The sequence below is a fragment of the Topomyia yanbarensis genome, chromosome 3 (genome assembly GCF_030247195.1).
Source record: "Topomyia yanbarensis strain Yona2022 chromosome 3, ASM3024719v1, whole genome shotgun sequence".
Classification (NCBI taxonomy): Eukaryota; Metazoa; Arthropoda; class Insecta; order Diptera; family Culicidae; genus Topomyia; species Topomyia yanbarensis.
The window spans coordinates 12,314,948-12,447,535 of NC_080672.1; the positions used below are offsets into that span (position 1 = coordinate 12,314,948).

General features: G+C 39.1%; 4 protein-coding genes across 4 annotated transcripts in view; all 4 read left to right on the forward strand.

The window, feature by feature from the left end:
• The window catches only part of LOC131689139 (uncharacterized protein DDB_G0271670), a 25,007-nt gene extending 21,732 nt beyond the window's left edge, over positions 1-3,275 (forward strand). The window contains exons 2-7 of the mRNA XM_058974007.1: positions 1-449; positions 639-755; positions 884-1,180; positions 1,237-1,390; positions 1,795-2,133; positions 2,228-3,275. The exon at positions 1-449 is cut by the window's left edge and continues 147 nt beyond it. Of these exons, the coding sequence (XP_058829990.1) occupies positions 429-449; positions 639-755; positions 884-1,180; positions 1,237-1,390; positions 1,795-2,133; positions 2,228-2,808 (1,509 nt within the window). The 5' untranslated portion in view covers positions 1-428 and the 3' untranslated portion in view covers positions 2,809-3,275. The remainder of the gene's footprint in view (positions 450-638; positions 756-883; positions 1,181-1,236; positions 1,391-1,794; positions 2,134-2,227) is intronic.
• Positions 3,276-26,016: 22,741 nt separating this feature from the next.
• LOC131694232 (serine/threonine-protein kinase BRSK2) lies at positions 26,017-99,236 on the forward strand. The gene is made up of 14 exons (XM_058982757.1): positions 26,017-26,778; positions 26,886-26,980; positions 27,218-27,303; positions 27,736-27,876; positions 56,994-57,144; positions 57,218-57,433; positions 64,897-65,096; positions 65,162-65,499; positions 65,558-65,728; positions 65,794-65,949; positions 66,010-66,176; positions 66,243-66,602; positions 96,314-96,447; positions 96,513-99,236. The coding sequence occupies exons 1-14, from the start codon at positions 26,676-26,678 to the stop codon at positions 96,586-96,588; spliced, it is 2,394 nt and encodes a 797-aa protein (XP_058838740.1). The 5' UTR covers positions 26,017-26,675; the 3' UTR covers positions 96,589-99,236.
• On the forward strand, positions 81,518-82,681 carry LOC131694233 (uncharacterized). The gene is made up of 2 exons (XM_058982758.1): positions 81,518-82,121; positions 82,228-82,681. The coding sequence occupies exons 1-2, from the start codon at positions 81,552-81,554 to the stop codon at positions 82,486-82,488; spliced, it is 831 nt and encodes a 276-aa protein (XP_058838741.1). The 5' UTR covers positions 81,518-81,551; the 3' UTR covers positions 82,489-82,681.
• A 149-nt stretch (positions 99,237-99,385) lies between the features above and the next one.
• On the forward strand, positions 99,386-118,754 carry LOC131694235 (mutS protein homolog 4-like). The gene is made up of 6 exons (XM_058982759.1): positions 99,386-99,498; positions 99,564-99,768; positions 99,824-100,420; positions 116,816-117,125; positions 117,180-117,634; positions 117,689-118,754. The coding sequence occupies exons 1-6, from the start codon at positions 99,386-99,388 to the stop codon at positions 118,745-118,747; spliced, it is 2,739 nt and encodes a 912-aa protein (XP_058838742.1). The 3' UTR covers positions 118,748-118,754.
• Positions 118,755-132,588: the final 13,834 nt, after the last annotated feature.

Here is a 132,588-nt window from a genome sequence, read left to right on the forward strand (position 1 = left end):
CTGAAGCCCCCCTACCTAGCGCGTAGCACCAATTGTTACCACAGCAGTTATCCTCGGTGAAGGAGGAGGGAGAGAGAGAGAAACGTTTTATAAATGACCAGCTCCGTTGTTGTTCGTTTCGTGCCTGCTGATGCTGGGTCGTTGGGAAGCAGTACCACCGGGTGGATCATCCGGCAGGATCCAGAACCACTCCAGCTGCTGATGATGCAAGGGTGGCGTAGAAAGTATGTTTGCCATCCCGTGGCTTATCCCACCCGGGTACAATAATAGTCCTCGTCGTTGTTATTGTTATTGATGTTTGTTTTTCGTGCTATATTTGTGGGGAGCTTTGGAAGCATATATACAAAAATCAAAGAGATACATAGGCAGAGGGAGCACCGGAAGCTTTTCTCCATTCGGTGGTAGCACAGCGAAGAGAACAACGCGCCATGGGTAATGGAATGAATAAGGTAATGATCTCTTTATTGCACGTCAGGGTCTACTTTTTTGAAGGCTGGGAGTTATATTTTTAGATAATGCTTTTGTTTGTATTTCAATGTGATAAAGCAATGATAGTATAATACAATGAAGGGGATATTAAGAAGTTCAACTAAATGTATTTTTTATGGATTTCGTTCACCTCCTTTTGAAACTTTTAGGTGATGCCGGGTTTGTACATCGGTAATTATCGGGACTCAAAAGACTATCAACAATTGGATCGTTTCCAAATCACGCACATTGTCTCAATACATGATAGTCCACGGCGTTTCCATCCGGTAAGTGTCTTTTTGCTTCGATGGAGACGCTAGGTCGCTAATAACTTGTACATATCTGTTAACAAATTGTTTTTGGCTTACTTGGATGGTTGAAGTGTTCATTTTTTTCAATTTTTCCTTCTCTACAGGACAAACACTACCTCTGTGTGATGGCCGCCGATACACCGGATCAGAACTTGTCGCAGTACTTTTCCGTGTGCAATGACTTTATCCACGCCGCCCGCCTCAAAGACGGAAACGTGCTGATCCACTGTCTGGCCGGGATGTCACGCTCGGTCACGGTCGCCGTTGCCTACATCATGACCGTCACGCCGCTGAGCTGGAAGGAAGCGCTGAAGGTGGTGCGCGCTGGCCGCGCCATTGCCAATCCGAACCTCGGCTTTCAGAATCAGCTGCAGGAGTTTGAAACTAGCAAGTTGTTGGAAGTAAGATCGTCGCTTTTCTATCGTGTAATGATATCGTAACAGTTGTATGTTTGTAGGAACGAATTCGCCTCAAAGAACGCTTCCCGAGCCTAGCTTTGGAAGATAATGATAAAGAGCAATGTTTTGTAGCTTTAGACAATTTTGAAGTTTTGTTAGAAAATAAAGGAGTTTGCGAGGGCCAGTGCAAGTTCGGCAAAGATTGTCCAACAGGTGAGCGTATCTACCAGCAACCGCCTACTGTAGTCGATGTGAATACAACATTTCACTGATAGCAAGCTTATGCCTAACATTATATGTGTAAATATTCCATCGTAGCTACCGTTGCTAGGGAATTGTTGTTTGGCTTGTCGCTCATCACTTCATTGGTTTTTCTTTTACCTTTTCACTTTACAGCTACGCTCATAATCAATTCATACAAACGCCACCATCTCTCCAATAAACAAGACACTTTCACCCCCAAAAGGCAATTGCTTGATCACACACAGTCGAACGCGAGGAAATCATTCATGTAAACACGTAGCACCATCTTAGCTCTCTCATTCACTGTTTGAAACATAAATGTAGCCGCAAAGTGGGACGCATTTTGAATCAGTTAGTTGTACGACTATGTACAGGAATCTGCCGCTCGGAATCGCGTGGTCTCCGCCGGAAGGCAACCCCACCGTCACCGAGAAAGCAATACAACCTATCCTCGTCACCGTCGACCTCATCGCAGCTGTCGGTGCGAAGTGCTGCCTCAGCGACAGCCCAATCCTGCCCGTCGTCGCCCCGGAATTCGAAAGCCATCGGAACCGGGAGCGGTAGTGCCGCCGGTCAACGGAACAATCCACGGGCAGCCGGTGACTATGCTGCTGAGATTGATGTGGGTGAGCTAAGTGAACTGCGACGCAGTTCCAGCATCGTCAGTTCCTACCGACCGCGGAGCGTTCCTGCCGGGCTGTACTCGTACACGGGTGAGTTGAAGAATTTGAAATTGAAATAAATTTTTCGTGAATTTTTTGTCCCTTGAAACAAAATAAATTACTTACACCTCCATCCATCCCGCAGGTTCGGCCCCTCCTTCCATCCACGGTTCACGGGTCGATCTGGCGAGTAGTGTTAAGAACACCGGTTCCGCCATCTATCTCGGCACCGGTAGTCCCTCCGGAGCTGCATCGCCCGCAGTTAACCGTCGCGTTAGTTTAAGGTCAACACCAAAATCCACACCAAGGTCCACACCGGACTCATCGCCGAAGCCTTCGCCAAAGAAAACCGCACAGCCGAAGGCGACCAAGTCGCAAAGCAACGCCACACTCACTATAACAAAAACAACTGCTACTGTAACGACAACAACAACAACAACAACCAGTACTACTACTACTACTACCAATACAACTACTACAAGTAGTAAAAGTAACAATGCATCACCAGCCAAGATACCTGTCAGCTCTAAATCTACAGCCTCTAAATCAGACGCCTCTTCCACCGCAAGTTCTTCTAAAGGCACAAATGTCATCATCAGCACCACCAGCAGCAGCACCAAATCATTCGCTAAGGCGTCTCCATCAAAGCAATCCTTGAATATGGTAGATAAAGGTAGCAGCGGAAGTAGTAACAAAAACAAAATGACGACCAGTAGTAAATCTTGAATTGGGAACTAATGCTTGTTGAAAACAGATCATATTATAGAAAAAAGAATCACGCACTATCACACGCTCACACACACAGACACAGATTCACTTTTAAAGTGGAAAATATCAAATAAGCAAAAAAATCAAATGTCGATATTTTGTCGGAATAAGGAAAGATAATATTGTACCTATACATATATTTACCACATCGCATATGAACCATAAAAGTAGCGGATAGGACATTTGGAAGATTGCAACGCAACGCAAAGCGAACGTGCAAAGTTAGCAGAACAATAAAAAAAACAAACAAACAAGTTGAGATATCAGCAGGTGGTCTATAGTTTGATAGCTAATAGTCGAGGCGGGCGAAGTATTCCACAACTATATTAAGCAATTTTGTGAAGTGTTTATTTTATATGAAAAACAAAAGTGCAAAAAGAGAAATAAAATTATTATGGCTTCTACCGAGTGAACGGGAAAATAAATTCGTTTTTTATTTTAGTGAGTGGGTTGCACTTGTACTGATAAGTTTTATTATTGGAACCATTAAGGGCGCGACACCCCTGAGAATAAAAAGGGCCAAACAGTTCAAAGTTTTGTGAAGCCCATAGTAAGAACGACTTCCAGAGATAATACGCCTTCTGATCTCCCGGCTGGTGTTATTGTTCGCAGTCACAAATGAACCTAGATAGATGAACTCGTCAACCACCTCGAACTCGTCGTTGTCGATTGTAATACTACTGCCCACCCGAGCAAACGAAAAGCCCATAATACCCCCATGCTCATGGGGTTTGTCATGGGTGTTTGAAATGGGTTCAACCCATGAAAACACCATCACCATGGTCCGGTAGATCCCATATAAAATACCATATGTTGGTGTATTTATGGGTTATTGAGACCATTTTATGGTGTCTTGATGGTTGTGAATTTTGGCACGAACCATGTTTAAGGTCTTTTCAAGGGACTATGTGGTGTTTGAACCCATGAGTATTTGCTCGGGCAAGCGTTCCCTATCGCGATCGGTTCCGCCAGCCAGCATGTACTTCGTCTTAGACACATTTATCTTCAGTTCTACTCGTGCTGCTTCGCGCTTCAGTCGAACTGTCCGGACCTCGTGAAAATCATGCCCCGCATGTTGAACCCCGCTCTTCGCATTACACCTTCCAGCGCTATATTGAACAGCAGGCAGGACAAACCATCGCCTTGTCTTAGTTTCCTGCGTGTTTCAAACGGACCCGAGAGGCCGCCCAAAATTTTGACACAACACCCTACACCATCCATCGTAGCCTTAATCAGTCTTGTCAGCTTCCCAGGGACGCCGTTCTCGTCCATCATTTTCCATAGCTGTACACGGTCCACCGTGTCATATGCGGCTTTAAAGTCGATGAACAGGTGATGTGTCGGGACCTGGTATTCACGGCATTTTTGGAAAGTAAAAGAAGTAAAGATTTGGTCGTTTGTTGATCTGCCGTTGATGAAACCGGCCTGATAACTCCCGACAAATCCATTTACCAGTGGTGATAGGCGCCGGAACAGAATCAGGGATAGCACTTTGTAAGCGGCATTTGTCACTGTGACCGCTCTGTAGTTTTCACAGTCCAATTTGTCGCCTTTCTTGTATATCAGGGTGATGACCCCTTCCTTCCACTCCTCCGGTAGCTGTTCTCTGTCCCAGATTCTTTCGATTGTTCGGTGCATGCTTCCTGTCAGTTTCTCCGGACCTACCTTGAAGAGTTCCGCTCCTAGACCATCCTTACCAACTGCCTTGTTGTTCTTGAGCTGTTAAATAGCCTCGTTAACCCCATTCATAGTGGGCGCCGGTACATCCCCGTCGGCTACGACACTGACATAATCGTCTTCCTCAAACGCCCGATTGTCCACCTTCGCACCATTCAGATGTTCATTGTAGTACTGCCTCCACCTTTCGACCACCTCACGTTCGTCCGTCAAGATACCACCTTCCTTGTCTCTACACATTTCGGCCCGCGGAACAAAACCGTTGCGAGAGTCATTCAGCTTCCTGAAGAACGGTCGCGTTTCTTGCGAGGGATACAGCAGCTCCATCTCCTCTCTCTCTCAGACTCTTCCAGGCGGGCCTTTTTGTTCTGAAAAAGACGAGTTTGCTGTTTTCGCTTCCGTCGACTTTCTGACGAGTGACGAGTTCGTCCAATATCTCTTGGCACTCGCCATCGAACCAATCGTTCCGTCGACTCCTCTGTACGTATCCCAGGACGCTCTCCGCCGTGCTGCTTATGGCCGTTTTAGTCCTGGTCCAGCAGTCCTCAAAGGGAACATCGATGAGCTCCTCCTCCGGTGGCAGCGCTGCTTCAAGATGCTGCGCGTACGTTGTCGCGACGTTGGTTTCCCTCAGTCGGTCCAGGTTATACCGCGGCGGGCGCCGGTATCTTACACTGTTCGCTACGGATAGTTTTGGACGCAGTTTAACCATCACCAGATAGTGGTCCGAGTCGATTTAGCGCTCCGATAGGTCCGATAATGTCCGAGAAGTGCCGTCCATCATTCAGAACATGATTAATTTGCGTCTCTGTTTGTTGTGGTGATCTCCAGGTGTATCGGTGCAGGAGGCGGTGCTGGAAGAAGGTGCTCATCATGGTCATGTTCTTGGAGGTGGCGAAATCGATTAGTCTTAGGCCGTTCTCGTTCATCTGCTGGTGGGTACTGAACCTTCCAATTACCGGTCTCTATTCCACCTCATGGCCAACCTGAGCATTAAGGTCGCCGATTGCGATCTTGACATCATGTCTTTTTGCTGATGTTGAAGAACCAGTCCTTGATCCTTAACATGTATATTCTGTCGCTGACCGGCTACCATCCGATCACACGCTTTTGCATCTCCCCCACCACCATAAAAGCTGTTCCCAGCTCGTGTGTATTGCCGCAGCTCTGGTAGATGGTGTGGTTCCCGCGAAAGACCCGCACCGTACACCCCTTCCAACACACCTCCTTCGGCGCCACAATGTCGAACTTGCGGTCTTTCACTATATCGGCAAGTATGCGAGTGCTTCCGTTTCCAGTTTCCAGTCTCTTGTCCGTTTCCGTTGCGTACGTCTGTGTCAATTTTGTCCATCCGAAATTTCTTGTTGAAATTCTTGAGCATACTATTTTTATGGGCGGTTAGCTAGGCCTGCGCCAACCTTGCAGTAACGCTGAAGGATCACGGGAGGAGGGAGAATTGGGCTAAGCGCTTATTTAAAGGCGGCGCTGGCTCGCCTTGTCAGGGCTGCTTTAGGGCATGTGGTATTTAAGCCTAGAACGTGTAGGGCCCACTACCTCGTCCTACCACACCCGCAGTCAACCCCCGCTACTGGTTCGCGTCGCGAATCACAACTAGTTGCTATCGCGACTAAGCGTTATCCACCACCTATGACCCGCCCGGTTGCTTGCAGCTCAGCTTCCCACATAGCGTTCCTCCACCAACACGGGGCCCCATACTATTACCATTTTTACCGATTTAAAATTAACTCAACTTTGCATGGAATAAAATTATTTCACGTGGTGCACTTGGTCACAAAATTGGAAATGGATCTTATTTTGGGGAGATAGAGAAATTTGTATCAATTTGTCACAGGGGGGATGGGGAGTCAATTTTGGGCAATTTTTGCGTCACGTAATTTATGAATTGTCCCAATTTATGAGAAATCCCTTACTGGTTTTACTCCTTGTTTCACGTGTCGTCAACGGACAAATCTACAAGGACGAATGCCTCCAAATGTGATTGAGGTCTCACAAACCGATTCAGTTTGTCGAGATCGGATGTGCGTATGTCATTTAAACTCGCATTTACGCAAACTTAGTTTCAAATGGAAGGTATAACGCTCTTTCCGACTTTCGATTGCGGAAGTACGGGTTGCAGAGTTCCCATATAAACTGGTACCACCATGATGGCCAACAGATGCAATACGTCTGAAAATGTCTTGATGCCCCGGGAAATTTGCCGAATTCCTAAGCTAATGTCCCATCTATTTCTCAGCGAATTCTTTACCGATTGTCACAAACTTGATTTCAAACAAAACGGTATCACACTCCCGTTAACTGGTATTCTACTTTATTCAGATCTGACTTTTGGTTCCGGAGTTATAGGTTGGTTAATACGGTCGCGCAGGAATTGCCCATATAAACCGTAATACCTCAAAGGTTAAAAATTTACTGAAGAGGACATCAAATTACTTCGATTTGCAAATCACCAATCAAAGATTCATTGAAGTTATTATCCACTATCGACAATTCCGGAAATCCCGGGCTCCGGGCATATACCAGAATTAAAGTCACTTCGGTTATTCGTTGATGACTGAACTGATTTGTTGCACCTCTCATCAACTTTCCTCCCCCTCCCCACATTGACCACCATAAAAGGTTCCGGCAGTCACGGGAAAAATGGGTAATTACGTAGTTCATGAAGTTCGTGGATGGTGAGCCATTGTATATAGATGATCTATGAATGTAATAGACATTTCCGCAATTATATTGAACATAACCAGTAGAGTGGCTAGAATATGACATTTTTCAGCACAGCACTTTTTGAGTTCTTCTTGTGGTCACAAATGCCTGTGCAAAGTTTGGGAACGGTCGGTTGCTTCCCGGGTTTGCGCATTGGGTTCAAAGTTTGCATGGGATTTTATATGGGGAAATCAATTATTTTGCTTTTACGTCAATAAAGATCGCTATTTCATACAATATGAAAAACCAGCTTAATAAAACTGTAGTTCAAACCTTGGTTAACAACTTTGTCGAAGACGGTAACTAGCTACGAGTTTTCAAAAAATAGTTATAACGATTTTAAAACTTATAGTTAAATCCAAATGCAGAAATTCATTATTTCTTTCAACACTGTCAGTAAACAACGACACCGATACTTTGAATGAAATGTTCAGAATGAATCGCTAAATAACATAGACGTAGTCAGAAAATGAAAAGAAGAGGGGGTGTGGCTTGTGTACTCCCCAGTCCCTTTTTAGATTGTTTTGTATAAGACAATGAATCATTACGTCCTCGTAAATGTCAACGACTGAACTTTCTTAATATTTTGATAGACCCAAATATAAATCATACTACAATAGCTAGTTTCCCCATATAAAATCCCATGCAAACTTTGAACGCAATGCGCAAACCCGGGAAGCACCCAATCGCTACCAAATTTTGCACAGGCATTTGGGACCACAAAAGGAACTCAAAAAGTGCTATGCCCGCTAGTTTAAATCATTTTGAAGTTTTCCCATACAACCGCGAGCCACTCTAATAACCAGTCATGGAATCATATTTTGGAGAAAGGGTAAAAGTACAATTGTACCATTAGGTGGATAAAAACAGGTATTTCATTACGAAATCTGTTCCTGAACACTCTCAACTAGCATCTCAATTCTTGACATTTTGAAACAGTATGTGAAGTAGAGATGGGCGAAACAGTTCACTTCGAAGAACCATTCCCGACTGAACAGTTCTGTAAAAAGAACTAGTTCAGATGAACCGTTCTTCCGTTCAGCTGATATTTTACTTGTATCTAGCGAATGTCTCTCAAAACATTCGATTCTTGGAGAGGAACCAAACAGATGGTGCCCAAACTATTATACCCCTGTATGCTTAACAAGTTCATCAAGGGTAGCGATTTCTTCATGATGTATAACTAGAGAAATAGAGAATGTGATGAGTCGTTCTTCGCCGCTTCCATTCAGGGAGAGGACAGAGAGCGGTTTGTGGGACGGCAAGTCGGTTCATTTTCATTCGTTCGCCTAAAAATCGGTCCGAGAAATTCGCCAAACGGCTTTGGGTCAGGTTCAGTTCATTCGCTTTGAAGAGAATTGAGAACTACCGTTCTTTTAAAAAGAACTTCCGTTCGCTCATTCTCTTCGAAGAACCAGTTCACTTGAACCGTTCGCGAACGAATGGCCCATCTCTAATGTGAAGACAAATGATCAGTGTTAAGTCAGGCTGGACAAAGCCGCAAAATCTTAAAAAATGAGATATTGATAGCACTTCAGCCTACATTCTACTTTTCCAAGATTTAAAATGTTATATTAAACAAGAATTATGGCAAAAATTAATTTCAAATTACGTAGCGTAGAGTGCTGCAGTCTTAACCCGGTCCGACTTAACACCGACCAAATGTCTAACGGGAATATCAGAATAATAAGTTAGAATGTACCACGCATAATTGACCCCTTTCACAAGTCTAATTAACCCCTGGGAATGAATTCATATATGTGGTCTTGGCAACACCGTTTGTAGATGGCACATTTTACTGTGACGTTTTGAAAGACGGGCTTGTAGTTGTGATATATTTCATGTGCTGTATTGCAACCGAGAGTGTAGATATGAGGTTTGGCATTGGAAAAAGTTGCTAACTACAGTCGACTTGGAAAAACATCACAACGCAAAACATTACATCTACAAAATATTAGAATAACTTTGGTATATTATATGTGACATTTTGACTTAAGATTAAATTAACATGTAAAGAGTTTTTATTTTTGTTATTGCCCCCATTTTGTCAACCAAAGATACACCAAAGGGGCTGATAAAAACGAGTTCTCGGTGTTTTAATATTATTATTATTGTTTATTAGGGCTTTAATTCATAGATCATTCGCTCGTGAAATAAAGATAAGTTTCCATTAATAGATGTTACATTTCATTTTGTTCGAGCTTTGTGGTGATTTTCACTTGGCGGTGGGGTCAGCTGATGTCTGGGTTGTTTTGGGCCGCGGGAAACCTCTCCAGAGCCCCATCATTGTAGGAGGAAGAGTTCCTTCTCTGGAAACGGGTCGTTGGATAGGACGTCTAGTGTTGGTCCCGTCAGTTCGTACTGACGCCGCAGGTCCTCCAGTTCTCGGCAGTTGCACATCAGGTGTAGGCCGGGTGTTGCAGGAGGACATTCTTGAGTTTGAGGTTAGAAAGCAAAGACGCAGAGTTTTGCTTGCACTCAAATGGCATTTTATTTCCAAAAGGAACACATTTCGCATAGTCTTGAGAAAAAGGATCAACAGCAATTTTCATAATTTCCTTTAAGAAGAAATTACGGAGTCATTACCCGCTGCATGCGGTAAACGAACAAGAAAATATTTCGCTGAACTGTTCATTCAGTAAATTCTCCAAGTAATTTTAGTCTGTATATTGAAGATTCCTGTCATAATATGGGATAAGAACAAAGACCACACATCAAGAAGACAGAGTTGCCAGTTCAGTTCAGAATCTGAAGAAAGTAACAGAAATACCTATTTCGGATTGAGGTGGTACTTTCTATATCTATTATTATAGTGAGCGCCCTATCTTCGTACAATAGACAAAACTTTAATTTCTTATTTACTATTTTGATTTCTGTTTAGCGTTCCGGAATTTCTTCTCAAAGAGATTTATGACCGTAGACTTTGCTACCTTTTTCCTAAGTTATGTGAAATTTGCTTCTTTTGAAAATAAAGTATGATGTGAGAACAAGAAAAACCTTGCAGCTATCTCGTTCGATGAACAGAAGGCTTCGAATTTATCCAAAACGTTAACAAACTTGAACCTAAATATCAAAGAAATATTTTTCTATCCATCATCTGTAAAAGAAAGACTCTGAAAGACTCTGACTGGTTCAATTTTTGACTTTTAGCTCCACCAGGCTCTACTGATTTCTTTATGGCCCTTAGTAATTGTGCAAATTTTGTTACCGATCGGATGTGCCTACGGACCCTCCAAAAATATCAAAGTTTATATAGAAATTAGTATGGAAAATCTGTTGAAATTGTAAATAAATTCTTAAAAAATCACCTCATCAATCAATTCATGAGAACACTATATATTTCTAAAGGTATTCTTCTACTGAATACATTCGTGGAACATTGTAGGTTTGTAAAAGTTCGCTGAGAAAAGTTATTAACTAAAGATGCAGCATAACTTCAAAACAAGTGAATTTTATTATTAATCATAGCAACCCTCCTTGAATTGCTGCATCTGCCATAGACGAGCATAGTGGCAAGCCTAGTTTACACTTGTATAACGATGGAGCTATTCAAACAGGGTTGCTATGGCACAAATCAGTTTTTCAACTTTTGTGAAAATTGTCTCATAGTTTCAATACATTACTGTGATAATTTTGAGATGTTTTTCGTAATGTAGTTTTGAAACAGCATTATGCATTAAAGGGTTAACTATATTTTACACTATACATGTTGTATTTAATTATTGCAATAAGTATAGGAATGTATTATTTATGTATAAGATAACTGGAAACAGTGTAACTAGTGTCTGACAGAATCAATTTTTATAGTAAGATCCACAGTCTGTGCATTTTAAGAGTCAATTACAGAGGAATGCGCTACACTGCATAAGAAGACTAGTTCTGGAGAAAATTTTCAAAATAACCTTAGTAACCTTGCGAGCCTTATGTCTTTGGCATATTTGTTAGTTTCTATTCTTCTAAACATCTGTGAAACGAGATATTTCGAACAATACGCCGAGCAAAAATGGGCCGAACCACTATAGGTATCTTCACTGTTTGGCGTTATTAAATGCCTTGTAACAACAACATTGGCTCAACAAATAACGCTACAGTAGCATCAATCATTCGGTGTGTACAAACAAAATATCGCGTCCCCATCGCAATATGTGCGTTCCAATGTCTTCAAAATAACATCCGCATCAATTATGAGGTACCGACTCATTTAAACATCCAACGACGCATTGACAAGCCCCATTGTGTCGGCACCCTTTCTGTCAGTCGTCGTCGTCTTCGAAAGTATGAATCATCCTTTTCCGTTGCTCTGGATAGCAAATTCGACACTGCACACCCTTCACATAAATCATCGTCCTGTCCATGCTGACAACATTCGCCACTATTCACCAACACACATGTACGATCATGATGATGATGATGATGAGGTGCTCACGCATTACGAGGATGACTGTAAAGTGCATGCGCCGTAACATGACAGCTCTTGAATGAATCGAGGGTTCTCACTCTCGCAGTTTCGCGCGCGTGTCACAACAGCTCTTAGCAGGCGGGTGAATATTTTATGCTCACACTAATACTGTAATGTTTGGATTCTCCTATAGGCTATTTATGTATAAACATTGACATTATGGTGGAGGCACCTCATTCCAGTTGGTATGAGAATTCTTACACTGAATCATAAAACATCGCTGGAATCCAATGGTTGGAGCAACTTCCTCGTTTAATTTAGATTGGTACATCATTGAATGGGATGATTATATTATTCAATTCTAACGACCTATATAAATAACTCAATTTACCAGTGCATTGCTTGCGCTTTGGAAGCATGTCGCTTTGTCTGCCCAAAATTCCTGAGGTGGTTCCGACGAGACACGAATCGCTATCTACAAGATCCTCGTTCTTCTTTTTTTAACCTAAAGATTTATTTGAAACGGCTCCATGCGTTAGCACAACTGAGCCGTGGGTCTTTCAATTTTTTACAATAAGTAAAAATAAAAATATTAAAATGCTAAGAATGTCGGTCTTCCAGATCTTGTTGACGCAGCTTGCTGCTGCGCGTTGAGATTCTTTTCCTTGGCGGTGAAGCCGCTTGGGGGGTCATTCAGTCTGCCTTCTTTCGCGTTCTCGTTCTCGTCCATGTCATCATCGGTACTGCTTTGTTGCTGTTCACGATCAGAGGTTCTTATTTGTTTCTTGTTCTTACGGGACGCTGTTGTAAATCCGTCTTCACCGGTATTTGCTTCTTTATTGGCGATGCTAGTCGTTGGTTTGGGAGCGGTTGTCGTGGTCGTTGTACCTGCATTATTGGTTAATTGGATCGTTGTTTTTGGTTTATCTGAAGGTGTCGGTGGCTGTTTGTTAAATTTGGCTGTAGTAGATGAGTTTTGACTAGTTGCTTCGGCGCATGTTTTTCCGTAGTGGGCTGTATGGTTACAGAATTGGCATGTTGGTGTCTGCCCGGGATATGTGATTAGCGTTGTTTGCTGAGATTTGTGAGTTTTGCATTCGATAGTCATGTAAGAAGGTATTGGTTTAGTCACTCGCATCCTCACAATACGAACACCGTTGGGAATGTAAAAAATTTCTCCAGGTGTCATTCGTAATAGATTCTACTTCTCCATATTGCGACATGATGATGTAATGTAATCTTCCTTAGTGCGCGGGGCCAAATCATGGATAAGCACGTCCACCATGTCGTTTTCCATATGCACCGGGATCTTGATGCTGGTGTTATTAAACTCGACCTCGTGTTGCATGTTGTTCTTTTCAATGAAGTTTTCTGCCTGTGCTAAACTTCTAAACGTGATAAAAACACAGTTTTTAACGTGATGTAGCTGAATGTACGTAACTTCAGCGAGATTTCATTTGGCAAACTCATTTCACTCCGCAGCCGGAGGAAACAATACATTGTTTGTGCACTGATATGATATGGACTGCTCGTGCAATTGTGCGGGACGATTTTTAGCTTCTGCTCAGGGTGAGATGTGAAGACAAACCAAGATCCTTGTACATTCAATTATTTTTATTTTGTAGCACCGTGTTATTTGTCCCCACCTATCTCACGGAGCAAGCAATCTAAAACGGCTTTCACTGGTGCAACCCTTACAAAAAGCCACTGTCACGATTGATCAAAGTGAAATCGATCGACTGATGTGCTTCGTCGGAGTATCACGGGCTTTGTCGAGTCATTTTGAATCTCAGGTAAGATTAAGGCGCGATGCGCTTTCTTGTCGATTGTTGCTTTGGAAGCTGTGTTAAATAAATAAATAAATAAATATTGAAAATAAAATGAAAATTCAACTAACACAGGCAGAAAACGCTGTCCCAAAATTTTCACTGGAGTTGGGTATCAATCTTCTTCTCTTATCTTTGATCGCGTTGATATTGTGGAACGAAACTTTTAGACTGAAGGTTTAAGCACAATGAATTGGTATATAGTCCTTGTTTTGACGTGAGTCTTTGTTTTTTCCTTTTTCAAGGATTTTAGGAAACGTGTCCACTGGAAAACAGACAGAGAAAGAATGATCGGCACACTGAGAATGAAGAAACGGTGAAAATCTATCTTTTTATTGGAAGCACTGAGAAAAAGTATGTCCTCAAGCAGGAATCGAACCTGCGATCTCCCATGGGTGCGTTAAGTATTCCACCATCGAGGAACTGTGATGATGGTATCACATATTCCCGACAGCAGATCGTTCCCTCTCCCACTTTTTTTTCTTTTCTCAGTGCTTTAAAAAAAGGTGAATTTTCACCGTTTCTTTATTTGCACCGTCCCGGTCATTCTTTCTCTGTCTGTTTTCCAGTGGATACGTTTCTAAAAATGAATAGGGCTGATAAAAATGCGTCAAAAAGAAAGTACATGAGAGCAAGGAATTCGAAGGTAAAAACATAACACGCCTCACCAAGAATGTATATTAATAGAAATGATATCGAGGTTGTCGATGAGTTCGTATACTTGGGATCACTGGTGACCACCGATGATCACACCAGCAGGGAAATTCAGAGATGTATTCTAGCAGGTACTTTGGGCTCGGTTTTCTGCCGACCAAAGTACGCTACGGTACGAGGGAAACCAGCTACAAAATGTTCATTGGACCTGTTGGCTTGTGGAGATGGCGTATCGTTCACACTGTATAATATACGCAGCTGCGATGAGTTGGCACGTCGTCAAAATGGCGGACGACAACCCGGTAAAAATGGTTCCCAAAACTAGTCTGACTGGCACAAGTAGGCACAGCGAGCAAGGTGGGTCCATCAAGATGAATGGATTCTGTGGAGTCTTTTTGTTCTGTGAAAACTGATTGGTACAGTAAGTAACAAGAGAGTTGTGCCAAGGTCTCGGCGTTGTACAAAAACCCACTTCAACAAAATAACAACAATCTAATGGCGTTTTCGTTTTTTCTTGGTGCTACACCGGTGTAGTGCAAAGAAAGAGATAGACTGATTACACCCAAGTTTGAATGAGTGTAGCACCGACTACACCGGTGTAGTGCACTGTCAAAAACGAATATGCCATAATATTTACTTCAGGGCCAACTTAGGTACTACGTCAATATAGTTATTCAGGAACAAATTGAAAGTCGGATTTTTGTGAAATAACAAATTTTTTGCCTTTCTCATATAGAAAGGTTATGCAATCACTCTGAAAAACGTCAACCTAATCCCGGCCCGGAGGGCCGAGTGTCATATCCCATTCGACTCAGTTCGTCGAGATCGGAAAAAGTCTGTATGTGTGTGTGTATGTATGTATGTGTGTGTGTGTATGTGTGTGTGTATGTATGTGCGTATGTGTCAAATAATGTCACTCATTTTTCTCAGAGATGGCTGGACCGATTTGCCCAAACTTAGTCTCAAATGAAAGGTGCAACCTTCCCATGGGCTGCTATTGAATTTTGGATCGATCGGAATTCTGGTTCCGGAATTACGGGTTTCAGAGTGCGGCCACACAGAAATTTCTCATATAAACTATAGGAAAAATTAAAAATAGAATTTTTATTTTTGATGTTAAATGTGTTCAAGGTGCATGAAACGTCGAGATTTGATGCAAACTCGAAAAAAAATTTGACGACGATTCACTTTTTTGGATTTTGGCACATTTTTGCCTTTCTCATATAGAAAGGTTATGCAATCACTCTGAAAAACGTCAACCTAATCCTAATTTTTTTTTCGACTCTCATAAGGTTTCTGGATTTTAACAGGGGCGTAGTTGATTGTTTACGGAGAGGGGTTACACCCCCCCCCCCTCTACTGTTCACTTCCCTCCTTTAAAAATCTCCTTAAATCACCCCTCAGACCACCACCCCATCCACCCCTCATACCCCTCCCTTTCAACCCCATCATCTTTAAACCACCACTATATCACAAAGCATGCCAATTTAAGCTCGGGAGTCGTTCGTTCATGGGACTTTCGCCCTCCTCACATACCCAGCCCCGCATGACAAAATGAGTTAGCAAGCAGATAACATTGATCTAATGCTGATTAGGCTAATGGAGTATTATATTTTTTGATTTCAAGTGTTTCACCGTCAACACGTAGCTCATCAAGTTCGTGGCTGGCATACCATTGTGTATAAGTGCAAAGTGTATTAAGAATGTAATGGACATTTCCACAATTATGTTGAACATAAAGAGCCTCCGTGCCATAGTTTAGAGAAATGAGAAAGGCACAATTGCACAGCTAGGTGGATTAAAACAGGTTTTTTGTTTATTTGTGGCTTTAACCTTTTTAGGTCGCCAGGTAAAAAAATTAATTACATTTCATTTCAAGTTACTGGAATTTGGGTTGGATTTATATTTGGTATGACTCTTCTTAGTGGCGGGAGCCAGCTGATCTGGATGGGCCGCGGTAGTCCCTCCCATCACCCGGTCCGGGAGTGGCGAGGGGCCCGCGGTTGTGGATGGGTAGTCTGTTGGTTGCATTCCGCTGTTGAAGGTGTTGTCGGTGGTTGATGGCTTTTACGTGGGGGGCCACGGGGAACCCTCCCATCACCCAGTTCGAGTGTGACGAGTGGCCCGCTGTCTTCTTATTATACTTCCTGGAACAAGTCGGCGTCCTTTAGGAAGGACAGTAGGACCTCCTCCTTTACTGGGTCGTTGCAGAGAATGTCCCTCAGGGATGGTGGAAGGTCGTGCTGTCTCCGGAGATCAGCAAGCTCGAGGCAGTTTACCAGTAGATGTTCCACTGTCTTTCTGGTGTTGCATGTCTCGCATGTTGGTGGGTCTGCTCTGGAGATGGTGTCAGGGTCAGGCTTGCGAACTGCTAACATTTATTTTGGCTGGCACCTAAGACAACACAGTCACAGCCAGCGGCGAGCCCAGCTGCCGAGCGCTGCTATAGCCGTTCAGTGTCTGAATGAGTGCTGTGTGTTACCGTGAGAGGTATGACACACGCAAACGAATTAGGGTACAGTCATTTCGTAGCACTCATGTACAGAAGCCGAAGGTTTGGTTGTTTCTGAGTGGCGATGTACAGTAATGTGCTCAGAGGGTAAAGTTAGGTGCTTCGGGAATGTTACGAGTTCGATATGTTGTGACAGCAGCATATCTGAACTGTTTTGCTATCCATAACCGTGATGTCATAACATTTTTCTCCCGACAGCTGGGAGGGAATGTATTGGGCAATATAGAAAGAGGAAGTGTGCCAAAATAGAGTGGGAGAATGGTCAGCTATTATTTATTTTTTGTTGGCGATGCACAATTTGATTGTTTAAGAAGATTGAAAATAATCTAAGATTATTTTCTTAACCGATATGTGTCCAACAAAAAACTCCTTCAACAGGCCGACGAGGGTACCCGGGTACCCACAAATTGAAATGCTCATAACTATGGCTTTCTTTAACCGATTTGGACACTTTTACATGTTTTGGATTGAGGAACTCGTCCACTTTTTTATTCAGTAAAATTTAACCGGATGAATGAACCTGGTTCTTGGTAATCCGGATTTTCCGGAGTAATGTTCTAGTGCTAGAGTATGATTTGTAAATTTTGATAATGTCCTAGCAATAGGAGTATCAAAACTCTTCAAATTGTCTCGGAAGTCTGTTATTTATTGTTAGAGGACCATATAGCAATTTGACCTCAGAATCGCCACACACTGCTCCACGGGAACCTGCTCCGGAATGTCCGTTCCACGGTCAAATCACCAAATGGTTCCAAATCCACGGGATACAGCATACAGAAGCAATTCCATGAATTTTGATACCCATATTGCCAGCATTCCATTGAAATTCACAAATAGTATCCCAGAACTGGAACATGCTTCCGGGGGGAGAGAGGGGGCGTCCATTTTGGGCAATTTTTGCCTTTTGTAATTTATGAATCGTCTCCAAGTCGTGTGAATTTGAGGAATGATTTAAATTTTCATCTACTTTGTTCACAGCTGAGCAATGTTGCTGTAATCTTTTCGCACTATTTTGTATAAATTACAGTTAAGGGTTTCTATTTATTTTTCTATCGTATGATTGCTCTGTTTCTTATATTGAGATGAGAGTTAAATCAGTTATACACATGGAGTGGTGAACCCATTCTCAGTATATTCTCATCTAAACTTTACCCATTTGAAACCGTTGCTTATCATCTTTGTTTCACTTATTATCTCAAATGGGGTGCGCGTTCAAGTTACCATTTCGCTTAAACACATCTATTCGATAATTAACAAGCCACTTTTGTTACTTATATCTTTCTTATGAAATAAGTAAAGGGATGAATACCAATCTATATGAATTCCTGATCGTTAATTGATACGAAAATTGTTTCGTGTAAGTTGACTAGATTGGCTAGCATTATGTTACGTGCTATGTTATTTCTATTCAATTTCCACAAACATTGCCATTGTATGTTGGGGTAAGGGGTTCAGCATGAAGAAAAAATACTTTTTGCAAAAGTTTTTTAGCACTTTTCGTGAAGCGAATTGATCAAAACTTTTGTAATATCGACAAACGACGCGGTGATGAAGCTTTTTGTAGAACGTCTCTGGAAAAAACATGATTTGCGTTTTTACTTTCCATTCAAAAACTACTTAAGCGATTTCTTTCAAACACATTCTAGGTAAAAAATACCTAAACCCTACGTTGAGTTTTTAAGCTATTTTTTGATTAAGGGGGTGTTTAATCATAAAAAGGCGGAATTTTTCGTCAAAAATAGAAATTTTTATTTAAAACTAGCTAATACCCATCGCGCGTTGCTGCAACTTTCAACGAAATAGGAGGAAAACACAATTTGTTCCGAAGCGTCATCTGGCGCGCAGACAATCCCCATTCAATAGCACACAAACACACTCCACAACAAATGCCTATGTATGATTTTTTATGGCGCTTGTTATTGCTATTGAAATGATACATAATAATGTACAAAAGTTTTGATCAATTCGCTTCACGCAAAGTTCTAAAAAAATCGCAAAAAGTGTTTTTTCACGCTGAAACCCTTACCCCTTTATCATAATTAACTCCAGGCTTTTTTATCGTTAGGTGAAATCAATTTCTTTAATTGTAGCAGTCCAGTTACGGTACCCCAATTGTTGTTTATAGCTGTGATCTTCCACTTCTTCAGCTCCATTTTGAGGGCACTCGATGAGAATCCACAGAATTGTTCTGGTCCGATAAAATTAGTGGAAGACCCTCAATTTCCTGGAATCCAGTATAGATTGACATGATTTTTCTCCGCCAGTTGTCGGAGTGCAAGGATGGACTCCCATATTAGTTTTGAGCGACATGTAGGAGCCCTTAGGGCATTTAGTGCTGCTTGACTATCTGAGAAATTGCAGATATTTGAATACTGGTATCTTCTCTTGGAAATTTGGGTACCATTACCACAAAGATAAAAAATCATTGACAAAAGACGTTGATCCCATCTTTAGAGATACAAAAATATTATTGCGTTGAGACCAGCAGTGAAAAACGTGTTTCTAATAGATAAAATCTCCCAATTTCATGCATATCGATATCTGGAGAAGACTGAAATTCATTTCAGTACTAGAATATTATTTTTTTATTATTCAAAACATGATAAAATCATGAGAGATCACGGAGTGTTCATTTTAAACGCAAGATGTTTTTAGTAATCCAATAAGGATGTAACCTTTTTTACGATGAAAAAGTGAGAAAAATTTGAATTCCAAAGGTGATAAAGATTGATAAAGCAATGATTTTATTATATCTAAGGTATAGTTTTTTGATAGTACATTTTTCGTAGTAAAAAAACAAAGGAAGGTTTATAAAACTTATTGGTAATTGGTAGAGCCACAGATAACAGACGCTTAGGCTAGAATAAAATTTCTTCAAAAACCTGTGTAAAGATACGCTAAAGTACGAGAATAACTAATTACGAACAATTGTGGAAAAATGAAGATCGGTTACCTAATTTTATGGCAATCGTAATCATGTAAAAAATATTTAGGAGAAAAAACATTTCGAGAAAATCCAGTTTAATGTTTCAAGTAATCGCTGCTCATGGTAAGCGAAATGCGAAAATCTTTTGTCGGACCTCCATGAAATTTTTAAAAAATATTCTCGGTGTACTTTCAAATTGATTTTTTTTTCAATTCAATCAATATAAAAAAGATATGTAACATAGTTCCGAACTCTTTCACCACTGGGTTAGTTTATTTATATAATGTCGTGCAAGTTACAAGTCGAAACTAACTACCGTGTGATGTAACAGTCCTTGCTGATGTTTAAAAGTTATTTTGAAAATTTTACTGATTGAACATTTTCGGAAAAATTCGTGGTGAAATTTAACGTTACTTTCGGCATTTTAATCCATTCGAAGATAATTGAAAGATCCCATCTCACTATTAGATACAATAAAGCGGTTCTTGGTAGGTGCACTTGCAAATAAATCGTAAAGTTTTAAAATCAAATTTTCTCTCCCTCCCCCTTTTAATATATCAGTAATCACATGATTGAACACCCATAAACATTCGGTAATCTGGTCTTAGCAACATCCAAAGTAACACTGATAAGCCAAGTGAACAGGTTACTAAAGTACTGTTTTGCTTACATGAGCTCCAGAGACAGAAAGCGAAAATAAAAGAAACGAAAATTTCCGCAGCACAGCGAAGCGATGATGTAGCATGTGTGTGTTATTATTTGGTGAGCGCCGATAGGCAAAACTAATCCCAAAGCATAGCGTAAACTAAACTGTCGGGCTCATTGGTGACAGCATGGGAAAAGAGTAGCTGTTTACCACAACGGGTCTATCTCGGACTCGGGAGAAAAAGACAGCTTACAGAACAGAACGAACATAACATTCCCGAATGGAAATGTTATGAGATCCATGACATTTCCAGTCACTGCTGTTGCAGTACTGGGCAGTCGGCAGCTGCCGCCAGTTGCGTTGTATGATTGTCTGCTCATTCGTGTCGTTCTCCGGTACATTTCGCAAGCCTGGTCAGGGTTCACATTTCACAGATTTTTCTGTAATGTTACAGATTTTTTTACAATTTTTGATCACAGATTCTTTTTTACAGATCACAGATTTTTGGTATTTTGATAAAAATTTCACAGATTTTCACAGATTTTTGGAAATATTGTAATTTTTCACAGATTTTTTGGAAATTTATCACAGATTTTTTTGCTATTTTATTCATCACAGATGGTAAAAAGATTTTTTTGATCGAAACACAGATTTCAATGTGGCATCCCTGGATGGTGTGCGTGTGGGTTGTTTTGGTGTGACCGACTCTTAGGCGTGATAGTATTATTTGTTCAGTTCTGGAGCTCCGGTCAGTCCACTCGGTGGTGTCGCCCTTGATTTTTTGGGTGTGACCCCAAGAAGATCTCCAGTGCCTGGTGAAGTGGGTGGCTACTTGGTTGGTGAAAGACTTTGTTATGTCAGCAGCTGGTGTTTCTGGGTGTTGCATTAGCGCGCTGGATCGTCCCAGTGCTGCCAGACGGTTTGCTGTTTCGTTTCCTTGGATGCCACAGTGGGCGGGTACCCAGCAGATGGTGACTCCCGCGTCGCAGTGGTTTTCTATTGCCTGGATGAAAGGGTGGCGGCAGTTGCCGGATTGGAGGGCGGTGATGACTGCAAGTGAGTTGAGAAAACCACCGTCGGTTGGTTGGACGGGTTGGTGATTAGGCTCCACGCGATCGCTGCTGCTTCGGCAGAGAAAATGGAGCAGGTGGCTGGTAACTGTAGCGATGTATTTGTTGCTGGTTCTGGACCTGATATACCGATGCCAACTCCAGTGGCTGTCTTGGAGCCGTCGGTGTAGAGATGGTAGTGGTTTTTGTACTTGCTGTTGGTGTTATCGTGGAACCTGGCTCTGGCAGCGACGGGTGGGAGGTCTGCCAGTTGAAGGCTGGTATCAATTGCTGGTATGTTGGTGTTATACCACGGCTTATTTCTCGCAGAGTGGAGCCGGGCCAGCTGGGGAAGTTCTTTGCCGGTGTAGAGTTGGTGGAGTTCTTTAGCTAGGTCAAGAAGCATGCAGTCTTGGCCGGATGTTTTCTCTAGATAACCAAGGGCTCGACGAAAGATGACAATGGCGGTTTGTCAGCGGAAGGGAAGCTGACCGGCTTCCACACATGCCGCGTTGGCAGGGGTGCTGGGCAGGTGGTTGGATGCTATCCTTATGGAGCGGTTATATGTTGGGGCCAGGGTGGTGATGAGGTTGTTACGGCGGAGTGCGCTGGCTTCGATACCGTAATATATTCTGCTCCATATTAGTGCTTTGCTGACGTTAATCGCTGTAGATCTATTCCACTTGGGGTGGCCGTTGCTGATCGTTCGTATCAGTCTTAACCGACTTTCGCAGTCACTTTTTACATTGCGAAAGTGGGGGAGGAACGTTAGTTTGTTGTCGAACGTGACGCCAAGGATCCTGGGTTCCTTCGCGTAGGGTATGATGGTGCCGGAAAGAAATACGGGGGTCCCGGTTGGTCGGTGGGAGCCATTGCAGCAGTGCGTAATAGAGCATTTGGTGGGTGAGAGAGTGAATCCAACGGAGGTAGCCCATTTTTTCGATGGCGTTGGCCGCTGCTTGTGCTTTTCGTCGAGTAAGTAAGATACTTCTGCCGGCGACGACGATGACTATGACATCTGCGAACACGTAGATGTAGATGTTTTTGGGAAGTTTTTGGAAGACTGAGTTCATGCTTATGAGGAAAAGCGTCACTGCAAGGACAGAGCCCTGGGGGACCCCGTTGGCTTCTGTGAAGATGTTTGATGTTGTGCCACCGATGCAGACACGGAAAGTCCGGTCCTGCAGGTAATTTTGTAGAAATGCCCCCATATTTCCGGTGATCCCCTAGTCGGCCAGTTGCCTCAGAACGCCGCCCCTCCAGACGGTGTTGAATGCCTTGGCGATGTCAATGGTGAGTATGTCGACGTGCAGTCCGTCTTTAACCGCTCGATGGATGGTTTCCGTGAGCGCCGTCAGGTGGGATCCAGTGCCTGTACCCTGTCTAAAGGCAAATTGTCGGTGATCTAACAGGCTATTTTCCTCTAGGAGGGTAGTCAATCTACGGTTAGCGAGTCGTTCGAACGTTTTTCCGATGCAGGACAGGATGCTGGTTGGCCGGAAGTCAGTGGCTGCTCGATGGCTGGTGCTCTGCTTCGGGATGGGTACTATCAGGGCCTCCTTCCACTCCTGTGGCAAGGTGCCGTTGTTCCACAGGCGGTTGAAGATGTTGAGGAGGCATCTCTTGCCGATAGGCGGGAGGAACCGCAGGAGCGTATAGCTGATGCCGTTGGGTCCGGGGGATTTACCTTTGCCAGCGGCAATGGCAGCGGAGAGTTCCTGTTCCGGTTGTTTCCGGTGGGAAATTGGACCGGCGGGGTTTGGAGCTTTGTCCTTTTGCTGAGGAAGGAGGGCGGAGTCGGCTGATAAAGATGAAAAATATTGACCGAGATTATCGGCTATTGCTCGGGGGTCAGATATTGGTGCTCCGTCAACTTCGAGTGTGAGGCCGCGCTGCCTCCTCTTGCCATTTAAGGCGTTCACCTTTCTTCACAGTTCGGTGGTGCTGCTGTCCGGGGATATCTCATCCAGGATTGTTTGCCAGCTGGTGGTTTTTGCTTTGACGATGGCGATTCTAGCGGCGTTTCTTTTTTGCCGGAACAGATTGGCTTTGGCTTCTCTACTTGGGTCGTGAGGTGTGATTTTTTGAAGAGAGCGGAGGGCCTTTCTTCGCTCCTTTATGGCTGTGGCGACATCGGTGCACCACCAGTGGACAGCTCTGCCCGGTGGGGACCCGCTGGTTCTCGGAATGCTGGATTCGGCTGCAGCGTTGATGATATCGGTGAGCTCGCTGGGGGTGTAGGATGTTTGGGGGTCTATATGGTCTGTGATGAGTTCCTCAAAACTGTGCCCAATCAGCCTCTTTGTAAATCCATTGACGTCTGCGGGTGGTGGTGGGCGGGCCTGCCCTGTGGGTGACTAGTATTGGGTGGTGATCACTGCTGCAGACGTCTGGTAGACCTGACCAGAGGCAGTCTGGGGCCAGTGTGTTGGAACATATAGTCAAATCGATTGGGGATGATGTGGTGCCCCTCGTGAAGGATGGACTGCCGTCGTTTAGTAGGTTGGCTCCGTGGGATTCGATGATCTTCAGTACTTCGTTGCCTCGGCAGTTGGGGCGGCGTGAGCCCCAGGCGGGGTGCTGGGCGTTAAAATCTCCCAGGATGATGTATGGTGTTGGGAGTTGGCGGATGAGCTCGTCAAGGTGTTTGCCGGGATCTTGTACGTCCTGCGGTATGTAGATGGACACAAGGAGGGGGGACCTTGATCCGTTTAGCGATCGCCAGTAGAGGTGTGTTGAGTGTGATGTTCTCTTCTGGGATGTCTGACCGGATGGCCAGTCCGATGGTCTGGTAGATGTTTCCGCTAGTTCGGAGTTTCCAGGAATATTGGCCCCCGAACCATGGGGCGATGTCGGTGCCGTCGGCGATGTACGTCTCTTGGATGGCAAGAGCGATGGGGTTGTGGCGCGCGATTAGTACGTGAATGTTGCCAAGGTTCTGTCGCAGCCCGTTGGTGTTCCACTGTAGGGCCAGCGAGCTACGATTGCGGGAGTTGAATTCTTTGGAGCCTGGTTCATGCTCCGTAGGTGTGCTGGGTCGGGAGTCACTGTGGTTGTCGCTGTCGTTATTCCTCGGATCCGTTTCGCCGTGCTGGGTTGGCGGTTCGGCGAGGTGGGGTGGGCCATTGTGGTGGTATCTGGTGTTGTCGTTGGTCGGACTACCATCCTGCCCTTCCAGTGACCACGGAGGGTATGGCAAGGGGTCCGCTGGTGGGGTTTGGTTTGAAGTGACCAGTGTTTCCCAGTCTGAGTAGTCCGGGGTATTAAGGGGGACTCGAAGGGTTTCCTAGGAAAGGGTCTGAGCGGTATATTTGCGGATACTGGCAATAGGGGAAGCCGGTCCCCCTGCATCTGTTGCCGTCCGGGATTCATCTAAAGTGGTTACTGTTTCAACGGACGGGGCTAGTGCATGGGGAAGGCTTTTTCCCTAATTGCAGCAGTATTGATTTGCTCGGGGTAATCCGTTCTTGTACATTGGTGTACTGCTGGGTGCCAGGAACAGCTGGCTGTTGGACGGGGTGGGCGGGATGGTGAGTTGTAGTTGGCTGGCAGGGGGTACCACTGACCTCCTGTGCCGAAGGTGGGCAGTTCAGCGAGTTCTTTGGTTTGAGGTTTACGTTCAGATATATATTGTTTTGTTCCGTCACATCCGTCGTTCTGATCACGAACACTCTTTATCTTCTACAGGCACCAAAGCAATGTGAATTCAAATGTTTCACATGCTCTTAACGTTTATCGCGAATAATGAAACTTGATAATCACTAATAAATTATTAAAATATGTTGAATAGCATATGCCGCCTCCAAATATTGCCGCTCCCTGCCCCCTTCGCCCCCCCGTTGCGCCGCCACTGAGCACCAATCCTTAATCATTTTAGACTTCAAACTGTAAATTTCGTTTATTTCAGGGTAATTAATACCCTGATCACACGTAGTAAATAGGCGATCTGAATTACTGAATTAAGACACATCTAGCAGAATTATTCCGGAAGAAAAAAAGAATACGATCTAATGTTAACCTCTTCAAAATATATGAAACTAGTTAATACCCATCGCGCGTTGCTGCGACTTTCAACGAAATAGGAGGAAAACACACACACACACACACACACAGAAAAACACAGAATTACTTAAATTGTTCCTGAAAGTAGAAAAAATGGGTAAATTTTTGATTACCAAATCCAGATCATTTAGAAGTAGCCTGCGAATATTGCAGTAAAATCATGTGAAAACAAAGTAGTAGTACTAACAAAACAAGCTGAAATCAGTGAAAACAAATGTGTTCGTCAGACAGAAGCACTCTCATAAAATAACGATAGTCTTCCGTAAGACGCATGCTTCCCACTCAAGAGGATGTAAATATTTGCACTTGCCGCCTACTGTGCAATCACTCACACTTGCCCTGACTTCATCCGAGAAACCGCCTTAAACCGCGAGTAACTCACTCTCCGGTTGTAGTTTACAAAACTCTCCCTCTCTCTCTGTTAACAAACATAGAACAGGGGATGGGTGAATATTTTTACATCGCACGCACACCAACCAACAACCTTCGCATCCTTGCTGGTGGGTGGCAGGGTGGTTCGTTCGCTGTGAGAGAGCGGTAATACACAAACATGAAACATGGAAGGAAAGTCCTCTCCCCGAAGTCACTTTCGTGAGGATTGTTTTTTTTTAACATGGAAAATGTCACTACTGGCTACTCTGTTTCTGCTTACGGTATGTGTGTGTGTGTGAGTGTGGAAATCGCCATTGAAACGATTCTGTCTGCGCTAATCCTTCGCGAGGATCCCATCGTGGTAGTCGTCGTCGGGCTTTGTCGAACTCGGTCGAACGGAAAAAATTCGAGCTACTTTGATTGGATAGGGTTGAAAAGTGTGCTTCTGAAAGTGGTGAAATTTGGCATTTTAGTGCATGTTCTGGATAAAACCACCGAAGCGAATAAGGGCAGAAAGTGCACGAAATAGGAAACACAAGGAAAGTTCTGCCCTTTGCCGAATTCACTGCTGGGCTGCTCGGGTTCGGCTCTCGGCGCTCCGACATTGCTCCTCGCGTATACATAGAAATATTGATTTTTCAAGTAAGGTGGAGAATTCAAGGCATTGAATTCGTCTGTTTCTGATGGTTTTAAAGTGGAAAACAAGCTGAAACATGATTTATTTTCTGCACGAGGCTGTAAACTCCAGGCTCCCGGTGTGATTGGTCATGAAGAAAAAAGTGGCATTGTGATATCTCGTCAGTTTTGATACCTTTCTTTACCCAGGAAGTACTAATTGTACTGATTGTGTGTGGTTTCTTAATCATCGTAAAAAAGTGGTGTCTCTTATTGGTGGTTTTGTGCAAAAAAAAAATCCTTCATCGAAGCTTCGCCTAAATATTATTAAAAGGCCGTCGCCAGATCTCCAAACCTCGTCCAAAAATGAGCAGAGAAGTGCAGAAGGAAAACAGCACCCCATCAACCGAGGCCCATCAGTACGTGGGGCCTTACCGTCTAGAGCGAACACTGGGGAAAGGTCAAACCGGTAAGAGGATCGTGCTTCAATAGTCCTCTCGAATCTACATTGAACACAAAGCAGTGGTTGCACCGAAGGTCAACATCTCACATCGTGATTATTTCTTCCATTTGCAGGCCTTGTGAAACTGGGAGTGCATTGTGTCACCGCGAAAAAGGTGGCAATTAAAATTATCAATCGAGAAAAGCTTAGTGAATCAGTGCTGATGAAAGTAATTATCCGAATCACTTCAGAAAACGAAATGAAACATCGTCAATCTAATTTACTTATTATCCTTTCTGTCTTTTTTTTCTCATCCTTTTCTATCTTCTCATGTAACACCCTTGCGCTAATGCGGGAATTCCCATATAATAACAACAACATCTATTGCTATACATCACCATAAATCCAACGTCAACGACTGACATACAAAACGAAACGGAAAAAAAACTCGTTCACCAACTGCCAGGTGGAAAGGGAAATAGCTATAATGAAACTAATTGACCACCCACACGTCCTTGGCCTGACGGATGTTTATGAAAATCGGAAATATTTGTAAGTTTCAACTTCCTTAACATGCCGGCCTACTAAGCATGGTTTATTAGCTCATTTTTTTCGGTTTCCATTTGCTGTCGAACTTGTGTGAGCGGGAGAGAAAGTGATGTGTTTTGCCTAAGCCTACCTCGATCGGTCCTAGTATGCACAGTGAAGGCAAATGTGAAAGGCTAGCGAAAGCACGAGAAATTAAATATTGAAAACTAATCAATAATGCAGCACAAAACAAGTGTCCCTTTCTCCGTGCACCCTTCTCCCCGATGGTTTGTCGCTAAATTTCCTACTTTTGTCCGCTTGTGTAACATGCATATAACATAACCGACCATGAGGAGTGGATAAACAAAGTTCGGTGTTTGTGAACAGCTAAGCTAGGAAGAGTGTGTCGTGTTTTTGTGTGTGAATGAATCAACTAAGAATAGCTCATTCCCGCAGATATCTGGTGCTGGAGCACGTTTCCGGTGGGGAGCTGTTCGACTATCTGGTGAAAAAAGGGCGTCTCACCCCAAAGGAGGCTCGCAAGTTTTTTCGGCAAATCATCTCCGCGCTGGATTTCTGTCATTCGCATTCAATTTGGTGAGTAGCGGCCGTTGAGCGGGGAAGGGAAGTGTTTGTTGGTACATATATTGATGGCTTATTTCAGCACCTATAATTTGTAAACATTCTTATTCATGGATTTATTCCAACGCTTGAAACGATACGGTAACATAAAAGCTTAAGATTATTATGTATATGAGACGGAGCTTAAGTGAAACTCTAGAAATAAGGTGGAATCATAGACGGCTACAGGAAGGGGTACGGGGGACTGAGACCCTCCCGCTTATCCAATAAGACGGCACCAAGTAAAAATAGTATTCGTATGTCAGCCCAATCATGTATTCATGGTTTCTTAAGTGCTACGCAGAGCGAAATTTGCCTCCCAAAATTTATTTATATTTTGTCCAGTCTGTTTTCATCTGCTGACTGAATAAAAGCCACTAGCGTACAAAGTGAACAACAACTAACAATCGCTCGATCTAGTGAGCATTGTTTCAAGAACATAAAGATCTCTTTACTCTTTATGCCGACCGGCAGAGCTCCTGCCAAAGCATGGCTTGCTTTCTGTTGCAAGTGAGGCTACGATGTCACTTTGAATCATTTCAAATTGGGTCTGACGCTAGGTCAGTGACGGAGCATTTTCTTTGATCCCTTATTCTTACCACGCTAAGTGAATTTGACGAAAAAGCTGTGGCCCGATGTAAAAAAGTATTGTTTTCCATACTAATGTATATACACACATACGCAATCACTCCTAAAATTTATAATCGTTTAGGACCACAGAAGAGCTCAAAACGTGCTGTGCTGGAAAATTGTATAGGACGAGCCAGTCTAATGTACATGTGAATCGAAACGCGATACCCGAAACAAACATTCTTAACATTTAGATAACAAAACATACACAAAAAGTATTTTTAATGAAAATCGTGCTCCATCAAAAGTATAATCTTCTATAATTCAGATAATTGTTCATAAATTGTCAAGAAAAATGATTATTTCGTGAAATCTCTTTAGATCGTGACCAAATTCTTGAAATCATGAATAACGATCCTCATATTCATGACATCATTTCTTTTTGTATTAGTATTGGCATCATGATTATCAATGTATCACCTACCATCCATCAACCATCTCAACGTATTATGATGAGGCGAATGCACGATTTAAGTAATGTTGCTTGCAGTAACATGTCTTTTATGAACATGATTCCAGGTCTTAGTCATAATTCAATTCTCTATTCTATTCTAACCCTTACACAGCCAGTATTGAAAAGCATCCTGGAAAACACTGCAGTTATTCTGTAGTATTTTTCTTGTCAAATTTAATATTTTTCATATGTCGCAAATATTAAAACGAACAGGCCTACTGTGCAGAGTTGGGTTTGAAGATGTTTCAAAATTAGACGGCAATTAAATTATTCATTTAATGAATAATTTAATTAACGAATTGTTTTGAATCTTAAAGCAGGAAGAAACGAGGACAACCGTACCGACCGTTTCAATTTAAAAGGGATATAATAAAGTAATCTTTGGGAGTGACTTGGCTAAGAAGGTTAATGTCACTCCTTTGGTCCTTTGGGGTGGGGGATGGGGAAAAGGTATTTAAACCTTACCGTGGCTAATAAGCCTAGGTTAAAGCGCCTTTACTCGCTACAAGCCTTTTTACCATTACACGTTCAATACCTTTGTTAATACTTTCTAGTATTGACGAAAATATTGAACGTCGCTAAAGATCACTCTGCAAATAGGAAGGCAGACATTGAAGTGTCAAGCTGGTCAACTTCAAAACGAATGCCGATGGCAAAGTCGAGGGTTCTGTTGGTAGAGCAAAGCCGCAGTGGCTCAATGTAAGTGGGTGGTTTGTTGGAAGTGTTAAATAGGCACACATTGAAATGGACTCAAAGAAGCTATTTCAGTGGATGAAAGAATTCTCCTGCACTTGACGGAAGTTGTAATTATTTAAATTTGTGAACACTATTTCAATGAAACGAAATAGTTTTGATGGAAGTACCCTGGAAATATATTAGAAGTTTAAGGATAGGTGAGAAAAATGTCTGTTCGATCAAATATTAATGTTGCACTGACATCACAGTAGAGCACTCACTAATTTCACAACTAAGAATTAGTTAGTTGTGAAATTAGTGAGTGCTCTACTGTGATGTCAGTGCAACATTAATATTTGATCGAACAGACATTTTTCTCATACAACAGTATACGGGTAATTCATTGCAATACTAGTGGGAATGTTAGTTGTAAACCCGCTCAAAAATATACGGGAAACCCATGAGATCCTCACTGGTATTATAGATATTAGATCCTTTACATAGGTAATGAATGTAGGTTAAGTATCTGAGTTGATTAACGCAACATTAACTCTCCGGAAGTCGCGCGAATGGCACAGCGAACGAGCAGCCGCTGGTGCGCAAAGATGATTTCGCTAGATTTTCAGAGCAGTGTGTACTCAGTGCACTAGCGCGACTTCCGGAAGGTTAAACAAACAAAACACACAGTCCTCGCCTATGCGGCTTTTTAAACAAAATGAAAACAACAAAGCATAATAATAATAAATTGAGCCGATCTCACCAAATTTCGCTGGATAGGGGAACATGGGGAGACTTGACCAGGTTTTCAGCTAAAACTGCATAAATCTCTAAAAAAGCCTTCAACCCCCCAAAAATCATTTAGATATAATGCGTAAAGTTATTGCGCGTCTTCATGATTTTTTGCAGAATTTTTAATTTAATTTTTGAAAAGTTACAAAAGTTTTTCTGTGATCGTTTTTTCTGGTCAAGTCTCCCCATTGCGGGGAGACTTGACCAAGGCGTGGGGAGACTTGACCAAGAGAATAACAAAAAATAATGACTTAAAACATACTGTAATTATTTTTTCCCCTATTGTCGAGATCCTTAGGTAGCAGTAAAAAATATAAAAGAGTTGCATTTGATAAATTTTGATTTTTTTAAATGCATTTTTTTAAGGATTAACTGTACTGCTTGCATTGCATGTTCACACGTCACGAAATCAGTCCTACTATTGCCAGCTTTGCTTACAAATTTTAAAATATAAAGACTAACATTAACAGTAGATACCAAAGCATAATAAATATTAGGAATTTTGTATCTTTCTTCAGCTGATCGCCACTTGGTCAAGTCTCCCCATAAAATCTTGGTCAAGTCTCCCCAACATAAATTATTGCGTTCAATTTCATGCGAATTCTAGTAATAACTATTCCAATGTTCCAGTTTATGTAAAATCATTTCACTGCTTCAAGGATTAAGGTGGTATATTAGTCCTTTAATAGTAATTAGTAGTCGAGTAGATATGTCCATACAAAGTTTGATAAAAAATTACATCATTTAATGCAAATTTATTAATCACGTAATATTTTCTGCAAGGAAAGGATTTTTTACTCCAAACTTTCAAAATTACCTTAAGGGATCGAAACAAGTATAAAAATATTTTTGAAAAAAAATTAAGAATCGAATAGAAGACGCCATAGCCGAAAATAGAATTTTGCGCTTGGTCAAGTCTCCCCATGTTCCCCTACTCCACAGCAGGCACTAGTAGGACCAGTGACGATTTCCTCCGTGTATTCTACTATAAGAGTCAACCAGAAATGCAGTTCAAATGCAGGGTCCGCGTAACTGAATGCACCGAGACTTTCCACCTTCACACTGCGGCTTTCCCAATGTCATTAACAGGTGTAACTCCTTCGTTGAGTTGGCTCTTCTTTGTGATGGACTCGTTGTTTTCAAGCACTTCCCGATTGACGAGCACGTTAATATTTTCTAGATTTTTTCACATGTACAGGAATATCTTTGTTAATGTCAACAAATCTTCGATAATTAGCTTTGGTTCATATTTGACACTTGACATCCTTGCCAACCACATCAGAAGTTCATTAGTTCACCGTTCGCTAATTGGGTCCTTATCCAGGAACTTTAGTTTTCCTTTTGCACTGGCGACAGAATCAACGGCTGCGATTTTCCGTTTTACAACTGCACCGATTCTTCACCGTGTACACTAACTTTAAACAATAAACACTTGTTCTAGGGCACAAAATGAAGGCTGAATGGAAATGTAATTTCGCACACCGAAATTTAACGCGAGAAAAAATTTCCGTCCGCACTCAGCCATAGCCTGCTTAGATCTTCCTGCTTGCCTAGGTCTTAGTCATAATTGTAGTAGTTTTTTGTTGCGTTATCGTGTTATTATATTCTTGAGTATAGATTTTCACACAGTGTTGCCACGTTACAAGTGAAGTGAATCCTTAAAGTGTAGCTGATCGGTACTTTTGTTAAAAATTTGCAAGCATGAAGGTGGCACGTGGTTCATATACTATTGATCAGGAACCAGCTTACGGTACAAATTAGGAATAATAAAATTAGTTTATGTGAAAATCATGGGCAGAGCTAGATGAACTATGATCCAGATTGAGGTTGTGAAAATGATTGGAGATATCTTCTAAACTCGCGAATCAAGAATCAGTTCACGAAACAATAATGGATGTTAAATAGTTCACGAGAAAATCTGGAGAAAATTTAGGAGAGGATACAAAAAATATTAAGAGCCTCTCCTTGTTTACTTTCTCTTTCGATTATTACGATGTCACTATACCATCATTCAATTAACTTTCCAGTACATATCGGAAGCCAATGAATTTTACTAGAATTTTAAGCTAAAAGTAGAGTATTAAATGTTGAAACGACCGAGAAATGAATGAGAATTTTTCATTGTTACTTACGTCCTATTCTAAATTTTCTCTAGAAATATTTGGATCACGCACATAATTGCATACTCTACGAACTATACAATGAAGATGGAAACATATTTTATGATTTTGTGACTGGGAATGCCTCCATGAATAATAATCCAAATTTTGTGAAACTGTTCACGGGCAATTATCAACCTCCTTTCATGCATTTGTGAACTATTTCACCACCATAGAAGCCAGATGATAAATAAAGTTGAATTAATTTTGAATAAAGAAAAATAATCACTCAAGCTTCCTTTTTAGCAAATGCGAATTGCCGGGTCTTTCGTTTGACTCCTTCCATCAAGTTTTGAACAGCCTCCTTGGTCACTTTCCTCGCCGTAGAACGCAAGCTGGCCTTGAACTGCATCTCTCTGACAACTGTCCTTTGCGTCTTCTTGAGGTTCCGCTTGACGATTGCCCAATGTTTTACTATTGGGCGGATCTCTGACGTGTTGGGAGGGTTCACTCCATAACTTTTTTTTCCGTAATAGCAAGATGCTAAATACGGCCCAACAGAACGGTACAATTGTGTTGCTGAAGGCAAGTCAACAGACATTTTTGCAGGCCCTCCTGCACATCAATTTCGTACCTGATGATGCCGGTTGTGATGTAAATGTCGACCTTCCATCCACAACAACAGATGGCTTGCCACACGAGATATTACTTTATAAACTTCGATAGCTTAATCTGTTTGAATCTCTGCCACCTTTCCTCTTCCAGTCGGTATAGAATATTCCTGTCCATGAAGCTGTCTAAGCTTTGACGTAGGTTTCGTCATCCTGTACCACGCAATCAAATTTCGTCAGAATGTACAGTTTTGTCCATCGTCATCGTTACCTTTTTAATAAATCGACAGTCAGGCTCAGGGTTTTTGGCTTTTTAGTTCGATGTAGGGTTATAGACACTCTCAGCATCTTTGCGACATCGCAGAAGCAGATGTTCCGCCACTCTTTTCGTCGTTTTGCGACTCCGGCTTTCAATTTCCACCCGATCCAGTCTTTCTGGATGTCGAACGTTTTCCGAATACTTGTATTATTTCAGTGACAGTTGATTTGGCCACATTCAACAATTCCGCCAACTTGACGTGTAAGTAGTTTGTATTTTCGGGATGCGCTAGCAAAATTGGCATATTTATAACTGAAGAGTAAATGTCAAAATCCAACAGAAGGCATGTTTTAGGTGTTTAAAATGTGTGTGTGTGTGTGTGGGGGGGGGGGGGGAGGGGGGGCTGCAGGTTTTCCAATGCAGAATGAAAAAAATGCGTCAAGTTGAAATTGATTTTTGATTGTAACACTCTTTATTTAACCCTTTATTCTTGCCATCATGAATTCCCAAGTAACATTTTCAAAGCCTCTAAATCTTATTTGAGTTTTATAGAAGTCTTATAACAGCAGCACATGTACCACATGGCTTTATTAGGGTGCTGAATATACCCGATAAGATTAAGTTTACCGGGTGTTTTGAAGCAGTTTTCAGTACTTTCTTCAGCCTAAAAATAAAGCTGATATTTTATCTGTGCTGCAAGGTTCTAAAAAAACTTTAAGAGAGCCTTTGAGATCATAGTAAAACCTCAATACAAGACAGCAATAAGAAGGTATTTTTTAAGCATTACCAGTAGTGTACGATATAATCATTTTGTGTTAGAAAAAACTGCATAGTTTCATGCAAAACTTTTAGTGCTTTTAAATTGCTACATTGAGACGTTAATAAATCTGGTGGTTTTAAAAGGATGGTTAAAACGAACCTGATCAAAATTCCTAACATTGAATTTTTTCCGCCGTCCGCTGCCAAATGAAAAAATCGAGAGTATGTACCGACCCATTCCATTTCTAAAGCCAATCCGAAATCTACACAGAATCTCGTGCAAATAATGCACATCAAATTTCTACCAAAACTGAAAATGAAAGTGTCCGATAAATTGATTTTTCAGAGGGAGATTACTCTCTGGAAAAAGTATACAACGCGCTTAAAATATATAGTTTATTACTGATCTTTAACCGTAGGCAGTTTCACTTAATGTATAGCAAATTGTTAGGGATATTAAACAGTCTTTTATCAAACTACAACCGTAAGATTCTAGGTGAAAAATCAATATACCTTGCTAGAGAGTAGTGTTTTTGTTAAAGTTTGTTAAGATCTGTCAAACTATCGTTCACACAAAATGGCTGTTACTCTGAGACAGTGCTGTCATAAAACTAGTTACCTATCAGTCAGAGTAATAGATTTTCTATTGAGCCTAATGGACTGTGGGTATGTTTTTAACGGGTACTATTAAAGTAATATCATCTTTAGAAAGCACTTAAGCGGAGTTAAAGGTTTTAAATGCTTCATGTGTTCCATAATGCAATGAAATCGTATAGACCATGTTTGAATTGCATTTTCTTTCACAATTCGAATGCAGAAATTCCTTAGATTATTTTACAAAACATTGCTAGAAAAAATGTTTTAAGATGCTCAGAGCATTTTTTAACTGATCCATGTGTTTTGGGGTTCGGGGTGATATATAATGCTAACCTACATTATTTATATATTTTATTTATATTATAATTTTCATTTATTTCAACGGCGCGTTATATTTTTTCGATCTATCCACTTGATATTTACCATAAATATTGATCCGCATGTTAACAGGAGCATTGAATCCATCATTTTTCATTTTCGTGTTAGTTTTCCACTCGATAAATATTTATAACATTGGTACGTATTGAGTTTTGTCAAGTTATTTTATATAGCAAACCGGCAATTTTGCAGAGGAAAAAGAATAAATATATAACTTATTTAACACACTAGATATTCACATAAAACTGTTTTATGGCGGGTACAACACATTTCAGATTGCTCCAGGGTTTTAAAAATGGTTTTATCGAGATCTCTAGGACATCGTACGGTATTGTGCATTAAAACCAATAGGCATTCATGAAAATAGACTGAAACGCGTTTATAGAATGGGCCCACCTGCACTAGTAATGGTTTTAACAGACTCCTGAAGAGGTATTCTGAACATTCTAGTCTTGTTAATGGCTTTATTGTTAAAGCTTTAATAACTGCGTTAAGTTTATAATAAAACTAAATTTGTTACTTGGGTTACTTTAACGAAAAACGAAATTTTTAGGAATTCGACTTAGTATTCGCGAGGTGAAAAATTGCCAAAGGTTTGAAATGGAATAGGCTTACTGAAGTCACCGTTTCCAGTTCTTATCACTTATTTTTATTGGGTGATCCATTAAAAGTACTATCTTTGAAAATGAGCCACGTAGGCTGCGAAACTATATCTTTCCGTTCTTATTTTATTGGAAATTATCAGTAGTCTTTATTTAATTATTCTCAAAATTGTACATATTTCGTCATATGTGAACTTAAATGTTCGTTGATTTGATAGCATTGTAAGGGAATTTGTATCCGCCGGGTCATGCGAATTGAGCTGACATTTCTTTGGACTGACAAACTAATTTCTATGTTTGTTCAGTGTTTATTTGACCAACTAGGAAACTAATCCACAGGGTATTAAATGTGCACGAGGAAAACGCATGATCTTGGCTGAGTGTGGTGATGACTTCAATCGTGTATGAGGATTGAACATTGACAATTCGCGAGAAGGATCGAAAACCAGTTACCAACTTCCGTCAGCCATATCAGATCGAAGAACGAATCCTTTATTGTTACGTTCACTGGTTTACTTTTAGTTCATTAAATCATGTTTATTATATATAATTTTCTTATTGTATTGAGGTGTTTCATATGCTTTTGAGTAGTACAAGCAGTGCTGCGAAATTTAAAAATCAGTTACTTATTTCTGCTTGTATTTACCGAAAGCAACATTCAGATTCACCGCCTCCCTCATTCAGTAACTTTCCAACTAACTGAACTTTCTTGTAGAATCAAATGCTTGAGTGCAGAGGAAATATAAATTCCTTCATCAACCAAAGCATTCATTTGTTATTATGTGAACAGCTTGCGGGCAGAAGTTGGCATTTTGTACATTTTCCAGCATAAGTGAACTGCGCTAGCATAGAAACAAAATTCAGTTTGCTTCTGAAACCGAACATGTCCGAACTTGAATGCGCTGTACTGGGAGAACGAATGACGAGGGAAACGAACCAAACATTTCATTCATCGCCGCGAATGGCATGAATTGAATTTCGTTTCTCTTCAAGTTCACGCAGGGATGTCATTTTTTAAGCTTTGAGTACAAGCACTATATTATTAACTGCCATGTCAACTATATTTCATTATGAGTACAATAATATTGAAGCTTGATTTTTGTGTTAAAATGCGACAAAACCTAGTTTCTTCTTTATTTTTGTGTCCTTTGCATTTTATGCTTTTGGGACATTATTGTTTTAATTAGTTTCCCGCTTCAATGTCGTAAGAAGCGACAAAAACCGAACTCTTAATATTTCATTTTCTGCATCTTTTAGACTACCTAATTTTTTGTACAAAATTAATTCTTCCTATCAATTAGTGATAAACCCACTTGTTTCTCTTTCGTTTAGTTAAAATTAATGCTTATTTTGCATCCTCATCTATTTGAAGCTCCTAATGAGTCTCCTGGTGGCCAGGCGCCCAGAGACACTTAAATTTTTGAATTTCGCGCGAATTCTAGTAAAATTTCGAATCCCTATCTTTAACAATTTCCCTTATTCCATGAAACTTATCGAGTGCGCAGTAGTATATATGGCCTCTAGCAAAAGCAAGTGTTGGACTAACATACTTTCTGTTTCCTGCTACGATCTGCGCTTGGGCATGGCCGGTGCCGGCGTCGATCAGTGGAGTGGGATTCAAATGATGGTCATGTCCCTAATACCCATTTCGAGGTTTACTATATCCTTTGGTATCCTCTAGCTGCTGTGCAATAAGTGCTGATGATGAAATGTGTAGGGTTGCGATCGAGTATGGCTAGAGGAGCACAAATTAATATTCAGTATGAACGTACAGCAATTTATGTAGAAAGGAACAGCTTCCACAGCATTGATTCAAGAACCGTATACAAATAAAGGCAACTTCTATGTTGTAAAGCCACTTAACCCGTCTTAGTAGCTTTCAACAAATGTTGACAAAGCCACGTAAAAAATACCACGTGCATGTATACTAGAGTGACAGGAAAAAAATGACCCCTATCGGCCCACCTCCGAGTCGATTCCTAGTCCCACCAGGAGTACTTGCACCAAATTTGAAGCAAATTGGACAAGTCTAACTACCGGACCAACGTGCCTGAAGTTTGTATGGGATTTTTCAACAATTTACATGGAGAATACCCACTAGCGCGCATTTTCGCCGCTAGGTGGCACTGTATGCATCGTATTATCACTGTAAGTGAAAATAAGAAAGATAATTTAATTGTCTACAACTTTGTCGAAGACTGCTAGTAAATCCGGCTTTGCTAAAAGAAGTTATTAAACTTTTAACGAAGTGATGTCTGAGTCAGTTTTGCATGGAGCCTAACAGTGCATGGTTGTGTATCAGTACTCGATTCACACGACTTAAACATTTTTGTAAATGTTCGGAAGAATTATAGTAAATAATACGGGTCATGCTTTGATTGGAAAATTTTAGTTCCACATGTTATCGCATAGACGGCGCCAACACTAACTTTTCAACGAAGAGAGATAGAAACTTGGTATCTTCTACAAAGTTGTAGAACAGGCATTTTTGAGTATTTCTTCCGAACATCTTGATACTCTATCTCTCTTCTATGAAAAGTTAGTGGTGGCGCCTTCTATGCGGTCACAGATGGAACTAAAATTTTCTAATAAAACATAACTCGTATTATTTACTACAATTCTTGTAAGCATACTATTCAGCTAAATCTAACCCTTATTTCACAAAAATGTATAGTTCGCGGGACTCGAGTACTGATACACAACCATGCACTGTTAGGCCCCATGCAAAACTGACTCAGACATCACTTCGTTAAAAGTTTAATAACTTCTTTTAACAAAGCCAGATTTACTAGCAGTCTTCGATAAAGTCGTGGACCATTAAATTATCTTTCTTATTTTTACTTACAGTGATAATGCGATGCATACAGTGCCACCTAGCGACGAAAATACGAACTGGTGAGTTTTCTCCATGTAAATTGTTGAAAAATCCCATACAAACTTCAGGCACGTTGGTCCGGTAGTTAGACTTGTCCGATTTGCTTCAAATTTGGTGCAAGTACTCCTGGTGGGACTAGGAATCGACTCAGGGGTGGGCCGATTGAGTTTTCAAAAATTCATCATTTTTCTGGGCAGTCTAATGTATACTTGCGAAGAGATCTCCCAGTTAACAAGGTATCTCAAAGAGGAGCAACTGGGGTCAAATCCTGGCCAAAATGTACCCTTTTGCCTTTCTTATATAAATAAAGGCTATGCATTGACATTTTCAGATCTCGACGAACTGAATCGAATGGTATATGATACTCGACCCCCGGGCTTCGGTTAAAAAGTCGATTTTAACAGTGATTGCATAGTAGACTGGTTCAATTTTTGACTTTTAGTTCCACCAGGCTCTACTGATTTCTTTTATGGCCCTTAGTAATTGTGCAAATTTTGGTACCGATGGGTTGTGTCTACGGACCCTCCAAAAATTTGAAAGTTTGTATGGAAATTAGTATGGAAAATCGGTTAAAATTTAAAATAAATTCTTAAAAAATCATCTTATCAATCAATTAATGAGTACACTATATATTTCTAAAGGTATCCTTCTACTGAACACATTCGTGCAACATTGTAAGTTTGTGAAAATTTGCTGGGAAAAGTTATGAACTAAAGAAGAGGCATGACTTCAAAACAAATGGATTTTATTATTAATCATAGCAGCCCTGTTTGATACACACAATAAATATGAACTTTATCATTGACACAATTTAACAAACCGCAATCCACGATATGACGAAATATTGTTCCGAAAATGAAATAAATGTTCCGTTCGATTTTATATGAAAAATGTAATTTCTATGAGTGACATTGAATTACTCTAATAATTCAATTTTTTTTTTGGTCTTTTGACTTAAGTGCCAATACCTTATTTAGGACTGGTGGTATCCAACAGGGAAAAACGATCGGAAATAGTGAGTGAAGCTAAGCAATCATGTGAAAAAAATTCCACCAGGCAGGGTACGATCACTGTCGCCAGTGGGATAACCATATGTTATTTCTGGGATGTCACCATACCCAGGGATAGCATAAGGGTTAGTGCATTGTGCCGGAGTCTCAAAGGTTGCGAGTTCGAGTCTCGCCTCTGGGGGGAATTTTTTTTCACATGATTGCTTAGCTTCACTCTCCATTTCCGATTGTTTTTCCCCGTTGGATACCACCAGTCATAAAATTACTGTTCTAACCATTTAGAACCGTTACCATATCTGGTGTAAAGGTCCGTGATTTATGAAATTTAACGTCATGTAAAATTTAAAAAAAAAAACTATGTTATTTTCGATGCTCGTATATGATATGGTCAGAAGACGTAAATTAACTCGACTTTTTTGGGTATGTATTGCCTAAAACCTTTGTATTTCCTTTTCTATTTTGCTATCATATCAACAATACTTTGCGGAAGTACAGAATGTGATTAATAAAAATAATTAAGCCATAAAAACTATTTTTGATTTTTATAAGGAGAATTAATTCAACCAACCGTGGAATACTTCTCGCACAAATTTCCTAATCGCTTTATTTTGGCTCTGCGACATATTTCGGAGAATGATTTCCTCATTCGTCCTTATCTTAGCTTTCTTTCAAGCCACACAAAATTCTCCGGCTCAAACCGAATTTGTGTGCGCTTGCTCCGAATCCACAACCTTCTAAATTCCAATATGAAGATTTTTATTTTCTTCCGAACACTAACAAGTCTCAATTTTACATTTGGATTACTACTTGTAATGAACTTAAGCAGTTCCTCTGTCTTTTTACCAGCGATAAGCAAATTTGCCAACTCACTTCGACTAATATCCCTTTTGACAACAGTTTTATTTTAAACGAATAAAATCAGAAAACATTTTTTGACAGTCGTTCCACTTATGCAAAGCTTGCTGCGATCAGGTGGCGTTTTTTCATAATACAACGATATGTGTGTAAATGCGTTAATGCGTTGAACCTGCAAAACAACAAAATTTAAATCTAAATAGCAAAATTTAAAAAAAATATCGTGCTCGCCAATTTTCGCTCAAATATACTAAAAGGAATGATCTTTCATGTGGTTAAAACAGTATTCAACTTTCAGTGCCGACATTAGCGATAATGAGCCTTGAAATAGGCTATTTTTTAGACGAAAAGTGTCCATAACTTTTGAAAGAAAAAAGTTAGACCTTCGGTGTTCAAGAAAACAAAATACTCGGCTTGAAGTTTTCTATAAGCTATTCAAAGGTTGTTTTAACAAAAAGTAAAAGATATGATAGTTATACTAAAGAAACGTTTTTTTCAGGAACACCTTAATACATTGTTTTAAATTTCTTATATAACAAAAACTAAAAGCGATAGATTCAACAAATTTCTTCAAAATAAGTTTCTTTACAACATTGTGGAAGACAGTGGAGCTCTATCTTTCATCAGTAAAAAATTTATTTTCGTGTTTTAGAAAAATTAGAACCACCCTAATAACTATCCCAACAAAAAGAAGCATCTTCTGATGTACACAAATTCATCCTAAGACATGATACGGCTAAATTATACAGGTTTGTCAGAAAGTTAAAATTCCTCCTAAATTGGCGATCTGGACCACTGTGCAATGTGTGGCACAATCAGGCACACTTCTGACAACTAAAAAACTGCCAACAAAGTGTGGTTGAACAATCATAGCAACCATTGCTTTTGTTTTACTGAACACCATGGCACATTGCGGCACAAGCTACCACGCTGTTTGTTTGTGAGCACAATTAGATTTGTGCTAAGCGACTCACCCCTTGGCCAAAGTCGTAAAGTTCTTTTCACACATTTGCGGAAACTGTTTGGCATCAAATTTCGTTGTAAATCGTCGAGGTCAGTACCTAAACCACTATGTATCATTCCGTGGACGCATCATTATTTTACTCTCACAACAAAATGGGGAAGCGATTCGGTTGTCATAATTTTACGAGAAAATGCCCATGAATCAGCACTACCTGCAAACCTACTCAGGGGCTGTCGTCAGTGACGACATTTTCCATTCGTTGTCAATTTTATGTGAATATCTCTTTACTGGCGTATTGGCTAGCGTTTTCAAGCAAAACTACTCTGAACATACTTCTTAATGTTAGTGTATGCTTGAAAACGCAAAACATGTCAATATTCACCCTAAACTGGCCTCTGTAGAGTAGATGACAGTTTTGGTTGGGGAATGAAAAAGCACCAATTTAAAATGAAGACGTACGGTTTGGTTATAAAAATCCCACCAACTTGAACTTTGAAAGTGAATGATTGGGGAGACCTTGAATTTGAATCATGGTTGGGATGGATTGAGCAGAAAGTTTGCATTTAACGGACCACTTCAAAATAAACTGTGAATATTTACTTACTGCATATAACGATTTTTTTCACCGTATATACGGCGCTGACGGCATTCAAATCACTTCAATACCTAAAATAGAGCATAGAAAATATTTTAGAATGAATACAAAATTAATTATTTCATTATTAGCAAAGGTATCCTGTCCAGAAAACTAAAGGCCTAGTATAGATTGCAATGCCATAGTATTACCTGACGCCGCAATTTTCTGGGCAGTTTATCTAAGCCCCTACCAAATAAATAGTACTCAACTCACCTTGATCCCTTTGTGACACCCAAAGAAAGCTCTTCAAGTCAGCAGAATCCATCAAAAAGGCCCTTGAATCGGAATTTCCTGTCCGAAAGTTCTATGAAAGTAACCTTTTGTTTACATTCATATCGGCAACACTATGGAATTTGTCAAAGTTAGCGCGCACTGTGTGCATTTTGTTGTAATGTGGTCAGAATTCAATATTGAATCCTTTGAGACATAAATTTCGAAACATTATTAACTTTATACATGGACCAATGCATCGACAGTACATTTTGTCATGAAAAAACAATTTTGAAGCGTATTTTTTTCGATTTACGTTCAACTAATGAATGAAACATGCTGACATATTTGACCATTCATGGTTGTTCGTTTGTTACAGTGTGGAAACACGTTTCATAAAAATTATATCCCATGGCCATCTACCCATAGTTTCACTTATTTGTTGACACACTTTCATCGCTGTCAAACGGTTTATCTAGTGAGCTAATTGAAAAGGGATTATATCAAATTTATGGAACTGATGCGGCAAAACATGAACAAATGCATTTGCCGGTATTTCTGGTTCTAGTAAAACTCTATATTCAATGGTGAATAAAGATACCAAAAGTAGTATATAATTGAAACATGAGACATGAGGCAGACATCATTTGTCTCTAAAGAACATTTGCAATGTAGCCAATCGTTTTTTGGAGTGCCTAAATTTGTAATAGAATATTTTTTTACATTCAGTCTAATAACTGATTGCAACCGTCGTAAGGTAATAATGATCGCATCCGGCGATGGTTTGTGAAAAATATATTACAGTCTTCGGTAGAAGTGTGATGAAGAGTTAAGTTACTTATTGAAGAGAAAAAGCAAGTTATTCAACTACCAACGTATATACGCCAACGAACGACAAACCCGATGATATGAAAGGGAGTTCAACAAACGTGTAGACATGACGTACAAAGAGTACATAAAACATGGCGTGAAGCTAATCGGCGGGGTGGAAAATGCAAAGGTCGGTAGGGAAGAATTTTTTCGCCTAGTTATTGGTGATGAGAGTCTCCCCAGAACTACCGACGACAGCGTAAACGTCAATATTGCAGCAGTCAGAAAAATGGCTATGTGTAATACTTAGTACAACAAAATATTCGGAAACGCATTTGTAGACATCCAAATGGTTATTTCGTTGATGTCGTCGATGTTAGTATCTTCCAAAAATTGTCGATTCTGACCATGATGTGCTGGGAGAGAACTATTTACATGCTTGGTCAAACAATGACTGTTGAATCAGGATGCTTCTAAAGAATATGTTGAAAAGTTCAACGAACGAATAATTGAGCTACTAATAAGAGATAAACTAAACACAGCAAGGTATCAGGTTCACGAGGCGGTCTACTACAGTCACAAAGTGTTAAAAATACAAAAGGGCATCTGTGGAACGGCTGGATCAACGTTGAATGACCAATAGCGACAAACGAGAAAATCCAGACTGTGAGTCGAATGCTTGCAGCGGCTACACAGGCAACTTATACATTCAAGTGAGAGCCGGTGTAAAATTTTATCGATGTAAGAAGGGGTACTTCGAGAAAAAATTTCGAAGTACGAGGTAAGCTTTTGCTGGAAAGATTTGCAAAAATTTTACGGGACTATTTTCAGCACAAAAAAGAAAAGTTCTGTGGGATCAGATAGGATCAGGATGAGAAATCTGTTATCAAATTAAACAAAGACAACTGCCAGCGGTTGTCATAGAATGGGCAATCAAATAGAGAATGAAAACACAGAAAAAGGATTGTTGATGAAAAACAGTTTATGAATCTACCCTCGCTAGAAGAAGTTGAAAATATTGCGATAACATGTTTGACAATAAAATGATATCAGTTTATAAGGTGTCAAATGAGTAGAACGTAGAGATAAGCATTGCGTTACAAAAGAAACGAAATCACATCTGATCATAAGCCAATTTTTAACTAGATTGCTAGCTTGATTAGGGTCGTTATTATAGTTTTACAAATATCTTTTATAACAATAAATGGTTACAATTTTTTTTAAATTACTAGATATATGACGGTGAAAAAACGTTTATAAAAATTAGGTAGCCAAATGATAATTTGAATACAACAGAGGCTGTATAAAACTTACCTCCTCTCTACAGCAAAGAGTGTTTCATCAGAATATTTTTTTACTGTACACTCGATGGCGAATTCTACAAAAAAATCCTTATCGACGCACTAAAATCACCAGACCTTTTATTTTTTAGATATTTCCTCTTCTTCAAAAAAAACTTTGCTGTCGGTTGTAATATTCTAGTCAAAGCACTGACTGGACATTGTAAACTCAAATATCACAAGTTTCCTACTCAGCGTGCTGAGTATTATTTGTGTGACAGTGAATTCGATTGCGGAACTTCAAATCTTTTGATATGTAATTGCTCTACAGTAACGCAATTACTAGTAAGGATATGCTAGGAAGCTAGTAAGGATATGCTATAGTTCCTAACCCAGTGTGGCAAAGAGCTATAGGCTTTGTCAGTAGGGTTAATTATTCCTCCGGGAATGAAGAATTCATGCTGTTTACTGTTTTGTGTTGATTGTATTGTGTTGTCATTTTCCATTCCCCTTCCTTTTGTCTCCTTTCACTTCTTATTAGGAATCTTATAAGGGGACAAGGCTGGGCACAAATCTTCGAATAACATGGGGTGCGTACCAATCGAGTCAATACATACTGATTCCAATTTTACGATCAGTAATAAAATAAAGATTGTCTCATCCAAAAGGGCAGAGTCCTGCTGTTTCTTTGCGTGTACCTGTCGAACCATCTATTCTGTGTACCGTTACCTTGCCTTGTATAAATCCGAAAAATCTAATATAAAACTAATAGCACTATCATAATAAAGAAGCCACAAGATGCTTTGACCAGTTCCAGTTACGCAGTACTCAAATTATAGGATATAATCTTATTTTTGCACACCGAGTTTGTTGTTCAGCATGTTGTGAACGTTAGTGAAAAACGACTTTTTCAAAAGAAACGCTAGATTTTTGTTTGGCTTGTATTGTCAACGCAATCAAAGTAACCAACAGTGTTCCTGGAATATTTTCACTTTCAACACATTATTTTCCATTGAAGTGGTCCCTTAAAAATGAAAATTCGTATGACTGTTCCTGATTCCTGAAATAGTATTTATAAACCGAAAAGAAAAAAAAAACCGATAACAACCACAAGTGCTAGATTTCTTCGGTCAATATTCTATGTTTATCCTTCATTACCTTTCATCTACTGCATAATTTGTCTGGACTGGTAGAAAGACTTTTTACGGCATCAGATAAAATATTTCCTCTCGACACATATTCCAGTGGAGTTCAATGCTGCCGGTACCTGACTGTGGCCATGATAAGAAACAAGCAAAAAGTTATCCAATTTCAGCATGAAACTGAAACTGAGTTTTTGCCTACCTGACCGGCGGAGGTGTGTATTTAAATAGTAGGCCAAGCAGGCAGAATATCCTTTAAAAGAGAGAGTGACATTTTTGGGGTTGGTTTATGTCATGAGCTCTTTCTGTAATGTAGTGAGAAGATGTTCGATCCTTTCTTGAAACGCTTGAGTGACCGAATCGTTTCTGACAGTACCGAATTCTTATTACATTAAAAGGGGAAGGGGTATTTTCATGACCAGTTTCGTGTTTTTCGTCGCCCTTTCTGGCCGTCGGTTTTCTTGTGAGTTAAATTTTCGTGCGTGTGTCGATTCAAACATACATACATACACGCAGCTTGCTCGTGTAGTCTCTGCGGAGCCTTTCATGGTAAAAGCATATTCAGGCGGTCGAAGGACGGGCACCACGATTAACAGTGGACTAGGACTGTGTTCAAACCCAATTCGTGACGAGAGGTCATTATACGATGCAGGCGCATTTTGAGTTGGATCATGGAGATGATGAGAGTAATCACTTAAAAATGTTATACTAATTTTAAAATAGCGCTGCATTATACATATATGTATGAATGTCGCAAACCGAGTCGTTCCATTGTGGGAAAACGATTGCTAATAAGGGAATAGCTAAATGTCTTCATAAGAAAACTATTCAAACGAAAAGTGCAAAGCCATAGTTCAAAAACTTCATGTGCACAAAGAGATGGTATTGAGGTTTGTTTTCGAGGCAAAACTTTTGCGAAGCATCGTGAATTAGCATCTATGTAGTTTATTTTAATTGGAGACAAGAAAACATTGAATTTGCGCGATAAGTATCACTCGCATGAAAAGCGGCTTGACTGTATAAGAAATGGTATCTGCCGCTGAAAACATACAAACAGCAGAGTCTAACAGTGTTCGCTATATATTCCTTTCCAGGCCACAAGACTACACGCAAAGGCTGTAGTAAAACTTATGTTGATTGGCCCACCGAAAAAGTTCTGTATGTTTGTGGCTATTAATTTTCACATCTGCCTGGCAGTAACGCACTCCCTCGTGGCCTAGCATTGAAACTTTATAGAAGATATAAGTTTCAAGTACTGGCATATCCAAATATATAGAACAATTTTTTAGAAGCATGTGAACGAATCTCTGAAAGATGTGTTTGAAGTTGACTAGATTATAAACCTTAATACTATAGACCAGGCATTGTATTTATCGCTCATATGAGTAAATGCGCCCGGATAGTTTGCTACAGCGACAATAAAAACTCACATTTTCACACGAAAAGTTATTGGCACTCACACAACTTCTCCGGATAAATACAACGTGTTATTTCTCCGGATAAATAAAACAGCCGGAGAATGAGTGCATGAGTTGATCATGGTATCCTTCTTGCGTTCGCTGCTTCGTTGTCGTTATTCCAAAACACGAAAAAACAAGTCTATCATACTTCTTTGCCGCTTTTCTTTGCAATTAAGTGTATTTTTCGAAGTTTTAATTGATTTCCACGAAATTAAAATTTTATCACCTTCTCCGATGAGAAGGAAAAAGTCAAATAAATTTTATCCGGAAAATCATTCTCACGCTATTTGTGGAGACGGAGAATTTTGCGACTCATCTTATCTCGGAAAAGTTGGGCATCGGATAAGCTACTTCTCGCGTGAGTGAGAGAGAATTACAATGCCTGCTATAGACTATTAATATGAAATTTAACAGCTACAATCGCAAATATTTTGCTCAATGTATTGCGGTAACTTAACGGAGCCGTGGGTCTATTAAATAATTAAAAATAAAAATCAATAAAAAATATTATCGAGTGTCCTTCGGGCCTCGTCCACGTCTATTGCGCGGGGAGACCTTCTTTCACGGTGGGGAAACATTTGTCTGCTCGCCTAGTGCATCTTGTGGGTATATTGCTGTCAATGTGATCCTCTTGTGTCTTGATGTTCACGATTAGATGCCACTCCTGTTTTCTACAACCCTTATGGGTCACGAGCGTACAGCCGTTGTCATTGGTATTAGCTTCCTCGACGATGGTGCTAGCAGTTGATCCTGAAGCAGTGGATGCTGATTTTACAGTTGTCATTATGACCTGAACAGCTGCCACAAAATTGGCAACGGTTTGTGGTTCTGGTGATGGAATTGAAGACTATCTTTTGTATTGGTTTGCACACAGCCTCCCATTGTAGCAATAAAGTTCATTGTGGGAAATGCGGTGGTTGTATATGATTCCTCTGGCAGGGTAAATAAGAAATTTTCAAACTTAAGTTATCTTTCGCTGTAATACTAAGAAAATCATTCCAAAGATTATATTTAAAAAAATAGTCGCTCTCAATTATTTATAACTTTTAGCGTGTGGGTAAGAATAGATCGGTAGCAGCTCGGCAACGCACATTGTACCGTATCCCATCTAATCAAAATGCTTAAAGAGTATCAGAACGACGGGAAACTAAGCACTGCATGGTTATTAAACCGATTTAAATGTCAATCCAACATTTCGATGCGTGTAGTCACATTCACAAGGGCATTTTTAAAATTCTTTCTTGGGATTTTACAAATCTTTGTCCTCATGGCAGATTAACAATTTTCGACAGGGCGGAGTGTAGAGCAAAAACAACATTATTGGTTCTGTACCAGTCTAACCGGGCAGAGTGAAACATGCCAAATCTGGCCAAAAAGTGTTGAGCTTTCCTTTCGAGACCTCATGAAGTCACTTTTGATTTTCTGGTTGGTTGGCGGTGTAACTCCACACTTTATAGCAAACGATTCATTGTTGTTGTTAATAATAAATTGAAACTTAAAGATTTGGCATGTTTCACTCTGCCCGGTTAGACTGGTACAGAACCAATAATGTTGTTTTTGCTCTACACTCCGCCCTGTCGAAAATTGTTAATCTGCCATGAGGACAAAGATTTGTAAAATCCCAAGAAAGAATTTTAAAAATGCCCTTGTGAATGTGACTACACGCATCAACCCCAGCTTTACCTTAGATTTGATTAAATGAGTTTCTGCAGAGGCCCGGAGGGCCGAGTGTCATACACCATTCGATTCAGTTCGTCGAGATCGGCAAATGTCTGTGTGTGTATGTATGTGTATGTGTGTGTCATTTAAACTCACACAATTTTCTCAGAGATGGCCGAACCGATTTTCACAAACTTAATTTCAAATGAAAGGTATAATGCTCCGATAAGCTGCTATTGAATTTTTAGTTGATCCGACTTCCGGTTCCGGAGTTATGGGTTGAAGAGTGCGGTCACACAGCAAATTCCCATATAAACTGGTACCACTATGATGTTCAAATGATGTAAAACATATTAAAATTGATGTAACATACTCTAGTTTGCGGGTCTGGATCACTAATGATCAATAGGGTGGGACAAAAAATAGATTCCAGCTCCGAGCAACTTTTTGGGTACCATTTGGGTCCTAGAACATCTGTGCAAATTCTTAGCTTGGTCCCTGAAACTATATTTTTGCGCCCACTGTTTAAAGTTTACATGGGATTTTATATTGGAAAATTAACTTTCACAAAATAATTCCTCCAGGGGTCGCCCATTGCTTCCTAAAAATATACCGTTATATGGCTTTTGTTGGAAATTTAACACAGAAACAAAGTCTCGAAAACTACGAAACGATCTGACGCCTGAGAAAAAAGTTATTAAGTTGAAACCAATTGATGCTCTAACGATTGATAAAATATTCATTTTTTCTAGCACCACTGTTGTTGATTGTTCAATTATATGCAATTTTGTTTTGATCTTCTCTTAATGTGTTTAAATCATTTTTCTATACTGTTTGGCCACTTTGCAAGAGATTTGAGGGATAAATTGAGTTTTCTTTTGTACATAATAAGAGAAAATTAAAGATTTTGTATATAATTCGACCGTCAGCAGCAGTGATGCTATGAAAAGTAAAATTTTCATTAATCTTCAGGGCATCAATCGGTTTTTGCTTAATAACTTTTTCCACAAGCATCAGATCGTTTTGTGGTCTTCTAGACTTTGTTTCCTTGACAAATTTTCTATAAAAATTAGACATCTATTGTTTTTTTAGGAGGTAACGGGTGACTCTTGGAAGAATTAATTTGCAAAAGACGTTTTCCCCATACGAAATCCCATGTAAACTCTCAAACCAAGTCTCAAATGGAAGGCAAAATATGCAGTTGAGTATTGCGTCGCCGCCCCTACCCCCCCCCCCCGCCTTGCCCTTACACCACCTTCCTTCATCACTCCCCCCCCCCCCGCCAGCATTTCCTTCATCCACCCCGTATACCGAAATAACTCTACTAACTAACTCTACTAACCCCCCATTCCCTACACGTTCAAACCCATTCCACCAACCTTTCCAAATTATAATCACATGAAGATAACATTGAACTCATGCTGATTAAGCTAATTAAATATTATTCTTTTGCCTTTCTCATATAGAAAGGTTATGCAATTGCTCCAAAAACCGACTTTCTAATCGAGACCCGGAGGGCCCAGTCTTATATAACATTCGACTCAGTTCGCCGAGATCGCAAAATATCTGTGTGTATGTATGTGTGTATGTATGTATGTATGTATGTATGTGTGTATGTAGGTATGTATGTATGCATGCATGTTTTTTTTTGGAGAGCAGTAAAAAAAATTCAGGAAAATCTTGAGTGAGGAAAAATGTACAAAAACCCCAATGTCTCAGGGAACGGGTTTGGGCTGCCATCACCCGACCCGCAAAAAACCACTGCTCTTGCCCAAAACCTGATTCCTCCCCGGCACTACCTTACGGCATTACTTCGGAGAGGGGTTTTTATGTGTATAGCACACACTCTAATTCAACTACATACTAGTTCGTTTCTTTCGAAGGGTTACAGCCCCACTCCTCTACACACCACCAATTCTCTACCATCCACAGAGACTAGCAAGTTCTGCATGGCAGTCGGAAAGCTGGCTGTGAGTCGAGGCTTAGTACTCCTCCCCTACGGGTACAGTCTGAGCGGCAAACTTCTGACTGTCTAATTCACCGAGCCCTTCGGCTCGCTTGTGCCGGTTAGCACCGCAACTCCCTTCTCGCACCATTCAACGCCGTTTACTCTTTGAGCACCAGACTTGTTCGCGAACTACTCGGTCTAGTCTCCGATGATGGACCTAGCCTACTCCGACGGAGAATTCCCCGGCGAGAGAAGTTCTCCCGAAACCGAGCCAACCAACCAGATGTCGAGGTCAATTCGGCGATTCCGGTTGAGCAGAGCGTCTGGTTCGCTGATGCCCCGACGTTCTGCGATTGGTGGTATTTCGTCGCGGTCTACTCAGTCTAGTCCCCGGCGGTGGATCTAGCTTACGCCGACGGAGAGTTCCCCGGAGAAGGAGGCTCCCCCGGTACCGATTCTTCTTTTGTTTTAGCACCACAATTTCATGAGCCCTTTGGCTTCCTCTCGTTCCGTTTCGCTCTACTTTCCCGATGAGCCGTTCAGCTCCCGCCCTCACTTATTCGCGAGCTACTCAGTCTAGTCCCCAACAATGGATCTAGCCTATTCTCCTGCAACCGAGCGGTAGATTTCTCCTGATTCCGATGTTCGTTTTTGTGAGCCATTTAGCTCTCCGCTTCGTCCCGATCTACTCGATCTAGTCCCCGGCGGTGGATCTAGCCTACTCAACGGGCCATACAGTAGGTGCTGAGGTCTATCCGGCGATTCCGGTTGGGGCATTGCTTCCGGTTCACCAGCGCCCCAACGACCCACTGCTAGCTCTGCGACGCGGTCTACTCGGTCTAATCCCCGGCGGTGGATCTAGCCTACTCACGAGCTACCCGGTAGGATGTCGAGGTCGGTTCAGCGATTCCGGTGAAGCTTGACGTCCGGTTCCCAGGCGCCCCGACGACCCAACTCGGTGCTACGTCACGTACTACTTAACTAGTCCCCGGCGGTGGACCTAGTCTACACAGTTGGAGGGTTCCCGAGCGGCGGAATTTCTCTCGAGACCCGATTTGCGGCTTCTTGCTGGTCTCTTCGCCACTTCCTCTGCAGCTCGGAGAGTATGCTCGAGACCACTCTGTTGACAGCGTCCCAGGTATGTTCGTCACGGCACATCTCTTCGACGATATTGTCCACTGTCATACCAGGTATACATCTACGAACTTCTAGGGCATTCGAAAACCACGTCTTCCGGTGTCTCCTGCACAGTCGCACACTCCGGGCAAAGGGGTGACGAAGCATGTCCAAACCGATGCAAGTACTTCCGGAAGCATCCGTGTCCGGACAAAAACTGCGTCAAATGGAAGTTCACCTCTCCATGCTTCCTATGTACCCAGGCCGATACATTAGGGATGAGTCTGTAGGTCCACTTACCTTTCTCCGCGTTGTCCCACTCCTGTTGCCATTTAGCCAACGAGTCCGCTCGAACCAGTCTCCTAGCGTTACGTGCATTTCTCCGCTGATAGCATTCCACGTCCTCCGCCAGGGTAATGCAGATGGGGATCATCCCGGCGATAACGCATACTGCCTCCGACGATATTGTTCTGTAGGCACTCGCGACTCGTACGGCTATCAGTCGGAATGTCCTGTTTAGCTTTTCACGGTTCCGCTTGGTTTTCAGCGCAGCACTCCAGGCAGGAACCACCAGTAAGCTGGACGCCGTTTGCTGCGTGGTTCCAGTTTTCGCGGCATTGTGGCGTCACAAGCCGCCACAATCCTTCTTGTTAAGTCAGCCGCATCCACGTTCTCGGTCCCGCCGTTCGGCCGAAGTGCCTCAACAAAGAGGTCTTTGTTGAAGGCTTTCGTCTTCCACTTTCGTTCGCCGGTCACCCTTCTCTGTACTGTCGCGGGGTTCCGTTGACCGATACGGTAGCGAACATCCTGGTGGTCACTATACGTATACGTTTCGCACACTCTCCAATTCATGTTCGCCGTCAATGAAGGACTACAGAATGTGACGTCGATGATAGACTTCCTCCCGTCTCTCCGAAATGTGCTAACAGAGCCTTCATTGCACAATCGTATGTCTAACTTCGCTAGAGCTTCCTGCAGGATACACCCTCTTGTGTTGGTTACTCTACTGCCGTGTATGTATGTATGTGTCGTATTTTTTGGCCTCCATTTTGTTTTTTTTTTATTCGCACCGCAAGACCATACGTGTTAACGGTTCAAAGATCGAATACTGAATGCCTGTGCAAACACGCTCGCGATTGCGTCAGCCCAAATGGCGAGGGGAACTCTCTCACTTTCTCTTTACCAGAATTGCTCTCATTCACTCTTCGTTGCTCTCGCAGTCTATACCCAGTAAACGAAATGGCGGACAGCCAGGTTAAACTAGATGCTGGCGATCGGTAGACTATTGAAACGTTGTGCTAGGCTATCCGCCGTAACTTGCCATTTACTGTAAAAGTAGTGTGGGTAGATGTAGGCTAACGAAGCTCTCATCCGTTCGTGCTTTTCTGTCTCTCTTTTTTTTATTTGCTTTTTTTTCCTTGTTTCCGGTCGTTGTACAAACATCGCATTATTTACACTGTTATTTGAATGCATTAACTAAAGAGTTTTATTATTTTTTCCGATCTAAGGTGTAAGAATCTTTCCGAACAAAACTTATATCCTACAATTCCCGGTCGCTGCGCAAGCTTCCCGTTTTATCTACACTGTTATTTAAACTCAAAATTAAGAAGTTATCTTTGTTCCATTACTGTTTTTGTACTTCGGTGTGGGAAACGTTTAGTATTGAACTTATCAGAGCTTAAAAAAATTGACATCGCTGCATGAACTTGAAAGAAAACAAAATTCAATTCATGCCCGCAGCGATGAATGAAATTTTTGGTTCGTTTCCATCGTCATTCGTTCTCCCTACGCAGCGCTTTCAGGTACGGACATGTTCGGTTTCAGAAGCAAAGTGAATTTTATTTCTATGCTAGCTCTGAGAGGGATTATTGATCAAAAGTGCACCAAATATAGATTACGCAGTTCAATAATGCTCGAAATTGTAGAAGATACTAACTTCTGCCTTCAAATTGTCGACATAATAACAAATGAATGCTTTGGTTGGTGAATGAATTTATATTTCCTCTGCACTCAAGCATTCGATTCTGCATGAAATTTCAGTCAATTGGAAAGTGCATGAATGAGGGATGCGTTGAATCTGAATGTCGGTTTCGGTAAATGTAAGCAGAAATATGTAAATGATTTTGAAATTTCGTAACACTGGAACTTATATCCTACTGTATGTATGTATGTATGTATGTGTGTATGTATGTATGTATGTATGTATGTATGTATGTGTGTGTATGTGCGGATTTGTTAACAAAATGTCCACATCGGTTTCTCGGAGATGGCTGAACCGATTTTTACAAACTAAGATTCAAATGAAAGGTATAATATTCCCATAGGTTGCTATTGAATTTCAGTTTTCAACCGACATCTTGTTCCGGATTACGAGTTGATGAGTATGGTTACAAAACAAAATTTATTGATTTGTCCACATCGGTTTCTCGGAATTTTCTGAACCGATTTTGACAAACTTGATTTTAAATGAAAGGTCCATCAGCTGCTGTTGAATTTTGTGTGGATCCGAATTCTGGTTCCTGAATTACAGGGTGATACGTACGATCACGCAGCAAATCCCAATTCTAACGAATTCTACGATGAATGTAAAAAAGTGAAATTTTTTCCAAAATGTAAACACAACTGTTGAATTTGTAGATCTAGGTCACCAACAGTCATTCAAAGTCTCTGTGGCCACACTGGCCACCATCGACGGATCCGGAAGCATCCAAATCCAGAATAACGGTTATATTGGTTTCTCGAAAATGGCTAGACCGATTTGATCAACTTAGTCTCAAATGAAAGGTGTTGCGTCCCCGGAAACTGATATTGAATTCCATCTCCATCCGACTTCCGGCTCCGGAGTTACGGGTTGTGGAGTGCGATCACATAGAAAACTCCGATTCAAACCGATACCGCGATGAAGGCAAAAAGGTGTTCTTATATATACTTACCAAGTGTAATAAGAATGAAAGACATTTCCATAATGTTATATTGTACGAACCAGCTATTAAATCATAGTTTGGAAAAATGAGAAAGGCACAATTGCACCTCTAGGTGGATTACAACAGGTATTTGATAACACATACTACATGGGATAGTGAATCGCTCAAATTAGCATAGGACAATATCAGTGCAAGAAATCTCAAAAGTTAAACCAATTTAATGGAAAAGCGGAAATAGAAATACAAACGAATTATTGCTAATGCTCCGTTTATAACATATATAAATTCTTCAATGAATGCATTGCGTAGGGAAAACTGAATTTTCCTAAAGGGATTATACATGTTGTGCTGAGTCAAAAAATTCGAAAAACAAATTTTCGAATGGATTTGAATTTCATACTCAATAGCGTTTACTCAAATTCCCAACGCGGCTGAGAACTAAGCACTGAAATTTCAGTTCTTGATATCTTGCTACCTCTGAAATACATGTATCGCTTCAACTCCGACGTATCGGTGGTTTATTCCACCTTTTTCAAGAAATCTAAAATTAATTGCATTTTTTATATAATTTTCGGTTTTAGTTTCATTTTGCGTTAGGGAGAGTTTACTGTGTGGTAGACTTACAGAGGCTATTTCGTTTTGTTGTTAAGTGTGTGTGTGTGTGTGTATCTCTAACATCAAATCGTCTTGGTAAAAATGTAATGGCGTCTGAAAAATGTGTAAGTGTGTCGAAAAAGTATATTACACAAATGAGACAAATGAATAATAAATAAACGGATTATTACAAATTTTAACAACTGTTGAAAGCTATGATCTCCTTCAAAGTCTTCTGTTAACATTTCCCTCTACAGTAAGATCGTTTTCGAAGCATTTGATATTTGAATAAACCCTCCTTGCAGTAAGCATATCCTTGGATCAATAAGTCATTAAACGTGATCACCAACTCCAGCACTACCGTGGAAAAACAGAAATATCCATCCTAATATCGATTATATAAAATTTCTAAACTATTTGAGATGTTTCAACTTTCTTATGGATCATTTACTTATCGCTTCAAATTCAAGCCATTGCTTTTATATTCATTTCACCTAGAGGCTCGATAGGGCACGGGACACCTCCTTATATCACGGAACATCTACTCTCACTAGTTCTAGGAGACTTCCACTTCCACGATACGGCATGGAGTTGTCTCCACGATAGTAGCAGATCTACAAACTTTAATTCAAAATATTTGCGACAACTTTAATATAGCGTCATGAGGCTATTTTGAGGCCCCGTTTATACTATCATCGTACCCATTTTAACCACATTGGTTCAAATGTTAGCGCAATAATTGGGGCACTCGATTGGAGTTATCGTTGTGCTCAAACATGAGCATTTCGCCATTTTCAATTAATATAATGTTATTATATTTGTTATTGAGAATCAAGCAAAGCTGTCGATGCCAATTTATACGAATTCCGTCGATTGTAGGCCGAGTAATTAATGAAATAGTGAGGCACTCTCACTAATAGGACCACACTATCATTTGAATGGGGAAAACGACATGGATCCGTATACCACTAGTGTTGTATTTATTGCTATGCACGATATCGCTACAGTTGGTTTGCATGTGGAAGGTAATCCCTGGTCTCCACCAGTCTATCGTCATTTCAATTACTATCGGTCTATGACTGGAAATAATCATAGCCTTCTGTGGTCTCACACGAAGCATAGATTGGAAGAGCTACGCGACCGCTATATCAGAAACAATCGCATTCGCCTCCAAACAAATGCATCGTGCCGTATAAAGAAACCGATTGAATGAACAATCTTTCATGTAGTAAGCCTTGAAATGATATCTCTCTACAATATCTATTGAATGACTGCCAAAAACAAAACTGGGTTAACTCCATTCATAACGATGTTTTGCATGTTGAGTTTACTTCGTCGAATATCATGTAGCAATTTTGTCGATATGAATGAAATCAATGTTCCAACGAATTTCCAATTAACATTTCCAACGAGCGTAGTTGAAAACAAAAACCAGCTGTCAATATTCACGCCTTGTCGAACATCGCACCGCTTTCGTGCCTGGTAGCTGTTTGGAGATGCACATTACGAAGGCGATTAAATCCAATTACAGTTTATCATCGTAAATGTTGAACGAGTTCCAAAAAATAACACGAAACGGCAAACGACAGTAAACTCAATTCCACTGAATCGAACCAAGTCGTTGAGAGAGAGAAATTAGAGATCAATTGAAATATAAATCCAACTCGATGAAAATTCAATTTTCTAATCCTAACAGACCAGATCGGATATCCGGGTTGATTATAGCATTTTCCTTTGCTTCTTCCTAACATTTCAGCCATCGCGATCTGAAACCGGAGAACCTGCTGCTGGACGACAAGAACAATATTAAAATTGCGGACTTTGGGATGGCCTCGCTGCAGCCGGCCGGATCGATGCTGGAAACATCCTGTGGCTCACCGCACTATGCCTGCCCGGAAGTGATTCGGGTGAGTTTGCTTTGTATTTGCTTGCTCATTTGCGGCATTCGTATAATAAATGAATAACCGGAACCATTTGTAGGGCGAGAAATATGACGGTCGGCGGGCGGATGTGTGGTCCTGTGGGGTAATTCTGTACGCGTTGCTGGTCGGGGCGTTACCCTTCGACGACGACAACCTGCGGCAGCTGCTCGAGAAGGTGAAACGGGGCGTGTTTCATATCCCGCACTTTGTGCCACCGGACTGCCAGAGCCTGCTCAAGGGTATGATCGAGGTGAATCCGGATAAGCGGCTTTCGGTGAGTGTTGGATTGCGTTTACGCAATTAAAACTTGCATAAGCATATATTTGAGTGGGTTTGTTAGATCCGAAACCGAACACGTCGATTAAAACAAATCTTTATCAGTTTCATGTAACAGACTGTTGCTTCGATGATGGTTGATATGTATTTTAAAGTTACTACTTTGTTATCTTCTGGATAATAAACCTACTCTTATATTTTCGAGTTCAGGGGATAGCTAATGTAAACTAGAATGACCCTTCTTCCTGATCCTATCCTGCCTGGTAAAATACAATTGGCTTAAATTCAAAGCTTTATATTTGAATGAACTAAAGTAGACAGTTCGAGTCATTGTAATAAACGAAAGATTTAATTGCAATTTTGAGTTGAGAATCCTGCTTGTCTTTATCAACATTGAAAGAAAGATGATTGAAAAAGAAAAAAAAGCTCTTCGAGTTTTGGATCCATGTTAGTTATCTTTTGGGGTAGATTCATTTCATCAGAATTTATAGATGCAGAGTTTGGCTTGTCCTCAAATTTTATTTCCAAATCGAACACACTTCGCATAATCTTAGAAAAAAGAACAAAATCATGTTTCATAATTTTCTTTAAGAAGAAACATATCAAGAAGACAGAGTTGCCAGTTCAGTTCAGAATCTGGAGACATTAACAGGATATTTCATTTTGCTGCATTACCCAGCATCTTTCAAAAGAGTCTTAATTTCGTTCAAATTTTATCTACTCTTCTCTCTATCTCCATGCTCCTAAAATATCATTGGTGCCCATAAAACGGTGGAATCTGGAATTATGGTTTTTACGCTTAAAGGTGGGACTTTCCTAGCATTCAGGTTCTTCTGAGCACATATTTAAAATAAGACAATCCATTTTTTTACAAATAAAAATGTTTTTGGAATAAAGCTTCTTAACCAATAGGCCCCGTGCGAATCTAGAAACTTTGATAAAAATTTAATAACTTTCTCTGGCGATTTTAGATTGAGATGTAGTTTTCTACAATGTTGTACACAATGAAATTGTCCATCAGATTCTCGCTTTTGTTAATATTGGAATGTCTAAAGTACTATCTAGGGGCAAAAATATGAATCAGTTTCATTGAAAAACCTAAGTTTTCAAACAAAAAAACTTTAAAATAGAAAGTTGTTCTGGAGCCCCGACAGAATTTTAATTTTACTTTCAAGCTATTTGTGCAGCGTACTGAGTCATCTTTCCCGTTTTCTTTATCTTCCACTTGATAATTGCCCAATACATATCGATAAGGCGGAACTGCGGGCTGTTGGTTAATTAATATCCTTGTGGGAAAAATCCACTTAATTGACACGGTACCACTTTAGCCCTCCCGACTGAAGTGGAAGCTAGTCAAATCTAGCCAAAATTTCATTGCCCTTTTCCAGGCACTCTTGCTTATACAGTTTCGAGTCCACCGATTTGTTGGGGTTAAAAAGCTTGGTTTTGAGTCCGCAGCTGCAAATTACTTGCCAGATCATCAGTTTCTGGGCAAATTTTTACTGATTGTATCAAGACGAAACTTTCACCGCTGAAATACCTGTATTTTTCAAGTAAATCCCTGTAAGAACTTTCCAAATCCAGCCACTAGAGGTGCTGCTACAGAAGTAATAATATGTCCGAATTCTAAGTGCAACAGGTTTTAACATTTGATGTACTTGGTCCTTAATAGAATGAAGAACAAAATGATATATTTTTGATGGGTTTAGCCTAGTGCAAAGGCATGTTTCACCTATTTCAGATTGAAATATAATCATCACTAAAAAAAGCTTTAACGCTGATTTTTTTGTAAAAACCTTTCTATATGAGAAAGGCAAAATACTTACTTAAAGCCTACCTAACAACAAACTAAACAAAAAAAAAACTGACATAAATACAACGGGAGATAACGCATTTCACTTAGGAGTAGATTTGGAAGAATTCACTGAATCATGAAAAATTAAAATGTCGATATTTATAAAATGTTTGAGTAAAAACAATTTGAAATATTTACGATAATCGGATGAAAACCCAATTTTCAACATGTCGATGTCCCGACCCCGCACATAGGGTTAGAAATTTTTCATACGAGATTTTTCTAACCCGAAGAGGCGAATGACCTTAAGGTTAAAACCTCTATAATCGAAATAAAAAACATGTCGATGAAGCAAGTGATGTCGAGAATTTCTCTTCAATTCACTTTTCACGAATTTTTTATACCTTCAAACTTCAAATGGCGATATCTCATTGGAGTAGTTTTAAGTTCATTGGAAAAAAAATAATGTTTATGCTAAACTGGATATTTAAGCTTTATGTGCAGAAATTTCGTTGCACATAAGAAAACGCAACTGAGAAATTCAATGTTATATCAACGATTTATCCTTATACGACTTACAATTTTAGGAGATGGCCTCCCATGGTTCACTTATCATGAATTTAACTGGGAATTTGATGTAATTTAAAGATATACATGCCTCATTCTGCGTATTTTGCGCTAATATTGAATATCTATGTGCTTGAAAATACCCTTATGGAGTTTCCTAAATAACTTCATATTGTTAAAAACTAAGTTTAGTTCTGGAAGCCATTGCTACTATCAGATGTGATTGGTTACTAAAATTGACGTGTATATTAACCTTTTAACGATCACCGCCTCGGTTATTTTCGTGAAGACAACTGACTCAAGGGTTTGTGAAGAATCCAGCCCCAGATTTTCACAAGTAAATCCCATTTCGGTAATTACCCCATCAATCTCTACTTACATGGCGGGTGGATAGATACGATACTTCTTCTTAAGAAGCTCCCAGCGAGCAATCTGGTTTGCCAGTTTAAGTTTGATAAAAAATACTCTAAGATTTTTTTGCCGGATCTTAGTGATATCGGTTATGGCCGAGTAATTCTTAGTCAGCCACACGAACTATCGATGATGTTAAATGATTGAGTCTGAGGAGATGTCAGTCGTTTAAGATGCTTTCCCAGCAGTCGGCATTATATCATGTGGGTGTGGCAACCCGTTTCCTAGACAAACTGGCACGATTGATCAAAGCAACAATGGATCGAGTGGTGTGCTACGTCCGAGTATAAGGAATACTAACGGAAACCTTTTGAATCTTGCAAAGGGTAAGGTCGCTCTTGTCTGCTTTGGAAGATGTGATTAGAAGAGCGCGGTTTGACACGAGCGGCACGATTATCCGGATGTCTGTTCAGTTTTTTGATTGCACCGATGACGTAGATAGTGTAGCACGTAGCTTTGAGAAGTTGTTGGTTACATATATTCAAATGAAGGTTGACGATTGAAGCGCATGGGACTCGATATAAATGTGTTCAAGATAAAATACATAAGAACAAGGAGTTCTAAGGAAGAAACATTATGCCGCCCTCCGAGAATATCGATAGATGGCGACGATCGAGAGCTCCATTAGTTCGTGTATTTGGGCTGACTGCACACCTAGAAAAAATAGTGTAAATTTACGTCTCCTGACCCTGACATATACGAGCATCAAAAATGATTTAGTTTTACGCTTGTTTTTAATTTTACATGACGTTTAATTTCGTAAATCATGTAATTTTACTCCACATACAGCGTTTGTTCTGAATGGTAGGAAGTGTAATTTATGTCATGGACTATACCCTTAGTGCTCTCAAGCGGAAAGTGTTGCGAACGATTTATGGTGGGGTGTAGTGTGGGGAAAGTGTTGCGAACGATTTATGGTTGTTTACCATATATTAGTCAGGGTCATTTCAGGCGGTGGTCAGCTATCTTCGTCCGCGTCCCTTATCACCAATTTTTATACAGTGATTCATCAGCAGTGCTATCTTTGAAACTGAACCATCTTGGTTATGCAACTCATTTTTTTCGGTCTTTTTTAAATGCAAATAATTAAGCAATCTTCATTTCGTTATATTCACATATTTTGTCGTATGTAATTTTAAATGTACTTTCATTTGATGGCACTGTAAGGGAACACGTATCCACCGGTTGATGCCAATCGAGTTGACATTTCTTTCGACTGCACAAACTAATTTATTTGTTTGTTTAGTGTTTATTTGACCAACTAGGAAACGAATACACTGGGTCTTAAATGCGGGTGGGAAATACGCATGGTCTTGTCTGAGTGAATGACTTTTGAATTATGCATGAGGGTGGAGAATTGACAATTCGCAAGATCAATTCAAATCCAATTACCAATTTGCGGCAATCATTTCAGCACGAGGAACAAATGTTTTATGGTCATATTTAATGCTTTACTTTTGGTCCATTAACTCATCAGTCAATTATACTGAGCTAAAAATAAGTCCGTACTATTTGGAAACGGGGGGGGGGGGGGGGTGTTTGATTCGTGCATGCTGTTAATATCGTTTAGGAACGCAGCATTTGTATTTTTTCTGTTTCGCGTCTTCATTGTAATATCGGAACGTTTAACTCGAACGAGGTGGAAAATTTCAAGTTACAGGATCTCAATATGCTTGTGATTATGCCAATAAGGACCATTTATAAATTCTGCCACGCTATTAGGAGGAAGAGATATGAATAATTGTGACATAAATGGTAGGGGAGCACGTCATGTGCTTTGACGCAATCGGCCGTTTTACGCACGATTGCGCCATGTATATATTAAATTCCAAAGAACATGAACACTTTTGCTAGTAGCGGCATAAAAGTGCTACTACAAAATGAAGGAAAAACTAGAATGATTTGATTCGTATTAGACCAAGGGGAACAATAACGTGGTAATATGACAGAGAGTTAGTTAGTATTGGGTAATCTTTGCGTGACATAATTTTTGAATGTTCCACCATACCACTTTTAAACTCATTGTTTACGGTCCATTTTACATTGTCGACAATACTCCCGACAGCCGGCTGTCCGGAGTTCAAGCTGTTTTCGATTAAACAATCTCAATAAACGATTAGCCAGAGTTTAAACGCCTTGAAGATTTACGTATCCTACAGTCAATAAACTATTCAAACATGCACGAAAATATAGTCTCAGTCACATCGCTTGCTTGAAGCGAATCCTGACTAACAACCCACCCACTACCCAATCCGTGGTACTTATGGGGGTGTCACTGAGTCGGGGCCTTCCGTTAAGTAAGTACCACATCAACACTTCCTTTCTCATCCCAAGTTACGGTAAAGATGGTCGTGGCCCGCAATGGTGGCTCTCAGGCGAAACTCTCGCTTGGACTGGATCAATTGTTATTCCCAAACAATGCTCTTCAAGTAGTCTGGCTGGAAATGAGAGTCATTAGTCTGTAATCTACGAAGTATACCGTGCTTACGCAACGCAACGCAACGCATATATTTGTCAGGATCATTTCAATCGACCACGAGATCTGTCAATAGCTCTCTTTCCAGAAGGATTCGAAACGATTTTCTTCGGATTGTGCTTTTGGCAGGTCTCGTGGTCGATTGGAATGACACTGACAAATAAATAATATGAAAAAGACAAAAAGGTAAACACAGACATTATCTTTTGTTTATCCTTAAATAGAACCTTGGCTTGAACCAAAAATCACTTGCTAACAAAGTGGACATATTGAAAGGCGAGTTCGAACGAAACGACAAACGAGACCAAACTATGTATAGAAGCAAAAACGAAAGGAAACCAAACGAAAGATTTCTCATCATCAGTTTACTCGTTGTATTCTGGAGATTCAAGCCAGTAACATTAGAGTAGAATGGGGTCAAATAGGTATAGGGCAGCATCTTTGCTATGATATTGCAGAGGTCTCTCATGTTGCATGAATTAGATACACGGTAGAGAACATCGTTGACGACTTTCATTTTAGCTGTTACCGTGGATCAACTGTATTAATTATTAATTCGTTTAAGTTATCGCGTGTTGTTCTGTGAAAACGCATTGTCTTTCGTCCTCAGTACAGTACATTTAATCAATGTAAAAATTAATGCTGAACACAAGTATTGTGTTGGTTTTTTGATATTTTAATTTTTGAAAACAATACAGACATCAACATGAAACATGCGCTTGGGGGCACGATAGGCACGTTTGGGATAGGACACTACTGTAATGTAAATTTGATTTTTTTAACGCCAAAACGAAGTGAAGCGGACATAAAGAACGCAGTTGCCTCTGTACAAGATGGCGCCAGTATTCGATCAGCTTCTAAACCATTCCGTTTGAAACATTGCGTGCTCGTGTGAAAAAAAAGTGCTCGTCATCAGTCATGAGTTAACAATACAGTGAAGATTCGTTTTTATCAGCTCCTTGGTGAATTTAAGGTTGATAAAACGGGGACATTGATAAAATCGGGACATATATTTTTCTTTCTTTTCAAGAAACTGAAGCTCTTAAAATATTCTACCTTAGTCCCTAGATCTAGTCTCTAGTTTTTTTGCATATTTCGGAGTTCTAAGTTAAGCAAAATATGCCCAAGAAAGGATTTACTCGAATTCAGCTTGGTTTGTCTGCTAGAACCCATCAAACTACCAACTATCAATTTTCATATGAAGCTGGAAAAATCGGGTCAAAAAGCTGATGAAATCGGTGGTAGATAAAATCGGGGGCTGATAAAATAGTAACGGAATCCAAAAAAAGGCTCCGAAGCGCAAACGCGATCGTCGCACAGCTAAGCAACCACGATAGCCGGAATGCTCAACTTCAATTCCACACTCTGGCGATGACGAAGACATCGAAGAAGTCATTTGCAAGTACAAAACCAGACGCAGCTGCTGAAAAACATGTTTTTTAAATCTTTTAAATTGCATTTATTGTTTGTGTTATTAATTTTTAAATTATTTGCAGTATTCATACCCTTCAAAAAGCGTTGAACCCTCGATCTATCGTACCCCCACATTTTAACAATATCGAAAAAAGTACCTTCGCCTTATTGGATTTAGCTTGAAAATATTGAGTCATGCAAAAAATAATTATTGCCAAAACGTTGTATGCCAAAATGATGTATAACCTTTCCAACGAGTACTTGTTTGTCAAAATCAGTGCAAAACTGTTATTGCACGAGCTCGCAAAAAAACTGACCTACTTGAACCCACTCTACTCTACTAATGTTGTTTTTGCTTGAAACTAAGCTGAGTCAGGCAGCAACCTCAACTGGTGTCAAAATGTATGAACTGATAGCGTTTAGGGTTGCAACCTGACTCAGTTTCGGAGTCACGCAAAACCGGCATAATGATGTACCATACCAATGAGCCGTGACATAACATCCGGAAGCAATCATACGTCAAAAGACCGGAAATAATTATTGTGTCACAAAGGCGTTATAATGTCCGAGATCTCATAATGCCCACTGATATTGGGATGTTATAATGCTGGGGTATTGCATCATATTGTCCGGGATTATACGCTGCACTGATATTAAACTCTGCTCTTCTCAACTATGATGAGGTGATACTTACTCGATTATAAAGCAGAAATCCCCGAATAACTCAAATTACTATCCACTTACGAACGAATACAAACTAGAATAACCACTAACAAAACTTCATTTCTTCAACTCCTAGCTGTCAGAAATCAATAAACACCCCTGGGTAACCGCTGGCGGTAAAGGGGAACTGGAACTTGAGCTGCCCATGATGGAGGTCGTCCAAACGCACGTGATTCCGAACGCTACCGCTGTTGATACGGACGTCCTGAATGCAATATGTTCACTAGGTTGTTTCAAGGAAAAAGAAAAACTGATACAGGAACTTCTTAGTCCAAAGTATGTGTTCTTAGACCTCCAAATCAAGTTTACATTTCTATTGACACCCATTTCTAACTTCACAGTCACAACACGGAGAAGGTTATCTATTTCCTACTACTGGATCGGAAACGACGACGACCCGCGGTAGAAGACGATGAAGATGTGCTCAGACCTCGGAACGATATTATCGAAATAGCAGATCCTCCGAGGAAACGGCTCGACACCATCCGGATCAACGGTAGTAGTAGTCTTTCGTATGGCCAGATTAGTGAAGGTTCTCCGCTGACTTCGCGAAGGCAAACGTTCAACAATGGCCGCAGCCACAGTAGCACCAGACGCTCACCATCATCCGTTCCGCTGTCACGGAGCTCATATCAAAGTCCGACCCGTGGTGTGCCCATCAACTCGAGTCAACCACTTTGTATGGATTCAGAAAAGAATTGATAGATTATGTTAATTGAATTATTTTCTTTATTTAGCTCAACTACATCCTCCATCCTCGCCCAATTCCGTAGTGAATAGACATGCCAACTATGCCAGCCGAGATCGCAAGTCACAGCTAATCGATCCTTCTTCGCCGGTTCACCATCGGGCTAACTCAGGACCGGCTATCACCGTAGGGCTTTTCTCGGAAACTGATTCCAACAACAGTAAATTTTTTTATTGCTCTTACCATTGACCGATTAAAGTGATTGAATTTGTTTTTTTTTTTCAGTGACATCCTCTATCAACGCTATCCCTGGATCTCCGATCCTCGGTGGTCCACAGCTGGCGGGCGTCACGACCGGTAGTCAACTATGGAAAACAAGGCTGACAAATATCAAAAACAGTTTTCTAGGCAGTCCTAAATTCCATCGAAGGAAATTGCAAAGTAAGAATTGCACTATTGGATTAACCCCTGAATTGTTGATATATAATTTCGCCGTTTTAGTTTCAACCGAAGAAGTGCACCTTACTCCGGAATCGTCGCCTGAGTTGACGAAAAAGTCTTGGTTCGGAAATCTAATGACGACGGAAAAGGACGAAACCTTCACCGTATTGGTCAAGGGAAAGCCTCTAGCGACGGTGAAAGCTCATCTCATTCACGCTTTTTTGTCGGTAAGCCCCTCAAAACTATAGCAGTTCACTTTGTTAGAGTCCTGTATTACCTCTTCCAACCCACAGATGACCGAACTGTCGCACAGCGTCCTCTCGCCGATGTCGTTCCGGGTGGAATATAAACGGAACGGAACAGGTCCGACGATGTTCCAGCGGCACGTTCGGATACAGGTTGACATCAACACGATCTGCAAGCAGGGCGATGTGAACGATATGCTGTTCGCCATCACGTTCACGCTGATATCCGGTAATATTCGACGCTTCCGGCGCATCTGTGAGCACATTCAGGCGCAGGTTTGCTCGAAACGCTACCCGGCCCTAACGAGTCCGACGAATCAACTCAACAACAAGGTTTCCACGACATCCGTTGCCGAGAGCATATCGTGCGGGTCGGATTCGAGTGATCGGGTTAACTACAATAAGCACGTAAGTAGGCGGGGCTGGGGTTTGGAATTTTATCAGCACTGGCGGCTCCAGTGGGAGGCGTGAGGGGGCACGCACCTCTCTATTCAACTAGAAAGTGTTCCAGTAGAAATGTGTGTGTGTATACTAGGGTATCGTGTTTTCAGCACAATTTGGAGTCAATTAGTTATGACCCAAGGTAGTGAATTACGTTTGAAATTTGCAAAGGAATTTATATGTGTGGGGTTAGGTTACACCAACTCTCGACAGCAAACTCGAATTTTGTGGAAGGAATGGGTCGATCTGTCCCACACGTGATAGATCTGATCTAGAGTAAATCCTAGCAAGATAGATTTAATTATAGTTATTCCTAATAAAGCTGATCTGATTTGCGGGCAATTTACCAATTTCTGCACTTAATCCAAATCTATACTGCACTTACTCGTTTCTCGAATTAGGAACTGATACTGGTTTAGCCGTAGCCGAGATAAATGTGAGCAGACAGCTTCCGTTCGTTCTTATAATTTCTGTTCTGACGTTTCTCGCATGTCAGTGTCGCCAACCGGTGCTGCGCCGCGTTCAGCAGCGTGACTGCGATCGGCAGCGTTGCCGACACGAGGAGGTCTGTCTATACAATATGAAAAAAAACGATTTTTTAATATTTTTAATTCTAGAGACCATAGTTTTTACTGCAGTATGCATCTAATTAATCAGAGGTTCAGGTTTTGCCCAATAACTTTGCCGAATTAAGCATTGTGCTAAAATGTCTCTGAACAAAGCTGTAGCTGTTCAAATTAAATAGCAATCATTTATTTTAACGACACTGCTGGTGTATCATTGATAGCCAGACTTGAAACTGAAAAAACTTCAAAGTTTTTTGCTTTAACGAAGTGTTATGTTCGGATAAATGATTCAAAAGCATAAACTCAATTTTATAGACGTAGTTAGAAGACGAAAAGGGTTGACGGTTGAGTATGTAGGGGGTGGTTGTATTATACATGTAAACAGGTTCGGACTGTTCAGGTGAACACATTTGCTCGATCCCATATGCGTAATTCGCGATCTAACGCTTGATGTCGACCGCCAGACGGCACGAGAGTGCAATGATGATATTTTTATTTTCACCTGTCAAAACACATTGAAAATTTGGAATTTTATAAACTCAATCAATATTTTAATTAAATGTTACTTCTTCTAAAGAAAAGTAATATTGATGAATAATAATAATATGAAAAATATCTAGAAGGTAAATTCTTCTTACATCAATAAGAATTCGTTCTTCCGGGTTCAGTTTATATTAAAATGAAATTAAGAAATTGATATTTCGATAGAAAACACGAAAGTGGGCGAAAATCACTGGATTAAAGAGTGCAATTGTTGACAGTCTAGTTTATCCACTGATAAATCCAATTTCTAGGTAAACATTTTCCGTATCTAAAACAACCAAGTTAACCTCAACAATACTAAAATAATTCCGGGTCTCAATAATTCGCAATAAAATATCGAGTTCGACTAAATGTTTTGGTGTCAATCGAAAGAACGAGTGTTTTCTTATCACCTGTAAATAAACTTTTTGTGAACCTATGTAATGTTTATCTTAAAACAATTAAATTAGAACAACCATCCTACATAATCAATACAAGAAAATACTTTCATCATTTGACTGGTACCAATAATGAAATCTAGTTGGCGCGTCGAACGGATAAGTTTCACGTTTGAGAACCAATAGGAAAGAAGAATTGCATCAAAACCTGTCTCCTCGGCGAGAGATTTCCGATTTCACCAAGAAATTTACCAGAATCTCAATCTAACAACACTATTTGTTTCAGTTGATCGAACAATTTCAAAAAGATCATCCAATCAAATCAAAATATCATACGTTTTAGAATAATTCACCTGAACATACAACAACTAGGTAATATTTTATACGAAACTCTAATTCTATGTGTATTACCTCCTCCCCCCTATTCCTGCTTCATCGACCCTTTAATGTTCTAACTACGTCTATGAAATTGAGCAAATGCTTTTGTATAATTGATCTGAACATACAAATTCGACAAAACTAAAATACTACTGTGTTGTTGCACTATGAAACAGCCCTCTGACAACCCTATACCATCATATGGAGTTTGACAGTGACCTACATATGGTCAAGGCTTCTGTCTGTCACGTTACATTTTTACGCATATTTCATAAGATAAGTCAGCAAAAACAATAAAACCATATTCTATCACAAATGCACATTATTAAAGTCACTAAACCGCTCATTTTTTCTACAGAAAGTTTTTTCTATCATGAACCGCTTTCACTTTATTGTCATTTTGATACGTCTGTCACGTTACACAATTTTCGCAGTTAGTTTGGAGGTTGACCGACTAAATAGAAAAAGTCTGTTCCGTTGGCCCCCAAATTTGCATGAAAACAGTTTTAAGTTGAAGCTTAGAAAGCAAAGAAGAGTTTGAAATATAGTTTTCCTGAAGAAAAACTTTGTGTTCTATTTTATGGAGTATTCTCAATGATCTGTCACGTTACAACCAGAATCTGTCACGTTACAGTTCTGCATTTTCATTGAAGCAGGAATATCAAGACAATCGTAGACAAATCATCCTTAATCTAGGAACTGAGCACAACGGGAAATTTCATGTTTATTTTGAAAAACATATTGGTTTTGATGAACAAACGTAAAAAACTTTTGAAAAGGTCGTAATTTCACGAAGTAACATATTATGTCGAAAGAAAATTCAAAATAACTTGAAAACATCTGCATTTTGAAGGATAATTTTTTCGTGAGCATTTTGAAATACATTCTTTAACAAATTATTTAAAGAAAAAAAATTAAATAAAAATTCAAAATTTAAAGAATTATTGAAATATGTTAAAACTTTTTATTGTTATTTTCTCTACGATGCAATTATATTTTAAAGTTTTTTTTATTTGCAATTAAATTTTAAACGTGTTATGTTTTTTGCGTTTGGTATTTGTGAGTAATTTATTAAAAGGGCGTATTTTTACTACTAGATATTTTGGTTGAAAAAACAAATCGAAATATTTCGAAAAAAAATTCTTAAGAGCATTTTGCTTCGAAATTATATTTAGTATTAATATTGTATAAGAAAATTATTTTTATGACTGGCAAATACTACGAAATTTAGAAGAATACTTGAAGTTAAAAATGTTTTCTTACTAATAACTTCCTAATAGTGCAATTTTAGTTTCATCAGTTTACAGGCTTTCGTTAACAAAAAAACATTGTTTTTCTGTAAATGTATTTTTTTGTTTTTTAACAAAATATTTGTATTTTTAACATTTCTTTGCTTTCTTTTTGAAAAAAATTACCAAAAAATATTCACACAGAACAATTAATTCCCTAGAACTCGCTATCATATAGTTTTGCTAAATGGCAATTTTCGAAAAATATATATTGAAAGTAGTGCATTCAAGATCTCATACGCCCTTTTTAAATATTACTCTTGAATAAAAATTGTTTGTTTAATATTGAAAAATACTTAGTCTCCCATATACATGAAACGTAAAAGGTTTCATCAGAATCAAAGATGGTCACCAATATTGACGCAATTGAATCAAACTTGATAGAATTGCTTTACTGCAAAAAAATCTGTCACGTTACATAAGACAAACTGTTTTTTCTTAAAAATTGATAAAACTTCAAAGTTTTCACAATACAGTTTCAAAAAGTGGACTCAAAGTAGTAAGAAAAAATGCAGGTTAGACATTGTATGCATGCTGTTGGTGTGGTCCACAAAACTTTTTTGAATTTTTGATCTGTCACGTTACAATTTATTTGGTTTCCATTACTTCACAACTGAAAATAAGCAATAATCCATATTCATCAAAAATTTTCAAGCAATATCATCAAATTTAAATTAGACTACGATAGAAAAATGTGGTTGCAAGCAAAAAGTTGAATATGTGGATTTTGTTCACCTTTTTATCTCCTTACGGTCTTTTAGTCACTTTCAGGTCATGCAAGTAGCATCAAAAAACTTTCATAAATGACACAAATGAATTTTTTTCTGGAATCACCCATTCATATTTTTTAATATTAGAGGTTATATACATATGTAAAACAAACAGTTTGAGGCAAAATTTGATAAAAAATGATTTTTCCTGTGGTTTCAATTTTCGGAGCCTTGACCATATATGGGGCGTTATAGCTATAAAGCCCCAAGCAAAGAATTATGTTCAGCACTATACACGATATTCAAGCATTCCACACGACGTTTTGCATCTTGTGGGATGATTTAACACCGTATTATTCAGAAAAACAACATTTAGTAACTAATTACAGCTTTTAATCATTCGATTCAAAGTTAATGTTTTGATTTTCATGGCAGTGATGCTGTCTGTACAGAGACGTCGTCCTTGACAGGGGGCTGTTATGAAATCTAACTTCCATTGGTACACTGACAGTGTTGTAAAAACTGAGATTTTGCATTCAATTTGTTCCATTGGATTTTGAACAATTTTAACCTTTTGTCAGGAACATACTAGCACCATACTTCCTTTGGCAAAGTTGTTAGGCATATCCTGAATTATGCATATACGCTACAGTTTACATTATTCAGTTAAATCTGGGGTCTCTAGTAATGAACTTTGAAAGTGAAAGCAAGGAAAAGCATTGTTTGAAATAAATCCAATAAGATTAAATAAACGGAGAACCGCATATTGGTGATTAACAGAGGTTAAAATATTCGCTCATTGTTACGACAAGCAGTTTATTGCACAGCCTTTTCATCTTTAGTAGGCACGGACCCAACTTTTCACCTTTCAAGAAATTGCGATAATTTGCTGACAATGCAGTATGGAAGCGTGATAATTTCGCAGCTTCGAACCTCGTGATAAATTAAGTTCAAGAAAAACTATTAATATATTACATTGTAGAATTTATTTCCCAACATTATAGCAGTATTTTCATTCTAAGGATTTGTATCTACTCATTTTTGTGAATTTTTGCAATACCATTAGTTATTTGGCAGTTTTACATTAGGCGCGTAAATATCATCTCATATTATACCGCGAAAAGATGAGATCCAATGCTGTCTTGTCGAGAAAAGTTGGAGATCAAACAATGTTACATCGTGTGTTTGCTTTTTTATTGCTGGTCGAAGTAGGTGAAATATTGCCTTATTCTGTTCACGAATGCGAAAATTGCCTTTGGAATATAAATTGAAAATACTGTTATATAACTTCGTTCGTACTATACACTCAGGGTATCAAGATGATGTAGTATTTGCCAATGACGCTTGAATATATAGAGGCAATAAAATTTGTTTGACCGTCTGTAAACTTGCATAGATTAAAGAAACATACATTTGATTTAAGTTTCTAAATCTTGTTATAAAGAAGTTATAACGAGAGAATATCTGAATGCAGGGCCATCGAGAGGGAAGGGGGGGGGGGGTTGCTGAGACGGGATGTTTCCCCCGTGCCCGCAGTTATACATAGCCTACACATACACAGCCAATATTCCCTTCATTCAATCGTTGGCAAATTTGAAACATACAGTAACTACAAGCTTCATTTTTCGGATCCGGAACCAAACAAGACACAATCTAAGTCAATATAATATTTTTAACACTAGTCCTACTCCAAACTTTGGACAATAATAAAATGTTCATAGGAGGAAAAATCACGATCGATGAATTTTGACGTCCTACTTAGTCGACGCCTACTTCTCCAATCTTATATAGAGGGCCCGGATTTTGATCATAAACTATAATTCAAAAAAATAGTATTTCGATAAAAACAAATCGATAAACAATTATTTAAAAATTCAAACAAACGTTGTTAAGCACTCGCACTCGGCTAGAGCTCCATACTGTGTATACAAGAGTGTATATTTACTGCGCAAAACGCTGAAGTTCAAATTCTAAAAAAACCTTCAGGCATTTTGATATTTTGGGTCTTATCAAAAATACAAAAAATCATGCAGGACTGAAGTGATTTTCTTTAAATTCATGTTGTCAAGATGAAAATTCAAATTGTTTACCTAGTAGGAAAGCAAAAATTCCGAATTTTTGATTTCTCGCTTGAAAAATATTTTAAAGATTAAACATTTTAGCATAGCTCCAGATTTGGTTGACTGATTAGCCATTCAAACAATCAAATTGTTTGGTTGAATTTGTTGAACTTGATGATAGATATTCACCTAGTAGTTCAGAAGATAGAAAATATAAAATCAACATAAAAAGGCCGTTTATGGCGATAATCTAGGCTAAAAATTGACATGTCGTGCTAACCAAAACAGGTATGGATCTTTTTATTCAACGATTTTCATATCATCACAGCTGCTGAATGTTCGTTTGCGCAGGTTCCCGGACAAAAGATGTATCTGGCCACAGTACGTGGTGGTGTCCTAGCAAATTCTAGTTTGTTTTCGCCAATTAATTCGTCCGAAAACTGAAGTTCTGGCAAAAAATTGCAGATATGCACTCAAAATTTAGCTTTTCCAGGATAAATTTACTACATTTCTTTCAGCGAAGACTGCATATCAAGAAAACTGGCAAATCTGTGCAGAATCTGGAGACAGTAACAGCAACGCCACTTGCGGGTAAAAGTAGTACTTCCCATAGTGATGCACACACACATATAGAGTACTTTACAATCTGTATCTGTATTAGTGTGTTCAACGGTTTGTTTTCCTCCACCTGTCATAGATGGAGGAAAACAAATTGAAAATAGCCTTTTGGTCGGATTATTTTCATGATGGAATGTGACCAACCGGAATTGGACGTCTCTCGAATAAATTTTACAGCGACATAGAGTATTGCAACACCTTTATATATACTTTAGGAGAGCTAATTCAAATGTTTAAATTGGTTCACAGTTTTATATATGACAGATGGAGGAAAACAAAGCCCCAAGTAGTGTGAGTGAAATCTTTTGCATAGAACTCTATACATTTCTACATTAAGCTTCCTACCTTCTTCCAATAGAGGCGCTGTAACCTCTGTCGCTTCTCGGTTGTATGGGGGAAGGAAAGAGATATCAGTCTTCTTAACCGTTATGTATCCGACGCAGTAAACCTTTTTAAGTTTCAATTAATGAAATTCCTATGTTCCATAGCTGGAAATTGAAACTTTGTGACGTCTTAGAACTTCACTAAGTCAAGCTTTTGGGTTAATAATATTGTTGATATGGTAATGCGGGGAGTCAGGAGGGGCACCTGAATTTTTTTACTCCGTAACAGGCCGACGTCCCGAATAGAAATAAATCGTAGACTGTATAGTGAATATTATACATCTCCCATTCCAGTAATAATAATCATAAATCGTATGATTCGCTTACCATACAACTATTGTGAAATATTAATAAAACTATCATACATAACGATTTGCAGATCATACGAGTTGAAGTTATGATTACCGGAATAGAAAGCGAATGATATTTTGAAATTCATTTTAGAATCGTACAGAATATAATCATTATACAAGATATAATCATTATACATCTTATAATTGTTTTAGCATTCGACTATATGAGAACTAGTTAAGAACAATATAATAAACAATTCATTTATAGTATGTGTAATAAATATGCTATGTTATGAATAACTAAGTAGAATTCACTTTAGAATTTAAAAAACTAATGGTTTTAAAAATGTGATACAGATAGTTTTCTATTGTAATAATTTAAAAGATAACAATGATTAAAAATATTAGATATATCATTTATTTACATATGAATTCGCCAAATTACTTCCTTACAATGTAGTCATTTTTCTATCAATGTATTTGATTCAGTCGGCCAGAAGAGCATAGTGTAATTTACTTAAATAAGATTTGTGTTCTAATTGTATTTTAATATATTTTTGAATAGATTCATCGACCTGTATTAAATAGTTCTGATTTTCAATCTCAGCTATTTGAATATAGTTATTGAACGTTTTATCTTCGATAACTGGTTTAAAAAGAAAATAAGTATTGTTATCGTCATCTTTTAAAATCTGCTCTATTTGGCCAAATATTGTACTATTATCATACTGCGCAGAAAAGTAGCAATCGTTATGAGCATTTCTCTTATGCTTAGCGCTCGATACAGCTTTATAAGCTGGACAAAATAAAAATCCATTGATCTTAAATTTACTCGTGGTTTTAAATTCTCTGTTGTAATTATATCTGTTGATTATTGTATCATCTAATATATATAACTTGTTCCTTACCACTGTGTCTACGTGTTGACTAGATTTAACTTTTCGACAATAATTTGAGGCTTTTGATTGAATTAAACGTGTAGAAGCACTGTGTGAAGCATGGGACAAAATATACCTATTTGTTATTTGAACTAAAGGTTCGTTGGGACCTTTGATGTATTTTTTAAGAATTCCGTTCATGTCCTCAAAGACAAATAGTGAAAATGTCCATAACGGGCCATAATCTCTGGCACAATCTACCAAATGTGTCAGAAGGTGAACATTGTACGTCATTTCGTGGATTCCGTACAATCTCTCAAAATTTTTGACAAATTCCTCGAGATCTTTGTCACACTGAGCAAATGTTTCAGTAGTAATATCCCTGCCTAGCAATTTAATCACAGTTGACACTAACACTAAGTAATGATCATAATATTCCTGAGGAAGGTATTGTTCTAGACAAACCCTGCTATAGTGGATGAGCCACTGGAGCCATTCGTTAGCTTTCCAAGACGCCCTGTCGCTTATTTTTCTAGCTTTCCTTGAAGCTTCAGTAAAGTACGTTATTGATGTCAACATTTCATCGATATACGCTGTTTTGCTTTTAATGTAGCTAGCACTGCTCGGTGTTTCTAACCACACACGACAAAGTTGGCGTTCCACACCAAGAAGAATACAGTGCATATAATCCACCGGACAATTTCGTATGACGTCAAATCCCGGGAATCGTATAAGAGGTGTAATTCCTTTTATCCCAATTACAGGATTCCCTGTAGAACTGCTGAGAGCCATAGCGTGTAATGTCTCTTGCTGATTTCTTCTACGAATTTCTTGTTTGAAACCATACCTTATTTGCTTTCTAACTATATCGCCTGGATGATGACAGAAGCCACAGGCGTTGTACCCGTTGAATTGTTTTATATTCTGTATCTTACATCTTGCCTTTGTATCAACGCAGCACGCAATGACTTGCACAGTAATGATGATATCTTTACCAATAGACAAACCATTAGTAAAGGCCTTATTCAAGTCAACACAGAAGGGTTTTAGAAAAGTATCAAAATCTGGTTCCGAACCATTAAGCCATAAACCAGCAATCACCACATTTTTTCTTAAAAACCTTAAATTGGGCGGAAGTTCATTAATGCACAAAATTATAGGCCATAATGATTTCTTTACGTTTGAGTTAAAGATTTTGACACCATCTGTGTTGAAGATCAATGTGATTGAATTTGCTGTGCATTTCTCTTTACAGACTCTCGCATTTAGAATGTCTGTTACATGCGATTTTCCTTTCATTTCAGCCAGATACGTAACAATATGATGCCAGTTGTTTTTATGATATCTTTCAGGATTGTTATATAATCAAATGCAATAAAAAATGTTCTTTGGTTGCTACTGCATACAGAACATTCTAATATTGTTTCCCCCATGAAAAACCCGCATTTATCACAAGTGTAATGCCGAGTATATGATTTCATTGTAAAAAATCTGCTGAATTTGGTGAATGTTTCTGGGAGTGACGGATATCCTACTATAACATTTATTAGTTTTAGGATGTCCGAAAGCGCAGCGTTTGATATGTTATGGCGCACAAACACATTCATTATCATGAACATCACTTCAACCTTAGTTAAAGTTAGGTATGGATGTAATAATTCGTCCATGGAAGCAAACTGGAAATATTCATAAAGCTTATTTGCCATCCCTAAATACAAGACGATTTAGTTTACCATATTTTCATCAGTCCTATCTTCATCACTGTCACCATTGTTTTCACTATCGTTATCTACCTCAGAAAAAACGTCGATTTCCGAATAACAATCATCACTTTCTGAGTCATAATTTTCCTCCAATTCATTGAGTAACTAAAATAGATAGACAATGGTATTATTAGTTCTTATTTTCTAGAGTATTATACAGCTGGACGTCGTCGATTAGACTAAAGAAACTCACTCGTGCATCAGAGCAAATGTTTGCCAATTTAAGATCATTTTCATTGCTCCAGGACTTTTCACCTTCATCGTTGTTAGAGACTTGGTTGGACGTAGAGGTATGCTGATCAATAGTTATTACATTAGAATGATTCCCCAAATAATCCGGATTGCAGAGATCCAACATCCTCTAGAAATATTTGAAAACCAATAACCAATGTTTTATTGCCAATTGTTTAAAAACCCCTTTCAATGGTAGCGAGAAACGTTTCAAAAACAATTATAACTTCTATCATTCAATTCGTTTTAAGGTCACTATATAATTTAGGAATCATAATATGAATATATAGAAGATGCTAATAATAAATAGCACTGTGAACAATGTACTGATATGAAACTTACCAATTTATGAGTGGAACTGTGGTTCATGAATTCATCTTGCAAAAACCCCTTGTTGACTACATTATATCCTATTAGTTCCTTTTTGTTAGACGCAGGATCAAGCGAAGAATCAACAGTTGGTTCTGGCGCGTATTTAGGAGTAAGCTCCGATCTATTTGTAACTGGTGTTTCTAAATTCTCCGTATCCTTTAGAAGGTTAACCATAGATTGTTTTATTTGCTTCTAAAGAAAATAAATGATAATAAAGGAATACGTTACAAGAGGATAGAATTGTCACAATTATATCTCACCTTTCGAATTTTTCGAATACCACGACGATTTTTTTCTTGGTGATATAAATAACTCATCCTGGAATTCCGCATTTTCGTAAATTCTACTTTTCACAACAATAAAATTCTATAAAATTTTGCAAAAACATGCTTGGAGCTAGTGTCGGGGTTGCCAAATAAAAATCTGTATTTTAGTAAATAAAAATCATTTCACCATCGCTACTGCCTAAAATTGGAAAAGAACATCTGAAAATCTGTGTCGAGAATTTGAAAAAAATATTTATTTAATTTCGGAATATTTTCAAAAATTTGTTAATTTAACCCTCAAAAAGGCAACCGGGTCTCAGAGGCCCGGCACGTTACAATTTTTTAGTTAGAACAAAATGTGTATGCAGTATAAGCTTGGGCATGGAAATTTTGATAAGTAGCTTTGAAATCTATAACAAAAATAAAAAATTGTGAAATTTTCATCTATGGAGTGAAGCGCAGCTATGTTTGAATTTTTTACATGCACAAAAAGGCAAGCCGGGCCTGGCAGGCCCGGTGTGCATGCAATATTTACTAGGAATACCACAGGTTTTATACATTAATATTTATCTGAAAAAAACATTTTGATGAGTTCATCTTCATATTAGTAGGAATTTTTTTCATGTTTTGATTGATTTTATCTTTTTACCTTTTCTTATAAGAAAAAAATCTTAAAAGTTTGAGCGAATTATATACATTTCTTATATAAGAAATGTAAAAATAGCATACGATAATGACGTGTGTTATATTTTTTGGGTAAATACTTTTATTTCATCCACTGTGGTCTACTTGACAATTATTTGGATACAACATAACCTAACTCTGTCGTTATTGTCTATTTTTGTTGTCTATTCTTTGTGTTATAGTTGTCGTAATTATTCAAATTGTAGGATCTAAAAGCAACAAACAAATGAAATGGCTATAAGACTATATGCCCATGTTTTCAATCGTCTCAAAGAATCTGAAATAATGAAAGAAATTCGAGCAAATTCAACAGCAGACGATTCCGAAACTGATTTGCAAAGCGAGGAAGAAGATGTGAATGATATTGCTTCCGACGATGAATCCGATCTGCAGAAGAAAAATCTGAATATGTACTCCGGTTATGCATCAGAAGAAATTAATAGCAACCCAGAAACATTTATTGGTCGTGTTCAAACAAAATGGAGATCAGAACCAATCGACAGTTGACGTGATCTTCCGAGTACTCACCTTTTGGAAAAAAATTGACCTTTTTACATCCATCGCCTTATACGCTGAAATCGGGATTTGCTGCATGTTCGTACTCACCTTCCTGTAATTCCGGAACCGGAAGTCGGATCAATTAGAAATTCAACAGCAGCCAATGGTAATCCTGTACCTTTCATTTGAAACCAAGCTTGTAAAAATCGGTAAAGAATTCGCTGAGAAATAGGTATGACATTATCTTAGGAACTTGGTGAGTTCCCCCGGGGCATCAAGAACCGCCATAGCTGGCCAATGTGGTCGAAGTGCCTTCGGTGGGTCATTAATGATCTAGACATGCAAAGCCAAGTAATGTTGCACATATTTTAATATATATTGCATCGTTTGGACATCATGGTGGTATCAGTTTCTATGGAAATTTGCTGTGTGATTGTACTCTTTAACACGTAACTCCAGAACCGAAAGTCGGATCAATAAAAAAATCAATAGCGACCCATATGCAAGCTTTACCTTTCATTTGAGACTAAATTTGTACAAATCGGTTCAACCACCTCTGAGAAAAATCATACATACATACATACATACACACATACACACACATACAGACATTTTACGATCTCGACGAGCTGAGTCGAATAGTATAAGAGATTTGGCCTTGCGGGTCTCGGTTAAAAAGGCGAAATTTCGACCGATTGCATAACCTTTCTATATGAGAACGGCAAAAAGGGGCTTGAATTTAGACGGGCCTGAGAGGCCCGGCTTGCCCTTTAATGTTAGGATTTTAGCTTGCCTTCACAAGGGTTAACCAACAATGCAAAAATTTGTGCAATTTAATAAATCTGTGACATTACAGAAAAATCTTTGATTGTAGCAACCCTGGCTCGAGCGTTATCTATTGCATGGGTATGTTCAACACATTACGGTTACCCTAGAAATTTATATAAAAGATACCATCGATAATATAACGATTCCCCATACGCTTTGGATTGTTCCCAGAGTCATTTATTAATAGTAGCTTTCTAACAGGGTACTTGTGATGCTCCTTTGAACCGCTATTAATGTGTGTGATGCGGCAGAGATACCTTACGTATACCAATACATCTGGTATCATCGTACCATATATGTAGCATTACGTGAATGGTTGGGAAAGGCCTGGATAAAAATACACACTCACACAGCTCCAAAAATGTAGTAGTGTAAGTGACAAGTTGAAACCTAGCTAAGATTTTTGAAAACGCAGCGGTCAACTGCCATTCAATTTTTGCTTCTTGAGTTCGTCGGTTGTTTTACCAAAAAACTCTGAACATGGCGGGAAAACGTAGAAAATCTCCGAAAATTTTGGATCAAAATGCACGTAAGTAAATTTTTTTCATGTGCTAACTAAATAATTATATATTAAAATAACTGTTGTTTTCTTTTCCAGCAGATCGCGATTCGCTCGAAAAAAAATACAAAACGCGTCATACGACTGTACTGATTGATTCAGCAAATCGGCTGAATCGTGCGGAATTGCAAACTACGGTAAGTTTTTCATGTTCTGGTACAAAAGAGCAGCGTAAATCATACGTTTAGATATCAGCCTACTATCGGTAAAAATTTATTACTAACCGTTCCCTGTGCAACTATTGATGTTCAGATCTAATCATAAGTTGTATAATAACAAAAGTGATGCAGATTTCAATGCGTTTCTGCAAAAGCATACGCCCTTGCCGGTCTAATGGAAAATTTTATTAAACGTAAATAAACAGCAGAGCTTTCTCCAGTAAAGCTCAGCCGGAATTCTGACCGGCTCACGTGCGGCAACCGATTCTGATTAGAATCGGTTGTGTCATTGGAGCTAACTAGAATCAGTCAGAAATACGGCTCATTTCCGGCAGCTGTTACTGCGTTGTAGTACAGTTCAGAGTATGTGTAATGAAAGTGAAGACAATTGATTATCGGTCAGTGTTATTCCAAACGAACATAAGATCTCTCAAAATGAATGTGAATTTGACTCGTTTGGAATGATACTTACAAATAATCTTCTTTACGCTCTCCTTAACTACAATCACCCAGTAAGTATAGCCGGAAAATGAACAGGAATTCTGACTGATTCTAGTTAGTATTCCGGCTCCAGTGACAGCTGTTTTTGACAGGACTATCGTCACTCTCCTTATATACACGCATAGTACCCTCTAAGAACGGTTGGTTTCAAAATCGTCCAATGAAGGACGTTCGTTGGACCAATTTGGACAACGTCCAAATAACCGTTCAACGAACGTCCATCGTTGGACCCGTGTTGAACGATTTTGAAACAATTTTTTGGACGTCTCAGTGGGTAGTAATAGTAATGAAGCACTTTTTTTTGAAAAGGGCCAATAAATAAAATAAAGTGAATCGAGCAAAATGTCTTTGATTTTTTGTTAATCTATTTAGATTTGCTATTTAAAAACGAAAGCGAAGTTTGGCACAATTTAAATGTATGAACCAAAGAACTTCCTATTTCAATGTACAGTTAACACCACGTTTATTTTTTTTTGAAAAACAGTTGCAAAAACTTCTCGATGGTTCCCAACTGGATGCAGCCGGATTGAACTTTGTATCTGTCGAAGATGCGGTTGATGGGAACACGCCCGATTTTGAGTCCCAAGATCCTTTGGATTCTAAGGATGAAGAAAACTCTGATGTGCTATTCGAGGAAACTCCTCCGATGTCACCAATGAACCTAAGTTTGCATAACACAAGCACTGTATTAACCGCAATGTGTGATATTACCAGCGAATCCACCGTCTTGCAGCTGTCACATACTCCGCTCCTTCAAACAGCTAATGGAATGAATCAGGAAGACAATTCCGAGGATGGTCCGGTAGCGTTACTGACCTCCGTTCTAAAACCATCAAAAAAGGCAGAATCCGATTTTCAGTTGTCAGGAAATCTTCGGCATTCACAGCTCTCTCGAACGGGACAAGAAGATGATCCCGTGGATGATCCAAATGCATCGTCGAAGCCGTCGACTTCTGCTCAAATGCCATCAATGGAAGTGAAATCCAAATCTCAACTTGTAGTAAATTCGACGTTCCTTCAAATGGATAATAGAACGGACCAGGAAGATGATTCCGAGGATGATCCGGTAGCTTCACCAACGCCATTAACTTCTACTCAAAAAGCATCAGAGGAATCGCAATTCGATCCGCAGTTCCCAGTAAAATTATCGTTGCTTCAAACGGCTGATGTAACAGGAGGAGATGATAAGGCTGTAGTGTCCGCCATGTCGTTGATCAGGTCTCTACAACCATCAAACTCCGATTCATCATTTCCGGAACATTCATCAGATATAGAAAAATTACGGCCAGTAGAACAGTCGGCGTCCGTTTACCTGTTAGAATTGAATCCGGAAACTACTGTTGAGCAGGAACCTAATTGGAAAGCGAAGTTTGAAAAAACCGAAGCAGAAAATCGTAGCCTCGTCGAGAAACTCAAAAAACTCCGAAAAAGGAACAATATGTTGGAACAACAAAAGCTGGCTTCGGACGATCTTGCTTTGCGATACTCCAAAAAACTGCTCGCCATCGAAGATAAACAAAAAATACCAATGGTAAGAACATTTTATGAGAAAACCAAATTAATGAATTCTTTTACATATTTTCGCAATAACACCCAAGAAATATAATTTGAAATAAATTACAATTTATATTTTATAGGCTCGATTTACGGTGACACCTGAATTCAATATAACGATACAGCAGCTGGAAGAAATCAACGGTCGTTGCCAAACTGACAGCATGTTCGTTGGATTGCTATGCATTCAACTGATTGGGGTTGAGAGGTTGAAGGGTATGAGCGTGACCGGGCAGCCATCCCATCGGTTCATCAACGCTAAAAATGATAACGGATCTCCAATCTATAAGGCGACGGAGAAGATAGATCCGTCTGTAGTTGAATTTATTTGTGGTAAGTTTTAATCTCAATTAAAATACTTGGATAAGAAAATGATAAAACTATTGTTTTACCCACAGATAAGGTTGCTGAGCGAACCGCTATCCGGGTTGGGCCCGAAAATGCGGCCACTATACGAAAGCATTCAGACGCGAAAACCGTCAATCGCTTTATTGCTAGCAAGATATCCAACCTAAAGAAAAATAATAAGAACCAGTGAACCACGGGAATTGGAAGTTTCTATTTTTTTAATCTCATTCAAAATGAAATGTTATGAAGAATAGCTTTTTTCGTTATGAACAGAAATATCAAAATAAAAGAAAATAAGAGTGAAATTGTATAATTAATTAAAAAACAAGAAATATATCCCAATAATATAATCATTTTAGGATAATATCGTATATTATCAAAGCTAGTAGCATACCATAACATCAATCGTAGTTCTTTCGATTAACCATACGCTGTATCGTTGATACCAGAAAGCGACGATTTCGATTATCGTACAGTTTACAGTTTATTATACACTGAACAATTAATCTACGAAAATCGATGTAAAACAAACCATTTCATTTATCTTTTCTTATGCCATTTGATTGTACTGTCAATCATTATTCAAACAAAACATGACGATAAACTAACGATTCCTTGAATCGTTGCTTGAAAAAAATATTTGAGTAAAAAGGTATTTTTGAATGGTAATGATACTTAACGACCCCTTCAGTGTATCGTCGAATTTCAGAAAATGATAAATGGTATTGTCATTATGATTCTATGTATCGTTGGCATATAATATGGTTTTATGTTAACGTTAATAATCATTGAATAATTCTTCATAATAACAGCTATGATTTCTAGTATCGTAGTTGTATAATACCGTTCTATTCGGGGTGTGTACCCGGGTACCCACAAAACTGAAATGCCAATAACTAAGGTAATTTCCAACCGATTTTGATGCTTTTAGGTGTTTTGGATTCCGCTTTTGGACTTGGTAAAAATGAATCGGGTTACTTCATTCGGTTCCCGGGAATCCGGATTTCCGGAAGCAGCTTCCAGTACTGGGATACTATTTGTGAACTTCAATGGAATACTAGCAATATGGGTATCAAAATTTTTGAAATTGCATCAGTAGCCTGTATCTCGTGGTTTTGAAATCATTTGGTGATTTGACCCCGGAACGGACATTCCGGAGCAGGTTCCCTTGGGGCCGTGAGTGGCCACTCCATTCCAAATCCATTTTTTAATTGCCATAGGGTCCCGCAATAATAAATAACAGACTGTTAAAGGTGTTTTTTTGTTGGACACATAACAGTTAATATGTAGTCTTCGCTTTCAGGCTCACAAAGGTCCTTTCATGTTCTGGTCAAATTTGGCAAGTTGCCACTACTGCTGGGAGGTACTACAATGGTACAGCGACAATAAGGTGGATTTCGTACATAAGGATTTCAGTGCACCCAACTCACCACAATTCTGCTCAATCGAAAAGTATTGGAAAATTGTTCAGCGAAAGTTATGCCTCTTCTGCCCAACCTCACCTTTTGGTGGGTTATGGGGAATTCGTTGTAGAATATTCATAACACGATTGTATGTTGTTTTGTCACTACTACGTAAATCTCTTCGCAATATTCCCCTTAATCATATAAATACACTGTTAGCTTGTTGTAATTATGATGTTAAATAAATTCGACGCTAAAAGTTAAAAATTTGAGGAAGACGAGAAAAAAAACTATTTTGGATATGCTAGTATAATTTAATTAAATTATCTCACATTTTAGGATTCTTTTCAGAAAATAAAAAAAATATTGACAAGTCGTTAATTAGTAGCATTCCACCGCAGCAGTGAAATTTTGTTGTGAACTTATTGGAAAATACAGTTATTAGCACAACTATCGTTACTCGTTAAATGAAGATGTTTGATATTTTTGAGGAAATGCAAAATCCGTAATTTGAGTGAATTAGCGGTATGAATTTCAATTGTCTCATTACAAAAACAATCTACTATAGCTTTTTCAATCAAAACAAAAATTTGAGCTGTAGAGGGTTAAAAAAACTATGCGACGATTCAGTACGTTGCACAATTGGATCTAGGTGGGCAATAAATGGTCGTATTTTGTTCCACAACTTCTGGTTTTAATCATTTTTCTACTGTTTCTGTCATTTAATTTGGTTCTGTTTTATATATTTCATGTTTTTTTTGCTTTTTCCTTCTTACGCTGGATTTTCTCTTTTTCTGTTATCTCCATTTCTACATTTTTCTATTTGACACATTTTCTCTATTCATCATTTTTGAATAATTTTTCTATTCTATTGTTTTTGTCATCTTCTTAAGAATTTACAATTTGTTTCAATGTTTTTGGTATCGCTAAGTATCGGAACTATGTTTCGTTTATTTTGTCCGTTTTTTAACTTATTTTACATGTATTTCGCTTTTTCAATTATTTATTCAATTTTATTTCATTTCTACTGCACTGTCATGTTCTTAGTTTTTTTTGACATTGAAAATGTCTTACTGCACTATCTGGGGCAGGGTGTCATTCTAAAATCTAAAATCAAACGATGTCACGTTTTTGCGTCACTATTTTGAACGCTAATAACTTTCTTATTTATGAACGGATTTCCGTCTGGTTATCACTAAACAATTCAGAATTAACTGAAATTATGTTTTATTGCTATAGTGTTTTTGTATTTCAATAGTACACTATTGAAAAACAAGCAAAAATGAACAGATCTCGAAAACGTGAAAACTCTCATACATCAGTCAATCTATCCCCGGTAGCGCCGTCGAAAGGGAGCAGCTTAGTGATTCAAACGAACACGAAAAGTTATAAATAAATGTGCCGTGTGCCTGTTTGAATCAGTTGTTGCTCTTTTGCCAGCCAAATAACATCGTATCTATAGCGTCTCGTACGACAGATTTGAGCACCTAGCACACTACGCTTCTATGAATGACGTCATCCTCGACTATTTAAAGAATATCATTTCTCGAGCGCCTTCATTCTCCCGTCGATCGTCGGGCCGTAAAGAACAGCAGTAGCAATCATGCATGTTGACAATGCGCTGCGTAGTGCTGCATTTGATCACTGCTACCGCTGGGGGTGATCCGATGTAAAAAGCGCGCGGCTGGAAGAGTTGCCAAACCTCAGTTGAAGCTGACTAATTGTTCCATTCTGCATGTTATTGTTAAATTAAAAACCCTTTTAAGGGCTATAACAAACAATGAAGAACAAATTTGAATATTTCCAATCATTGACAGCGATAATTCAATTGCGCAGTTTATATTCGTTATTTCGTCGCTGTTGTGCTATCTTATGACAAGCGCCATTTAGCACATTTCGAGAAAAACGATTTTTAAAGTTTGAGATTGAATACCTTGAAACTTATAAATGGTATAAACAATCCAAAGAAGACAATTGATGCTTCTATCTGTTCTGCATTAATCTCTCAAATATTACGAAGATCGGTTGACTATGTTGCGAGTTTTTACTATGAATGTAAACAAACGTCGCACTCACACGTGTCATAGGCGTGTATTGATGACAAAATTTGTATGACGTGTCATAATCGTGCATGGAAAATTTTCCATAGAAAAAAAAACATCACTTTTTAAATTTTATTCATATCTTTGGATTCATATGGTCTATAAACATTCGCTGAAATGCATTTTAAAGAAAATGAGTCAGGGAATCTAGAAAAAAATGATTATTCTTGATTACAGTGTTGCCAAATATATTTTATTTCCAGTTCAAAACTAAAACTGTGTTTTTCTCACAACTCGTATAATTTTCTTTCGAAAATGTTTATGCCATTGTGTTCCTCAGAAATTTTCACACATAAAACCGTCTAAAACTTCAATATAACTTGAGCCAATCCCTAGATATAGTGATTTGAAGCAAATAATTCACAATTTCTCATCATGTTTCTAGCTACATCTAAGTAACCAAGTAGAATTTCAAAATTCTGAAAACGCCACTTTGTAGAGATTTTTCAAACAAGTAATGTGGCATATCTAACTCAGTTTACCCCAAAATGGCGTTTGTCATAAGATAGCACAACAGCGATGATTTGTTGCTTGCACACGCGCAAGCAATCTGAAATTTGCAACAATCTGTTATTTGTTTAAATTTATCCTTCCGAAACAATACAAAAATGGGCAGCTACTTAAAGTACATTTCGAGGCTGAAATTGGTGAAAACCTGTGATTTATTAAAAAATAATCTTTCGGAAACATAATCCAAAATTCTGCAATGTTTCAGAAAATTGGAGAATGTAGCAACACTGCCAACTAGCGAAAGCCGTACCAAAAAGAATCCGCAAATTTTTGTTCGTTATTATGCATGAAGGCAGTCCTTCCATCAACGATGCGAAAGTGATAAAAGCCGATGTCACGTTTCAAACTATCAGTATTTCAAATTATCTGTTGAAGGGGAAGGTTGTTTGTTTCTTTCCAATTTTAATTATTTATCCGATGTAAGTAGCGCGTGGCTGGAAGAGACGGCAAACCGTTATTGCGACTGACTGTTGGTTCCATTTCGCATGTTATTTTTGTAAATTAAAAGCCCTTTTCAGGGCTATAACCAACAATGAAGAACAAGTTTGAAAAATTCTTGACGATGACAACGATAACCTAATTCCGCCGTTTATATTCGTTACTTGTTGCTTGCGCGTACATTGACAATCTGAAATTTACAACAATCTGTGATTTGTTTAAAATTATCCTTCCGAAACAATACAAAAATGTACAGTTATTTAAAAGTATATTGTCATGTTGAAATTGGCGAAAATCAAACCAAATCCAAAAGTCTACAATATTATAGAAATCGGAGGATGTGAAAAATCCGCAAATATTTTTTCCTTATTCTCGTGAAGGTAGTCCTTCCATCATCAGTGCGAAAGAGATAAAAGCCGATGTCACGTTCCAAGCTATCAGTATTTCATATTAGATTCTGAAGGGAAGGGTTGTTTCTTGTTATTTCGAAATATTTATTTGATGTAAGTAGCGTGAGAAGGCAGACCTTGTTTTGCAGCTGACTAATTGTTCCATTCTGCATGTGATTTTTGTTAAACCAAAAGCCCTTAGTTAGTTTAGTACTTTTCATTCCATAGCACGCGTGTTTGTGGATTCCACAAATAGTCCTTTTCAGGATTCCACCAATGGACTCCAAATATAGAACATTTCAGAGTTAATGTTAACTATACTACCGAATATATAAAGATACATATGTTAAACTTTCTTTGTTTACGAATAGTTTGAGTTATGACCAGTTAATTTTCTATCATGCTTGCAAACATTTAATTTGATAGTAGGTATTTAAAGATAGATGTAAGGTTTTGTTTGTGAGCATCATTAATTGATGTTCCCATTTCATGGATTTGAATAAAACTTTTTTAAAACTTGAATTTATCCACTATTGGTTATCGATTTTAATTTAAAAATTCAACAATTATCTCTAGTGAAGAATAGCATGCCTGTGTGTAGTTCTAAAACAGTCTATGGCATTAAGGGGTTTTAATTTGGCCACGGATAATATTGATTGCTTATAAAACTGGCTACATTTTTAATGTCATCGTGGTCGTGTCTTGTACACAACCCTTAAATTTTTTTAAATATAGCATTTCCTGCTAATTTTTTTCAAATTTCTTCATTTTTCAAATTTTCCCTTTTCCATTTTACTCTACTATTTTTTTAATTCAAACCATTCCCTGTAATTTTCTTCATTTTTATCTCCCTTCGTTTTCTCTTTTTCCCCACGCATTCCATTCTAATCTTTCTCTATTTTTCGTAATTTTCAATTTTATCCACACTTCTCAAATATACTTTATTTTTATTCATTTTTGTCCATTGCATATTTTAGCATATTCTGATTTATTTTTTCTCCTGTCTTAACCCTCAAGATGGCAAGAGGTATCAGAGGCCCGGCTAGTTACAGCTCTTTAGTTTCAATGAACTTGTAATTTAAAATACAAATGATCGAGCATTTTCGGGCTTTTGATTCTCTCACTGATAAAATGCCAAAAATAGGGTTTTGATTTCATTGGGTCTTATGGTTCTTGTAGTTACAATTTAAGCTTGCCTTTTTGAGGGTTAAATCTTCCATTTTATGGGGGAACCTGAGGCTACCAGGAACTACCTAAGCAAATCGCCCTTTTAGGTGGATAGATGTGAAAAAATGGTTAGTTTGAAACTTCAGCTACATTTTGGTGCCATGAAACCACTCTTTTGGTTTTCTTCTAAATTATTAAATTTGTGAACATTAGTTGAGAGGCTGAGAGCAAGAGTGGGTTAAAAATTCGCTGCGAGCAAAAGCGGTATACGTTTTATTTAGAGCAAAACCGGTTTAAGTACCAGTCAGAGCAGAAATGGGATAAAAAAACCTTAGCGCAAAAGTGGGTTAAAAAGATATACCACTTTTGCCCTGAGAGGATATATATTCCATTTTTATTCTAAGAATGTTTTCAAAAATGATTTATTACCAATCAGGGAAAACCATCATCAATATGGGTATCATTTGAAAGGAGGTGGTTAGTAGATATGGGAAATCGATAATTACGCCATTTTGAATTCCAAGATGGCGACTTCCGTTACCACAAAATAGTGAGAACCACCATCAATATGGGTGTCATTTGAAAGGAGATGGTGAGCAGACACCGAAAATTGACCATCACCGCCATTTTGAAATCCAAGATGGCGACTTCCGGTTACCACAAAATAGTGAGAACCACCATCAATATGAGTGTCATTTGAAAGGGGATGGTGAGCAGACACCGAAAATTGACCACCACCGCCATTTTGAAATCCAAGATGGCGACTTCCGGTTACCACAAAATAGTGAGAACCACCATCAATATGGGTGTCATTTGAAAGGAGATGGTGAGCAGACACCGAAAATTGACCATCACCGCCATTTTGAAATCCAAGATGGCGACTTCCGGTTACCACAAAATAGCGAGAACCACCATCAATATGGGTGTCATTTGAAAGGAGATAGTGAGCAGACACCGAAAATTGACCATTACCGCCATTTTGAAATCCAAGATGGCGACTTCCGGTCACCACAAAATAATGAGAACCACCATCAATATGGGTGCAATTTGAAAGGGGATGGTGAGCAGACACCGAAAATTGACCTTCACCGCCATTTTGAAATCCAAGATGGCGACTTCCGGTTACCACAAAATAGTGAGAACCACCATCAATATGGGTGTCATTTGAAAGGGAATGGTGAGCAGACATCGAAAATTGACTTTCACCGCCATTTTGAAATCCAAGATGGCGACTTCCGGTTACCACAAAATAGTGAGAACCACCATCAATATGGGTGTCATTTGAAAGGGAATGGTGAGCAGACATCGAAAATTGACCACCACCGCCATTTTGAAATCCAAGATGGCGACTTCCGGTTACCACAAAATAGTGAGAACCACCATCAATATGGGTGTCATTTGAAAGAGGATGATCAGCACACACCGAAAATTGACCATTACCGCCATTTTGAATTCCAAGATGGCGACTTCCGGTTACCACAAAATAGTGAGAACCACCATCAATATGGGTGTCATTTGAAAGGGAATGGTGAGCAGACATCGAAAATTGACCATTACCGCCATTCTGAATTCCAAGATGGCGACTTCCGGTTACCACAAAATAGTGAGAACCACCATCAATATGGGTGTCATTTGAAAGGGAATGATGAGCAGACACCGAAAATTGACCACCACCGCCATTTTGAAATCCAAGATGGCGACTTCCGGTTATCACAAAATAGTGAGAACCACCATCAATATGGGTGTCATTTGAAAGGAGGTGGTTAGCAGACACCGAATATTGATCATTACCGCCATTTTGAAATCCAAGATGGCGACTTCCGGTTACCACAATATAGTGAGAACCACCATCAATATGGGTGTCATTTGAAAAGGGGTGTCAGTAGATATCGGAAATTGATTATTACGTAATTTTGAAATCCAAGATGGCGACTTTCAGTTACCACAAAATAGTGAGAACCACCATTAATATGGGTGTCATTTAAAAAGGGTCAGTAGACATCGGAAATCGATTGTTACGCCATTTTGAAATCCAAGATAGCGGCTTCCGGTAACCACAAAGTAGAGAGAACCATCATCAATATGGGTATAATTTGAAAGCGGGTGTCAGTAAATATCGGGAATTGATTATTACGTCATTTTGAAATCCAAGATGGCGATTTCCGGTTACCACAAAATAGTGAGAACCACCATCAATATGGGTGGGGTGGTCAGTAGACATCGGAAATCGACAATTAGGCTATTTTGAAATCCAATATGGTCACTTCCGGTTACCAGAAAATAGTGAGAACCATCATAAACATGGGTAACGTTTGAAAGGGGGTGTTCAGTAGTAGCCGTTTTAGATCCGATTTTCTTTCACTGCAAACATTACATTGCAACAACACGGTTTTATGCCTAAATGATCGACAACGACCAACCTGCTCTCGTTTACAACATATGTACTCGATGGATTTACTGACGGATTGCGAACCGATGCTGTTCACATGGATCGGTTCGGCCTTCGACAAAATCAACCATGATGTCGCAATAGCGAAGCTGGACAAACTCGGTATTCATGGACAACTTCTGCGTTGGTTCCTCGATGGAAGGCAATTCCAAATCAGCATTAAGGACTGCCTATCTGCACCATTCTTCACTACATCCGGCATCTCAATAGGTAGCCATCTCGGTCCATTAATTTTCCTCCTCTACTTTAATGACATCAATATTAAATTACAAGGACCCCGCCTTTCTTTCGCGCATGATATGAAAATTTTTCGACAAATACGGGATAAAACCGATTCCGAGTTTTTTCAGAGTGAACTGGAGAGCTTTAGTACGTGATGTGACCTAAACAGAATGGTTTTACATCCGAGTAAATGCTCAATCGTTACGTTCACTCGGAAACGCTATCCGATTCAGTTTAACTACCATTTATTCGACTCGAGCATTCCAAGACACTCTCACGTCAAGGGTGGTGGAGTCATCATGGATGCAGCACCACACACTTCATGCTTCGTGGATGAGGCATGAAGACAATAAAGATAAAACAACCCAATGTAAGAGCATGGGAGGTATGAGCCTAGAAGCGCAAGAGCATGGGAGATATGAGCCTAGAAGCGACCGGGCCCACTATATGCTGGATACTGTCAACGTCTGTACATCAACATACGGATGCCACCCCCTGGATAAGAATGATCGACCCGCGCGAAATTAAAATTTTGTGATTTGTTTCTCGCATCAATAAAAATATTATATATGCACTTCCATATTAATTTTAGTGGTTTTAAAATAGGTTATATGAGGAAAAAAGCGAAAAAATGCTAATTTTCAATAAAATTGCTTTTGGTTCACTTCAATCCATTTTTGGGTTTATTAATATTCCTTGGATCTTCAAATTTTAAAGGTGTATGAAATGACACCAATACTGATGGTGGTTCTCACTATTTTGTGGTAACCGGAAGTCGCCATCTTGGAATTCAAAATGGCGGTGAAGGTCAATTTTCGATGTCTGCTCACCATCCTCTTTCAAATGACACCCATATTGATGGTGGTTCTCATTATTTTTTGGTAACCGGAAGTCGCCATCTTGGATTTCAAAATGGCGGTGAAGGTGAATTTTCGGTTTCTGCTGATCATCTTCTTTCAAATGACACCCATATTGATGGTGGTTCTCACTATTTTTTGGTAACCGGAAGTCGCCATCTTGGATTTCAAAATGGCGGTGAAGGTGAATTTTCGGTTTCTGCTGATCATCCTCTTTCAAATGACACCCATATTGATGGTGGTTCTCACTATTTTGTGGTAACCGGAAGTCGCCATCTTGGATTTCAAAATGGCGGTGAAGGTCAATTTTCGCTGTCTGCTCACCATCCTCTTTCAAATGACACCCATATTGATGGTGGTTCTCACTATTTTGTGGTAACCGGAAGTCGCCATCTTGGATTTCAAAATGGCGGTGGTGGTCAATTTTCGATGTCTGCTCACCATTCCCTTTCAAATGACACCCATATTGATGGTGGTTCTCACTATTTTGTGGTAACCGGAAGTCGCCATCTTGGATTTCAAAATGGCGGTGAAAGTCAATTTTCGATGTCTGCTCACCATTCCCTTTCAAATGACACCCATATTGATGGTGGTTCTCACTATTTTGTGGTAACCGGAAGTCGCCATCTTGGATTTCAAAATGGCGGTGAAAGTCAATTTTCGATGTCTGCTCACCATTCCCTTTCAAATGACACCCATATTGATGGTGGTTCTCACTATTTTGTGGTAACCGGAAGTCGCCATCTTGGAATTCAAAATGGCGGTAATGGTCAATTTTCGGTGTGTGCTGATCATCCTCTTTCAAATGACACCCATATTGATGGTGGTTCTCACTATTTTGTGGTAACCGGAAGTCGCCATCTTGGATTTCAAAATGGCGGTGGTGGTCAATTTTCGATGTCTGCTCACCATCCCCTTTCAAATGACACCCATATTGATGGTGGTTCTCACTATTTTGTGGTAACCGGAAGTCGCCATCTTGGATTTCAAAATGGCGGTGGTGGTCAATTTTCGGTGTCTGCTCACCATCCTCTTTCAAATGACACCCATATTGATGGTGGTTCTCACTATTTTGTGGTAACGGAAGTCGCCATCTTGGATTTCAAAATGGCGGAAATGGTCAATTTTCGGTGTTTGCTGATCATCCTCTTTCAAATGACACCCATATTGATGGTGGTTCTCCCTATTTTATGGTAACAGGAAGTCGCCATCTTGGATTTCAAAATGGCGGTGAAGGTCAATTTTCGATGTCTGCTCACCATCCCCTTTCAAATGACACCCATATTGATGGTGGTTCTCACTACTTTGTGGGAACCGGAAGTCGCCATCTTGGATTTCAAAATGGCGGCAATCGTCAATTTCCGATGCCTATTGACCTATACGGATCCCATATTACACGATTTCTAAGGCATCGAAAAATTTAAAAAAAATTTCATTTCCCACAAGTCCGAATAAGAAAATTCTGATTCTTTTCTTAGCGCAAAAATGGGTTAATAATCTATACCAGTCTTGCCCTGAAAATTTTGTCGAACCATTTTTGCGCGAATTAATATTTGATCCACTTTTGCCTGAGGTGTCATGACTATACCATTTCTGATCTAACAGAATATTTTAACCCACTTTTGCTCTGAACAAAATTTTAACCCACTCTTACTCTCAGCCTCTCAGTTCTACTTTCATATTTTCTTAATTTGTTAATTAATGCTTGGGGGTAAGGTTGATTCGGTAAAAAGTCATATTTAAAGAAATATAGTGGCGAGTGTTAGTATATTCAATCAATCGCCATAAAATAATGCCACAATTGTACTATTTCCTCAAATTTTCATGACAAATACCGAAAATTGAGCGAGTTACAATGAATTTCCGGAGGCACCTCGTCGAAAACTTGTTTTATTATTTTTCTTTTGATTTTTTGAACTTTTTGTTGAACTATGAAGCTAATACTCCGATGTTCGCCAAAATATCGTATAAATAATAATAATAATAATTTTGTATACCTAGGAAATGATGTGAAGAAGATTTATGCAAAATTTCAATATGATTGGTCCAGGAAATTTTGAGTTAAGGTGTACAGCGTATTTTTTCCAAGTGCTTCCTGAAGATTCATTGTCGCTCGCTCAATTTTCAAATTTTTCCAGTGATAATTTTGGAAAATATTGTTCAATTATTGCACTTTCTGTATCGCCAAAAGCCAAATTTTCATCACGATGTTTTTTTCACCGAAAATACCATACCCTCTTAAATATTATTCTGTTTTTCCTAGATAGTGTCAGAAATAATTTTATTTCCTTTCTATGTCCTACACAATATTAAAATTATCGGAAATGCGATTAGCCAGGAATTCCGATCAAAATTCAATTGAGTGGTATCTAAGTCAATCGTTGGAAATACTCTTAAAGCCTAGTCGCCAAGCCGTCTTCGAAGAGGTCCCAGTTCGTAGATTTGGGATTACTCTATCTAGGGATACATTTATATGATCAAAGATGAACTATGTATGATTGTTAAACGGCGGTTCAAACTCGTGCGAACGAGTCAGTTTCCTAACTAATGCACATAACTGTCAAAACAGAGAGTTACATCTAACACATCTTCCCTGTCAGATAGTGCAAATATTGGGCAATTTTCTCTCGATTACATGTAGATTTGTACTGCATCAACTTTCCTCTCAAATTGATATCCAAGCTACCCCACATTATATTGTGAGCATTTGCATCACTGCCATTGAAATCCATTTATGCACCAGTATAATAGCTCTTGAAATAGACGCATTTCCTGTTTATGTTATCAACAGTCATATTGGTTGTGACATCCCACGATTTGCGTTCACTGTGTCAGAGATTCACTTAACACAGCAAGGATAAAACCAACGACACTTCGTGTGCGACTGGCATATTTTAGGCTGGTTTTGTCCAGAGAAAGAAAATAGACTGTTAACAGCTTCCTAGTGGACCACACCAGATGTCTATTTGATATTTCCTTCTTTTGAACATGATCACTTCCTTATTCAGTATCCTATTATGTTCGAAAAAAGTTCGTCATGAATTTTTAGTATTTTGGTATACATTAATGATTGGACCATCGCACCATAATTGACAGATATCAAAGCCAACCTTTGTAAATGGTAGTGTTTAGTTGTCAACCTCCATTTCTTTGCCAAAATAAACAGAGTTGCTTTTACATTGAGTCATGGCCCACCCAAAAAGCAATTCGTTTAAAATAATCCGACCAGCAAATCACGACTGTGCCACAGCATCTTACGAAGTTTATGTTTCCTTTGGACTAATTTTGTATTCTGTTGCCAAGTATTTCTGTATTTTTAGTACCTACAAGAATCTTTTTTCATTTAGTATTATTTTTTCATTTGTGTAAATGCTCAATTTTAAACTTTATTATTATTTTTGTTTTGATATCAACAAAACTGCAAAACTTTATTTTACTTTATTACTTAGAAGCTATTCATAAATTATGGAAAGCAAAAATTGTCCAAAATTGACTCTCCCTTCCCACCGTGTAATAAGTTGTCAAAAAAATTTTATCCTATTTCCACATTCCATACGTTACAAATTCCTTAAAAAAATGCTTCTATGAAAACACGTTAAGTAACGTTCTAGTTTACTTGCCTTTTCCCATATATCACATTTTGTCGTAACCGACCCCTCTAAAAGTGTTACGGAATTTATTAATGGTCACTTAAGCTCATGTTTCGGGTATTTAAATACAGAATTACTCTTAACGTTGGTTTATCGACATTGATATCAGTTTTGGTACATCAGCAAGTTTGATAAGAGCAAGTTTTGGGAAAAATGCACTTTGACGAAACGACTCACTCGGCGGAATGACAATCAGCGAAACGATCTATTCGACGAAATGATCTTTTCTAGCCTTATAATAATTTTGTTAAATTTATAATATGTTCAAAATGACGTAAATTCAGTAGAAATGTAAATTCTGGAGCCTGAGCTATTCTTGGGTACGCTCGGGCAATTCTTGGATACGCATGGGAGTTTGCTGTTAATTTTAAGTTTTTAGCACATCAGATTAAGTATGGAATTTTTCGGCTACCACAAGCTAGTTTAAATACTAACATTAAAAAAATGCGAAATGTTACAAATTCGTCCTGTTCATTTTGGAAATTTTTTTTTGGAACCTTAAAATATTAGATAAAATAATATTTTACACTAAACAATCCACATATTTAATCCCAAGAAACATATCTAAAAAAAAAAACACGCCACCAGCGTTTCTAAATATTTCAAACTGGCGGTTTTTATTTATCTATTACAGCAAGAATCGGACATTGAACCAGAGACGTTCTACGACAACAGCAGTCTCGGCAAGGCACGCCGATCTTCAGCAACGTCATCCAACAAGAATTCTGTTTCGTCTGATGAGATTGAGATTAAAACCGTACGATCAAGGTAGGCTTTGAAAATCATATGCGAGGTCGTGTGTATACAATCACATCGTTTTCCCTCCTTTCCAGCTCGGAATCGACCGAACGGGAACGCGAACGCAGCACCGAACGAACGGCGGCAATGTCCGGTAGTGCGTTAGTATGAGAGTTATTTCTCTGATAGGATTTACCGAACACCATTCCCGTCGACGGTGACGATTCGGTCGAGTCCCAGTCCAGAAGAGTGCTTCACCAGCAACAATCAACCCCCTCGTCACCGTCGATGGTGGCGGCAGGTACAGGACCTACTGGCTACGCTGATACACTATCCGTATCTGCTGCTGGCGATGATCCTGCTGCTCCTACCAGCGATTTCACGCGCTATGACGACCCTGAAGCTTCGAGTGCGGAAACAGTCAATCAGATTCCGAAACACTAATCGACTGAAACGAGCAAACTAGTCGAACGAGGATAGGGGTCTAATGGTGTAGTTTTTTGTGTGTGATTGTAATCGGGCAGATATAAATAATGCTTGATTCATGACTGGTACATTATCAGAACTTATCAGCTACAAAAATGTCACGAAATCATGCTTCAATCATTTATATATGTCCATTACTACATCTCATCGGAGTGAAGGCTCAAAATCATACGGTTCCATCAATGACGTAGTATCACTTTTTAAAGTAAGCAACAGCTTTTTTCAAACGGAACTCGGACGCTGCGTCAGTGATGCAGCCTTCTGTTTGAGCCTTTAACCCGTAACATATGATGGAATAATTCCCCTCCAATCAAAGCAACCACATCTAAAAGGAATTGATGCACTCGACTAGCCTAATAACTACAGTCATCAATCTAGTCAACCTTGTCGTGGTATTAAATGCCTAAGATACTCTATCGGAAAACGGCGGATAAACAAACAAAACCAAACAGCAGGACTTTAAGTCAATTTGGCTTGGCGTAGACGTAAACTAATGATCACTTTTATAACTCCATGTTTGGCCGATTCCAAAATATGCTGAATTTATTTGCCAGAACTTAGAGCCATAAACAACAACATTTTTGGGCGCTGGATCAAAACTAGCCAGTAGAATAAAATGACAAGAACCTAGAGTAACAAGGGCTAGAAGGGTTAGTGTGACAGAACGAAAAAAAAAATGATAAGTCGTCGAAGAGTTCGTCACCTGAAGGTAAACAAATAAATACACACTAGCCAAATTCACTGCAGAATCAAGTAAGACACGTAAAAGCATTCAGTTACTACTAGTTGCAGTTGGGAGGAACAGTAGGCTTCGAAAAAATGCAAGCTACGCACATTCAAAAAGAGTGAAATCCCAACGGAAAGACAGAAAATATTTAGTTAACATTTATATTTACTGTAGCCAGCTCGCCGTACTAGAGGCAGTGATGCACACGGTGCTCACGAACATAACACATACGCTAACGGGATTCTAAACGAAGTTTTCTCGCTGACATAAATTCAAAGCGAGATAACACAAATATATTTTACCAAACAGTCCTATATTCGAAGAATCAACTAAACATCTCAGATTATCATAAAAGCTAAACACTTTTGCAGCATACTGATTGTTCATTACTACTTTCGTTGATATAAATAATCGTCTAAGAATCGTCAAATCAATGCAAGATTATTGCATTGATATAACAGTGGGGTTGCTTTTTCTTTTCTTAAGTATATTCAATCTGGAAATGTTTAAATACTGATTGGTTTGACTGCTTACGTGCATTGAAATAAGGTTTAAAATTGGGGAATGGGAAGGAAATCAAACAACTAAACGCTTATTAGTTTTTACGCTAAATAAATACAGAAGCAAGATTGATTATGTCGGCTTACCTAGATTAACTAAACAACTAAACCAAAGCGGAGAAAAATGAGACTCTGTGAACGGAAGAGTTACGAAACAAAATCACACAACCAATATTAATCAAATACCGCTTAGTTAGTATATCTTTCTAACACATTCGATGCAAAATCCGCCACACGCAGTTAGAAAACTAAAAAAAAAGATAACATTCACTAATGCAGCGAAACATACAACTCGTAAAAAGAAACAAATTTAAGACAGTGTTTACTCACTCTTGATTGATTGTAAACCATCGTTTAACCGCAAAAAACCCTTCAGAGCAAAAAAAACAATGCTACATAAACTACTTATCTAAGTATCTAAACAAAACAAAAACAAGGAAACACATAGTGGAAGCTATACATAACTCTTACACCCAAATAATGCATTCGAAGACTACGAATAAGTTATTTTTGAAAGCAAAAAGACAAAGAGAAGTGAACAAAATGAGATCAGATGCCGCAATGTTGACCGTGCTCGAATCCAATATGGCCGCTGCCATAGTAGGCGACGATGATGATTATGATGATGATGATGTTGATGACGATAATGCGAATTAGTGAAACAGCACTGTAAAAAGAGCAAGTTGAAAGCAAAGGACAATGTAGAATTTGAGTTTAGGAAGCAACAACAACAAAAAACGCAAAGCATATATAGGAAGCAGGGATGAGTATGAATACAAATTATGGCAATGTGTAGCAGCGAGTTGGAAAAAATTCGCTCATGAATGGTATGTAACTATTGGGAGGATTTTCCTCAGTGTAGCAAAGCGTTTGAAAGTTGACAAAACAAGCAAGCAAGTATAACAGCAACAACCAAAACGACACTGTAAAAATCAATACCATGTTTTGTAAAGATAAGTATTATTGTTCTCTATGACAAAAAAGACAGAAAAAATATACATTTGACATACACGCGCTATGATAAAAAAATAACAGTAAAACGAAACCCATGCCTTTTCCGATGTTGTAAAAGAACAACCCTGCACACTGACCATCAAACTGTCATTTTCAATTTTGAAGGTGAGCGTTTTTCACATCACGCGATTCGCCTACTTGGTTTGTCGCCACGTGCTCTTTGACGAATTTGAAGTACACAATGAATTTCATCAAAAATCGTATCGACCGAAAGCCGGAACCACTGGCTAAACCGCAAATATTCCGACACATCGATTTTCGCCGTCCGGGTTATGGCCGTGGAAACGCACGCAGGTAATTTCCATTGCATTTGTAAGTTAATGTACTGTATTCGGTTTCAAACTATTCTTATCTGAAAGCATCCACGATACTCTGAATGAAACACTGGCCGCAAATGAACCGTACGTCATTTGTGCCATTGCTGAGGGCCGTGGCCATGCTACACTGGAGATCGGTTTGTGCGCTATTGACCTATCGGCTCCGGTACTGCAGATGACTCAATTCAGCGATAATTTTTGGTATTCGAACGTGCTAACCTCACTTCAGACACTGGATCCGGTTGTGGTAAGATATTTACTACTTTTTATTGACAACGACGTGTTACTTTAGTTTTGAACAGATCTTTTTCAGTGATCATTCGTTAAACAGTCGAACATCGACACTTCCGACCATCATTCGGCAGATTCTACCGGATGTTCAGATTATTGGTCTATCCAGGAGCTTTTTCAACGACGTCAACGCCCAGAAGTACATGGATGAATTATGCTGCTCGAGCTATCAAACAATGAAAAGTTGTATTCTGGCCAAGTATTACGGGTTGGCAGCTGTTGGCGCAGTTTTGCGTCACTGTTTTGAAAGTAATTTGTTAAGAATCGCACCAAAATCGCTCCAGTTTAGGTATCTGAGTAAGCAAAGTACCCTGGCGGTTGACGTCGAATGCGTTAGTCACCTGGAGCTGATTTATTCGCTGAAAAGCATGGCCGATAAGAGCTCACTGTATCGGCTTGTGAATCACTGCATCACGGGAATCGGGAAGAGACATTTACGGGCGAATCTGTTAGAACCTAGCTGCTGTCGGGAGACGGTGGAAAAGAGGCTTAACTGTGTTCGAGAATTACTCACAAAGGCCGATATTTTATGCGGGATTCAAGGAATTTTGCGGAATTTGGTGGACATTGGCGGTCTGATGAAGCTCTCGGTGGACGTGGATAATTTGGTAAGTGTCGATGAATAGGCTGAAGGAGAAATGCATCCAGGTAACCAGTGCATGCAGTAAAGTAGCATATAATTTGCATTTCATATGCTTCTTGCAGTAAGCAGCATTCCGAATTCACAACAGTTATAAAGAAGCATCTTTATATCACAGCAGTAATGTAGCCGTATATTTTACCAACAGAAACTTTTAAATAGCATTTAAAACGACTTAAATGCGTATCAGGTAGCCGTTAAGGCGCATTTTGCATGCTTATTGGTTACTTGGGTACTCAACGGTTTAGAATAGCAGGAAGAACCAGCTAACAGTTTTGCTTAACACACTTAAGACAGACACCGTCGACTTGATTCCTCTATGTAATAATAATAATAGAATCTACTTTCACTGCACAACAATTCGCATTTCAACTACAGAACTTAGGTAGAATATAAGAGAACGAAATGATGGTCCCTTTTGATGTATTCTCTTCAGGTATTGTAATTCGCACTCACTCACGCGAAAAGCAGCTCTCCGATGTCTCACTTTTCCAGGATAAGATGAGTCGCAAAATTCTCCGTCTCCACAAATAATGTGGGAATATTTTTTCCAATATTTTTTTTTCAGATCTTTACCTTCTCGCGAGAGAAGGAGATAATATTTTATTTTAGTGGAAATTTATAAAAGCGTCTAAATATACACTCCAATTCAAAGAATATCGACAGAGAAGTACGTTAGACTTGTTTTGTCGTGTTTTGGAATAGCGCCGGCAAGACAGCGAGCGCAAAAAGGATACCATGATAAACTCATTCGCTCATTCTCCGGTGGTTTTATTTATCTGGAGAAATTGTGTGAGTGTCAATAATTTTTCGTGTGACAATGTGAGTTTTTGTTGTCGGAGTGGTAAATTATCCGAACTTATTTACTCATATGAGTGATAAATGCAATGCCTGATCCTCCTTATTTCCTAGTGTCTCCATTTCTTTGTGAACAATTCGTGGCAAACCTCGAGAAGTGCCTAAACGAGAAAGGCGTATTTCCTGAACGCATGGAGATACGTTGACTTTGTATCATCAAACGTAAAAATTTAAAATAAATGAAATGTTGGAATCCAATAACAACATCCATACAAATATCAAGACTACAAAGAAACAAAGGAAGAAGTGAAAGATAACGAATTATCCATTTTTATAATCCTTGCAACAAGGAAAGGAAAATTCTTGATTTGTACAATATATAGGAACCTACTACTAGTGAAGGAGTTTTACCGAATACTTCAAACCATTCTTTTCGGCACCACATTTCATCACATGGTCCATTCTATGGACCACTAAAATAAGAATTAGACTTAAATTTTCAATAGAAGTAAATTTCAACAAAAATAAGGCTTATTCAATTAAAATCTAATTTAAAAAGTTAGATATGGATCTTGTTTTCAGTAAAAGAAACTACCAACTAAAATCAATACAATATTTACACACAGCAAAACTGGGATATAAAATATTGAAGGGTTGTGTACAGGACACAACCACGGTGACATTGAAAGTGCAACTTTTTCAAGAACGTGCGTGTCTTCAGTAAAAATAGTTGATGGCACATGCTAGTTTACTTCCCGATTCCATATGTTACAATTTGTTATACACCCTTCCCGTGAACATAATTTACTTTTCCCTCCGACAGTAGCATTATTATAAATTCTAGTCTAGTACAACAACATTCGCTCTGCTATGCTTTTAATATAATCGATTATTTCAATTAATCAATTATCTCTTGGCTTTAATCGATTACAATTAGCAACTTTGTGAAATATAATCTATCCACTCAGCGCTCTACTGAGGGTAAACCTATGCTCTCCAAATTAAATATTTTGTTTTGCAACAAAATATGAATGAAATTTTCCATGATTCATGTTTTGTCATAAAACTTTTATTTGATACGGCATTTGACAAAACTTTTTTACGCCGGGGTTTCTTTTTACAAAATATGTTACAAAACTATCACGTTATAGTAAAGAGTCACTTCCTAATACTAAAGGTATAGTTTTGAAATTTTTAGTTTTATATTATAGAACTGTCACCATTATGAATCTAGAAGTGTACCACAGGAGTTCTAAACGTGTTTCAAATGGAGCAACTAAGAAAACGGGAGCGTATACCAGATTTAATGTTTGAAATAATAAAACAAAACATGATTGTTTCCGTTCCAGTTTTACTTTGAACCTCCTATATATGCCCTACGGAATTTTGAACAACATAAAATACTAATGCTTGCAAACCTGGGATAAAAACTAATCCATGTTTTCTCTTCTTCAGATGGCTTTACTTTTAGGATGACTACCAAAGATCACTTTAGTTTAACATTTTTAAATCAAAAATCAATTCAGAAATTGCTCTAGCATAAACCCTCACTCATCCACCAACATCTTCAACACACCCCTGCATTTCAGTAGACGCAAACCCAATTAAGTTTGCCCGTACTTTAAACATACAGAAACATGCCAGATGTCTTAGTGCCAAAAACACATCACGTATATCCGAAATTTAAAACGTGTGTGCCAATAGGCTCATAACCCTACGTATTTACCAGTCACTAAAATCGTTTGGCGTCTCAACAACCGAACGCGCACACAATCATAAAACTTAATTTGTTCCCTTTGTCCCAGCCACAACGCAAACTCACAAACACGTCGCACCCTGCCGTGTTCAAACCAAAGGCCACCCTACCCACTCACTTTGCAAATCATCGTGTATACACGACTGAAACTTATCGCACCTGTTTCTTTACTATGTGCAAGTATCGCGTGCTCTTCATCGTGCTGTGCGATTTGAAACTTTGCATACACGAATGAGTTCGTCTATGCAAAGTTTGCCTTGCCATCACTGCCTTGTCCCACTTATCGCATCATCCGGACATTATTGTCCAGGTCCTGCGCGTGCAAAAATCGAGCAATGACTGACGCAAACGAACACGCGGTACCTCTATAAATAGCCCCCCGTATCTGATTGAGTTGCTTAGGTGCTCCCTATTGACGGCTCTGCTCGGGATAGATTGACTGATGTATGGGGGTTTTCACGTTTTCCGAGATCTATTCATTTTTGCTTGTTTATCAATAGTGTGCTATTGAAATACAAAAACAATTTAGCAATAAAGCATAATTTCAGTTAATTCCGAAATGTTTGGTAATGAACAGACGGAAATCCGTTCATAAAAAAACAAAGTTATTAGCGCTCAAAATAGAGACGCAAAAACGTGACATCGCGTGATTTTAAATTTTAGAATGACACCCTACCCCAGATAGTGCAGGAAGACATTTTCAATTTCAAAAACGATTATTTTATTGCATGATTTCAAAAAATGTAACGTAACTATAATAACAACTACCGGTGTGAAAACAGATTATTATTTTGGCAACCTATTTACCAACGACCGGTGCGAAAGCGGCTGTCTTAATATAATATTATCTTTTATCAAAATACACACTCATTTGCTTACGCACCGGTGCTGATAGTCTAAGGAGACCTTCTCCTGGATTCGCCGAAAAATCAAGCAAACTTTTAATTTTTTTGTGGAAAAAGTGAAAGACATACCAACTTCTGCTTTTGATCTCTTATTCGTTATTTATCGATAATTACAAAATGATCTTTTTTCGAAAATTTAAAATGGCAGATCTCGCCGGCCCGTGCGCGCGAAACATCGTCCTACTTCGCCAAGTGCAGGGTTTCTCGTAGTTAACCGAAATGAGAAATTGATATAATTTATTAAAATAGATAAAATTTCCTATGGCATATATCAAATTTCAATAAATTTTGATGAAAAATAAACCCATTTTATAGACAGTAACGAAATAAAGGTGAAATTTGTATCTTTTTTCTGTAATCTCGTAACTATAAATAATTAATTTTTATGCCAATGTTAGGTATAAGTCAATCAAAAAAGTACAAACTTCCAAACATTTTTTTGAATAAAGGAAATCAGATCAATAGAACAAGACCTACTCTTGGCGTTCTTCTTGGTTTCGAGAAAAACACCATTTTGAAGACGGCATTTAGAGTTTTCGAAAAAAAACAAATCATTTTTGCCTTTCTCATATAAAGAAAGGCTATGCAATCACTGTAAAAATCGACTTTTTAACCGAGGCCCGGAGGGCCGAGTATCATACACCATTCGATTCAGTTCGTCGAGATCGGCAAATGTCTGTGTGTGTATGTATGTGTGTGTGTATGTGTGTGTGTGTATGTGTGTGTGTGTCATTTAAACTCACACAATTTTCTCAGAGATGGCTGAACCGATTTTCGCAAACTTAGTTTCATCTGAAAGGTATAGCGCTCCCATAAGCTGCTATTGAATTTTTAGTTGATCCGACTTCCGGTTCCGGAGTTACGGGTTGAAGAGTGCGGTCACACAGCAAATTCCCATATAAACTGGTACCACCATGATGTTCAAATGATGTAAAACATATTGAAATTGATGTAACATTACTCTAGTTTGCGGGTCTGGATCACTAATGATCAATCAAAGCAGCTTTGACCACATTGGCCACCTATGACAGTTCATGACGCCCCCGGGGAACCCGCTAAGTTCCTAAGCTTATATCACACCCATTCCCAAACGAATTCTCTACCGATTTTTACAAACTTGATTTCAAATGAAAGATACAGTAATACCATTAACTGTTGCTGACTTTTGCTTCCGGAGTTACAGGGGTGTTAGTAAGGATACACTGGAATTTCCCATATAAATCGGTACAATCGTAATACCTCAGAGGCTAAAAACTATTGAAATGGTCACCAAATTACTTCTAATCGTAGATCTAGATCACTGATTGCCAATCAAACATTCTTTGAATATATTGTCCACTATCGACGATTCCGGAAGTCCGGAACTCCGGGCATATTCCACAATTAATGTCACATCGGTTCATCGGTGATGACTGAACCGATTTTCTCAAACCAAGTCTCAAATGGAAGGCAAAATATGCAGTTGAGTATTGCGTCGCCGCCCCTCCCTCTCCTTGCCTTGCCCTTACACCTCCCTCCTTCATCACTCCCCTCCCCTTGGACCACCCTCACGCCCGCATTTCCTTCATCCACCCCGTATACCGAAATAAGATGAAAGATTTCTGACGCATCCTCCACTCTACTAACCCCCCCATTCCACCAACATTTAAAAATATAATCACATGAAGATAACATTGAACTCATGCTGATTAAGCTAATTAAATATTATTCTTTTTCCTTTCTCATATAGAAAGGTTATGCAATTGCTCCAAAAACCGACTTTCTAACCGAGGCCCGCAGTGCCGAGTCTTATATAACATTCGACTCAGTTCGCCGAGATCGCAAAATATCTGTGTGTATGTATGTATGTGTGTATGTGCGGATTTGTTAACAAAATGTCCACATCGGTTTCTCGGAGATGGCTGAACCGATTTTTACAAACTAAGATTCAAATGAAAGGTATAATATTCCCATAGGTTGCTATTGAATTTCATTTTCAACCGACATCTTGTTCCGGATTACGAGTTGAAGAGTATGGTTACAAAACAAAATTTGTTGATTTGTCCACATCGGTTTCTCGGAATTTTCTGAACCGATTTTGACAAACTTGATTTTAAATGAAAGGTCCATCAGCTACTGTTGAATTTTGTGTGGATCCGAGTTCTGGTTCCTGAATTACAGGGTAATACGTACGATCGCGCAGCAAATCCCGATTCCAACGAATTCTGCGATGAATGTAAAAAGGTGAATTTTTTTCCAAAATGTAAACACAACTGTTGAATTTGTAGATCTAGGTCACCAACAGTCATTCAAAGTCTCTTTGGCCACACTGGCCACCATCGACGGATCCGGAAGCATCCAAATTCAGAATAACGGTTATATTGGTTTCTCGAAAATGGTTAGAACGATTTGATCAACTTAGTCTCAAATGACAGGTGTTGCGTCCCCGGAAACTGATATTAAATTCCATCTCCATCCGACTTTCAGCTCCGGAGTTACGGGTTGTGGAGTGCGATCACATAGAAAACTCCGATTCAAACCGATACCGCGATGAATGCAAAAAGGTGCTCTTATATATACTTACCAAGTGTAATAAGAATGAAATACATTTCCATAATGTTATATTGTACGAACCAGCTATTAAATTGTAGTTTGGAGAAATGAGAAAGGCACAATTGCACCTCTAGGTGGATTAAAACAGGTTTTTTACAAAAGAGTTTATTCGTGAGTTTTTTGTTACTCGGGAGATTTTTTACTTCATCAAAATCGGAAATAGGTTAAAGTGTCTATTTTCACCCTATTTAGGAGGGTACCTTACAAATTCATTAACTTCTCTGCCTACAAGTGCGTATAATTTGGCATCAACAACTTTGGTTCGTTCTTAAGAACCAATCTACTAACACAAAAAGCCTAAAACGATGAAATGCTAGTGTTTCATCGCAACGAAAGCTCGAATCGAATGCCCCATTTGACCCAATGTGTTCAACAAAGATAGCAAACACTGCATTAACCAACGGCTTCAAATGTGATAGTAGAAACATTTTGAAAACAGGCTCATTATCCTAGATACGTTGGCCATAATATGCAAGGGACGATAGTGGTAACGAGTTTGACAGAATTGTTCTCACCGCTGCAATTAATGTTACCACGGCCATCTCTTTTTTAATGCACCTGTATTTGTCCATCAACATCTAGCGTAATGTACTTCTTAACTAAACGCTACATAATTATTTTTTATTGCGAACTTTTTTGGTTTTTTTTGTTAGTGGGACAATTATGCGTAGAATTTCAACAATGGGACAAACCGACTTGGTATTTTTTCACGAACTCTTCGAACAATGTGTATGATTTGAATGTGTTTTCTGAAAATATACTTCAAAAAGGACTGTTTGATGAAAAAAGTGAAAATGATGAAAATGTAACAATTATGCGTAGAACAGCAGTATAGCGTTGCCTCTCATTGTGTAGCTCAAGTTATGTGAAACCCATTATCCAATGTGTTTGCGTTAAAAAACATTTTGTTTTGTAAACGTTGTTGGCGATATTGTGTTTTCGAGCATACCAAGTAAATTTTTTAAATTTTAAACACTTTCTCAATTGATTTTATTTTTCGATAGTGCGTAAAAAGAGTCATCCAATATTTTTATTTTTGGAATTCACTCCAAAGTGCATCTCGTCAATGCAGGGGATATTTACTTCGGCCTGAAGAATTTCAAAAATATGCTTTTGAATGTGGAACACGCGTCAAAGTAGAATGCCGGTGTAATGAGATTGAAATATATTGACAATTGTCGGTTAATATACAATTTTATTGAAAATACATTCAGCCCGAACTTTTGATATAATTGAATCTCCATTCTCTGGCATATTCATACATACCGCCAACTTACCCCGGGGCAGGGGTAAATTAGCGGGTTTTCCGCGTCACACATTTCTGTCTATAAAAACAAAGAAAATTCATCAAACGCTTTGATAAAATTCAGGGATGTTGGCTACAGCCGCGTGCAGGCCCGACGAGAGGGGGGGGTGAGGGGGGGCAACTACCCTGGGGCCCGGGTCTGTTTTGGGGGCCCGCATTTTAAACTGAATTGAATTTATTTTAATTTAATTGTTGAAGTTTGTTTCTGTTGATACTGCAAATATATTACAATCAACTACGCTCCAATCGTTCCAATGGTTTTCTGAAGTACGTGAACGTAACCCAATTAGATTCATTTAACAGTGCAATTGAACCATTCTGGTTTCATTTATCGCAAGTGTTTTTCAAAGTATGTAGTATGAAGTGGTATACAATTTATCATATTCTTAGCTAACTCTTACTAATAAAAGTTGGATATTTTCGGAATGTGGTTGACGAGTAGATGACGAAAATCAATGCATGAAGCCATTTTGAAAACCAAGATGGCGAATTCCAGTTACGACATCATTATAACCTAAAATATTGACGTTCTCGAAATAAGATAATCATAGAATAGATATAGGTATAGTGATTTGTGATGCGAATGATATGATTATAGAAAACTTTTCTCAACCAGAAGACGCAATATTGGCCTGCAAAAGGGCATCGCTCATCTACTCGTCAAACCCGCTTAAAAATACCCTCATAGTTTATACAGATATTGTTCGAAATAGCTCCAAGCTACTATTTGTATCATCTACTCGTCAAGCCCGTTTCAAAAATTCCCAAATTGTTAGGGTTATCGAGATTATTGTTCAATCGGAAGTCTCCATCCTGGATTTCAAATATCCATTTTGTTAGGGTTATCGATAATGTTGCTCAACCAACGAATTTTAATAAGAATGTGAAGCGAACTTTTTTACTATCTGAACCCCAAAAAACGAACTACGGCTTGGTTCGTAAATGGAGGTTGCAGTGTACACATTTGATGCAGAAAAATATGGGTATTTAACTAGATACTTATTCTACCCATTAGTTTCCACCAAAAGTTGAAACTCTTTTTCTCAGACTTCGCTGTTGGATCCCAGTCATCGCATTCAGAATGTTTAATCTCTGAATGTCAGCGCAAATGTAACAATTGATTCCAAAACCGATTTTACCATGTTCAGAAACCGATTAAGAAAATTCGTTCAGGTCATAGTGACAACTGCAATAGCTGCATCCAGCACCTCAAAATCAACAACATGTACCAACAACAAGAAACAAGGCAGCATCAGTGGTGCGAAATTTTACATTCAGTTGCCTATTTCTGATGAATTTGCTGAAACCAATATTTAGTTTCAACGCTTCCCTCATTCATTCACTTTCAAACTGACTGAAATTTCATGCAGAATCGAATGGTTGAGTGCAGAGGAAATATAAAATCATTCACCAACCAAAACATTCATTTGTTATTAAGTGGACAGTTTGAAGGCAGAAGTTCTTTTACATTTTCGAGCATAACTGACTTGCGTAATCTATATCTGGCGCACTTTTACTTGATAATCCCTCTCAGAGCTAGCATAGAAACAAGATTCAGTTTGCTTCTGAAACCGAACATATGCGAACATGAATGCGTTGTACCGAAAAAGTGAAGGACGAGGGAAACAAACCAAACATTCGATTCATTGTGGTGGGCATGAATTGAATTTTGTTTCTCCTTCAAGCTCAAGAAGGGATGTCAATTTTTCTAAGCTCTGATTCTGGGCATCATTAACGATGGTAGCATTAACGTGCGTCAAGGGAGCATGAACGATGGCGATATAGACTGTATGGCAACGCCGCAAAAAGGGTTTCCAATTGCAATGGCAAGTCGGGCGCAAGTCATTCTAATGGTCAGCCACAAATATTCCTTTATTAATTTTTATTTTTTCAATCTATTACATGTTTAAAATACTGATGGCTCTGTTAAGCTAACGCATTGAATCGTATCAAAAAACAATTTTCATAAAAAATAGTTTAATTGAAACGGTTGCATCCGTATAGTTTCTCTAATCGATATTGAAATAAGAAGTCATATATGGTAGGGCCCGTCAGTACTTCAAACCCCGGGGCCCGGCGCGGCTCTCGACGGCCCTGGCCGCGTGTTCTATTTTGCAAGATCTATGTACATCATAGCTGTATAAAATGGAAACTGAAAACACCGCAAACTAGCCCCGGTCTTCCCTATACTTTTTTGTTTAAAGTGAGTCTGCGTCTACTTTCGTGGTAGTCGTGGGATACGTGCTAAGTGAAATAAGAATGTAATAGACATTTCCACAATTCTATTGAACAAAACCAGCTAATGAATCATAGTTTCGATAAATGAGAAAGGCGCAATCGCACCACAAGGTGGATTAAAACAGGCTTTTGAGGTCTCCGACCACTATGCAGCGGTGTCTTTTGATGACTCCTTCTCGATAACAATCATTTACTCAATTTGTTGAGCTGAGTCGTTTGGTTCACAAAAGACTAAGGCCAGGCCTCTGAAAAAATCTTCAAAGTTTGAGGGTTTCTGTACGTATCTTTTTACGGTGAAGATATGTGGAAGCCAGGAACGCACGCTTGTTTCTAGGCACCGACGCGCTTGTTTACATTGAGAAAAAATGGAATTCGAAGTGAAAATTCAAACACACAAATGAGAGTTCCCTTCGGTCATCTGCCCAGTGGCAGAAAGTTTGAAGTTTTGTTTGTAAACGATTAATGTTTCGCGGATGTTTTTTCAATGGTGCTTGACTAAAGTGCATTTGAAAAAGTGTTCTGAAAATGAGAAGAAGAAAAAAATAAACCCCAAAGTGAAGAGGGGTGATATTTTCGCACAAAATAAGAGCTACAGATGGAATTCAGTCAAAAACTCGGGTTGATTGTATAGGAAAATGTTTTAGCTTCCTCAAGTAGCAGTTTCGTGGTACACCGGCAAGGTTAGTGTATTGAAAAATGTATTTTTATATTTGCTCATGTCAGATACCGTAAACCGGGGTGACATTGATCACTTTTCGAAGTAATCATTACATATTTTTAGACGCAACACATTTTTTTTTTCAAATTTGATATTTTTAAACCATGTACTGATGTATGGAGAAAAAGATTGGATGGTTTTACCTAAAATTGTCCGCTTACAGCTATTTTTCCAAAAATATTTTCAAGTTGAAGTCCGTTTTCGTATTCCGGAGTAACTTTGATAACCTGCATGTTCACCCACATTAAGTTGTTGATGTCAATGTTTTTCGTTCAAATGTTTGTTTAAACTAATTCTGGAAAGATACTCATTGTTAAATAGTTATTAATTTGTATTCTAAAAAGTATTTCAATGTACTGTACAATTCGAGTAACCAAAATTCGTATAATTTGTGTACAACTAGAATAAAATATTCTGAAAACCTTTAAAACTGCAAAAATGGTTTTATTTCAGTACTTTATCAATGTACAAAAAGTTTCATCCATTTTAACACGTTGGAATATTGAACAATAAAAAATGTTGCGAATTTTAGCTTAACATAATTTCAAATAATTGCCAACTAGTTTTACAAAAAAATGTATTTAAAATAAACAAACTCTTGAGACTAAATTTGGCACATCCCAATCTAACGGAAAATAAAAACTCGCTTGTAATTTATTACTCTTGCTCAAATCTGAGATTTATTTGTTTTATAAAAAAAACACACTTTTCGAAGCTTCATAAAAATAAGGAAAAGTCAAATTTCGGTGTTTTGTAGTTTTTGTACCCAAAAACCGAACAATATACTCAAAAAGTATAACAAATCAGTATTTTATAAGTTTAGAGTTAAAACCATTTCAAATTAAAATGGTTCGGTAGACTATTCTGGTTTAATAAGCGATCTACGAAAAAAGTTTCGAGTGATCAAAGTCACCCCGATGATCAAAGTCACCCCGGTTTACGGTACATGGTTAGGCAGGGGAGAGGAGTGTGCGCGTCGTAGGAGCTATGTTGTGGCGCGCATGTATAATGTCCTTAAATAAACGTTAAAAAATCAGCTCCCCCTCCCTTGAGAATTTTCTACGCACGGGCCTGGACCACCCTAATTTAACTAATACAAAATATCGATGAAAAAGTAATAAAAAAGTTTGTCGAAGGCATCATACAGGGTGTTTGGTTCATGAGTAAGAATCTCTCGAAGGGTGATTTACTGTCATATTTGGAGCAAAAAATCGTTCTACACATACCATCAAATCTCAACCGTTACAGAGTTATTGAACTTTTTGTGTAAAAAACTTGTTTATCTTAAAACACCTCTAACTCAAAAAGTATACCTCGTATTTTAAATCTTTTAGTGCCATTGGAAAGGTGAGAAAATTTTCTATTGAATAATGTTCTCATATCTTTCAGATAATTAGTTTTAATTACCTTTTAGTTGTAAAGTAGTTAAAAGTTAGTGTTTTTGATGGGGTTTTTGTTAATTTTCTCAAAATAATGAATTATGATTATAGCAATATCTATTATCTAAAAGTTGGGTTTGGGGACGATTCATAATTTGTTCTTCAACATAATATTCCTATCTCTTCTCGTTTCCTTGTAATTTGACTTCTAAACTTTTCCTGTAATTGACTTGCAAGTTCTTAAAAGACTCTAATCTAAAAAATATGCTTTATATCGCTATTACCAGGGCTTCATTGGAAAGCTGAGAAAATTTCCTTTCGATGTATGTGCAGATATCTTTTAGTTAAGTGTACTACATGGCTTTTTACTAGTAGTATAACTCAAAATTTGCGTTTTTTGGTGATTTTTGTAATTATTCTAAATATTAATCAACTAAATTTATCGTCACTATTGTTCATTTGGTACCCCTTAATATTCTCTACAACTTGTTATTTGACACTTTATCCCTATCGCTTTTCATTTCGCTGCAATTTAATAGTTAACACAGCATGGCCACATCACAAATGCAGTGGGTTCGAAATCGTTGTTTTTGCATATGAAACGAAAAGATAAAAATGATTTTGCTTCGAAACTAAAAGAGATAATTGAATGGAGTCAAGGGAAGAACTGTAGAACTTGCTGAGATGCATTCATTCCTTGATAATAATGGTGAAGTTTATTACTTACTATTTTTAGAAAATAACGAAAATGCAAATAATAACACTAACTTTAAACTAATTAACTTCTAAAAGAATACTAAATTCACTTAACTGAGAGGTATTAAAACATTTTTCTCAGTAAAATTTTCCTGGCTTTCGAATAAAAATAAGAAAAGGTACAATAAGTGCCATATATTTTCAATAAGAGCTAGTATTAGTGAATATGAGATAAAAATATCCAAGTTCAATAACCCAAACACATTAAAACAAGACAAGATAAGTGCATCATGTCAAAGAGCAAATTATACAACTTTTCAAGACTAACAATTTGAATTATTAAAATAGTGATGTTAACTATTAAGATTTTCGCGAAGTGAACGAAAAATCGATCAAAATTGTTAAATTTTAAATAAATTACTGTGAAAAAATTACTTAACCTCATTAGCTGTAACATTTGAGGACATTTTTCAGTGAAAATTTTTCTCACCTATCCAATGGATCTAAAAGATTTGAAATACAAAGTATATTTTTTGAGTTAGAGCTATTTTAAGACAACTAAGTTTTTAACACAAAAAGTTCATTAACTTAGTAACGGTTGAGATTTCATTGTATGTGTAGAACGATTTTTTTCTCCAAATATGACAGTCAATCATCTCTCGAGAGGTTCTTAACCATGAACCAAACACCATGCATGTCTAAAGTTAATCGTTTGGGCGCAAACAGTTTTGTCTTCATAAATACGGCTTTGGGATCATAGTGGAATGGCGCCTAAATGAGAGAAGTCCACATTAGAAATAATGAACTAAAGGCTTACTAGATTATCCAACATGTATTTCGAGAGGTTTCCATGCTGCCTGACAGAACGGAAACTGTACTTCATGCAAATTATATGACGTTTGCATTAGGCGCAAATATGTATTTGTTCAATAATGCATTCTAGCATAACCGGTGCTACGTGTCGTTAAAAAAATATGCTCGAAGATCGGTTATTCGGATTTGTTTCTGTTTAAGGGACCACTTCAACGGAAAAATTATATCGACGATGAAAGTATTTTAGGAACACTGTTGATTACTTTGATGGGTAATGGCAAGACACGCATTACAAATAAATGAGCGTTACATTTGAAAAGGTCCTTTAGTTGTTACACAAATTAATAACATGCGAATAATGTCAATTTTGCATGAAGCTGATCTCAGATGCGTGTCTAAAGTTTTTTCAGCATTGAACAAAAAACCGAATTGGGTTCTTACATGAATTGCAGCATGGATTCCTTTTTATCACCACTAGTGTTGTGTGAATCCACTCAGCTTCTTCAAAAACGATTGGAGAAATGAAGTAGGTTTTCAAGCTGATTTCTATAGAAAAATTATATAGGAGAATCGAAGAATTCAATGCAAGTCAGTTGCAATGTAATTGACTGTGACGACGCTTTCCAGATACTAAGTTGCCTTTTCTTCCAATAATTATCTGCCAAGCATTACTGATACCAGCTGGAAACTTTCACGTCAATACAATACAGCGTTTACCCCTGTGTGTGGAGCGTATAGCTAATTTTAAAAAAAACGACTGTTTATAAGTCCTTGGGTATAACTAGTTTTGCTTCAACAAATTTTTTATTGTAGAAGTTTTCAACCATAACTCCTTGTTCAGGGTTAGGAAAACCCGTGTGATGGTTTCGAATCGGACCCAGGTGAGCTGCGTACCACACAATCCATTTATAAACTATATTGTATCCGCGCCTTTCAAGAGATTTCGAAGCAGACATTCAGTATATAGGACAATTGCAAGAAATGAACACCACGACACTGAAAGTATTTGTATCGGTTCATGAACATACGACGAAAGTCTCATTGGATGTCTATTGCTGCGTATCTAGTCCTCATAGTCGATGACCGTACGTCGTCCTAGGGAAGGAAGACTCTACACATCACCTGCAATCTTGTCGATTTTTTTCGCCCGCTGACCATCTCTTGTCCTTCTGTTGGATCAGCTGTTGTTATATGAACGACGGGGATGTTATTCAAGCAGTTGTCGCAATTCGTGTTCCATACGTTGTCTTCATGGTTTATGTTATATCTGCTGCCCACCATAAAGGTTTCACAATACCTTCCACTCGAAAACACTGAGGGTGCTTTGGTCCTTTGGCAGCACTACAATATCACTAGCCTCTGTCTCTTCTCCGTGTTTCTGAGGTTCGCATGGTACTTGGTCGTTTCTTACCGAACATGCTATTCACTTGACTAGTACCATGACTGAATGTTATAAACCACACCATTACGTGGATTTGTTTCAAAATTTTGTCTTAGAAGGGTTACTAGCTACAAAAACAATTGTTCAGTTATTTATAATATAACAAACAAGACCTCGCATTGTTTACTCATCCACCAGCTCTCGATCATACGCTGCTGTAACCCTTTACCGATATTGAAAACGTGCCTGACCTGGCAGTACAGAGATATAGAACTGGTCTTTCAAAACAGTAATGAAATGTCCGAGGTCCATTCAAAAAGAATTCATGAATTCAGTACATTTGCATCCGTTGTTCCGTTTTGCGTCGAATCTTGGGAACGATGGATTTACTTTGTTTTTGTTGACGCCTAAATAGACACATTTTGACGATTTTTTGCGTACAACATATGGCAAAGGGGCGTAATCGTACACCATGCTCCTGCACACAGTCCGTAAGGTGAACGAAAAAAATGGTAATCCTCGCAAGTAGTTGAAAATAACGGTCTATATCAAACGAATATATTAATTTTATTCGTTAAACGTGGCCGAATTTTCCATGACAATACACCTCGTTTGTTTCGATTGATTGTGCCAAGCATGCATGCAATGAACCATCAATTTGAATACGCTTGTATGGTACCCGGTAAACTTGAGTTTATCTTTTGTTATACAGAATACTTACAAAAGTCACATGTTATGTGTCGTGTAATATGATAGATGTCGGCTTATTACATTGCAATTATTATACTGATACAAATTTATCTCCGAAATAAACATACAGTTACATTACAGGTACAATGTACAACAATGCCCTTAGTAGCATGTGAAAAAATAAAACATCATTTCCCCAAAAGTAATATAAACCCTTTTCAACTTGCGGCCCAGATTTAGAATTTGACATCAATGCAAGTCAAGTCATTTGTATCAACAAACAAGCGAAACTGTGGCTAGCTGGCCATGAGATATGATTTTATCAAAAAAGCTTTCACACTGTAACAAACGATCGATAATGAATGGTCAATTATGCTAGCAAATGTTCATAGCTTTATTTCAAAGAAATGAGATAAACGCTTACCTGTATTACTTTTACCGAAATAAAACTTACTCTCAAAGACTTATTTCATGTTTACATTTTACTATGATGCAATATGTGTGTTTCGCAAGATTACATATCCAATTTTGACCACAATCTAATGATTTTCACGTAGTGCTCGAAAGCCTGCTGATATGCTATAGTGTTGTCGATGTACATGTAAACAAACATGTTTTTACACAAAACTTACGGACAGGAAATTTCTGTTTCGGCACTATTTTTCAGGGAACTATACATTAGGAAAGCTTCTAATACTTATCATAAAGGGATCAAGGTATGTTGAGTGAGTTCTATTATTTACTTACGGAGATAAATGACCCAGAGTGCTGCAGTGTCAGAGAGCGCCATACTGCGGCGATCTGAACTGAGATGCAGATTTTTGGGACAGGAAATCTTCGTAACGGATAAACATTTTGATTCGCTGAGCGTTTCTTAATGTTTCTCGACTTTTATTTTAGGTATCAAAGAATAATGGAGGCAATGCACATTACCAATGCATAGGAAAACGTGAAAACATACAGATGCGCTATTATCACAGATAACATTGAAGTGGTCCGTTAAAGTCATGAATATATTTTCACCGCTAATAACGCTTTTGAGTTTTACCAGAGTTCAAGGACTCGAATAATCAAACAAAATATATTTACAGAAAACCACAAAACAGAACATGATCCACGTATTGAATCAAGCGTCCACCCTTCGGAATGCCCTACAGTGTATTCCTACCCTCGAAGCTCTACTGCAGCCAGTCGAATCCTCAATACTTGTCGATGTTAAAAAAGTGTTGCAGAATCAAACCTATAAACGATTGCTCACAAAAATTTGCACCGTTCTGGATTCGGGCGACTGTAGTTTACAAACGCCAGATTACCATCGTCTGTTTCTGGTTAAATCGGGGGTTTCCTCCACCCTGGACGTACTTCGAGGACTATACACGGAAGTGATCGATGACATAAGAGGTATTTTTTTATACCACTATTATTATTTATACCACTAATTCTTTTTTTTATCAGAATACGTAGCCGAATTGACACGAGAGCATCGCTTACTGCTGAAAATGTCTTTCACAAAGGCTCTCGGTTTCCACATCCAAGTAAGCGTTAAGGAAACGGACACCTCTATTCCAAGCATCTTTAAAATATTAGGTCGTTCGGGACAACGATTCAGTCTAACCACCGCGCAGCTACAGGCTCTCAACGAACGCGTGAACGGTACAATACGCGAGATTGAGACAGTTAGCTACGCCACAATCAAGCAGTTGATAGACTGTATTCGCGAAGACGTGAACTCCGTTTACACATTGGTGGCACACATCACCGATCTAGATGTGCTGCAATCTTTGGCGGTCGTTAGCCAGGACAGGGATTACTGTCGGCCTAGCTTTGGGAGAACAACGAAAATTGTTGCAGCCCGTCATCCGCTGCTGGAGTCGTATGGTGAAAACGAGAAAATCGTTAAAAATAATATTGTAAGATTTCGATCAATAACTGGACTCAATCTAACCATCTTTTTTCTGTCGTAGATTGCTACTCCCGAGTACAACGTTTTCATCGTTACCGGTCCAAATATGAGTGGAAAGACTGTCTATTTGAAAACAATCTGTCTTCTGCAGATCATGGTTCAACTTGGTTGCTATGTTCCGGCGAGCAAAGCTGAATTTCGGATCGCCGATCGTTTAATGGCAATTTTCGGGGCGGCAGAAAATATCGAACAGGACTTATCCAACTCATCACGAATGTCACGAAAATTAGAAATGATCGCTCACAGCTTGACAGTTAACAGTTTGGTCATCATTGACGAACTGTTCGGTGATACGCATTGTCCGGATATGGAAAGTCCACGCTGGAAACTGCTGGAACGATTGGTCAAATTTATTGATTTTCAAGAGGGAGCTGCCTGTGAAAGCCTTTCCGCCATTGGAAGACCCTTTGTTTATCTAACCACACACTGCCACGACATGCTGCGTCCGTTGGAACAGTTTAACAACGTTTCCCGACTGTATCTGCAAACAGAAACTTTTCACGTAGATGGCGTCGATCGTTTACGCTACAAATACACAGTTGCCGAGGGTAAGACTAATGTGAAAAATTACGGTATTTCACTAGCTAGATGTGTTCGCATACCGGATAGTGTGATTAAACGGGCTGAGCAGATCAACGAACAGTTGAGGAACAGTAACTTTTGCGAACCTGTTGCTCACGATACGACAACATTCAACGGATCAATTTCTACAGAAACCAACCATCGGCAGTTTGGTAAGCAGCTGTACAATCTGTACGCTCAGATTGCCTCGCTGATTTCGGAAGCGGACGAACGTAATGGAGATCGTCTCGGTGAACAGTTAAACAGTTTACTGGCGGAATTTACCAGTTCCCTACCGAGAGAAGTCGTTGATTATCTCAAAGACACTTCGCTGGAGTCATTGCTACAGCAAAGAAAACAAATGACACAAAGTAGCCTCGGCAGAACGAGAACCAGTGAGTTCATGATAGATGTTAGCAATAACAGAGCTACTCTGGGAAGTGAACGTTTCGATATGGATGATACTATTTGTATTGATGAAGATTCAGAGGAATTTTAGATTAAATAATGTATATTATAACCGATAACTTACCAAGATTTAGGGATAGAGAAAATATACAAGAAAATTTCGATCGGTTTATTTTATTTCAAGAAATCTATCATTTGCTTGAACTAAATTACAAACCGTAATATCCGATTGATCAGATTAGGAATGAAATTATTCGGTAGCGATGCCTGACATTTCTCGTTTACTTTCATTTAGTGCATTTTGTTGATGTCCCCTTAGCTACCAAAGGAACAGATAATTTATTGGCATATTTTAGACAGTTCCTCGAGAGTGAATCGACAGAATTCAACGGAGACGAAAAACTTGTTTTTGGTTGCGTTGCGTTGCGTTGCGTTGCGTTGCGTTGTGACGATGATTTTGGCGGATTGCACACTGACTTCATCATGTTTGACTGCTGATTATCTAATAAGAGTTGCTTAGGAAGTGGTAAGTAGGAATTCATACCAATCCGACCCATATTAAAACCTCAACAGCATGATAGCCATCATTGCCGGCCGCCCCCATCTCCATCGTTCACGGGGAAGGATAAAGGATAAGGTAGACAGGAAGTGTTGATGCTCCACCTACTTAACGGAAGGACGACGATTCATCAGACTCTTCCATAGGTGTCGCGGAGTTGGTGGTTTGGAAGGGTATCAGGTCTAGGATTCGCTCCAAGCAAACGATGCGACCTGTAAAGCATATTTTATTAGGTAGTTGTTTAGTTAGTCTTCGAGTGCACGATCACTCGAAAAAGAGATGATCTTGTTTAGTTTTTGGTTATTTTTAAACTCTGGGCAGCCGGCTACCGAGAGTATACTATGTTCCCTAAACAAAAACAATTTGAACTCCACACAGCCGATCGTGGGAGTATTGCCTGGAAAAGCTAATCTTATCTGCGTAATTGGGCCGGATCACTATTTATTGCAACAGTATTTGGACAGAACTCGCTACTTCTTCTCTACGATATATTTATTGGCTTGAAAACTACCAAGTGACAGCATATTATACTGGCAAAAATAGCGCGAGATGTTATAAATCAAGGAAAGTATTTCTTATTTTCCATATCGGATTGTTTGTGGAATACAAGTATACGAGCGATAATACCGAACACTGAAGGGAAATATAAAGGATTGTTAATCTGATGCACGGGCTTGTTAGCAATAACGGAGCTTTAAATTAGGTTCATAAAAACAGACGCGGCGAATTTTCAATACGTATTGAGCCGTGTTCATAGATACTAGTCAGATTAGTCGTATTGGGGCTAATTTCCGATCAACTATTCATTTTTACGGCAATGTTTTCTCGACTAGATCTGTTCGCACCCTCTCATTCTGTTCGCACCCTCTCATTCTGCGGTCTAAGGACCAAATGTCATCAATAGACTTAGAATCGCGTGGAGGCATGAGATAGGAAACTTGTAAGAATTTTGCTATCCCACCGTTTGACTACCAGAATGGATGGGAGAACAGTAATACTAGCAAATACCGACTACCATAAGAGCGGTGCAAATTTGAACGAGTGACGTAGAGTACTGCACTGAAAAAAGGACCAGGAGTGCGATTTTACGAAGTTTTAGCTTCCGATGGCCCTACATTTTCTGACAAAGTGAAGTTCTTGAATGTTGAGATTTTTATTACTGTTTAGAAAAGCAAAAGTATCATAAAGCTAGTGTCAGGCCTTCATGAGACCTCAAGAAGTCACTTTTGGAGGTATTCGTAAATGTAGATTTGTCGGTAGACGGTTCCAAATATAATAGAAAAATACCTAATTTAACACAACTACAGATCACTTGCAACATAAAAAGCTTTTTGTGAAATTCGACAGCTCCATCTTAGGCCAATTCAATAAATTTCCTGCATGAAAGTTTCCATTTTTTAAAAACGGTTTTTAAGCCAAAGCTTTGGAAGTTAAACCTTGGCGTGGAAGTGCCGGTATATTAATATATTCTGTTACTTAGTGTAGAATTAGATTTCGTCATTTACGGCTAATATACAACCGCCAGAAGAAACTTAAAACGTTGGTACACAATCAAGAAAGGCGAATCAGAAAAGGTATATGTCAGTGATTCACTAAATACAGACTGGAAAGAGGGTAATATGGAAAACCTTAAGGTCCGCCCAGATTAAGTCTTCGGTACGGAACAAAACCTCGGCCTAGGAACTCCTAGCATGTTGTTAGTCGCCTCTTACGACATGGGAGCAGTTCCCAGAGGTTCTATTCTTGGTTGAAATAGTGCAAAAAGATTTCAGCCCGCCGGACACCACACGGCTTGAGACGAAAAACTTGTTTTTGGTTGGAACAAAAAATAAAAAAATGTATGGATCATCCCAACAATATCAATTCGATTCAATTTTCCACTAGACAAACCACAAATGTGTTTACTTCCGCACCTTGGCAGATAGTTCAAAATTGGAATCTACTAAGAGAGCCATAATACGAACAATGAATCGACGATATTTTCATCATTAGGGGAACTCGGGGCGACCTATCTAAGCAAATCGCCCTTTTAGGTGGATAGATGGGAAAGAATTTATCGGTCAAAGGTCTAAATTATTATTTTGAAACCTCTGCTATATTTTGCTGCCATTAAAGTGTATTTGCACCACTCCATGGAAGCGCTAGGCGACGATTTGCAAAGCTCTTCGTTTTCCCATCATTTTACAATGTATGCCCACCCTACGGAGTAATAAGACCCACCTTACTGGGCAATTCAGACTGTCATTTTTTTACAATGGAATTATGCTTCGCTATAAAATATTTATCGAGAAACTCCTTAAGAAGCAACAAAAAATAAATTGCGTTACAAAAAATTAATCTGGTTAGCCACAGCTGTCGATAGACGCATCGAGTATTTTCTTTGTTGTGGCGTGTGCAATCGTGTGCGCAGCCGCAAGCCGCTGAACGGTGGTTGATGGAATTGGGGGTCCAAATACGAGGCGTACGATCATTTCGCTCAAAAGTGGTGAGTGTCTTGAAAATATTTGTGTTTTCACCCAAACAAAAATTATTCAATGAAATAGAAACCGTGAGCTTTCCAAAACAGTCACCTGTTATTTTTACATATTTATTTGTCGTTTTCATCACGGTTTTACCATTGTAGTGATTTTTGTTTTGAAGATGGCAAATGAAACACGTTGTATCTTCTTTCTAAAAAAAACCAAAGAATTTGATTCGACTGTCGAAATAATGTTTTAGAATAACGGTTCCACAAATGTTCATATTTGTCAGTCAGAAAATCATAGGATTTTCTGAGAAATCGAGGTGGCCCGAATTACCCCAAGAATAGTCACATTTGAATACCTACATATTTTCTATCCATTTTTTTCATTGCCCCGTCGAAATAATTATGAATACTCGATACATTAAGGCTGTGAACCATTTGGTGAAATTTTTAACTTTTAGTTAAAATCTGGCACTTCGAAAGTTATTTGCAAAATAACCCTACTCTGAAGCATGGTTAAAATTGACAGAGCGATAGTTGAATTGGACAGCTCGATGGTTAAAATTTTGCCCATGATGCAGAATAAAAAGGTGGAAACATTTCCTGTACCTAATTGAGGTTATCAATATTTTTCAATACAAAATTAAGGCAAAAAGATGGAAACGATAACGTGTTGTGTTAAGATATGTTTGAGGTATTTCATGATGTGTAATGTAATAAGAAAAAACTAATTTTGAAATATCGACAAATGCTCACACCTCTACCAACTTGTGGTCATCGCAGTTGTCAATTCTAAATAACTATCCATATGTCAACTTTTGAAATGGTTCGCTCTCCCGGTTAAATTTTTCCATTCAAGAGAAAATAACTTTCGAACTGTCAAATTTTAACTAAAAGTTAAAGAAAATCGCCAAATGGTTCATAGTCTAAAAATAGTATTAACTCGTGTTAGTGAAATCAGTCAAAACTGTCAGCAATCGCAGCAAGTCATGGAATATTTGTGTCGAGTGTGCACACCAGACATTGATTACTGTACACAATTTTACGAACACGAATAAATAATCAGAACGACAAATTCATCGCTGCCTTCCAGTTCAAGGCAACTACGAAATAAACTGTTATCAGTACTGCGTCGATTATGTGGTGGAATGTTCCAACCATATTATGTGGGGAATGGTCCAAGGCATACAGAAGTTCGATTTGAAAAACAAAATGATCTAAGTATACGTCAAACCAACAAACGAACAACGAACAGACCACTGACCATTTGAATCGTGCTGTGTTGATCCAATTTCACGAAAACAAAAGTATTAAAATCTCTTCGACTGTAAACACGTGTTTCCAATTCACTTGAAATGACTTCAAAACACGAAAAACGCCAATCACGTTTGGAACTTGATCCCATCCAAAAACTTCCGAGTATCAGCGACAGCGCCACGAGCCGCAATAATACAAAGCTGATAACATTAATCTCATTACAATACATCGAAATGAAGTGCGGTAGTACTAATTCTTTTGCATTGTCTCACTCGCCAGATCGAACTGGTTCCAGCGAAAGTTTCAATGTGGTTATTTGGGGTCATTTTGGCTATAAATGCGATAACCGACGCATCAATCACTTGTTCACTAGGAAAAGAAAAAAACCGGTTCGGGTTATCGGCCAGCGCACGCGGTAAACAAACGCGATCCGTTGCGGTTAAGATAGGGCATGCTGAAAAAACGTGGCGATTATTAGCCTACTACGTTTTGGCGCCTGCTGCCGGCAAAGAGCTGCCCTGTAATTTATCGTTTCATTCACAAGCTGCTGGAATAAATGTGTTTTCAATAGTAGATTTTAAAAAAAATCGCTTGTGCCATTTGAGCCAATATATTCTGGTTCCTTAACTGAGATTGGAACATTGTTTTTGTTTTATTTTGATAATATATGTCATAACAAAATACAACCAAGTAGTGACAAAAAATTGAATATAACAATTTCAATAACTTTCTAAATAATGTGGATAAATACAAACAATAATTCTAGGCGTGCATAGACTCCCTAAAAGACGAACGTTCAGACAATCGAAAAGATGTTATTGGTGGCCTGACGTTGCTGGAATTAATCATAAGTTCATATGGGGCCGTTCATAAACCACGTAGACTCATAGGGGGGACGGGGGGGTCTGGCAAAAGTCTACGTTTGTCTACGAGGGTGGAGGGGGGGTCTTTGAAAAAGTCTACGTAGACTTTTATTTTTTATTATTCTCGTATTACTAATTATAAATGGGATTTAAAGAGAATTATATTCAAAAGATCGGTCTATTAAGCTAGGTGTATTTATGCAGACACTTCAAAGCTAGTACACTATTGAGGTAACTACTCGTTAAGCGACCACTCAACCCAAAACCCATGTTTTTTTTGGACAACCTCACACGTTGTTGTTTCTTGCGTATATTTTGATATAGTTTTGATCTAAGAATAATACAAAATGACAGTTCTTAAGACGATCACCCAAAATTCCTCTCGACGGAAGATTTTGACTGTGAAATCATCTGAAACACCCTACGGAACTCCGTGCAAACCGGTTCTACTATATTTATCTTGGAAAATATTCGGAGTTAAACTTTGATACTTTGCGATAATACTCTCAGGTGATATGGCTATTAATTACATAAGAAAAATAAATATTTAAATAGCTTCGTCTCCTTAATCAAATAAGGCAATTTAGATTATCTTATTATCTTAGAAATATTGAAATTTGTTCACGAAAAGTGAAAATTTTGTACATGTCTGGTTTATTATTTTAGTCTAGATGATAGTACACATCGACAGTATTATTTTGTAATTGTTTCTTATAATTTAACAATTTTGAATGCACCAGTGAGGCTCAAAAAGTGTTTAGCAATTCTGCATTGTTGGTGTAGGTCGCACTTCGGCCAAAATTTAAGCTAATTATAGCAATATATCTTTTTACATATACTTGAGTGAGTAACCTTGAAAAGAAATATTCCGCTAGACAAACATTGGAAAGCACCTTGAATTGGTATTAAATGATTTGATCAAGCATAGACAAAAACCCAATGTGAAAAACCTTTCTTTAATATTTAAAAAGCTTGAAATAAATCTAAACGCTAATTTTTAATTAAACATTATAATGGGCTTCTTGCTAATTTCACTTTTGCCGCGAATAAAAAAAATTAAATGTCTACGTAGACTTTTGGCGTGGGGGGGGGGGATTAGTAAAAGTCTACTAAGGTTTACTAGGGGGAGGGGGGGGGGGGTTAAAAATTCTCAAAATATGGTCTACGTGGTTTATGAACGGTCCCTATTATGATTAATTCCAGCAACGTCAGGCCACCAATAACATCTTTTCGATTGTCTGGACGTTGGTCGCAGTCATCAGCAATACAAGATTTGTGTATTGTTTGTTTTATTTGTTTTGCATTTAACGGACTTTTCCTTGGCATTTAAAGGTGCTTTTGACAGCGTGTCTTTCGAATCCATTTTGGAGGCAGCACGAGGTCATGGAGTACATTCATACATCACGAACTGGATACACGCAATGCTTAGTAACCGACATCTGTGCTCATCGGCAGTATCGTTTTTACGCATGGACACACTGGGCCAGGGCCAGGGGCCTCAGGATTTTGGGGACCCCGAATTTAGGATGAATGAGAATTGTGAATTACTAAAATTTCTTAACTTCCTTATCACGAAAAAAGTATACTATGAGCTGTTTTTAGACATAACATAACATGATTTTGATAGTAGCTGAACAAACCCTGCGAGGGATGTACGTCAAGTTAGTCAGCATCTTCGGATCGGGTCACTTCTCTACAAGTTTCCAAATTAGTAACAGTTGTGAGCAGACCACTTACATAGCAAAGTTCTGTAACTCTTCTGCTTCTGCGAACTGGGTCTCAGGGTCGGCTTACTACTGGGTAATCGGAGGGGTTTCGCGAACAACTGTGCAGGGTACTATCACCTAACTAAACGTGGGCTATGGAAACTGCAAATGAAAAGGATGGAATTTTTCGTTGGAAATTTACTATTTAATTTGACTATTACTGGCTATCATACTATTGCTTGTGTGTGTGAGTGTGTGTGGACTGTGGGCTTTTCTCGGTACGTACCGCTGCTGTTGCTGGAAGTTGCTGGTGGGTCGGGGCCGTCCTGCGAGCGCTCGCGTGGCTGTTGCTGACGACGATGGGGTTCGGGAACTGCCGACAATAGTGGTGGCTGATTTTCGCTGGTGGGTTTGGCGGGTTCTTGGTGGCATTGGTGGAGTCTAATGGCGGTTGCTGGCATCTTCCCTCATTGACTAGTATCGACAGGCCCAGGACGACACCGGAGTGACCGTGCCGAGAGGGGTAAGTCCTCTTTAGCGGTTATGGCCCAAGGCCAGAGGACGATCACTGGTTTTTGACGGGTTAGACGGATGGTGATGATTGCGTCACCCAAGGCACGGGAAATTTCAAACTAAAAAGGTCCTGTGAGGGTGTTTAGGAGACGGGTATTAGTTAAACCCTTGCTTGCTTCCATCCAATTGTACTTGAACCTTCATTTTACATGAACGAATATCGGTTAAATCACACCTCACTGTTAATTTTACCCTTATCTAAAACTCACTGGATTCACTTCTAGGATGTTGAGCACACGAATGCCATATTACTTCTGAACTTTGGTGGGCTAATCAAATAGCTCAGAAGTCTTGGATAGCGAAGCATTTTGGCGGTTTTCCACTGCTTTCTGGGGGCGAACTTTGGGTGTGTTTCGCTACCATTTTTTGCCTGTCGTATAACAGATTTCCTCCCCCTTTCATTATCTGTTATACGGTTTGGTGTTCGTTGGTTTTACCACCCACTTGTACCCACTGTATTGTTTTAGTGTGTTAACAATCATTTGTGTTTAGTTCTTATTCCTACTAATCCTAATTCTAGCAATTAACAAGTAACAAATTATTTCAACCCTACTAACAATTAACCCTTAAATTATTTAGAAACGTGACAGTACATTAAACATTTGGGCACATACTTAAAATAAACAAAGGATTTTGTAACAAACGGTTACAGTTCGGTCGGCGAGGAAATACGAACGAATAACACGAAGTCGGAGAAAATCGGGATCGTTTGTCTCGCGAAATTTCACCGCCGATGATCTCTTCGCAAAAAAATAAAGGTAACGTCTCTTCTTCTTACGATTCTACGGAGACGAGTAGCGGAATAGCGGCTTTCGTTTTCCTATGACAATACGAAAATGCGAGCTCGTTTTATTTTTAAATCAGTAATTTTAATTTTCATTAAATGAAATTAAACCAATGTGCATCATAAAATGCAACTAGAATGTGCACACCAATAATGCTTCTGTCATCCAATATCATCGCTAGCTCGTAATTCCGCCAAGTAGAACAACGACCAGTAAATATCGTTACTAGTGCATTTTCGTTTACCCAGCGCAATGTTCAATATCGAAAAGACTAATGTCGTTCTCAATCGCAAAGCGAAAACGAGTGTGTGAAGGAAATAATGAAATTGAATTTACACGCCTACTCTGCCATAGGCCGTTGCCTCATTTTCGTTTTCGCAATGTTCTGATGGTTTAGAAAGTAGCGTCGGTCTCTCGTCATTTATGCAGGATTTTGGTAAATGAATAAAAAAACATTTTTCGACTCTGGTGACGACAGTTGCAACAGACCTGAGCAGGCCAGCTGCATCACGAACGTAGGAGAGTAAGCAAGAAACAGCTGAAATGTAAAAAATCACCAACGATATCACAATATATGAAGAGCAAGAAAGAGCACAATTCCTCCTGAAGTAATGCCTAACCGTTGCCCGGAATAATCTGGATTGGAAGGAACAAGAGGTTAGTATTTAGTCTATAGGCTTACTATAAACCACTAAGGATCCGACACCACAACGAGCCAGTAGGCAGTGGCGATTGAAGATTCCTCCTCGCAATACAGGAAGTGAAAGAAGATGTCTAAATTCGCTACAAAAATCTTGTTTAGCAAGCGATTTGCAGATGTGGCAAATATTCAGCTCATCTTCACGTCTGGGACCTTCAATGGACAAATCTACTTGGGAGCTTCCAAAAGTAACTTCTGCACTTCTTGGAGTCTCATGAAGTCTCAACCAGATCTGGCATCTTCCACTATGTCGTCTTAGACTGACACAGAAGCAATAATGTTATGTTTGTACTACAGCAGCCTTTCAAAAAAAATTGGTGAAATCCCAAAAAAAAGTTTAAAAATGCCTTTATGAAAGTGTGATTGTAAGTGGCTACACAAATCAACCCCACCTTGGACCTATATCTGATGAAAGGAGTCTAGGCAGATGTGTGTGCCTTCGACGATATTTTAAGAACCTCGGGCATTTGGTGATCTATATTGTGTGTACATGTTTTTTGGTCCCCAGTTTTTTAAACAATCTTTACGTATCAATTAAGTGGGAAAAGAAGTGTAACCGTAACAGCAGGCGATACACAGGGTTCCATACTCGACGAAACTCTTTGAAATTCTATGTACGACAGAGCCTCCCTAGGGGCATGAAGATTGTCGGTTTGCGAATGACGTGGTGCTCTTAGTGATCGGCGAATCACTAGAGGAAGTGGAAGTACTCGCAATGGAGACAATAGATATTGTGGAAGATTGGATGCGCATGAAGAAGCTGACGTTAGCTCACCACAAAACCCAGAAGATGTTGATAAGCAACGGCAGGGCAGTGCAGAATTTCGGTTGGAGAGTGTATCATCAACTCAACGTGGGAAGTTAGACAAATGGTAGTGATGATAGACGACCGGCTAAACTTTAATAGCCACACCGATCACGCATGCGGGAGATTCGTAAAAGTGATCTCGGATCATGCCCAACAATTGGGCGAGCAGCAGCCGGAAAATGCAAACGGGAATCTTCTCACGGACCAGTGTGAGGTGATCCAGAGGTGGCGGCAGCACTACGAAGAACACCTGAACGGCGATGCAGCAGACGACAAGGATGGCACGGTAACGCACCTGGGAGCACGCGCGGAAGACATTACACTACCGGCTCCGGATCTCCAAGAAATCCAGGAGGAGATTAGCCGGCTCAAAAATAATAAAGCCGCTGGGGTTGACCAAATACCAAGCGAGCTACTAAAACACGGTGGCGAGCCACTGGCTAAAGCGCTGCACTGGGTGATTACCAAGATTTGGGAGGAGGAGATTTTACCGGAGGAGTGGATGGAAGGTGTCGTGTGTCCTATCTACAAAAAGGGCGACAAGCTGGATTGCTGTAATTACCGAGCAATCACCCTGCTGAACGCCGCCTACAAGGTACTCTCCCAAATACTATGCCGTCGACTATCACCAATTGCAAGAGAGTTCGTGGGGCAGTACCAGGCGGGTTTCATGAGCGAACGATCTACCACGGACCAGGTGTTCGCTCTTCGTCAAGTACTGCAGAAATGCCGCGAGTACAATGTGCCCACACACCATTTGTTCATCGACTTCAAAGCCGCATACGACACTATCGATCGAGATCAGCTATGGCAGATTATGCACGAGTACGGATTCCCGGACAAACTGACGCGATTAGTGAAGGCGACGATGGATCGGGTGATGTGCGTAGTACGTGTCTCAGGGACGCTCTCGAGTCCCTTCGAATCACGCAGAGGGTTACGGCAATGTGATGGTCTCTCGTGTCTGTTATTCAACATCGCGCTGGAAGGTGTAATAAGAAGAGCAGGGATCGACACGAGTGGTACAATTTTCACAAAGTCCGTTCAGCTACTTGGCTTCGCTGATGACGTTGATATTATTGCACGAAACTTTGAGAAGATGGAGGAAGCCTACATCAGACTGAAAAGAGAAGCCAAGCGCGTCGGACTTGCCATCAACACGTCGAAGACAAAGTACATGATAGGAAGAGGTTCACGAGAAGAGAATGAGAACCGCCCGCTTCGAGTTTGCATCGGTGGCGACGAAATCGAGGTGGTTGAAGAGTTCGTGTACTTGGGCTCACTGGTGACCGCCGACAATGAGACCAGCAGAGAGATTCGTAGACGCATCGTGGCAGGAAATCGTGCTTACTTTGGCCTCCGCAAGACACTTCGGTCGAACAGAGTTCGCCGTCGTACGAAGTTGACCATCTACAAGACGCTGATTAGACCGGTAGTTCTCTACGGGCACGAGACCTGTACCATGCTCGTGGAGGACCAACGCGCACTTGGTGTCTTCGAACGGAAAGTGCTGCGTACCATCTACGGTGGAGTGCAGATGGAAGACGGCACATGGAGACGGCGAATGAACCATGAGTTGCATCAGCTGTTGGGGGAGCCGCCCATCTGTCATACCGCGAAAATGGGACGACTACGGTGGGCCGGGCACGTAGCCAGAATGTCGGACAATAGCCCGGTGAAAACGGTTCTCAATTGCAATCCGACCGGTACAAGAAGACGTGGCGCGCAGCGAGCACGATGGATCGACCAGGTGGAAGACGATTTGCGGACCCTTCGCAGACTGCGTGACTGGCGACGCGCGGCCATGGACCGAGTAGAATGGAGGAATCTTTTGTATACGGCACAGGCCACTTCGGCTTTAATCTGTTAATAAATAAATAGCCGTAAAATGCGACTATTTTCAGGATTTGCATGGCACTGCAGACGAAGAGGAACTCATCTCGGCTAAATAGCACGCTCAGGTTACTGGACATGCGGGCGTCTAGCGCGTATCGAGCTATCTCGTCAGAGGCAGCCTACGTGATAGCTGGAACGATTCCCATAAACTTTCTATTCGAAGAAGATAGCGAGTGTTGTAGGGATCGAGGCACAAGAGAAGTCCGTAAACAAGTTCGGGCTGATACCTTAAGCAAGTGGCAACATCAGTGGGATAACGCTGAAAAACGGTAGATGGACACAACGACTAAGTCCATGCCGATGATGTGGATGATCAGAGCGCACAGTGAAGTGGACTTCCACATGGTACAGTTCTTGTCTGGGCATGACTGTTTCAAGAAATATCTGATTAGGTTCGGCCACGCGAGATCGCCGTACTGCATCGCTTGCGGTGATGCAGAGGAAACGCCCGAGCACGTGATCTTCGAACGCCCGCGATTCGAGTACGAGCAAAACGAAATGAGAACCGTTGTCGGTGAGGACGTTAACATGAACAATATTGTTCAAAGAATGTACGCAAAAAGAAAAAGAAATGGGACACGATGAACGGAACAGTTGTTCAGATCATGTCATCATCATTGGAACAAATATGACGAGAGGAACAACGACCAGTAACGTAGCAGTACACGGCTTCGGGTCGTCAAGGCACCGATAGACCGAAAGTTACACTTCAACCGGAATCGCAGACCGGCCTTGGCACTCGACAAAGCACAGTCTGGTGAAGAGACCAGCAGGCGCAACCGTCGGGGACAAGACTGAGCGCACGTATCGTCGACGATAGATCGTCGGGGCACAACCGGAAGTCATCCTTCCCCCAGAATCGCAGGATTCACCTCGGTACTCAGCCAACCAAAATTGAGATAACGGTTTCGAGGGAACTTTCGACGTCGGCAAATTTCTCCTTCGGAGAAGGCTAGTCCCACTGCCGGAAATTGGCTCGAGTAGATCGTGAAGTAGCACCGGCAAAAGATCGTCGGGGCGTTAGCGAACTGGAAGTCAACCCTCCACCCAGCATCGCAGGACCGACCACGGCATCTGCCCGAGTGGCATCGGTTTCGGAAGTTCTGCCGGGGAACTCTTCATCGGAGTAGGAAAGATTCATCGTTGGGGATTACTCCAAGTAGTCCGTAGCGAATCGCCGGCCTAAATCGTCGGGGCACCAGTAAGCCGGACGCAATCCTTCACCCGGAATCGCCGCACAAATCTCGGCATTATGCCGGACTGCCTCGAAGCAAAAATAACGCGTCCGTCAACAGTTTCGGGAGATATACTTTCTTCGGGGAACTCTCTGCCGAGGTAGGCTAGCTCCACCGTCGGGGACTATGCTGTGTAGCACCGACAAACCCCCATTATAGGAATATTATGAAGAATATCATGCCGTGCAGGACTAATATGGCGGTTATGAGACCAGCGAACTAGCACGACTATCTAGACCTAGAATTCAGTGAAGGACATGAGATCAGCCTCTCCCCAAAGTAGTAATTTAAAATGGAATCCAGGGGATCTAGCAAATGTCGGACTCCTTGGTGGAGATTAGGGGAGTAAGGTTCAAAGTCCCTCACTCTGGCACACAATGGACGAAATTGGTAGAATGGTTTAACTATTGAACGTGTGCTGAGTCGGCGTAAGAGCTTTACCACAAAGTAAAAAAAACACACACACACACAACAGGACCCCAATGTCGATCATTGAAGCAAGTCAATGCTGTTGTGACAGCTGGCTAGATTTGGCCATAACGTAATTGGCCCATCATAAGACTGCTGATGCTGATTTTCTGGCCACAGCAATATTTTCCTTGCCAAACCATTTGTTTCGAAAACAAATTTTAATCTATTAGAAGCCGTGAGCAGTAAGCCCCTGGATTTATTTGAAATTGTTTTTCGCATAAATTTCATCGTCGATCAATACACATCCATCGAATTTCGCCAGCACCTGGCCGTACCACTAACGGGCCCGGGTTCTGACCAGTTTCTTTTGTTTGGAACTACTGTTAGGTTGTTTATTTGCTCGGTGACATTTGTAGCCTCCTCGAAGACGGATTCTCCTCATAGCATAGTGTTTAGTTTTTTCACCATAATGGCATAGATTTTTAACGAATAAACCATAGATTTGTCCTTAGTGACTGATGTTACAAAATCAATGGTGAAATGAACTCCCTGACGATTGGTAGAGAGAAAAGAATAGGTAACATTCCGAAATTCGTCATTTTTTTGTCAGAAAGGTGTGCCCCCCCCCCCTTTCCCAACCGGCTGGAGCCGCCTATGCAAATGACTTAATCTCAT

What these genes read in the sequence shown, in the direction of transcription:
- LOC131694232 (XM_058982757.1), top strand. Translation starts at nt 26,676, where the DNA reads ATGAGCAGAGAAGTGCAGAAGGAAAACAGCACCCCATCAACCGAGGCC. An exon ending in GTGAATCAGTGCTGATGAAA is followed by an intron (nt 26,981 to 27,217) that starts GTAATTATCCGA and finishes ACCAACTGCCAG; the next exon opens with GTGGAAAGGGAAATAGCTAT. An exon ending in ATTAAAACCGTACGATCAAG is followed by an intron (nt 96,448 to 96,512) that starts GTAGGCTTTGAA and finishes CCTCCTTTCCAG; the next exon opens with CTCGGAATCGACCGAACGGG.
- LOC131694233 (XM_058982758.1), top strand. Translation starts at nt 81,552, where the DNA reads ATGCCATCAATGGAAGTGAAATCCAAATCTCAACTTGTAGTAAATTCG. An exon ending in ATAAACAAAAAATACCAATG is followed by an intron (nt 82,122 to 82,227) that starts GTAAGAACATTT and finishes TATATTTTATAG; the next exon opens with GCTCGATTTACGGTGACACC.
- LOC131694235 (XM_058982759.1), top strand. Translation starts at nt 99,386, where the DNA reads ATGAATTTCATCAAAAATCGTATCGACCGAAAGCCGGAACCACTGGCT. An exon ending in CGGTGGACGTGGATAATTTG is followed by an intron (nt 100,421 to 116,815) that starts GTAAGTGTCGAT and finishes ATATATTTACAG; the next exon opens with AAAACCACAAAACAGAACAT. An exon ending in AAATCGTTAAAAATAATATT is followed by an intron (nt 117,635 to 117,688) that starts GTAAGATTTCGA and finishes TTTCTGTCGTAG; the next exon opens with ATTGCTACTCCCGAGTACAA.